General features: G+C 31.2%; 5 protein-coding genes across 14 annotated transcripts; 1 reads left to right on the top strand and 4 right to left on the bottom strand.

Moving 5' to 3' along the window:
• Positions 1 to 3,337: 3,337 nt before the first annotated feature.
• On the bottom strand, positions 3,338 to 32,211 carry LOC132732529 (calpain-9-like). Its single transcript, XM_060718983.1, has 18 exons — positions 31,827 to 32,211; positions 29,729 to 29,879; positions 22,724 to 22,805; positions 21,407 to 21,668; positions 20,054 to 20,234; positions 19,690 to 19,773; positions 15,668 to 15,768; positions 14,907 to 14,984; positions 13,795 to 13,952; positions 13,054 to 13,214; positions 12,288 to 12,499; positions 10,752 to 10,860; positions 10,198 to 10,255; positions 9,646 to 9,773; positions 7,213 to 7,291; positions 6,644 to 6,760; positions 6,068 to 6,120; positions 3,338 to 5,551 (listed from the first exon to the last, which is right to left on the bottom strand). The coding sequence occupies exons 1-18, from the start codon at positions 32,060 to 32,062 to the stop codon at positions 5,525 to 5,527; spliced, it is 2,277 nt and encodes a 758-aa protein (XP_060574966.1). The 5' UTR covers positions 32,063 to 32,211; the 3' UTR covers positions 3,338 to 5,524.
• Positions 32,212 to 40,192: 7,981 nt separating this feature from the next.
• LOC132732520 (ADP-ribosylhydrolase ARH1-like) lies at positions 40,193 to 42,107 on the bottom strand. Its single transcript, XM_060718971.1, has one exon. The coding sequence runs from the start codon at positions 41,902 to 41,904 to the stop codon at positions 40,750 to 40,752; it is 1,155 nt and encodes a 384-aa protein (XP_060574954.1). The 5' UTR covers positions 41,905 to 42,107; the 3' UTR covers positions 40,193 to 40,749.
• A 14,443-nt stretch (positions 42,108 to 56,550) lies between these two features.
• Positions 56,551 to 60,189, bottom strand: LOC132732535 (uncharacterized). Its single transcript, XM_060719012.1, is given in 3 exon segments — positions 56,551 to 58,343; positions 58,731 to 59,761; positions 59,764 to 60,189. Coding segments are annotated over 3 exon segments (2,598 nt in total). The 5' UTR covers positions 59,927 to 60,189; the 3' UTR covers positions 56,551 to 56,939.
• A 270-nt stretch (positions 60,190 to 60,459) lies between these two features.
• LOC132732466 (calpain-B-like) lies at positions 60,460 to 108,364 on the top strand. Of its 10 annotated transcripts, none has more exons than XM_060718896.1 (24): positions 60,460 to 60,571; positions 60,693 to 61,238; positions 70,358 to 70,427; positions 75,175 to 75,308; positions 75,938 to 76,059; positions 77,631 to 77,799; positions 78,550 to 78,630; positions 79,817 to 79,917; positions 80,924 to 81,001; positions 81,608 to 81,780; positions 82,256 to 82,416; positions 83,033 to 83,253; positions 85,139 to 85,175; positions 86,013 to 86,663; positions 90,519 to 90,542; positions 94,569 to 94,673; positions 96,350 to 96,485; positions 96,868 to 96,879; positions 101,402 to 101,460; positions 101,962 to 102,030; positions 102,824 to 102,902; positions 103,601 to 103,717; positions 104,113 to 104,171; positions 106,315 to 108,364. In XM_060718896.1, the coding sequence occupies exons 2-24, from the start codon at positions 60,813 to 60,815 to the stop codon at positions 106,339 to 106,341; spliced, it is 3,111 nt and encodes a 1,036-aa protein (XP_060574879.1). In that variant the 5' UTR covers positions 60,460 to 60,571; positions 60,693 to 60,812; the 3' UTR covers positions 106,342 to 108,364. The 10 variants fall into 10 exon arrangements, with proteins under 10 accessions (XP_060574879.1, XP_060574910.1, XP_060574870.1 ...); XM_060718927.1 differs by lacking the exons at positions 86,013 to 86,663; positions 106,315 to 108,364 and adding exons at positions 88,969 to 89,022; positions 104,624 to 104,976; XM_060718887.1 differs by lacking the exon at positions 106,315 to 108,364 and adding an exon at positions 104,624 to 104,976.
• Positions 108,365 to 116,288: 7,924 nt separating this feature from the next.
• LOC132732531 (adenosine receptor A2a-like) lies at positions 116,289 to 117,354 on the bottom strand. Its single transcript, XM_060718999.1, has one exon. The coding sequence runs from the start codon at positions 117,201 to 117,203 to the stop codon at positions 116,289 to 116,291; it is 915 nt and encodes a 304-aa protein (XP_060574982.1). The 5' UTR covers positions 117,204 to 117,354.
• Between the last annotated feature and the right edge of the window lie 25,153 nt (positions 117,355 to 142,507).

Raw genomic sequence — 142,507 nt, 5'->3', positions numbered from 1 at the left:
GGTTCTTTAATGGCTGTTCCAGTGGGTTGAAAAAACACTGTCCTTAATTTTACCGTGTGTAAGAATAACGAATTTTGAAAACGTTGATAAAACTTTGTTTGCTTATTTCAGTCTATAATTTTCCAAGCGAAATACAAACTATTACGGGTGAAATAAGAGTAAAACTAACTCGTTTGCGACATTAAAATAGCGTACTTGATTTGATTGTTTTGCATGTTCTGTTTGGCGCTACATTGTGACGTCACGTAAACAACACTTTAAACGTCTGTACAGCGTTAACGACTGAATTTAAGATATTGTTGGGATTCATTTTCTTAGTTAGACAATTTTCTTTAATTCTAGATAGTTTATACAACAAAATTCGACAAAAAATTGTTTTTATTTATCAGATTTTTCAAACAAAATGGCGCCCTCAATGTGAAAATACGCAGGGGGGATAATAAGAACGGCGAGTGCATTGTTGTAGCGGGCCTTCTTGGTTTATATAGAAAAAATTTCGATAGTGTTAGAATAAAATACCTGAATGTCAATATAATGATAAGAATTTAGATGTTATTGTACACACACTGCTGAATAATTTTAAAATACTATTTATGGATGAATTGAAAAATGCTGTAGACTACGTGCTTATGCACTGTTTAAAACAGATTTTTTTAAGGTAAGGATATGGATAAATTCTCACAAATTACAAGAGATTGGAAGATATAGGTTATATTAATAGTAATTTGTTTGAATCTTACAGCAGTGTTGACTTGCTGACGTTTTTGTTGACATTTTGTCCTATTATATTATGTCAAATATGCTAAACGCTGTCTTATTTTTATTAGAGAAGGGCTATCGTTGTCGGTTGTCCGCCCGTCCGTCTGCCTGCCTGACTGTCCGTCCCTGTCCTTATGTCCGCAATACCGAAAAATAGGGGGTCATATAACTGTTATCAGAAAAAAAGAAAACAATGGAGTTTATTCCGAAACCATAGAAGAATGTGGCAAATTGTCCGTCCATGTGCGTCCGTCCGTCCGAATTTCGTTTCCAAGCTATTTTTCAGTAAATTTTGGCTGGATTTCAATAAAATATTTTTGGGACTTCCAATACCAACATATGCGCATTTCATTTGCACGAGACGGTGGAACCACTCAAGAGTTATGGCCCCTGGTTGGTTATGCAGTAAATATACAAAGTAAATTTCATTTCCGCGCTATTTTTAAGCAACTACTGATAGAACTTCAACGAGACTTTGTGGGATCTTCATTATCAAATCGAGATGCGCATTCCATTCGTATGTTCCGGTCAGACCATATAACACATTATGGACCACGAGTGGTTATGCGGTATGTATATAGCTTAAAATTTGTTTTCAATCTGCTGACTGGATTTTAACATGACGTTATAGGAACCACCAATACCTAAAGGGATTGAAGTGGGATTTTGTGCATACTCTTTCGTGCACTTTTTTGCGATAAGTATTTATTAGTATTCGGCGGCGGATATAAATTCAGCTAATTTGTTCGTCCCGAATGGTAATGTTATTTTGTCCAAAGTCGATGTTTACATGCCTAAAGGATGATCTATTATGTCTAACATTCATGTTATTTTTTCGAATTGCGATTTGGACTTAACAATGTTGTGTTGACTTGTCTAAACACTTCTAATGGTGTCATCTTGTCCAAATGTGGTTCTGACTTGTCTAAAAACTGTTTTATTAGTTGTATTGTCCGAATGTTGTACAATTTATTGACATGTCTAAACAAAGTCTTATTTTGTCAGACTTCCATGTTGTTTTGTTTAATTAGGAATTATCTTGCCTTAAAACTGCCTGGTTTTGTTGGGATTTTTTGTTTGTTTGTTTGTTTGTTTTTTTGTGTTTGTTTTTGTCATTGTTGTTTTGTCAAAATGACATGTTATTTTGTCCAAGTATAGGGTTAATTTGTGTAATAAGTGTCTTAATAAGCAAAACAGAAGTGTGCTTATGTCGAAACTTGATGTTGAGTTGTCTAAAGATTGTCTCATTGTCTTATTAGATTAGATTCTAGCAAGTATGCTCGGCATTGTAATAACTATTTCATATTTTAATGTAGTTGTGTTATGTAAAGGAATAAGTCATTAAAATTGCTTATACAGTATTCTATTTTGAAAACATAATTTATTTTATGCTTTTCAGTGGATTACTGATTTATCCGTGAAAATTATATTTGGTAATTTCACAGTGAAAATTATCAAAATATAATTTCACTCTTTTCAATGACGAAACTACTTTTTTAAGATTTTCCCCATGTGGTACCTCAATTTTATTTTTGCTGACAATTCTGACAATGTCCGGCTGTTTAAAGAAAAAGCAAAGCTGAAATTGATAAATAACTAAAATGTTAAAAGTAATAAAAACAGATTTTAATATTAACTTAAAATCATGGAAATTTCGTTTTAACTTGTTTTTAAGCATAAAATAAAAAGAAAATTTGTCTGTTTGTTGTGTAAGATGTAATTTTATTTCATCTCGTGAACTTTAAAAACAGTATTCTCACTCGTGGCTACGCCACTCGTGAGAATACTGTTTTTAAAGCCCACTCGATGAAATAAAATTTCATCTTACACACAAACAAACAAATATCCTCTATATATTTGGATTTTGACAGCAATAAAGTTATCCAATTTATAAATAATTCATATTTCTGTCTTTTGAAGCTCACCACCATAGAACAATACACGTGGAACATTTTGTACTAACAGTGTTTGTTGTGAAAATGTTCAACACGCTTTGAAAATAGTGAGTGTTATACGCCAGTAACATGATTTATTGGAAATAACGCACAATGCGATATCTCAGATAATGCACACTTCTTTAGAAAAGTGCGATATTTCAAATAAATGTTAACGATTACGTAACCTAAAATAACATTATGTAGCCCGTGTGTAACCACCACGTGCCTGAATGACAACCTCAAACCTTTTCCTCATACTACCAGTAAGACCTATGATTCGATTTTGAGGTAAATTTTGCCAGTCTTGTGCAGAGCTAGTTCAAATTGTTTCAGGTTGACTACCGTTGGTTCGTACCATTGCCAAAACAAAATTTATTTCAGTTGTGGTCATGTCAAAATTGAGGCTATTGAGAACATTCCTGTACATTTTATTTCAAAACTATCTTTAATATTATATAACAGACAAATATCTACCGCTTTGGTGGATAAGATATTAACGTTGATAAAGTGCCAAAGGTCCTACGGGTTGTCGTATTTCTAGATTCAAAATCTCGACAGACTCTTTTTTTCATTACATATATAACATATTAGGGAATGGGAGTGAATGAACAGTTTGGTACCATAAAGAATACAACAAACTATCTCATTGTAAAAGTATATTTCTATTTCAAAATTAAAAATATTCAACTTTCATATTGAATTATGGAATGCTTAGTTAGAACTTAATGATAGGATAAAACAAATTTTACAATGTTAACACTACAGTACATATATGGTTGAATTCAAATTCTGTGACAATAAAATACATATATAAATAAATTGCTATCTTTAATAATTGGCAGTGTCAACACATACTTCAACAATAGTATAATCATTAACAAAAGTTTTCAAATTTATATAACATATCACCACCTTAGTGCAGTAAAGGGTTACCTCCTTATATAATTCAATAAGAGTTAGTCCGTTACTGCATTAATGAGAGGAATTATTAAAATATTTAATAGGACGCTTCAAATATGTTGAATCAAAATCACATTGTTTTTATCTCTTCTGACTTTGTTGTCGTTTTTTCTTATAGAAATATTTAACATGTATACACTTAAAACATAAGTTACTTTAACCATGATATTACCACACTTGAAATTAGATATACCTACTGTATCATTTCTGAACACATGTCTAATAAAGCTGAAATATCAAAAAACTGAAATCGTATTAAATGTTTCGTTATTTTGAAAGAAAGTTTGAATGGAAAACACTCATAGCACAACATAACAACAACAACAACAACAACCTACTATCCATTGTGCTTCACTTACTGTTGCAATGTGTCAATGTTACAATATATGTTAACTTGAAGTAAAATATTCTGTTGTAGAAATATACATGTAGCACAATTTTGTAACATAAACAGAGTCTTCCATGTTTGCTCACAGCTCTAAAAAATCCATGCACAAATTTCAGACTCATTTAAAAATCATATAATCTAAATGTAAAACATTATAAAAATTGATCAAGAAAAAAGAAGAAAAAAACATTTCAAAAGAAATAAATAACATCTACAATATACAATTCTAAGAAATTAAATCTTTCACTTGGCTATCTTTTGAAACATAAATAGCATAATAGTCTAAAAGGCATGTAAAGAACCACTGTATAGAATATGTATACAATATCAAAGTCTGTACAGTTAAGACTTTTTGACTAAAAATGTTATAAAATCTCCATAACATCACACAATATCAAAAAACTAAAACTTAAAGCATACAAATTAGCAAATTAAGATTTTACCCCTTCTGAAATCTTGACTTTTGTATAAAACCCCTTAAATTGCTTCCATTGGTTCTCTTGAGACCAGTATGGGTTTTTTTTTCTACTGGTAAGATCAATCATATTTGTAATAAAACCAAATTTTTGCATCACCTTAAATGCATTAAAAAGCTGCAATAAGTGATAATTTCAAAAGTATGTTTCATAGTAATCATACATGCCATAACGTCCCGGATGTTCGGGAAAGTCCCGGAAATAAGGTATCTGTCCCGGTGATCTAAGTCCAGATGAAAAAAAAATCTAAAATAATATACATTGTAGCCAGAAATTTTACATTTTTATATAATCTTATTGTCAAGTTTTTATTATAAACTACCCTAGAACGCTATTAACGGACGATTATCCCCTTACAGCATTGTAATGGTGACACTATTCCTTTGATTGGTATATCTATGTGTACTCTGTAGAAGCCTTTCTTACTTGGCTTAACAGATGGGCATGACATAAAGTCTTTTTAGAGCAAAATACATGAAGAATTTCTACAAGCTCACCATGGGTCCTGCCAATATTTTAACACTGTAGTAAAATACAATGTAATCATAAAAACATCTACTGGCCACCTATTTTTGTTAAGTATAAAGCACCATCTAAACCAGACTATTTACTACTGAGTAGTTAAATTCTCCAAACCAGTCTATCAACCTCTCAATCAGGCTATATACTACTAGCTAAAATAGGTATCTATAACCATTCTGTCTGGAAGAGTAGAATATAAAAGAAGGTATAATCTACACAACAAATATGTAGTCTACTTTCCTCTGTCTAGATTCTTCAAACACCAAAATATTTATCGGTCTAGAAATCTGACAGTCCAGTCAAGACCTACATAATGTCGTTACAACAACACAAGTATTGAAAATAATAAAATCTCATGATCTGATTGTATATAGCTGCCATTTCAAGTCAAATATGAAGTCACTGAAGAGCACTTTCATTGTCAGGATAGTAATTCCGTCCTTAAAAACAAGATCTCTCACATATTTAGTTCTCTCCATCTCTCACGTGTAAAGAGACTGTTCCAACCACTGAAATATAATCAGAAAAAAACTTTATAAGTTGTCTTTACAACGATATAGCAATATTTATCAGGAAAAATTACCTCGTTAAATATTCTACATTGCAAGTGGTTTAATTTCAGCTCTTGTTGACTGCAAAAGAATGGACTAATTTTGTCTATACATGATACCAAGTCACAAAGTTTGATAAAATTCTGTCCCTTGGTTCATGAGAAAATGTTTTTCTATTTAAAAAATACCTGTACACGTGAGGTATTAAAGCCATTTTTTAAATGTGATATAATAAAAATTTCATAAATGCTGTTCTACCATGCTCATAAAGGTATTATAGTGATTGACAAGCTTTAATGCTGAAAATGACATCCTGCAAACCATTTCAAATTGATTATTTCAGACAGGTAAGAGACTTTAATAACTCAATGTAGTGTAGTACAATGTATATAAAACAAAATTAATTTATTTACAAGTATGACACTTCAAAAAATCTTGAATCAATAAACTAATTTGAGCAACTTTGATCTTTACCTCTTCTATTGTAAAAGCTGCATGGCCATTTTTCCTAAACTTCTGATAAATATCTGAAATGAAAACAGAAGTTTTCTTGAAACATATTATACATCATAATCAAACATTTCAAATGTTACACATTGAATAAAGTGAGTTATTCAGAGCCTTTTTATCTGACCATACTGTTTGTACATATGCAACATATTTGAAAAATAATAAAATAATGAAGTCATTTAATTGTTGTAGTTCTAAATGAAAATTAATTTGACATTTTTATCAATTTATAAATTGACCTTTTAAAAATCATTGGTAAGATATTATACTGCACCACATTCAATATAAAATGTTCTTTTACAGTTTTTGAGTTATTTTCAGAAGGAAAACTTCACTAAATCAGTAAACCAATGTAAATATTGTTCCGCTATCTGCTGTTAATAAATTCTTGTTAGCACAAGTGTAGTACCATCAACCTTTTAGTCATTCATTTATGATGACACAATTTGTGTAAGAATTTCTGTCACATAATTGTATCAACACTTGAGTACTGCTAAAATACTGTCTTTTATATGTGTTAACACAAGTGTAAATACTTACTGAACAGTTTCATTAGCTTGGCAAGACAACAGTAAAAGTTTTCTACACTAATTTGATTGTGGACATTGGAATATTTGAACACAAGAGCTGCTAAGGTACTGCTGTTTAATTTGAAACCTGAAAATAAACATTAAAATAACATTGCTTTACTCCTGGAAAAATCAAAAATCAACTTAAAAATATAAAGATTATAATAAGGTATGGTTATATACTTTCAATACATGATCAACTTACACACTCAATAAAGATACAGACACCAGAACCAAACCCCTAGAATCTTTTCAATTTTAGCAATTGTTATGTTACATACAAGCATATCTTCAATATCTAGAAATGTATACATAGAACACGGTTGCCCCAGCATTCCACTGTTTTGTCACAAAAATCTGTCAGTTACATGCAGTCTCCAGACAGCAAGACAGACTAAAAGGATAAATCTATATGCACCTTCCCCTACCCCATCCTGTAAGTGGTGGGGGCATAAAAAGTTCACTATTTTAATAAAGTTATGGTCAAACATACCTGCATACACATGTTCTTTAAATATAAACTTTAAAATAACTAGTTACCTGCAGATTGTAATGCTCTCCTTAACTCAAAAGAACTCATCAGACCTGATTTATCACTGTCAAACTGATAAAATAGTTTCTGAAAAATGATAAATGAATTCATTAAACAAGAACGTGTTTGTTTAACACAAATGCCCCCAGCTCAGATTCTTGTCAGTAACAATATTTAAAATAAAGGCTGTATGGGCAAAAGTGTAAAAAAATATATTTTTAGCACTGGTGACCTTGACCCAACTGACCCCTAACTCCATCCAAAGGAAGAATATCATGCAACTTATTTTCCTACCAAATATGAAATAAATCTGTCAATATATAAAGGCTGTATGGGCAAAAGTGTAAAAATCTATTTTTAGCACTGTTGGCCTTGACCCAACTGACCCCTAACTCCATCCAAAGGAAGAATACCATGTAATTTATCTTCCTACCAATTATAATACATATCTGTCAATAAATAAAGGCTGTACGAGCAAAAGTGTAAAAATCTATTTTCAGCACTGGTGACCCTGACCCAACTGACCCCTATCTCCATCTAAATGAGAATACCTCAATTTTATGTTCCTACAAAATAAACAAGACATCTGTCGATAGAATAAGGTTAATATACCAGCCCGCATAGCTCAATCGGTTAGAGCGCGAGACTTGTAATCTCGACATTGTGGGTTCGATTCCCGGGCTGGCCAACTAAAATTACTAATCAGTCTTTCGGATGAGACTTTAAATCGAGGTCCCGTGTATGGGTGCTTAAACACTTGGCACGCTAAAGAACCAGGAGAAGCTTCTGGAACTGGGGCATCTTTCTGTATCTGTAATTGCACTATCCTCCGAAAAATAAAATGACTAATACTCTTCTGGAGGGCTCGCCCATATGGGCAACCGGTGGCGAGTATAAATAAACGCAAATACACACATAAGGTTAATACACCTGTAAAAGTGTAAAAAATCTATTTTCGACATTGGTGACCTTGACCCAAATGACCCCTTACTAAAGGTAAAGGAAGAGGACCTCCCTTGGTATGACTATTATAAACATGAAAGACATTATCTTCAAAATAAAGGCTGTATGAGCAGAAATGTTAAGATTTATTTTTTTACACAAGTGACCTTGACTTTGACCTAGAGACGCCTAACGCCACAAAAAATTAGAGGACTGTTAAAGGTATCCACCTACCAAATATGAAAGATATCATTTAATAAATTAAGTAATTAGGTGAAATTTTTTTATAAATCCAACTTGGCGGAATAGGTTAACCATACAAGGCCCTATTTTCAAAGTGATAAAAAGGGAAATTACTGGAAAATGGATGGCACATTTATATAACTTAGCAATATCATGTACATTGTATTGATAAGTAAGTGTGAAAATTATTAAGCCATTAGTTCAGATAGAACATAAGATATTTCCAACTTGCCAGTTTAGGTTAACCATTATTCATTTTCTAAGTGCTGAAAAGGGCCATAACTTGGTGCAAATGGAAGCCATAGTTATGTAACTTGCCCAGATCATATACTTTGTATGGATTAGTAAGTATGTCAATTATGAAGCCATTGGTACAGGTAGAACTTAAGAAAAATCCAACTTGCCGTTATAGGTTAACTTCGTACGGACAGACGGACGGACGGTTCAATTACTATATGCCCGGGGGCATAAAAAACAAGAGCTAAATGAGGAGCAAGATGCTCCACTTTCCTCAATGGTGGTTTGTAAACTTCACTTTATCTAATGACCAATTTTATGTTTTGTTATTACAGGTATCAGTGATCTTTGAGCTTTTGACCTTAAAATGAATATAATAGGTAGAGATGCATCAAGATGTATCCACATGTTACGTTTCCATGTACATGTAATAGCATTCTTAGTAATAAAGATAACAACTATATAATTATGAATGAAAATTTAAAACAAAAAGATTCACTAATGCCTACACCTGGGTCATGACAATAGCTCTGTTGTTGTTTTTTTAAAGAAGTAAAGCTGATAATCATGGCAACAATATTGGTTGTATGACAACACCATAAAATTATTGAACTGAAATTCTTTTATTTTATTTTAAGATTTTACCGCACAACATATTGGTTAAAATAAACATGTAAGAAATAAGAACATATCTACATGTATGTTGGAATATACAGGGAAAGTGACCTTTACTGAACTCATTTCCCTAAATAATATCTCTAAAATGTCACTCACTGAATGATCCTTTTTGTGAAACTTATTCTAAAATGTTACCAGTTTTTTGTGATTATTTTGCGTTTTCAATTAATTTGCCATGGCAACTAGATATTTTAATGAATACACTTCAAGTAAACGTAGAACACTGAGATGTTACAATGTCTGTCTGGATGATTTGAACTACTAGATAATGCAAAATTCTTTCTGGGACCAATTTCTGCATAAATTAACAATCATTTTCAGTAACAAATTTGTCAACTTACTTTCCAGGAGCGTAAAAGGTTCCAGAGATAAAGGAATTCAGTATATCCTAGTTTTCCTGAGTTATCAACATCTAGTAAAGATATAAAACACTTGCATGCCTCAACACTCAGGTCTTTATGGAAGGAATCTGTAAATTACATATCATACACTAAATATTGCAAAATGCAAAGTTATTTTGTTTATTTTTCTTTATTTTGACATAAAGGATTTAATGATACATAATTTGACATAAATTCTGATGAATATAATTATGCATAAAAAAGCTACCGGTTTAAAATGTTTCTATCAACTTTTATACATAGATCTAATATATATTTCTACCTAGAGATAATTGAAACTCATTAAATGTTTACATTTTTATGTATCTGAAGTCAATACTTGTTAGTTTAATTGAATAATGGCTCCATATTCTTGCACACAATTTTATAAAATTATTAAGATACACAATACATGTATATGGCATAATTTATAGCATAATACTTAGGTCAAAAATTGAAATCAGAACCATATGTCAAAAAAGTTGCCAGCAAATTGTTAAAAGAAATACAAACCTTTTTTGAGGCCATCATTTAAGGATTTCAACAGCTCGAAAGGATTTACTTCCATGTCCTGAAGTTATATATTTAAATAAAACAATACTAGAAATCATAACATTTTATTTTGATTTTTGCAAATCAATTATGAATGTTCTTCTTTTTAAAATGCACCTTCAGAAGATGCACAGGACATTATCAATTTCGTATAAATTTAATTACTAACGATTAAACTTGGATTTATAAAAAGTTGTTGAGAATAAGCTTACAACATAGTAACATAGTCACTAAAAGTATCACATTCTTCTTCATAATCTTGTCAGAAATGTAATAATTCAATACCCAACTAATAAAGGTAAAAGGTTTTTGGATCCTCAAATGAAATAGCCGTAGAATTCAATAAACAATTACTACAGCAACATTGACAAAATCAAATACACTGAAACTATGCTTTAAACAAAAATAAATTTGCCTGCATTTACTATGCAATTCATATCCTTTACCTATGATTATATCTGAGTGTTACATACAAGTCCTACAGAATGGAAGAAATATTGCTGTAATAAACTCACCTCTCCAGAGACAGAATAAAAGAAGCGTCTAAACTGTTCCTCCTGTTCTTTGTCTGGGTGTGGTTGAGGTAATGAGATCTCTAGCTTTTCTGAGGGCTCATCTGTACCCCTATAATCATATATAATGGTGTACAATCACATTAACAATGCTATACAGTACATCTGTACCCCTATAATAATATATATAATGGTGTACAATAACATTAACAATGCTGTACAATACATCTGTATCCCTATAATAATATATACAATGGTGCACAATAACATAAACAATGCTAAACATAACATCTGTTTGGTTTGATTGGGTTTTACGTCACACTGACACAGTATAGGTCATTTGGCAACTTTCCAGCTTTACTTGTGGAGGGTGACCTCAGGTGCCCTTCCGTGAATAATTTCAGGCACATACGGGCACCTGAGTAGAACCACCGACGTTCCGTAAGCTAGCTGGTTAGCTTCCTCACATGAAAGAATCCAAACCTGTTGGGATTTGAACCCACAGCGGTGAGGGGTTAGTGGTTTGAAGTCAACAACCTCAACCACTCGGCCACGGACCCCCCCCCCCAGTACATCTGTACCCCTCTTATAATATATATAATGGCATACAATAACATTAACAATGCTATACAGTACATCTGTACCCCTATAATAATATATATAATGGTGTACAATAACATTAACAATGCTATACAGAACATCTGCACTCCCATAATAATATATATAATGGCGTACAATAACATTAACAACAGTACATAAGTACCCCCATAATAATATATATAATGGTGTACAATAACATTAACAATGCTATACAGAACATCTGCACTCCCATAGGCGTACAATAACATTAACAACAGTACATAAGTACCCCCATAATAATATATATATAATGGTGTACAATAACAATTATAATGCTAAACAGAAACAGAATGCCATACATTTAAATAATACATGGAAAATGTTTTTAAATACATACAAATGCTATACATTGTAATTACATAACATAACTTAAATGGAATATTTTTTTTCTCATATTTAGAGACAATTTTTTTTATCCTTAAAAAAATACCAAATACCTCCTTGTATGTTGACATCATCATAAAACATAACTTATTATTGTTAATATATATGATTATACCATGTGCACCAAAGTTATGACAACATCAAGTCTCTAAACACATTTGTTAAACAGTTACATAAAACAACCCATTTATTTCATTGACAGTTAATCATGTTTCAGGTCTTGTATGAGAAAAATCAGTATTTTCACAAATGAACTCACTGTAATAAAATCACTGTAAAAGTAGAATGCCCATCAGATACATTATTAGTATTCAGACAAAAAATTCCCCAATTAAATAGCCTGTCAATGACAGTTGGATTATAAAGAAAGGAAATTAGTAGTTCTGCTGTATACTATTAGCGTTGCCTTTAACTAAGTATTTGCTAAATACTAAAATGAAAAGTTTTTTGAACTATCACAAACATATTGTACAAAGATCATGACAATTGTAGGAAAAGAAACAATCTCTTACTTACTCTGATGAGTTTTTATTCTCAAAGAAGAATCGAAGATAGAATTCTGCTTCCTCATTTACATCATATGTACAAGGAATAATAATATAGTCACCAGGTGGCAGCACTAATCGTTGAATAATTTGTCGAGAATTTACGAACATATCACAGTTTGCAACACGATCATTATGATCAAAATAGTCACGTTTTAATGGTAATGGATGATTTGAAATATACTGAAAAAAACAACAAAAAAAACCCAATAATATATGCATTATATAAGGGCAGTAAAAGTGTACTCATAGCTTACAGTAAGTGATATAATATTTCAGGGTGAAAGCATTTGAAGTCTATGGAATATTTGAAATGAAAGAAATGGGTAACTAATCAAACAACAAGATAAAAATGTACATATTCCTTTCAATAAAACAAGTTGCTATTACAGTATGTTTTCAATTTAACTTTTTTACATCATTTAATAAGATCTTAATATAGTAAACTTTGCAAAACACTGCTCTTTAACCCATAACCTGCTGAATTTCTTAAATAGACTTGTTCAGCTTCCTTTTTTTAACTAACAATTATCAAAATTTTGGGGATATCAAGATTTTTTTTTTAAATCAGTCAACAATATAGAGCCTGGTGAGACAGTATGAATGTGCAGGCTTGTCTGTCTCTATACTGGCAAAGGTCACTTACTAATTGTTCAAGCAGAGTTATGGGTTGAATTAAGTTAAGGGTTACGGTAAACAATGTATCAAATCAGATTTACAAAGACAAGGGAACTTACTCTATATACAACAAAACCTATATACACTAATCTCTCTCCTTTATTCTTCATTTTTCTTCTGTCTTTCTGCATTAATTGTATTATAAAACTACACATTTTATCATCATCTTCATCAGTATCTTGTAATGATACCCGAAACTGTGGATTGCACCAATGTGAATCTAAAAATCATTGAAACTAAATTATTAATTAGATGTAAGAAAAATCACACTTACACATTAAGATATCATTTCAAGTGTTTTTATATCTCTGGTAAGAAACTATCATGGAGATCATAAGACATAAATATGACACAATATTCTATATTATTATTTATCAAAACTTTAAATTTTAAGGAGAAACCAAAAGTTAAGTATGTTATAAATGTAACTTCATCTGATTATACAAGATTCTCATACCAGCTACCAGTACATACTGGAATATCTAGCATCATGGTGACTGTTTAACCTAGTGGTAACAAGGTTCTCCCAAGCTTCTGTTAAACAGTTACTCAAGGACTACATATTCCTGTCTTTGACTGCAACCAATGTTTGTTCTTTTTCTTGCATATCATATATAATTCATATCTTAAAAAGAAGCAACAAAAACTCATATTTTCATTTAACACTTTTTTCTTGTAGTAGGGTATGACTTAACAACTTCATTCCTAACAAAGAAATGATGTCATCCTGAGCATGCATATCATTCATAAAAGCCGTGTTGGAATGACAGCATAAATTTTCCGATAGCATCAGCACCTACCTCTTAGCGTAGGTCTGCCCCCAGCACTGAAGCCCTTCAGCCATCTACCATGAAATTCTGTTGTATGCCACTGCCGTGGCATGTCTATTGGAGAGTCAGGGGTCAAATTACAGATGTCTACTGTATCAAAATTCTTCAAAAAGTCATTAAAATCCATCCTGTAAATATACAATAATGTTATAAGAAAATTGTAATACATGTAATTACATTTGATAAATTATTGTTGTAACATATTCATTAGGAACAAAATCTGTGTAAGTTACAACAAAGTCAAGGTATAAACATGCACACTATCCTAGAAAGTCAAGTATTAGCATCTATGCAGTCTGACCAGACTCTGTACTGTAAGCTGCTTGATTTTTGTAATTTACTACTAAACTACAATTCTAACTTGACCCCCAATTTTCCCTATAAAACATAGAAGGACCAAAAGAGTGTGTTATTACGTAATAAAATCACTGTTGACATTTTATATATAGACATGTGACATAACCATAAAAAATATGTTAGCTGAAAATAAGTACAGAAACAAAATTGAAATGAAAATATGTTGAACTTTAATTGACGGGACCAAAAACTCTTTTCGACTAAATAGGAGTCTCAGTAAGTCAAAATTTGACTTAAGCAGAGTTTAAGTAGAAAGATAAAGAGGGAAATTTGATGGGACTTGAGAAATTCTTTGACTAACACAGAATTTTGAGTAAGGCGATTTTGACTTATTGAGCGTCAACTGTATCACTATGTAAAAGTTAGAAAGATTCAAATTTAACATGATTTTTCTCCAACTTTTATTGATATCTGACTGAAGTGTTTAAATGACTATAATTAGCATATAATTAGCATATAATGTACACTTGTGACTTGATCAGTTTATCAAGAACTTTATATACCTCACCCTGCAGATGTAAATGCATGAAAATAAGGTACATTAACCCTGTAATGATAACTAACTTAAAATTTACATGTAGAATAAAACTAAAACTTAGCATGAACAATAATTGTACACTATTGCATACACTTGTTCAATATTATTATTTAAATCCAAACTTTGTTTTTTCTCTGCCAATGGCCACAGCAGCAATAATTAAATTGTAATTAAAATATTAATGTACCAGAATTCTCCTTCATCCCTAAACACCAGCCCCATACGTTCCTTCTCATTGTCAGGTATCGAGTTCCATTCAGCTGATCTGTATACATAAATCATTATAAAATGTATATTGACAGTAAATCAGAAATACTTTACACTTTTAAATAAACTACAATTCAATTGGTTTAAAAATTCAATTTTGTTCAAAATGAAAGGTTGCAACTTGTTTGGCAATTAAAACATGTTTTCAAAACAAAAACATTTACTAAGTTCTATTGTCTGAATATAATCTGAATTATCAGAATACAGTAATCAACACAATTATTTTTAAATCATGAATATTTTGGAACTGAAATGTTAAGCATTACTGAAGTACAAATTTTGATTAAAAAACCTTTCATATAAGAAATATTTCAAAGATACATGTCTATTATTTACATAAATCAAAAGTAAAATACCTATTATAATAGATTATATCATTTTGCTTTTTTGTCTTTAGACAATTCTTTATTTAGATATAGGATTGGACCAGAAATCAATTTGAAAGACACCATTCCATCAGTCACCACCATTTCTCATATAAATGCAATACCCTTTTGTAAATGAACCAAACTACAGCTATTTTTGGATTGCAGAGAAATGAACACCCTAAGGAAATAATCAATTTCTAATTAAAATAACTAACAGTAATGTGACCAGTATTGCTGACAGGCTGACAGGGAAATAGACTGATATTTCTCAAAGAAGGAAATATGACAGTATTAATTACTAATTAATACAGACCTGTCACCCCAGGGGCCCCTCCATTCCACTCTGCTGCCCCAGGGGTTTCTCACCCTGATCAAGGTTACAGGCACTTGACCTCTATCTGACATAAGTAATATCTGAAAAAAAAAACAATCACTAACACTTAACTGTTATTCTGCTAAATTTGTGTCATGCTTCGACCTATAAATTGTCTGTTATTAGTATATGGGATTTCAGTCCAAAAATACTAAAACTGAACAACTAACATTGTAGAATAGAGCAGGGTCAGACTGTACAATCTATTTAAATTATTATTTTAACTGACCTTGGTAAACACTGGTGGTCTGATCCCACTGCTTGTACTAAAATAATTACTATATAACAAAATTGTTAGTTAATTTTTTATAATTAGAAGTTAATTAACAACTTTTGCTTCATTAATATGGTTATAAATTTTGTCATACGATTTCATGAAAATTCTCAAATCATTTTAAAAACATTATGAGAAATTTGAACAAATGAATGAACTGTAAGTACATTGTACTAATTCAGTAATATTGGTCATGTGGTAGAGAATTTTCAAAATCAACGATAAAACCATAACTTTATGTTAATTTAAAATCTATTTTTAAATGTTTAAGATTAAGGCACTGATATCTAAAGGGAACATCTTTATATCTTATAAAAAGTTTCATACAATTTATCACACAAAAAAATCATGTTAAATTTGTATGGGATGAAACAGCAAAATTTATGTACCAGTTGAATATGTCTCTCTATATATAATATGGCATGGACATCTTTATAAGTAAACAACATTATATTTGCTAGTGTAAACAGAAATAATGAAACATTGCAATATGAGTAATGAATAGTCAAAAAAAAGTCTAACCACTGAATAAATCAACAGTTTATCAAATATTTTACAAGTGAATCAGGGACCATGACCTTCACAGGTGCATTATGGGAGGAGAACAATTACATGACAATATATACCCAGTTATGTCCCCTTCTCATTCATACTTTGACACAAATAAACATAATATAAATGTAACACTACCCCTTTATACAGAGCAAAAGGCTACCTTGGCATAATTCACAACCATAGTTTATTTAACATGTACAATACACAAAGCCATCATGTGAGCAGTTAACTTTATACAATCATTATGTATCATCTTTCAAACTCCATAGTTACAATTTCTACTTTGTATGCAAAATGTGATTTTATCATGAGAAACTAGCCGTGCATAATATTTCAGTGTTTACAATCAACCTAATCTTATCATCATGTACAGATCATTATCTTAGAATTCAATAAGATTTGAATAATCTTCAAATATTTCATTAAATAACCCTGCACATTTATAATTGTGATTCAACATTAAATATGTTTGTATTTGTATGCAGGTACTGGTACTAATTTAGTGGTCATATACACATGTGACAATGTGATCTGAGAATAATGCAGTTTACAAACACTGTTAGAATTTTTATTTCAATCTTATCTACATATAGCATGAAGCCAAACTTATTTATGTAAATTATAAAATATCATTTACAAGAAGCTTAACAATTAATTTGGGGAGGAAACTAGTTTATTACTGAAATCATTTTACACAAAAATCACTGTTGAAAAATAATATAGAATGTTACATCTTTTAACTGTGATGAATAGCAAATATCGCAAGAATTGTAAAAAAATATCCTTAAAAAAAACAACAAAAAACAAATGTTGAGCTATAATATTCAAGTTTAATGCAACTTTAGATTATCTAAAATGCAATATGTGAATTTAACTTACATACACCGTATTGGGCATAAATTTGTGTAATAGATTTCCACTGATTTGAATTTAGTTCATTATAAGTTAAAGGAATTTAAATAATATCTATAAACCATTCACCAGTATTGTGTGGTCTGATCCTTAGCTAAAATAATGCTATGGAAACAGTAAGTTAAAAATAATATAAACCTTATTATATAACTGAACATAAAATTGGGATATTATATTGTTTGTTCAAAAAATGAAAGTGTATTTTAATACCAGACTGCTGCTGGGGTGAAAGCCATATCATATTATGTTGTAACTTTAGAAAAGATGAATAAGCTCAAGCTAGAAAGTACATCATGTTGTGTTGAATATATTATGTTGTGTAATGAATATTTTGGAAGTTCCTTGTACTTTTTGCACACTTATTATCATTTAAATGTTTCATATTACAGCATTTTTTCATTTAAATGTTTCATATTACAGCATTTTTTCATTTAAATGTTTCATATTATGGTAACTACAAATTCAATAGGGATTAAACATGGTAAATAAATAGTAGTCAACCTCTCTCTACCATTCTTAAAGTATCAATTTTCAATTCAATTCAATATTTTATTAGGCATATAAACATTATATACAGTTTTTTTACCTAAATGAATATATTAGGCGGCAACAAATATCATGAGAAGAGTATGTTACGAGGGCTGTTCAAAAAGTTCGTGGACTGCGGCTCTACTGTTCACATCTTTTAATTTGCGTATATGATTTTACAAGAAATATATATGAAAATATGTCCTTAATAAACAGTGAAAAAATCAATACAATATGTTTAAAAATAAAAATTCTGTGACAGTTACAAATCACAAGGGGTGCACAATCCGGCGCACGCTGATGATGAAACAAAATGACGTTCATGACGTCGCAATATAAATGAAACATTTTACCAGCGTCATTGTTTCTGAAAGTACTCTTTTTAGTGTTCAATATCTGCGGATCATACACCAAAACCATTTTTCTGTTTGCGATGATGACCCGAGATATAAAGTGATCATCTATTCGCTCCATTCTCCGTATAAAGGTCCGAGTGCCGCATACTTTCCGCTCTTTATCGGGATTTTTGAGTAATTTAGACACTAAACGGACAGTGTTATGAAGTTAATTCAATTGTTGATTGATAGTATCAATTTGAAACCGCCCTCGTCCGATCTTTAAACACTATGATTATCGATGATAAAGAAAATATTTTATCAACTGACACTTATTCTTAGCGGTAAATCTACTGAACACCGGCTAGCATTAATTATCAAACGGACCAGAGTAAGTACAGGAAATACAAATAATAACTACAAGTATTTATTGCAAATACGCATATATCCTGATGAATGAAATAAAATATTATTTTAATTAAATTAAATTGTTTTGTCAGAATTGAATGCATAGACCCGATGCAGAAATTAAACATGTCGGACATCTTGCAAAACTGTCATAATGCCCTAATTTCTGTAGATCTTTTGCAATTGACGTTACAAACGTCCCAACAATATGCCGCTAAAATTATTCGTCGCCCTTTCTGTCTGTGAGCATGTATTTGCCGTATTTGAATCGCTTGCGCGACCTGAAGCCAAGAGACTTGCTCGACAATTCATTGTTTTTCGTTAATTTAATCACCTTATAAAAATATAAAGGAGTATATTTCGAAAGAGCGAATTTCTAGTTTTTAAACGGGGTTTATAATTCCCAACTTACCCGTCTGTCTACTGCTGCTCAAAACTTGTTTGTTAAGCTATTCGACGTCCAAACGACGCCAAAAGTCAGATTTATGTCATTTAAATATTAATAGATGATTACTTGTATTTAACTTCTTAAAACAATCATTTAATTTGTTTCATCATTTGTTTATATTTAAACATTATATGAAAATTTCGGCGTGCGCCGATGTTGCGTTGCCATGGTTATTAAAGTGCACATAACTCGTAAAGGAAATAAAAGTTAACAATAAAAGTAAATTTTACTTTTGAAAATAAAGACACTCTTTCGATTCATATTCACTAAGGGTGTTTTTATGAACCAAATAAAAAATGACAGCAAAAATCCACGAACTTTTTGAACATACCTCGTATATACAAAGAATGATGATAAATGTCAATTATAATATATATGTATATGGAAACACTCATATTTATACATTTCAATTCGATAGCACATAAATTTATTTGCAAGTGACTACTACAAATACACTATATTTAGTCTTAAATAAAATGATATAACAATGATGAGTGTTTACCTCTCTAAGGTCTGTTATACTGTAAGCATGCCCAGCTATCAAACCATTGGCCATCTCAGTCTCTGTGGCTGACCCTTTTAGTGACTACAATAAAAAATCATTATGTATAACATATGTATAATTGTTGACTTCTGATAATATAATTGACTTAAATACATTAGAATATTTAAAGGTACTGTAAACTTTTGTAAAGTAAGGCATCAAAAACAAATATCTCTTTTTTAGTTGTTTTTTTTTAAGTATTTTTCCAATACCCTTAAAGTTCCTATTGCATACAAAAAAAATAATACAGCATATTTACCCTTTGGAACAAAGACAGAAACTGCAATTTTTATTACATACATAAGAAAAATTTAAAACTTACATTAATTCCACAGCCAATTAGTGACTGTCTGTCAAGAGCTTTAAACAGAATATTGACAACATTTCTTGGCACATCTGTATTTGGACCACGTAAAATATAACCCTCAGTTATTCCCCCTGTGAAGTCTGTTAAAGCATCAGCTACATTACCTCCCTTTAAAGCTTCATAAGAACCGTATAATCTGAAGTGAAAAGAGAACATATGATAGTTTCAAGTAGCTACTGTGAACTTATAATAATTACTAATAGAAATAAAGACAACTTTGACATAGAGAAAAAATGTTTGAATGGGTAATTACCATTAACAAACATGCTGTAAAACATCATGACCTAACTGCAATTATCATTAAAGGTTACACAAAATACTGAATTCTGTTTGCACATTTTAATTTCTTCATAAAGCACATGCTGGAATTAGAAAATCTTAATACCAATAAAACTACATCTAACCAAAACTCCAATCTAACCAATCTTCAAAAGTACTGGTATTCTTTATAGTTTATATACGGTACATCTAAACATATTTGCTATGCATCCTAAATCACAAATGATATTATATTAACTACATATACCATGTACTTCAATTTCTTATGTATGAAAGTTTTCATAATGTTCTTTGGCACTATACATTTAATATACATCATTTACATGTACAAGTACATAAGCATGTATTGATATTTAGTTCTTCTCTACTAACTGTAGTCTCCCATGCAATGTAACATTAATAATTAATAATCCATAACTACCGTCTATATATTGTTTCATATGACCATAAAAATACAGTAACAATAATCAATGTTACAGTCATGCTCTTTTTGTTAGTTGAACTGTAAGTTATATCAGCTACAATACATGTCTAAAAATTCAGCCAGGGGGAAAACCTGCATGTCTTTGAGCCTGACCTGGCCCTAAACTGTTAAATTTTCTATACATTAGGATTATTTCAAAATTGAATTCCTTGATATAAAAGTTCTATTTTAAAGTAGTACAAGTTATCAAATAAATTCTTTGGAATAATAGTTAATACAAAATGAGTGTTTAGTTTCAGGGTCACCTTCAATGATCTTTCAATCAAACAGACTGCAGTGTCTTCAAACTTGACTCATTTCTATAGTCTACATACACTGACATGACATACCATCACAAAATTCTTTTAGCAACTATCATTTACTAAGAAGTAGAATTGATGAATTTATCTCTTCAATAGAACTATCTAATTTATATTGCTCCACAATGTTGATGATACATTAGAATTATAATCTCCTTTAAACAAGAAATATATGTCACTCTGTGTGTTTGTTAAGATATAAGTGACAAATCAATGGTACATGCATTGTTGACACTGAATACATACTTGGCATAAGCTTTCTCTAGAAGAGCTCCCCAGAACTCTGTTTTCTGATGTGAATGTACAAACATCAATTCTCCCCTGTATGTTGGTAATCTGTCATCAACAATAACCTCCTTCCATTTCCCAAAATGCCAGAAATTAAACCGAAACAGTCCCGCATACCAGCCATCTTGAAATCCTTGGTCAGCTGGTACAATTCGTCGAAACAGTTCCTGGTGGTCGGGACTTGTGAGGCAGGCAACGGCAGCAACTACCCAGCAGTCCCCTGTAAAATGTAAGACATCTTAAAGGCTCTTCTTCATGAGAAATCAAAATTAAAGAAAAAAATGTAAATGGAACTTAGAATAACCTAGGAAACCTTAGCCTTTACCTATACACATAAATCTTGTCAAACCATCAACCTAATAAATAGTAACTAATATGCTGAAAGTTTGAATTAAAATGATGACAATGTATAACCATCTTCAAAAACAGAAAATCTTATTCTGTAATTATGATAATGAAAAGCAAACAATAGTCACATTAAATGGAGTCCATTTCTGGTAAAATAGGGGGGTGGGGGTGGGTTGAGGGGGATGAAAATGAATAAGGTATAGAATAGACTGCATTTGAATTATTGGAAGACAGTAAATGGGGGAGTAAGCAATTGAATATTAACCCTAACAACATTATATAACTCCATTTACATGCTTAAAAAATGCAATAATTATGACAATAAATTATTCATAATGTGCAATATTTCTCTATTAAACAATGGCACAGTTCAAACTATCTTGTGATTTATAATTTGGTGAAAGAATGTTGGCAAGTCTCTATTATGTCAAATATGACCTCATTTAATTTGATGAAATCATGTAAGTAAAATTTCTGCTGACTGTATGGCATAACTGTGCACTACAGTCTATATATATTTACATGAATATGATTGTAAGAAAATTTATAAATGTGACATTAATATCTTTTTGTCAGTCAGATGCTCACATAATTAATGATTCTCCAATTGGTGATTGTATCTGACAATAATATAAACCTGACAACAGACTATATTAAAATTTATATGTAATAGATTTTCTTTATTTGTTAAGTCATATCAGCATTAAAGTCTGCGTGTGACTTCTATATATGGCAATATTTACTTAAAAAGTTTATGCCATGACATAAATTCATTCTGTTTATTTGTCATGAATTTCTGTCATGCTATATACATGTAAAGACTTCTTATTGGAAATCATAGCATGTTAAAACTTCACAGTAAACAGCATTCAGTGTATTCTGTTACTATAGTAACTCCACAAATTAATGAATAAGAAATATTCAAACCTAAACTTCCTTGTTTCACATCAAATCGTGTGGCACCATCAATGAAGAAAGAAGGCTTTTGTCTACTGTATCCTGATATTTCCTGAAATATATCAATAAAAAACATTTCATCATTTAAATGCTTCCGTTAGTTTGTTATTCATACTTGTTCATACAGTTGTATGCATGTTGTATTTTGCTTTTAACATTTTCTGCAAACACGGTTTTTATTTTCTTTTAGAAATGATGGAGTCTGTGTTCTATAACTAACATATTGCATTTTAAAAACAAAACTCTCTTTTGAAAAAAAAAAATGTTAAAAGGTGACATGTTTATATTACAGTAGGCATATATTTTAACAACAGTTTTAAAGCTTCTGTATATACATACAGGTTATCAGTCATCATTTTATGACACGAAATTTCTTATTTCAAACTACAAAAAGCCGATCCCAAAACTACATTAATCATTATCAATATTATACAACCATCCTTAGATACCCCAAAAAGATTTTTGTTTATATCATTATTGAGCTTTCAGAAAGTTACAGTGTGTCACTTTATATCCTGTAAACAAGAATAATATTCAAGGGGAGTGCTGGGCTAGTGGTAAATTAAAGGTGACAGCCCCTCAATCTAGGGATGTTGGTTCGAGACCTACTCTAGCTCCAACCATGTTTTCTTCATATGACACCAGAACTGGTTAGTTCCAGGAGCCTGACTTGAAAGTGATTAATATCAGTAGCAAGAACTTGTTTAGCAACAAGTTTCAAAAGTATTTTTCCACTTATCAAATATCTATCTGTGTCAGACCCTCCTTGACCATTTCATCTTTTGATCATAAGGTTAATATCTTGATAGTTTGTTTTGTTAATTACAAGTTATAATAACAAAATCATAAATTTGAGCAGTGAATAATGTAGAAACTGTGTCAGGCTTCCTGGATGTACAGAGTGTGACCTATCTCAATCTATACTGGACCCATTATAGGTATATAAAATTATTGATGCTAAAATTTTAATATGCAGTGTTATAACAATGTTTACTTATAAGACAATGTATAGTCATAAACAAGATTCTTGTCCTGAATGGAAGTACAAATTTTAATGATATATTCTATATTTAAGTATTAAATGTAAAGTAATTTTCAAACAAAAGAAAGACATCGCACAATTCATAACAACTGTTATATTCAGCAATATCTGACTTAAGGTCTAGTGCTGTCTTTCCTTAAAGAATCAGGGTTGTTTTGTTTTTTCAAACTGTCAATATACACAGCAGATTTCTATGACAATCTCATTTCATTTGTTTTTCTTCAGAATATTTATTACTCTGGTTTAACAAATTAAAAATTAGTTTATATCAAGTTTTGGAATCTATTTTTGCTGAATGATCCCTTTAATTTGGAAATTCAATACTGACCAATGATAAAATAATTCTTAATTTTCTTTCAAGTCATCATACATTATATTATAATTTAGTAAAATCCACTTATAATGATATCTGTTTATAAAGATGCTGTTTCTGCGGTCCAGACTCTTGTTTTCAAATTGGTTGCCTCTTGGATATATCCAGATATAATGATCAATGATATAAATTTGGCGGTCCCATGAATATTGTTTTAAGCTGAGTTTTAACATTACAATCAACATTTTAATACAACTGAAATAAAAATCAAGACACCCCATTTTAGTACAGCTTAATTAAGTTAACACTCTATAAACAAACAAGCATTTACAATGTGTAAAAATTTATACTTCTTTAATAACATTTCATTGATCAATATAGTAAAATGATTATAGCACTAAAATTCAACTTAAACTGATATATTTTCATTGATTAAACAGCTTAAGTTTTTAATGGTTTTTATATCAAACGCGATTTAAAATTTTTATAAAGGGGTTGTGGTCAAGTTTACTATAACATTTAACATTATTAGCCAGTTGTACCTTGAATGGAATGTAGTCATCGATAGGAATGTTAGATAAAGGTTAACAATTGAGCATTTATAACCTTATTGTTAAACATACTTTACAAAATGAACACATAGTAAATTGTATTGGATAGTTTTGGACCTGGACACTTTATCATGGCATAAATTCCACAGTTATAAATTACACTATGTTATAAGAGCGGCTTAAAGTATTACACTATAAATAGTTGTAAGCTTGCGAAAATTTAAATTAGGTGAAATTATAAATGTCCAAATATATACAATACAATAATACCTATACACTTTGCTGGGTATTACAAAGAAAAACAAAATATATATTTATATGCTTATATTGCAATAATGAACAAATTATTGTAGTATATTCTTCAAACACTGTCAGCATGTTTTACACTTAACAATAATTGTTTGAAATAGGGGGATTCTATAAGGCAGGCTACAAAATAAAGAAATTATGTAAAAACAGTAATGAATTGATGTCACATAGATAGAAATGCATCAAAATTTCTAGCATAGTAAAACTTAAAATTTGTTAACCAACTTTTTAATATTTAAGCATACTAGTATTATGTAAACAAAATGACAAGAAGTAAAAAAACAGCAATATTATAAGTTTTGCTTGAAAACGCAGGATAAAAACACTGGTGACAGGTACATCATACTTTTCTTGCAATAAGATTGTCATTAAATGTCTTTTTATCTGCATGTAAGATATGTCAAGTCAAAAATGGAAAATGTCAAAATGTTGTTGGTGTAGCAATTTCTTTCTCTGTTTGTACTTGAGCTAAACAGTAACTGGTTCACTATTATATCTTTTATTATCAATACAGACTACAGTATAATTAACATAGAAGCCCATGTCATTTTAATTATTATCACAGTAGTCCATGTAGTGCTGTGTAACTTTTATCATCATTACAAAGCCCATATAGTGCTGTGTAACTATTATCATCATTACAAAGCCCATATAGTGCTGTGTAACTTTTATCATCATTACAAAGCCCATATAGTGCTGTGTAACTTTTATCATCATTACAAAGCCGGATATAGTGCTGTGTACTTTTTTATTTTTATCATCACCAAAGTCCATGTTAAGTGGTGTCATTTTGATTATTATTACAATAGCCCATATAGTGATGTTTAACTTTAATTTTTATCTTTACAATAGCCCATGTGGTGCTGTTTCACTTTTATTATATGTTGTGCTGTGTAACTTGTATTCTCATTAAAATAGCCCATGTAGTGCTGTGTACCTTTTATTATTATTACAATAGCCCATGCAGTGCTGTGTAACTTTTATTATCATTACTGACGCATATGTAGTGCGGTCATTTTAATCATTATTATAGTAGCCCATGGTGTGCTGTTTAACTTGACATTATACATTCAGTGTAACATGTTGTGCTTCATAATCATGTTAGTATACATGTTAACAATGTCCTCTAAAGTGCTGCATAGCTTGGCATAATAACAGCAGTAGACCTGAGTGTGGTGCTGTGAAATGTGTTACGATTATTTCAAGTCGACAATTTAGTGCTTTAAAAATGTTTAATGATTACTTCAGGTGAACCACATTAATTCTTTTTTCAAATTTCTCTATTATATCTACATGTTCACCATGTACGGCATGTAGTGCTATGAAACCAAAATTAATGACATTAACTTCAGGAAACATTTAGTGCCAATAAACAGGTTTTGATTTTTTTCAGTGTATACCATGTATTGCTGTGAAACCAGATTATTTCAGGAAAGAGGTAGCCTAGGTGTTACTGTGTCTGCCACTCATACCAGTGATTAAGGATTCTAACCATGCTTGTGTCATGATAATGTTTCCTCATTCAAAGAAGCAGACTTATAGTAGTATCAAATAGCTACAAGCTTTCTTCGCAATTTAAATTGAATAAATAACTTGAATAATTAATGCCAGGGTTGACATGTTTCAAAATTATTTAGTGCTGTTAAACAAAATGTTACCTTTATTTCAGTACATCATGTAATGCTGTTAAACCAAATGTTACGTTTATTTCAGCACATAGTATAGTGCTGTTAAACCAGATGTTACCTTTATTTCAGCACATAGTATAGTGCTGTTAAACCAAATGTTACCTTTATTTCAGCACATAGTATAGTGCTGTTAAACCAAATGTTACCTTTATTTCAGCACATAGTATAGTGCTGTTAAACCAAATGTTACCTTTATTTAAGCACATAGTATAGTGCTGTTAAACCAAATGTTACCTTTATTTAAGCACATAGTATAGTGCTGTTAAACCAAATGTTACCTTTATTTAAGCACATAGTATAGTGCTGTTAAACCAAATGTGACCTTTATTTAAGCTCATAGTATAGTGTTGTTAAACCAAATGTTACCTTTACTTCAGTACAATAATTATGTAGTGCTGTTAAACCAAATGTTACCTTTATTTAAGTACACTGTAATATAGTGCTGTTAAACCAAATGTTACCTAATGTAGTGCTGTTAAATCAAATGCGACCTTTGTTTCAGCACATCATGTAGTGCTGTTAAATCAAATGTGACCTTTATTTCAGCACATCATGTAGTGCTGTTTAACCAAATGTTACCTTTATTTCAGCACATCATGTAGTGCTGTTTAACCAAATGTTACCTTTATTTCAGCACACCATGTAGTGCTGTTAAACAAAATGTGACCTTTATTTAAGTACACTGTAATATAGTGCTGTTAAACCAAATGTTATCTAATGTAGTGCTGTTAAATCAAATGTGACCTTTGTTTCAGCACATCATGTACCGCTGTTAAATCAAATGTTACCTTTATTTCAGCACATCATGTAGTGCTGTTTAACCAAATGTTACCTTTATTTCAGCACACCATGTAGTGCTGTTTAACCAAATGTTACCTTTATTTCAGCACATCATGTAGTGCTGTTTAACCAAATGTTTCCTTTATTTCAGCACATCATGTAGTGCTGTTTAACCAAATGTTTCCTTTATTTCAGCACATCATGTAGTGCTGTTTAACCAAATGTTTCCTTTATTTCAGCACACCATGTAGTGCTGTTTAACCAAATGTTACCTTTATTTCAGCACATCATGTAGTGCTGTTTATCCAAATGTTTCCTTTATTTCAGCACACCATGTAGTGCTGTTAAACCTAATGTTTCCTTTATTTCAGTACATTATGTAGTGCTGTTAAACCAAATGTTTCCTTTATTTCAGCACACCATGTAGTGCTGTTAAACCAAATGTGACCTTTATTTCAGCACACCATGTAGTGCTGTTAAACCTAATGTTTCCTTTATTTCAGTACATTATGTAGTGCTGTTAAACCAAATGTTTCCTTTATTTCAGTACATCATGTAGTGAAACCTTTAAGTTTTATGAATTTTTCAGCATACCATACAATAGTGCTGTGAGAGTTGTTAAAATCATTTCAGTAGGCTATGGTAAAATATACATGTTCTTTAAAACATTTTTTACAGATATCAAGATAAATTTGCACAAACCTATAAATATGTGTACCTTTCAAAATTTAATACTAAATAGCTTGTAAATTAGTTTGAGAAAGTTTTGTCATTTATATGGTTAAATATATTAATTTCCTTCACACTAAATATATTGAAAATTTGACACCAGCAGTGAATTAGAGATAATGTTTTTAATGAAAACTATTGAAAACATAGTGTTTACTCTGTTTTTGTATCAATGCTTATTTAGTATTGGTTTATTTATTATCATTTAAGAGTGTCATTAATGCAAATAATAAGAATATCTCTTTATAATTTCACATAATCATTTTATTCAAATGTAAAAAACAGCAAAGCTTTCATTGCAAGAGGGGGAAAGTAGGCCGCTGGTTTAAGGGAAAACTAATTATGCTGATCAAAACTTAATAGAATAAGGGGAAATTTTGTGCTATCATAACAACTTATGTTTTTTGCTATTTTGATAAAATTGTATGTGAAATGAGAAAATTTCAACCATGCAATGCATAAAATGGTTTAAATTTGTTTATTTACCAGTAAATGAATACATATGTGATTCATTGAAATTAAAGAATCAAGTTTAATGTAACCAATATCAAAAACTGTAAATAATTGTGACAAATCATATTTTAGTTATTGTTTGCATTTCATAAATCACATGTTGAAAAAAAAACTGCAATCATTCAAAATTCAATTCAAAACTATGGTCTTTAAATATCCAGCAATAAATTCTTTCAAGTAAAGTGTATAATATCTAATAATCAGACTCAAGAATTTAAAGAAAGATACATAGAGAAGATATTTCTGTTTACTGTTTATGGAATGCCTACAGGGACAGTCAAATATAATGTATCATACATAAACATGACATTTTACAAATTACTGCTAAATTTTCACTCAACAGAAATCCCTATGTTTACATGTAACCTGTGGCTCAGGTATAAAACATGACACACATTTTATATTTACAGGTTTATAAATGCACTATCATATCCAGGAATGTGGAGAATTTATCATTATATTTTTATCTTCTTTTATGCAAACAAAAGGTGTTGGTTTTGTTTCTGTATTTTTTTCCAAATATATATAATCAAATAAAACTTCTGTAGCTTCAAACCTGTTGTAAAAGTATATTAAAACTGTTTTGCTTCACAGATTTAAGCTAGATTAAATTCTTTCTTATGAAAAGAAGTGTCTAACCCAGCTAATATCATCTTAAATTTCTTCTAGCCTCATCATAACAACTAAAGCTGGTACATGTTATTTACAATTTATATATTTTACTGTCACCATATAGATCAAAATTTTACTTTCTTAATAAATATATGAGGTAAACTTATTATATGTAATTAATATCAACAAGTCTATCTCATTTAATTGCAAAACTGACCATGTCTGTGTAGTTCATTATTAGTATATTAAAAAGAACACTTAATTTCAATAGTTTTAAGGTGTTGACTGGCCTCTATTGCTGGGCCCTTTATTGGGCATAACCTTTTATTTTCAATGCCAGCACATCAAGAATAAATGTGTTAATGACGACTCAACTAAAGGGAAATTTTAGATCAATCCATCTTCTCTAGATACAGCAAGTAAAGGACAATGTTTTACCCCAGGTCTTTTCCATTCAAATCTGTAGGGAGGTGTTCTACTGTAGTATAAGGACGTATCATTGGCAGGAAAATCTGGGTCTTCAAACATGATACCTCTTCGCAGACAGTCCATACGTATCTGGTCAAAGTTGCTCGAGCCACGATGAAATCTATAGCAAGCAAAACTGAGAGTTAGGATTGTAGACAGCGCAAGCAAAAATGGCTCTGCATATATGTCATTGTCAAATTATAAGTGTTTAAATATCATCAAAGTTGCTTTGCTGTAACTCCTGGCCTCGGTTATATATATGTAACCCTTTTCAATCAAATCAGGCTATAAATAACACAAAAATATCATATTTAATTTATTTCTGAGCAATATTTCTATTTTATCTTTTGCATATCTTTCCATTTTAAGCGCCCTGGTAGCTTGTTTGTAAGAAATTCAAATTTTTGATTATGTTTTTAGGCTTTAACGGACCTCAGTGAAATTCCCGTCTGAGACTAAGAAATCCTGTTTATATACATGTTTTTGGCAAAAATATAGTATGATGTCAAACAAGTAAATTTGAAATAAAAAATAATTTAAGTATATATACCTTAAAGTTCCTATTAAACGCCCCCGGGGGCTAAACATTTTCCAAAAGGGGGGCTATTACTACAACACAGTTTTTCCTAAATCCAAAAATCATTGTAAATACATTTAGTGTTAGCAAGTGTTGGTAATAACATTAAAAAGTGTTAAGATTTTAAAGTTCATACTATAAAATAAAATGGATTCTGAATGATTTGAATGAAATTATGGATTTACTCAGGAGTTCAGCACTGATGAGTAGATTGTTTTTCTTAACAAAAGGCCTGGGGGGCCTCTGTTAGGGGAGGGGCTTTTATTAGGAATTTTACGGTATACATACTAAATGCAGAAAAGGTAGTCAGCCGGAGTTGCCAGACTATTCTCAATCATTTCACTTTTATAATAAAACTTTACCTGGATAATGCAAAAATTTTATAAGTTTATAAAGGGAATCACAAAATTAAAAGTCAATGCAAAATATATCAAGGTAATTTCAATTAAAACTGTTCATTGCCATCTTGGAAAAAAAAAAAAGATTTATGACCCTGTCCCTGATGATGTTTTAAGCAACTTATTTTAAGTAACCATATAAAATTTATTTCGGTACATATACATGTAAGGATGGGACTGAATGAATTACAGTGTACCTACAGAAAAGGTACATCTACTTTATTAATCATAAATTGAATAAAAATAGAAAATCATTGAGCAAACCCAGGCTTTTAGGCATCAGGGCAGCTATGCACCTGGTCTTGGCTCATTTGTCTGCCAGTAATGGTCAAATTATCATAAAATAATCTTGCACCCTATTTACTGCATGTATAATATAATAATTATATGTCTCAGTTCAGAACTTTTCACTATTTAGGGGAGATGTGTAAGCAGCAATATCATATTGCTCAGTTGGTAGAACACTGTTCCTCTGGTCCCAGGTTAAAATCCATGTCAAACTGCACATTTTCCTCATACTATGACATTTGGCGCCCAACCCAGGCCCCGTGATTGCATATAGCTCAGAGTTTATTTAGCATTGCTCTGTAACCCTGAGAACAACGGGTACGAATTTCAATAAAGCGGGGCAGTATCTCACGGTGCAGAACTGTTCATTATTTTGGGGAGAAGATGTGTAAGCGGCTGTATACAGTAGATAAGTCAGTAGAGCTGCTGAACGGTATTCCAAGGGTCCAGGGTTTGAGGCCCTGTCAGGCTGCACATTTACCGCACCCAGTGACATAAAAGTAAACGGGTGCTGGATAGTAATTATGGTCGTGATGATCAAGCTATGGTTATGACCATTTTTGGCAAGACAAATGAGCCAACGCCTGTGGCATGCGCTTAAGAAATCATGAATTCAATGTCTCAAAATTTAAGTGATATTATACTGTCACCCTCTAAGGTTTGGATGCTCATCCCATTAAGGAAGAGACAGCTGATGCTTATTTCAAATGACAGGAACATCATTTGTAAATTGTGTAATATTCATACAATTACATATCTATAAATTATCTATTAATTATAAATATTATGTGATTTTTTAAATTACCTATTATGTGCATCGCTTGCATCCTTATATCTCGGACTTCTGTTTGATGGACTTATCTGTGCTGACCCTACCCCCGGCCCATTATACAGGTGACTCAGGTGTGAGTGACTTGGGGCTGGTGTCGTTTGAAGTTGTAGCGGCTCATTAGCGTAACCAGGTGAGCTCGAGTGATTTTGTCCACCTGAACGTTGATTATAACGTGGTATCGGCGGAGGAGCACGTGACGGGTATGCCATAATTCATAACAAAATAAATCCAATTAAATTTTACAGTTAAATATATCCACACCTTGAGTAAACGTACGCATGTTTCACGGTTTGCTAGTCTTTACACAACGCGGTTCAATTTTTGATGTTACCGAAATAACTGACTGTCAGAATATAAGCTTTATGATTGGTCAAAATATGGGCGATACCATTATTACGCGGGTGAAAATAATGGAATGTAAACAAATATTTGTCATGTAAGGGTTACGAATAGCTTCGCATGGTTAAAGGTGTAGACCCAAATATAACTGCATCCATTCAAACGTCAAACAAATTGCATTTGAGTGTTTTAAAACCCCAAACCTATATTCAATTATTGTATAACATATCAAAAGTCTAGAAAAATCTAAATTGGTGAACTCAAAATAATAGATCAAGACACACATTCAATTTCATATATAATCACTGATTCTCATAAGAATTGTGAAATTGACAGATCAAAAGTCGAAAAAATCGATCTTCTTAATACGGCCTAATTTCGAAGATTTCGAAAAGTAGAACCCTTAAATGAGACAATTGTGAAATTTTTTGAACATCAACCAAATACTTTGCGAGTACTACTCTCTGAAAGAAGCAACCCTAGTTGTAAAATTTATCCTATTGTAATGTACGCTACTACCAGTTTATTAATTAAAACATTCCGAATTTCATATGAAATATTAAATATATCCACTTCAGAAAACTTTATTTTTGCCATGTATTCATTACATTTATAAAATAACAAAATATTTCACTATGAAACGCTTGAAATATTTTTTTCTTGAGCTTGCAAAGTTATTGCAATAAAACGCAATTCTACAAAGTGTGTTTATTTAAAATGCGGAATTTTTGATGATTGATTTCAATTGTGTGATTCCATTTTTTTGTTCTTATGTTTTGCTTAAACTTTACTTCAATAATGATAATGTGACGAAAAAACTTTGCAACCCAAAAACATGACTAAAATTTTGTGGTAGAGTCTTTTTGACAGAACATCAATTGTCTCGGACATTACGTAATCCAGTAAAAATATTCGTTGTGGGTAATGGTAATGGTTATTATTATTATCATTTTATTATACAATCATTTTTTTAAGTTTAAACTTAATATTATTAAGTGTGTTCAATTTAGCTTGAGTCAATAGCATGGGTAAATAATATATACAAACAAATTAAATTACGAGTATAACTATGTATCCGACGTACAAAAGAAGTTATATACCTGTCCTTATATTAATATCAATGTCATAAAACATATTTACTGAGATCGTGGGCATATATGCAGCGTACAGAATAACAATACATATATTACAATTCATGCTTTTGATATTATTAAGGCTACATCAAATTTTAAGATTTGAGCAGAACATTTCAAAAAGGGCACCTTACTAGCCAGTATTGAGATAAAATGTATTTTAATTGTTAATTATTATGTGCTTCCTACGTAGTTTAAAATATTTCAATTACAAAGAGCCAACGTTGTCTTTTCCTCTTCTACACTTGTAAGTGCAATTGCCACTCATTTCTAATACAGATTTCACCATACATGACTGTAGAGATGAAGAAAATTTTCAAGATCTGCGTGTAATGTTCGATACTAATATTGTAATGTTTGATACATCGTTGTTATATGTTGTAGACGCTATCATGTGTATAATATTGTAGATGATATATTTTAAACATGTCAGCAACTATGTTAATAGTATCTGATAATATGTTCAGTTATTATATGTATGTTTATAATAGTAGTTTTTTTTACTAACGCGGTGAAACGTTATATGGGTTTGAAACTGATTTAGATGATAATCAACAATATTGCCTCATATATATTTACGCATTTGAATTACAAACACCTATTTACTTTATTTAAACAATATATAATTATGGAATATTTTCTCAAAACAAAAGCAAAATCGCTGAAAACATTAACAAATGTATAGATTGCCATCAGAATAATTCAGTAATGTTCGATACGAAATGTAGTGAACATTACAATACCTATTATGAAAGGCATATCACTTATAATCTATATCTAAACAATTTCAGTAAGAAAACCTTGCATACAGATTCTGGCTTTAGAAGAAAATAAATATTAAACGTATTACATCTTTGTTTTTGTAGTTACTAGAATCTGATATTCAGTTACTAGATTCTAAAGCCTTACTTATACAAAATTAAGAAAATTTGATTATAACTGTAAAAATACAAAGGATGTATACATTTATGCTGCATCTATGATTAAGTATAACACAAAAATGACTAGTTTAAGTCCTGGTTAATTGAAAATTAAGTATACTAAAGCCATGTTACATTTTTATTGTATTGAACATTACAGTCGCGTACATTACAGACATATGTGTATATAGATATATTAAAAGATTCGTGGGCACAATTCTTTCAGATTTGGTTATTATATATCCCTCCAAATGTAAATCATTTATTAAAAATTCCTTAATTGGGAAATAGTGCATAGAACGTACTAATTTTTAAGTAGCGAACATTACATGCTTAAGTCATCATCTGGCACAGGCTGTCAAAGTAATAGAATCTCGGTTAATTCTTAGAATTTATCATAAGAAAGATAAGTCTGGCTATAGTAGCATAAGTATTTAATTGTAAATAAACATATAAACGACTTAGATTACTTAGTTATTTTCAGTTATATTCGGCACTTAATTTACAAGTCGCGTACATTACCGATGCCAGTAAATTTTGGCGACAGTTCTCAAACATTCTACATATGACAAAGATCAGTCTTTTCAAGTGGGTCAAGCTTCGAAAACAGATAAGAAGACATACATACTCCTGCACAAATTAATTTTTTGCCGAAATTATATAGGTTTTTGGGGTTACACTAGCTCAAACACGAATAATCCAAAATGGCGACAGTCTCGAACATTACATTTCCAAAAGCTTCCCTCATAAAATTTTGGTATCGAATGTGTTATCAATGAAGTCTATGGATCAAAAAAATCCATTATATACTTTTTGCACGTTAGCTATCAAATAGCAAGTTTTTCTGAATCGATTATGTTCAGAATGTGCAGCGACATCAATTTCACAATTCGCGTGAGAATAAGTGAATATGCTTCAAAATATAGCTTTATCTAACCCTATAATAACATAAAGTAATCAAAAAGTTTTTTGTTTTTTTTTTAAAGAAACTACTTTACCTTTCTTAAATTTATTAAAAGTTATGTGGGTGGGGTACGTAACACTATATTTTAAACAATTATTGAAAGATGTACGTCACATGAAATTAAACAGAATATACATAATTGGTGATGTACATGTGAAAACTGTCAAATTTCAACGTTTTATGAATTTATTACAGTACATGTTTTACAAAAAAACTTATTTTTGAAACAGTAATTTAAGCTGCACTATACAGATTTTTTACTTGCTCAATAGGTCATCCCACGTATCTATGTCATCAAGTGATATGGAGTATTTTTCCTAGCTCGTTCTTGTATTTCAAAACCAATTTAAAAACGAATTGAAACATTTTTGCTAGACATATGCACGTACGTACGTGCGTACAACTGTTAAGAAAATTAGAAATCGTTAAAAACGCAAAACAAAGGAAAAACTGTTGTCTTAATAATTAGAGAAAATTGAATGTCCTAGATATAATTAAAAGCTAACACAAAATAATTAGAATTAAAGTCAGGGAAATAACACCATTTTCAACCTCGTATGTGGACTCTGCCCAGCATAGGCACAAGATGGCACCGCATTGTCGAAAATACTCACTCCCACCACCCTGCCCCCGCCCACCTCGAAAACATTATCCCTCATTAAAGCGCATTGTCCAAAAGCACCGACGTCACCCCCCTGCCCCCCCCCCCCCCGAAAATATTATATATATCACGGATTTATATTACAATAAATCCGTGTGTATATATATACAAACTTTTTGTATTCTATTCAGAATTTCAGTGATAAATATATCAAAGTCATACATTATACGACACACGAACTAAATACATTTTGATACTAGTGGTTAATGCAAGCTACAGTCCACGCCCCTGTTACACCGGCTTCAACATTTAAACATGAAAAAAGTGAAATTTCAAAACATCCGCAGAAGCGTTCATGGGGCGGAAATCTTGGTACCTTCAATGTTACACATTAGTGCCATTTCATGAAAAGGGTGCGTATTGTTCCGTATCAATAAAAAGAATGTGTGTGCCCTAAACGAGAAAACAATGTGCAGAACTAAATAAAACATTATTTTGAAAGGGGATCAATTTTCGATCAAATGTTATGATGCCTGCACGTCAAAAGACAAATTTAAAAAGCAGGCAACATATCCTTATGGTGATTATAGTGTTTTCAAATAGGAATACCTGAACCAATCAAACAGAAAAAAAGATCAAATAGAAAAAAAAAACTAACAACACAACCCATAGAACAATTATGTCTTCAAGGATTTATTTAACAAAATTGTAAAACCTGTCTTACTGTACGGATGTGAGTTATGGGGTTTTGGTAATATAAATTGTATTGAAAGAGTACAGCTTAAATTTTTAAAATATATATATTCTAGGTTTAAAGTCAAGTACACCAAATTGTATGGTGTGCGGTGAAACTGGTGTTAAACCACTATCTATTGAAATTATATCATTTTGGTCTAACTTAGTCATACCACGACAGAACAAGTTACCGTGGTTGATATATCGTATTTTGTTACTAGTATTATTTTAATAACTCCCGGAATGTATCTAGATTAAGATTTCAGTTGATAAAACTTGTTCAGAATATTTTAAATGAATGTGGACTTTACAACATTTTGACTTACCATGAATTTCATAACCATAAATGGTTAACGATGTCAGTTAAATAAAAATTATCAGATTTATTTTTGATCGAGTAGTACATGTATTCTGGTATTGAGAATTCTAGCAAATGCACGAATTATAGATTATCTAAACATAATTTTTGTTTTGAAACATATCTTGTAAAAACTCCATCAAAATATTTGCAATATATAATAAAATTTAGAACAAGAAGCAGAAACCGGAAAACGGAATAGCATCGAACTGTACATTGTGATAGATCCATTGGTCATTATATTTTTGAGTGTCCGTGTTTTGATAACAGCAGGAAACGTTTTTTGAAACCTAACTATTTAAAGAAAAATAATATGCATTCTATTGATCTACTTATAAACACTAATGTTAACCTTCCTGATTACAAAAAAAAACAACAACAAAACTTTGTTTATTTATTAAAGAAATTATATTAGGATTCAAATGAGCCAAAAATTGTATTAAATTTATTGCTGTGGAGAACTCTATTGAAGTATTTGTTGTAACACTGACTCTCCCGCAATATTTATGTTAACAATTTATATATCATGTTATTTTGATACTGACCTCATTTATTATGTACATGTAATTGTATTATTACCTCATGTTGTCATGTTTGTATGATCTGAGTAAATAGATAAATTCATTGATTGACTGATTGATCGGTTGCACCACGTGTTCTTCAAAATTAGAAAATTATTGGACCAAATCTTATCGTTTTCATTTTACGAGTTTAAAAAATCCATTTAAATACAATATTTTACTACATCTAGACTTGTTTTTGTTTTCCGAGTATCAAATCCATACTTACACTGTCTAGACTCGTTTTCATTTTCCGAGTCCAAACAAATCTGTGTCAATTTCATATTGTTGTTAAAGTAACAAACTTCAAAATGTTAAAAGATTGGTTGTGTGAAATAAAGAGGTTATTGACATTGCCGAGTTCAAAACTGAGCTGCTAGCCTCGTTCAATATAATTTTTACAGCTGCGTACTCGTTCAATATAATTATGTATTGTATTTAACAATGTATTATTACCACATAAAATACAAAATGAAATATGGTAAGCTTTGACAACCAATGACTCTCTAGAAGGCCCCTAATTGGAGATTATATATTTTTTATAGAAGCCAAGAAGATTTAATAATTCAAACAAGCGGAGAGAATTTTCTTAAACTAAGCAAGCATAAACTCGGGGGTCAACATCCTACTTTTTGAGTTATCTGCCCCTCGAGGATTTAAGGTCATTGTCAAGGGTAGATAACTCAAAACTGATACAGCAACACCTTCTTTGATTGATATTCCATTCTCTAATTTTTTAGTTATGTCCTTTAAAAAACAGTATGTTTACTTATTGAAGCATAGAAAAATATAGTTTAGATATAATTATTTCAAGCTTTGCATAGTTCCTGAAAATGGGTTAACAAAAAAGATTTTAAATATGATAATGTATCAGAAAGCTTGTTTTTGAGATACCTGTTCCTATAAATGACCTTAAATAGTAGAAAGAAAACAGCTCACCTTCAGTTGCAGATAGCTGAAAGAGTAAGATGGTGAACCCTTACTAATTGCTTTATTCGTTTCGATCATGATTCGCTTTTATCATGCAAAATTTAAAGGGACTCCCTGAGTTTTTGACCTGACCGGACTGGGAATGATTTTTCGTGTTTAATGTTTCCTTGATGTAGGTCAAGACAACTAACTTGACAACAACATTTTAAATCATTCGCTCACTCCGTTTTTCCAGAATAATTGTTCTAATTGTGAAAAATAGCCCAAAATTAAAAACTATTGCAACGCAAATCTGGCTAAATTCGCATGGTCATACACATTTTTTATCACAGGTTATATTTCCATTTGTATTTATGTATATTTCACACCAGTAATAAAACATCGGCATAAAACACCACAATTTTATTTTCATTAATTTCAATGCGTTTAGTCATAATGTTAATAATAGAATCTCAAAAACGTTGTCATATATTAAATGTTTGTTGTTATATAATACCGAATTTTATTAAATGTTTTATAAAAGCGAGCATTTTCTTCAACCCGTCCAGCAACATTTTATAATTTAATGGGAAGCTTTTTGACATGACGGGACTGGAAATAATTTTCTTAGATTACTGTTTCATTTGATGTAGGTCTAGACCAATAACTAATGTGCAACGTTTCATTCGTTCAAATTGATTACATGTATTCTAAATGTGGAAAATGACCCAACATTGAAACGCGTTGCAACGCTTTTCATTCAAATCGGGCTAAAATAGCACAAAAGCACGACTATAAACTTTTTTTTCAGCATATTTCTTCATTATCTTTAGCACATCTCTCTGTTTTGATATTTGTAAGAAATGCAAAGGCTGTGGACATCAGTGGACTTACTTTAAGGCAACGAATGTGAGATCCTAATAACATGTACACTACATTGTAAATAGTATCATTAGAATTTGTCAAAAACTGAAAAGACTATGAACAAAATGTGAAATATAGCTTCTTTTTTTAAATAAGAACCGGTTGGACTGAAAATAATTATATTCTTCCATCGCGGAAATTCAAGCTTTGTATCATAACGTTCAGATACAAGTATTATTTTTGGATTTGGTTAACATAAATGTGCAGATTTCACATCAGGTGATTCGCAGATTTTGTCAGCCAATACCCAAAAAGTCTTTGCAAAATAAAAAATGTAGCCGAGAATAAAAATTGCAAAATACTGCTTCACACCTAATCATTAAATTTCGCTCTTCATTCAAGTCATTAACTATTTAATATGTTCCAAATTTCTGAACGTACTTAGAAGCCCGATTAAAGCAACAAAATGCCATAAATCAGGAATGCTAAATTTTAGTTGAAAACATGCATTGTCTTCAAAACCGAGGTTCGAATGTTTTGAACAAACTATTTCATTTTGAGATCGGGAAATGATAAAATTATGCGCTTAGCATTGCATCAATTTGTATTTAAATTACAAAATGTAGATTTTAAATTAGGGAACAAGCTTGAGAAATACTAGTATTGATTATGATCGGTTTGTTTATGTGTACCGCCATTAAACTCCATATCATTTTTCGTAGGTTGGCCACCTTATAAATGTTTATTCTGTACAAAACTTTAGTAATGGTACATATATTTATCTTATTTATGACATGCATTGGTTGTTTTTAAATACATTGTATTTGGATTGTCAATTTGAATTTTAATGATTATTTAAGATAAATTGCAGTATCACAATTACTCACCTTGAACTAAAAAAAATAGCCAAAGTTGCTGAATAATGAATATATGAATAAGAAAAGTAGATAACTAAATTTCATTTTTAAATTTAATGTTATACAGACCGTGTATATGCATATTTGTCAACAAGAAGTTTATGTGAAAAGTGTAATTTAAGTACATGTTGTATATAACTTGTTCATAAGAAAGTCATAGACGGCTTTTACTAACATTTCATAAGAATTACCACAGTTGAACTGAAGATTAATAAGAAACAGATAATAATGTTACTGAACTTGAAAATGCATATCCAAAGTAGTAAAAAAGCTTCAAATATATTTCAATGGCGACCATTAGGGTAAATCCAACTTCGGCATAGAGAGGTAATGTCTGTCCAATCACTACCTTCCCATTTTATCCGGCCAACACTCTAAGAATGAAATTGGCAACTGTGATACAAACATTTTCAAAGATATTGTACATTTGAATTATGCATGTATAAGCAATTTGAGCAAGAAACTATTCTACTTCATTTAGTTAACTTGTGTAGTTTTCCTTCTAAAAAAATATCAGGATCTTCATCATTTTCCTGAATTCGTTTCAACAAGCCATGTCCTGTTCATTATCATCTGCAGGAAGTCTAGGTCAGGAATCAATCCTGGTCCTCCAATTGTACGTTTTCAACAACTCCTGTATCACTTGGATTACTAATTGCATACAACTTTTCACCAAGCCCGCGGAGACGTTCCCCATATTCTAGGTTCGTGTAATTATTTTTGTTAACTCCATAAAATCCAAACATAGCGCCATAGCAACAAGCGGCAATGACACCAGTGCTGTCACTATCACCACTATGGAACATTGATCTACTGCACAGGTCAGGCCACGTGCCATCATAACTCAGGAGAGCGTCGTATGCGATCATAGGAGCGTCATGACCACTTGAACCTCCCCATCCCTTATCACTGAGCGATTCATAAAAAGCATCACGTTCTTTCACGCCAAATACTTCTGGAAATTTCGGATCCTGTAGGCCGTCAAAAATGCCTCTGAGTTCTAGATATTCGGTCCACCGATTAGTAAAGTAGTCCCATGCATTAACGTTATCCTTCACGTCTATATTGCTATCTTTCACATACTGTAGAGCTTTCGGCAATGTTTCCATTAATCCCGCACCCCAACTCTTAACTGGTTTTCCTTGAATGGCATATGATGTAAATAAAGCGGCAGCTAGGGCTCCTAGGTACCCGGTTGGATGGTGATGTGTCATACGCCCGGATTCAACACTTACTGCAATAAGATTGCCTATATCTTCAGGTTTTGGATAAAACAATCCTATACACATTGCCCTCATCGCCGCCCCGCAACCCCTACCCCATTCAAGAAATGGAATAATGTACCCGCCACTTCTTGATGGATTTAACATTGGACACGAATACATACTCGTGGTACCTGGGGCTCTGTCGGTCATGTCATTCATGCAAGTTTTGTATTTTTCGGCAATCTTCAAATACATTCGTTCCTGTGGTTCTGGCTTTAAACCTTTCGATTCCACGACGTTAATAAATTCTACAAGGCCCTCGGCTGTCGCTAAGTGCATTACAGTGTCATCACTGACCATCCAGCTTTTTGGGTTTATTTTGATATTGTCTACACCACCCAACTGTTTCGCTTCTTCGTGTATCTGTTTTCCAGAGTGACAAAACTCCCAGGATCCATTTTTGTAACCTAGAGCGTCACCAACACCACTTAAAACCATAGCAGCTTCATACCTTTCCTTCAAACTTACTCGATTATAATCCGCCATTTCAAATATATGTCTCGGTATACTTTTAAGTGTCCTTTGTAAACTCTAAATAAAAGTTGCTTTATAAACACAATGCTGCATCAGAACTAGCAAACTAAATGAATCTGTATCATTTTTAGTTCCAATAATATTTACGCAGCAAACTTTTATATCTAAAATTAGAAATTACACTGTCTATAAATAACAATGTCTATATACCGTCTTACGCAACTCTATCTGACAAAGAAATTGTAAGGGAATTTTTTTTGCATATCAAAATTAATGTAAAGTAAAGCGATCAGTTGACAGTCACCCGATATAAGGCGGACGTACAAACACATCTTACTGGCATACTTGTGAAACTGATACATCCATATTACTTAAGAATTTAAACAGGAAGTATCTTTTAAAAAGGCATTTAGCCCTGGTAAACCTGCTTTAAATATTCTGCGTCATTTGTAATTCAGTTTTTCGTTAGTTTTCAAATAGAAAAACGGAACCCCTAAAGAACGCCCCAAAACGACAAAATTGAAAACATTGCATGCTCGGTTTGAAGAGCCTGTAATCATTAATGGTACTGGGTACCGTCCGGCTTAAGCGAAATTCAACACTTAAACAAAGATAAATCAGAAATTAGGCATCATTTGCTATTTAGTTTGGATTTTAAGCCTGAATAAATGTTGATATTTTCGAATTTTAGCTTTCAATGTGAATACATGTATATGGTTATTCTTTATGAAAAATATTGTTCATGTGGCCATCTTTTCAATTATATGATTTATGTTCAGTAGATTTGCTACAAGAATGATAATGACCCGTAGATGGTAATTTAGTCTAGTTCACTATGTTTTTACGTTTTTTGATAAAACTGTCCTATAAACATTGCTATCATTGCAGTGCCAACGCAACCTCCGCCCCATATATTTTACAGAATAACGTACCCACCACTTCTTCCCAACACGAACCCATACACCTAGTGCTCTGCCACCCATGACATTCATACACTTTTCCAATTCTTCGTGTAGTACCTCCTAGGATCCATTTTTGTAACCTGGAGCGTCAACAACACCTCTCAAAACCATTGCAGCTTCATACCTTACCTACAAATGAATCGGTCAGCAGAGTTTCATTTAGTTATAATTAAAGCACACTTGTTTGTCTCGTTACATATTTTGTGCTGGTGATATGATTGAAAACTTTTTTCTAACGGTATTTCAAATTCACTTCTTTTTTTTTTCTTTTCTTTTTCTCAGCAAAGAATCGGGTGAATTTATAAAAAAAAACCTAGATCTTCTTAGTCAATTAATTTTGTAGATTGTATAAAAATTCGTAACTCTATCGGAGAAATATGAAATCTAATTCTATGTGACATACTTTATTCTATAGTTGCTTATGTAACATAAAAGATTGTCTTTCTCTTTTGAAGAAAAAAATGCAGTTTGTTAATGCATAAAGTATTTCGTGTCTGTTTGATAGATTTGTCTTAAACTTTGCATGAAATAGCAATAAATATATTCATAACTAACACCATACTGTAGTTTTGATTGATTCCTTGGATTTTAAGTTGCAGTATAGCCAATTTAATTGGTTTCTGAGTTTTCAAAGAATAAGATGTTCACTGATCTCGCCATTTGCATCGATAATATCAATTATAAAAATAATGTCAGAGTTTGTTCAATTATAAAAATATAAAGATTTTTGTTACATGAAATATGTCCATAATCCCAAATTATTTCTCTACGTATATCAAAGAGGTGTTTTGGACGTTTGTTATTAATATTTGTATATAAAATACATTTTTAATAAGTTCTTTATAGAAACCAGCCAAAGTATAAAAGTCGTTTGATAAACTTGAGACAGATTTTAGGTCCATGTAAGAAAATTCTTGCCGACTTTGTCGATAGCTTTCCATTTGAAAGTTGAGTTTTTACCCATTGATTTGGAGCATAGTTACAAAACGTTCAATGTCGATCATGTTTATACCACCTTTTTCGAAATCGTTTATCAATATATTTCTTTTAATTTCTTCACGTTTGTTGTCCCAGAGATATATATATAATAATGATTTGGTTTCTGTATTTCTTCTGGAAAGTACAGCGATTGCATCAAAGAAGGTAAATTTCACTTTTTCGCTCCATTTTATGTTAGTTCATTTTAAATTCTCAAAGTTATTCCCTAATCTAACACCTTTTGTCTTGTCTTTGTCATAGATCTAGTTGTAGACCAGAATGTTTTCCAAAAATTTCAATAGATGATAATGCCACGAAAGTGCGTAAGTGGATTCAAACCATTACCTCCGAACTCGCCCGGAATATCATTGAGGTAATCATTTTTAAAAATTTAATAGAGATCGAATCAAAACAGTGACCTGTAAACTGTGAACAAGTTTTTCTTTCACTTGACCTGATAACCATATTGTTCGACCAAATATGACATGTCTTCGAACTCATCCGAGGTATCATTGAGATAATCTTTCTAACAAAGATTGATGACCAAATTTAAAATGTGACCTCTGTAGACGGTTTTTCTTTGATCTGACCCTTTCGAGGGACCGCTAATATGATATTTCTGGCAAATTTAGATAAAGATCCAATCAAAACTGTGACTTCTAGAGTGTTAACTGTTGGCGGTGTTACCTGTTGGACGCTCAATGCTTATTGGTTACTTGGCCAAAAGCTGAGGTAAGCTAAAACATAGGTGGAGTTTACCTTTATCAGCGCTGAAAAACATAACTTATTTTGTAATCAAGACTTATGTGATTAAACAGTTGCTTATAAAGCTAAATTCATTTGGTAATTTCAATATGTATGAAAGTGTTGTCAGCGTTAGATCTTACACGTATGTTATTTACAAGTGTGACAGGGACATGAATGTGTCATCATGAATGAAGCTTAAACCTTTTTAAAACTACAGTTGTAATTTGCTCTATTAGCAACATAAATTAATATTAAGTATTCATGTCTTTATCTCGATTTAGAAAAGTGAGACAGCATAACTTTGAGTCCAGCACTTTTAAGTGCTGAGAATTGAGTACCGCTCAAGCCGGTGGTAGGGGGAGTGACGGATGTTGCACTTTTCATTATCCCTCATGTACAGACTAAATCAAACCGGGTGTGCAATTTTCAAGTATTTTTTCCCAGATATTTAACAAACCACAGAGCTGGCTAGAAACATGTATATTCACAGTGCAATTTGACCATTATGCCTGATTGTTCCCTTGTTTCAATTGTCTAATTTTTTGGCCGAAGGCCATCTTAAATCAATTTGACTTCCTGTAAAATTTATAGGGAAAAGAATTTCCATTGGTCATTTTAAAATTACAAACTATCAGGGAATCTCATTGGCCACTCTAAAATAAAATGTAAAGGAGGTCTTGCCCTTCTACAATACAAATTTAAAGGATAGTTCTAAAATAAAATGTAATGGGTAGATCTTGCCAATATAAAATGATATGTAAAGATAAAATGTACAGGATAGTACTTTAACGTTCTAGTTAAATTTCTGAGATATTTAAGTTCTGTTAAAACTCCCTCCCACAAAACATTATACACTGCGTTCAGATCTCATTACATTTTCTAGTTAACAGTTTATTTTACATAGTTTTTTACACAAGAACTTACTGAGGTTTAAATTTTGTCCAAATTAACGAGACCACCAATAACGTTCACGGTCCTGTAAGTTTACTCATGTACATGTAAATATCGAAAATCCCACCTTTTAGGTTTCCTCAGTTTTTGATCTTCAATAAATGTTCAATATATCATATAATCATTGATGTGTTCAATTGGCATAATGTTTATAATTTGCATATATTTTACATATTGTTCAAGTATTTATAAATATAATTGCCTACCGACCGCGTAGATATTGGTGTAAGCATTTGATTTCACTTACTGAAACACGACACACATGCATACATCTCAAAGTGTTCTATTTTTCAAGATAAATAGCCCCAGATAGTTTATTTTGTCAAATATGAGACGAAAAACATAGAAATAACATATACAAGTTAACTAGGCTTACTTCGGCCGAGTATCTTTTTAACGATACTTCTTGTTTAAGAATTATATGTTTGTGTTGTTTTCTGACAGTTTTCTGAAAGTAACACTTTATGCATGCAATCATGCATTAGATTTTTAATTGCTTTTATAAGTTTTATCTTTTTTAAGATTTAATGGTTGAATAAGTTCACGGTGTTCCTGGCTTGATACTTCAGTCAACTCAGATGGCATTGCCATTTCATAAATCTGACAAAAGGGTGCTTTTATAACACCACATCTTCATAACAACCTTTTTCACAACAGATGAATAATGAATACAGTGTATATGAATACAATAAGAATGATTTGAAGTGAATCTATGAAAAAATAACTTTAAAGGATAATTTAAAAAATCTTCTTGTTTGGGTACAAGGCCAAAAGCTTTGATATTTTGCATTAAACATTGTTTAGTAGCACAGTCGTCAAAACTGGACCCGCCCTGGGGGTCATTCATTTTTATTATGTACATGTACATATAGTAAAAACTAAAACGTCTTCGTATCTTATAGTTTTGATTTTAAATATATAATATCATCTATAGGTCCTCTTCCAAAGTTGTTCATATTTTGCCACTTGTGTCAAAATTGGCCCCATCCCGGGTGTCATAGGTTTTCCCTATATGTATAAAGTAAAATTTTTAATTGACAAAGGCTGGAGGTTAGATATTTGACATTGTGACCTCTACTACGTTTGTTCAAATTATGGCCCTGGGGTCAAAACACAACTATGAAATTTGGACCAAGTGCACAGTATTAGATGTAAAATTGAACTTTTAGAATGAATAAAAATAATATAATGTTACATAAAATTTCTTTTTTTTTTTTGCAAAAAATATTTCGGTAGTTTACTTACAACACACATCCCTGAAAATGCATGTAAAATTATAAGAAAGGGTGGCTGTGAGAACAAAGGTATCCTTATAAATAAAAAATAAATGACAAAGCAAGGACAAGGAATACTTGTTTCTAAATTAGATTGTCAGAAATACTTGCATATACTTTTCCGTAGTATAAAGATAAAAGACACTCATCAACCTGACTTTAATCAAAAGGAAGAGAATACTAGCTGAATTATATAGAAACCTTGGCCATATCATTATGCGGATATTGTACCATTTGACGATTATTTCTGACAAAAATTAAAGTACATGTACACGTATCAGTAAATTAAAATAAATAGTACATTGCAAGAATTAAGTTTTATTAACTTCAATCATGGAATACAAAAAGCATTAGATTGCACATCAACACATATGGAGATAGAGAGACGAGACATATATATGATATAATATGTAACTAATTGTATAATAATATAGACAAATACTTGTAAATCATGCAAATATAAGAAAGTAACACACATCAGTGTCTTTCAATTAGATAAAATAAGGCGCAAAATGTTCAGGGAACGGGGCATGCAAAAATAACTCGACTTGAATAGAAATTGTTTTATTAAACAGATTAAAGATCTATATTTTCCAACTGGTCACCCCTTAATATTTAGCCGTTTCGGAAAGTCTTCGCTATACAAATATACAGGTACATATTCATTATCGTCACCTACATTATATGTGACGATTAGATTTATAGGTCATGGGTTTCCATGATTGTTTTCATTTTGAACTTGAAATTTATTTGTTTTGTTTTTTAAATTTCTTCTTTGTTACTATAAATGGTATATTTGAAAATTGTTATTTTTCACTTTTCTTCTTTGTGGCTATAAATGGTATCTATTTATACTTTGCGGAACGGAACGAAACGGAACGGAACAAACATTGAGGCACCACACGGGGCACAGCAATTTGTTACTAATATGTAAATTTATCAAATAAAAATAATGAAATATTGAAACTGCCTAGCGAACAGTCGATCTAGGGCTTTTTCGAAATGAACCATCTGAATACCCACGTGTAAATGGACATTATTTATATAAAATCTTTCGGGACTTGCAAAAAGTTGTTCCGTTTCGTTCCGCAAAGTATAAATATCCCATAAGAATAATTATATTCTAGCGGAACGGAAACGGAACAAGATTTTATTTTTTCTTCTCAGTGGAATTTTTCATCTTGGTATATTACAGGTACATGAATTTTATTAACATGCAACCTGTTTTAAAAAACTATGTTTTGACTTGTTCAATATAGGAAATCCTATCGCCATAAAAATTTTATATACATGTATTTAAATGTTTTACATGTGTGTTGCAGTAATTTAATATTAGTATTCATATAAAACTGACGAATGAAAAAAAAATGAGTGGACAATCTAAATATTTTTTGGCGATATCAGGACCTCTTTAATATGTGTCCAATGGCCGTCATATCCAGTACACTCATTTTGTATTAAAATATCAATAATCATCGTAAACAAATTAAATTTGAAAACATGCTTGTCATATATATAAATTGATGTTACATGCACTAATAAAGCTGAAATATTACTATTACAGTCAGCTTTGTGTACAAACCATGTCTTCAACTCTATTTATTGTGATTCCGTTTCGTTTCCGCAAAGTATAAATATCCCTAGGATAATGATATTTAGCGGAACGGAACGGAACAAGATTTGTTATTCAATATCCATTTCCTCCTTTATAATGCTTGTATAAAACTTCACATATAAAAAATCATTCATGATACATAAACAAAAATCGCAGGCTACCTACCCTGCTAATAAAGACTCGTCACTTTTAGAAGTCACAACATATAAATTAAATAAAGAAATGTGGAAACTGTATTTGTTTGTTTAACACTGGGATGTAACACCGTCTACAACAGTATTTCAGTTATGTATCAGTTGGCAGTTAACCTAGCCAGTGTTCCTGGATTCTGTACCCGTACTTACCTGTTCTCCACAAGTAACTGCCAACTTCCCCACATGAATCAGAGTGGTGGAGGACGAATATGTCACACTCAATGTGTTATCAAAAATCGCCACGGAGAAAATGGCCCGCCCCGAGGATCGAACGGCTTGCGACTCTGCAATCCGAAAACCGGCACTCTTACCTACAGATCTAATACAGTCAGCGTTGTGTACAAACCATGTCTTCAATACTATTTATTGTGATTCCGTTTCGTTCCGCAAAGTATAAATATCCCCTAGGATAATGATATTTAGCGGAACGGAACGGAACGGAACGGAACAAGATTTAATAATTGTTATTTATGAAAATTTCCTCCTTTATAATGCTGATATAAACTTCACTTATAAATATTTATTCATGGTTCATAAACGAAATAGCAGGTTTCCTATCCTGCCAATGAAGACTCGTCACTTTGTTTTTAGAAATGACAACATATAAATCAAATACAGAAATGTGGAAACTATCTAATTATCGTTCACAAATTAAATTTGAGAACATGTATATATATCTAATTTGAAATTAAATGCACTAATAAAGCTGAAATATCACTATTACAGTCAGAGTTGTGTACAAACCTTGTCTTCAACTCTTATTTATTTTAATTCCGTTTCGTTCCGCAAAGTATAAATATCCCCTAGGATAATGATATTTAGCGGAACGGAACGGAACAAGATTTGTTATTCAATACCAATTTCCTCCTTTATAATGCTTGTATAAACATCACATATAAATAATCATTCATGATGCATAAACAAAATCGCAGGCTACCTATCCTGCTTATGAAGACTCGTCACTTTTAGAAATCACAACATATAAATAAAATACAGAAATGTCGGTTTTCAACAGTATTTCAGCCATGTAACGATGGGCAGTTAACCTAAACGGTGTTCCTGGATTCTGTACCCGTACTTACCTGTTCTCCGCAAGTAACTGCCAACTTCCCGGATCGAACTTGCGACTCTGCGATCCGAAGACCGACGCTTTTACCTACAGACCTAATTAAAGTGTGCGTGTTGGAAACTATATTATTATCGTAAACAAATTAAATTTAAAAACATGTTTGCCATATAATTTATATGTGCATGCACTAATAAAGCTGAAATATCACTATTACCAGTCAGCATTGTGTACAATCCTTGTCTTCAACTCTATAAATTGTGATTCCGTTTCGTTCTGCAAAGTATAAATATCCCCTAGGATAATGATATTTAGCGGAACGGAACGGAACAAGATTTCCCCCTAGGATAATGATATTTAGCTTACAGAACCGAACAAGATTTGTGACTGCCAACTTCCCCACATGAATCAGAGGTGGAGTACAAATGATGTCAGACTAAATGACTTATCATCTTCATGGAGAACATTGCCCACCCAAGGATCGAACTCGCGACACTGATGCTCCTACCTACTGATCTAAGCGGACGGGTTGGAAAGTTATATGATTATCGTAAAACAAATTAAATTTGAAAACATTTTTGCCATATATAATTTGAATATGCATGCACTAAAAAAAGTTGAAATATCACTATTAAAGTCAGCATTGTGTACACGTGCCGTGGATGTATCAAGCTGAGAGATAGCTGTACATATTGAGTTCTGTTAATTATTGTACGTAAGATGTTGATTCAGTCTAACCCACAAGTGTCTTAGCTGCACAATTTTTCTCTGGGAGATAGTTTTACTACCGACTGCAGGTTCTCAGCGGGTATCAATTAACACCTCCTTGATAATGGACTGGAGAATTGATAAGGGGATTATGATCCCTTACTGCCCTGTAACATGTAAAGGGGTTTCTTATTTTCAAAAAACGCCGTTACAAAAAAATAAATTATTAAATATGAAAAACAAAATGCAATTCCATTTCATTTACAATTATGTCATAAAATTTGAATTAAAATGTTCACATAAATCTAATTTGTATATTAAGAGGTAATATGCATGGTTATATAACAAAGGAAAAAAACTTATGGAAATGTATAAAGTGGTCAGTCAAAACATTTCTTACATTTTTGTTGTTTTTATAAAGTTTTAAGGTGACATAATTTTTCCTCAGTATTTTTAAATGATTTTTTATTAATTTATTGTAATTGATTAAATTAAAGTGAAAGAACTTGTTTAAATGATTTTTTACGCAAACATTTCTTATAAATACTTTAAAAATCTGGAAACAAAGTGATCCCTCGGAAGCATTAATCACAACAATATTACGTAAGAATTGCAGACTCGGTTTGATTGAGTCTGTTCATGAGGGATACCGCCCGATTCTGCTGGGGTTTTTTTTCTATTAATTTTACTTAATTATTCTGACTTCCTTTTTAAGATATTATGATGATTTTTTTATATTGTTATTTAACATATTGTCAAATAAAACAATAATAAAAAATAATAATATAACCATTTGGTGATGATACTTACAAAACAAAATTAAGGTATTTTTTGACAAAATGACTGCACAACCCGATTTTGCTTTTTTTTATCCATTTATTTTACTTAATTATACTGACGTCATTTTTTAAGAAATCATACCAATGTTTTTTATATTGTTCATTAGAATATTGCTGAATAGTACAATCAAATAGAACAATAATTCTGTAAACCGTTTGGTCAGCATAACTTCAACATTTTGACAAAATTGACCGCGTCACATGATTTTGCTGTTTTTTTTTCTCTTCTTTTATGAACTCCTATGACACACATGTACATGTATGATACATAGACATCAGTGTCGCGAGTTCGATCCTTGGGTGGGCAATGTTATCCATGAAGATGATAAGTCATTTAGTCTGACATCATTTGTACTCCACCTCTGATTCATGTGGGGAAGTTGGCAGTCACAAAACTTGTTCGGTTCTGTAAGCTAAATATCATTATCCTAGGGGAAATCTTGTTCCGTTCCGCAAAATATCATTATCCTAGGGGATATTTATACTTTGCGGAACGAAACGGAATCACAATTTATAGAGTTGAAGACAAGGATTGTACACAATGCTGACTGTAATAGTGATATTTCAGCTTTATTAGTGCATTCACATTCAAATTATATGGCAAACATGGTTTTAAATTTAATTTGTTTACGATAATAATATAGTTTCCAACACGCACACTTAGGTTTGTAGGTAAGAGCGTCGGTCTTCGGATCGCAGAGTCGCAAGTTCGATCCGGGAAGTTGGCAGTTACTTGCGGAGAACAGGTAAGTACGGGTTCAGAATCCGGGAACACCGTTTAGGTTAACTGCCCATCGTTACATGACTGAAATACTGTTGAAAACCGACATTTTTGTATTTTATTTATATGTTGTGATTTCTAAAAGTGACGAGTCTTCATTAGCAGGATAGGTAGCCTGCGATTTTGTTTATGCATCATGAATGATTATTTATATGTGAAGTTTATACAAGCATTATAAGAAAATTGGTATTGAATAACAAATCTTGTTCCGTTCCGTTCCGCTAAATATCATTATCCTAGGTCATATTTATACTTTGCGGAACGAAACGGAATCAAAATAAATAGAGTTGAAGACATGGTTTGTACACAATGCTGACAATAATAATGATATTTCAACTTTATTAGTGCATGCACATTCAAATTATATTGCAAACATGTTTTTAAATTGAATTTGTTTACGATAATTATATACGTTTCCAACCCGCCCGCTTAGATCAATAGGTAGGAGCGTCGGTGTCTACATGTAAGTTCGATCCTTGGGCGGGCAATGTTCTCCGTGCCGATTTGATAAGACATTTAGTCTGACATCATTCGTCCTCCACCTCTGATTCATGTGGGGAAGATGGCAGCTACAAATCTTGTTCCGTTTCGTTCCGCTAAATATCATTATCCTAGGGGATATTTATACTTTGCGGAACGAAACGGAATCAAAATAAATAAGAGTTGAAGACAAGGTTTGAACACAACTCTGACTGTAATAGTGATATTTCAGCTTTATTAGTGCATTTAATTTCAAATAAGATATATATACATGTTCTCAAATTTAATTTGTGAACGATAATTAGATAGTTTCCACATTTCTGTATTTGATTTATATGTTGTCATGTCTAAAAACAAAGTGACGAGTCTTCATTGGCAGGATAGGAAGCCTGCTATTTCGTTTATGCATCATGAATAAATGTTTATAAGTGAAGTTTATATCAGCATTATAAAGGAGGAAATTTTCATAAATAACAATTATTAAATCTTGTTCCGTTCCGTTCCGCTAAATATCATTATCCTAGGGGATATTTATACTTTGCGGAACGGAACGGAATCACAATAAATAGTATTGAAGACATGGTTTGTACACAACGCTGACTGTATTAGATCTGTAGGTAAGAGTGCCGGTCTTCGGATTGCAGAGTCGCAAGCCGTTCGATCCTCGGGCGGGCCATTTTCTCCGTGGCGATTTGATAACACATTGAGTGTGACATATTCGTCCTCCACCTCTGATTCATGTGGGGAAGTTGGCAGTTACTTGTGGAGAACAGGTAAGTACGGGTACAGAATCCAGGAACACTGTTTAGGTTAACTGACTACGTTACATAACTGAAATACTGTTGAAAACGGTGTTAGATCCCAAACAAACAAAGATAGTTTCCACATTTCTTTATTTGATTTATATGTTGTGATTTCTAAAAGTGACGAGTCTTCATTAGCAGGGTAGGTAGCCTGCGATTTTGTTTATGCATCATGAATGATTATTTATATGTGAAGTTTATACAAGCATTATAAAGGATGAAATTGGTATTGAATAACAAATCTTGTTCCGTTCCGTTCCGCTAAATATCATTATCCTAGGGGATATTTATACTTTGCGGAACGAAACGGAATCACAATAAATAGAGTTGAAGACATGGTTTGTACACAATGCTGACTGTAATAGTAATATTTCAGCTTTATTAGTGCATGTAACATCAATTTATATATGACAAGCATGTTTTCAAATTTAATTTGTTTACGATGATTATTGATATTTTAATACAAAATGAGTGTACTGGATATGACGGCCATTGGACACATATTAAAGAGGTCCTGATATCGCCAAAAAATATTTAGATTGTCCACTCATTTTTTTTTCATTCGTCAGTTTATATGAATAATAAATATTAAATTACTGCAACACGTGTAAAACATTTAAATATATAAATTTTATGGCGATAGGATTTCCTATATTGAACAAGTCAAGAACATAGTTTTTTAAAACAGGTTGCATGTAATAAATTCATGTACCTGTAATATACCAAGATGAAAAATTCCACTGAGAAGAAAAAATAAATCTTGTTCCGTTCCGTTCCGTAGAATATAATTATTCTATGGGATATTTATACTTTGCGGAACGAAACGGAACAACTGTTTGCAGTCCCGAAGATTTTATATAAATAATGTCCATTTACACGTGGGTATTCAGATGGTTCATTTCGAAAAAGCCCTAGATCGACTGTTCGCTAGGCAGTTTCAATATTTCATTATTTTTATTTAATAAATTTAGATATTAGTAAAAAATTGCTGTGCCCCGTGTGGTGCCTCAATGTTTGTTCCGTTCCGTTTCGTTCCGCAAAGTATAAATAGCCCTTTTTTAAACTTAAGATAATTGTTCTTCGTTACACTCACATCATGTATGCCAATAGTTCATAAGTCTCAAAGAGTTATCTCGTCTTTAAGAATTTTGCTTTTAAAAATTATATATTTTGGTAACAACCAGGGTGTTTAAAATGTTAACCTTAGAGAGTCCTTCAATCCGTCTGTCTGTCTGTCTGTTCCTAAAAATTGTTTCCTAAGATCACTTTTAAAGGACTTGGAACTTTTCCAACAAATTTACTTAAAATAGAGAAAAGTTGAAACATTAGTTATATATATATATTCATCCTGCGAAAATTGGCCCTTAATTATGATTATCTGTTGTATAAACATAATTTCCTTATTAGCTAGGCACGCAAACTAAGAACTCAAAAGATTTTAAGTTCATTCAGGTCATTCATTCGTTCAATGGCATAATTGAATGGACAATGGCCCAGTGTTGCTGGGGTTCTAACCGGTAGGGGACTTATGGATTGTTTTCAATACTATGATAATTGCTTGTTTAGTCAAGTTTATCCATGTTTTTGAACTCATTCAATATATTAATAAAAGAAATATTCTCACAATGTTTGATGTCGATGCAAAAAAAAATGTGACCTTCATACAGTATTAACAAGCAGGACATTGACAGATTCTAACAGCTCATTTGAATACTAGGTTCTCAGGTGAGCTACATTAGTTCGAATTATCAAATTTACTATTACCCACCCACCGTTCCGTTTAAAATTTGAATTGTTGTCCGAGTCTAATTGCTCAAGTATTAAAACAATTTCAAATTCATTCTTATGAAAATTGAAATAGTTTTTTGACCCAAGGTAACCAAAAATTAATCTTGTCAAATCTTTAAATGAGACAAAAAGTTGAAGAAAACTATGATCTAGGCTTTCCTTTTATTTGACTTTTTGACCTACTTTGTTAACCCAAGATGACCCATAATCTAACCTGACCAATATATCATAGAAATAAACATTCTGACAAATTTTGTTGAGGATCAAATAAAAAAATGACATTTTGAAAGTAAACAGGGTTAAATCTAGTGATGTAGATTTGTTTTACCAAGATGAATCATTATCAAATATACAAAGTTTGATATCGATTGTAGCTAATTTCATTGGTTCATATCAATATGTGCGTAGTCTGATTAGACAAATTGTAGTCCAAGTGGTGTAAGCTCAAGATATTACACGTATGCCATTTGGATAGGCTTCATCTTAAATATGAAGTATAAACCTTCAATATAATGGGTTTTGAAAGTAGAGTTGTTATATACTCCATTGGAAACAGAAATTACCCTTCATTTTTAACGCCTTTTCATTGATTTAGAAAACAGAAACGCTATTTAATGAACAATTTAGATGACAAGAAACATACAGATTTTACGTCATTATTATGTCTAACTGTATTTTTCTTTCAAATGTCTAATTATTTTCAAATGATAATATGCTTTTGCTATTTTCCGACATACAAATTTACATTTTATGCAAAAAGTCATACATTAGATTTTGCATTGATTTTATAAGTTTATTTTTTTTTATATAACGAATACAGTTTTCCTTGCTTGATACTAGTACTTGTACTTTAGTCAACTCAAAGAATCCTTCAGTTTACATTCTCGTTTCATAACCCTGACATAAAAACGTGCTTTCACAAGACCACATCTTTATAACACCCTTTCGCAATTGATATATTTTTGTGAACGAGACGGCCATGATGACCCTTATTAATCGCTCACCAGAGGCTACTGTTTACATGGACAAGATCTAAATACTGGGAAATTCCTTGTTCAGCAGACCGGAAGGATTTGAGCTTTTTGTAAAAGGCTACCTGATGATATTTGCTGTAAAATGTCATCAAAAGCAACCAAGTGATCGAGTTAAGAGTTTTGTTTTCTATTTTTAGCTCTTGCTGCAGTTTCTGCTATTTAGCAATGCTGAGCTATTTCTCTATTTTAGCAAGTAAAATAGCATTGTAACCTTAGCGACTGTAGGATGTCATGTAAAGTTTTAGCTCTGGTGGCCACCCGAACCATTTAAGCAATTTTAGTAAAGAAAAACCTAAGAACCATACTCGTATAGTTTCATCACTATTTGCCAAGGAACTGATGAGATTTTAAGTACAATATTATCGACAGAAGGCGGACACAGAGGTACCACAGTAGCTCATATATAGCTTAATTATTGGATATAAAAATAGAACCATTAATTTCAAATTTATTGATATACATACAATGTATAATTATAAGAAAACAAGGAGTTTATATAAAAAGTATAAAATCACATGTAATAAATAATATGTTCATTAATAAAAATACAGACTGCTTTTACTAACATTTCATAAGAATTACACCTGTTGCGCTGAAGATGGATATGTAACAGATAATAATGTAGTAAAAAAGGTTCCGATATATTGCTACATTAATGGTGACGACCTAGGCATAGAGTGGTGATATTTGTCCAACCCGTTTTATCAAGCCAACTCTGGAATGAAATTGGCAACTGTACTACAAACATATTCACTGACGTAAATGCTAGAAACTATAATTGTACTTTTGAATTATATAAGGAAGTCTGTGGGAAATACTATTCTTTTTCACTTGGTCAACTCGTGTAGCTTTCCTTCTAAAACTTTATCGGGATCTTCATCATTTTCCCGAATTCGTTTCAACAAGCTTTGTCCTTGTTCATTTATACTATCATCTGAAGGAGGTCTAGGTAAGGAATCAATCCGCTCAAGAGTTTTCCGGTCCTCCATTTTCACTTTTTCAACAACTTCTGTATCGCTTGGATGACTTATTGCATACAATTTTTCGCCAAGCCCGCGGAGACGTTTCCCATATTCTAATTTCTGGTAATTATTTTTGTTAACTCCATAAAATCCAAACATAGCGCCATAGCAACAAGCGGCAATGACACCAGTGCTGTCACTATCACCACTATGGAACATTGATCTACTGCACAGGTCAGGCCACGTGCCATCATAACTCAGGAGAGCGTCGTATGCGATCATAGGAGCGTCATGACCACTTGAACCTCCCCATCCACTGTAACTGAGCGATTTATAAAAATCATCACGTTCTTTCACGCCAAATACTTCTGGAAATTTCGGATCCTGTAGGCCGTCAGAAATGCCTCTGAGTTCTAGATATTCGGTCCATCGCTTAGTAAAGTAGTCCCATGCATTAACGTTATCCTTCACGTCTATATTACTATCTTTCACATATTGTAGAGCTTTAGGCAATGTTTCCATTAATCCCGCACCCCAACTCTTCACTGGTTTTCCTTGAATGGCATATGATGTAAATAAAGCGGCAGCTAGAGCTCCTAAGTACCCGGTTGGATGGTGATGTGTCATACGCCCCGATTCAACACTTACTGCAATAAGATTGCCTATATCTTCAGGTTTTGGATAAAACAGTCCTATGCACATTGCCCTCATCGCCGCCCCGCAACCACCGCCCCTTGCATTAAATGGAATGATGTACCCGCCACGTCTTGATGTCTTTAACATGTGACACGAACCCATACACGTGGCACCTGGTGCTCTGCCGGTCATGTCATTCATGCAACTTTTGTATTTGTCGGCAATCTTCATATACATTCGTTCCTGTGGTTCTGGCTTTAAGCCTTTCGATTCCAGGAAGTTAATAAATTCTACAAGGCCTTCGGCTGTCGCTATGTGCATTACAGTATCGTCACTGACCATCCAGTTTTTCGGGTTTATTTTGATATTGTCTACACCACCCAACTGTTTCGCTTCTTCGTGTATCAATTCTCCAGAGTGACAAAACTCCCAGGATCCATTTTTGTAACCTAGAGCGTCACCAACACCGCTTAAAACCATAGCAGCTTCATACCTTTCCTTCAAACTTACTCGATTAGAATTCGCCATTATAAATATTTGTCTCGCTATAACTGTCCTTTTTAAAGAAACTATGTAAACCCTGAATAAATGTCGATTTATAAACACAATACTACACATCCATAAGTTAAATAACTAGCGAACTACCACTGTTATTTACTTTAGTAAATACTAAATAGTAACATTTACGCCTTACACGATAGTTTCGCCTTTATATTGACTATCTATATATAGATATTCTATATGCCGTAAATTTATGTGTAACACAGACAACTCTAGCTGAGTAATCTGACTAAAGAAATGTTAAGAGTGATTTTTCTTTACATATTACAAAAGCTATACCAAGCACGTCAAGCGATCAGACAGTGCGTATCATCTGGGTGACAGTCGGCCGGGTTAACTATGTAGTGACATACTTGTAAAACCAATAAATCTGCCGAAAGAAATAGAATTTAATTTAGTAACTTGTACGTCTACTGAAGTACATCAAATTAATTTAAATCAATTGATTTCTATTTTTTACTTGTCTGTTTCTTTACTAGTTGATGGTTGAGGGGATTTTTCCTGCTTTTCTTTCACTTTTTCAGGGTGACTTATAGTAAACAATTTTTTACTAATCTCTTTCAGACGTTCTCTATATTCAAGATTTATGTAATTGTTTTTATTGACACCTTTAAACCCAAACATTGCACCATAGCAACATGCAGCGATTACGCCCGTGCTGTCACTATCCCCACCGTGAAACATAGCCCTATTACACAGATCAGGCCATGAGCCGTCGTACCCGAGTAAAGAATCATACGCGATCATAGGCGCATCATGGCCGCTTTTCCCGCCAAAACCTCCACGCATGTGTCCAATCGAACTGTAGAAGGCGTCCCGTTCCTTAACGCCAAACTTTTTAGGAAACTTGGCAGAACTTTTTCCATCAGTTATACCTCTTAACTCTAAATACTTCGTCCACTTTCTTGTGAAATAATCCCAAGCTTCGACGTTTTCTTCGACGCATATATTACTTTCTTTGATATACTCAAGGGCGATTGGTAGAGTCTTCATAAGCCCAGCTCCCCATTCCTTTAATGGTTTTCTCTGAATTGAATAGGAAGTGAACAAGGCCGTGGTTAAAGCCCCGAGATACCCTGTAGGGTGATGGTGGGTAATGCGTCCTGACTCAACACTTACTTGTATAAGTTTTTCTAGGTTCTCCGGATGTGGGTAAAACAGTCCTATACACATAGCCCTCATGGCTGCTCCGCATCCACCACCACCTTTATTAAACGGAATAATATAGCCTCCACTTTCTTCTGGTTTCAAAAGTTCGCATGAACCAACACATGTTCTACCAGGTGCTCTTCCTTTCATATCGTGCAGACATTCTTTATAGTTGGTGGCAATTTTTGCATACAGTTGTTCTTGGGGTTCTGGTTCCGATTTATCACTGTTTAAGTTATACCACTCTATTAGAGCCTCTGCCGTTGCCATATGCATTACTGTATCATCGCTGACCTTCCAGTCTGGCAACTCCACTTTGATTTTGTTCAAACCTCCAAATCCTCAAGTTCCTCGTGTATTTCTTCGCCCGAGTGGCAGAATTCCCATATGCCATTCTTGTATCCTAAAGCATCCCCGGCTCCGCTCAAAACCATAGCCGCCTCATACCTTTCCTGCAGACTAGTCCCTATAACACTCCTCTTTAGTTTGTCTAAAAGACTCATCATGAAAGAAATTTTATTAGGAATTTTATTAGGAATGCGATCACTCGTACAACTTCGTAATGAGCTACTGCAGTATATGTGAGAATTTTCGTGAGGCTACATATATTGATATTGCCATGCGATTAGTCGATACTCATATGCAGTAGTATGTTACGAAGTAGTGAATAGATTTAAACACAAGATATATGCAGGTCATTGGCTCAAGCTATTTTCGCCACACGTTTCAAATGCAAAAATGTCCACGAATGAAAAAATCCGGTTTCTTTTTTAACAGATGTTTACGTATGAAATAAATGAAGGGAGATGTCAGTCTAAAATGCTATTTTCCCAGTTAATTAATTAGATATAGAATATCTGTTCAGCTACACATCCAGTAGATCTATTTAATGTCTTCCCAGATTCAATAATTGTAAAGTTATCCAGTCATGAGTGCTATTATCTTTCATTTAAATTATGTTTAAACGGTTCTATAATTTATCGCGAAACAAATGGTTCTACATTGGTCGTATACCTTTAATTTCACGGTTGACTTATTTCTAGTTATTTTTACACCCTAGCAAGGGAAACTGAAATGGACTCGCCCAATAAGTATAGCTGATTTCCAGCTTTCTTTTAATTTCACTGCCGGTGGAAGTGCATACTTTCAAGGTAAATACGGCTTGCCTACATGATAAATGAAATTGCATAGAAAGATGTTAGATCTAGATAACATTTTCACTAAATATTAATGAATTTACATAATCATTGTAAATTGTGTTTCTAATTTCAGTTCATCCGTAAACGCAAGCAATTCTGACTGGTTCCCAAGTTATACGCTTCACGAACTGTCAATTCGGTATTGACGTTGGGGATTTTCTCTATACATCAAAATATCCGATAAATATTCAGTATGCCATTTAGAACAACTAGAACAGTTCGTACTACTCGCCCTGACGGGACAGTTGAAACTAGAACCTATACCGACGGTGACGACGGCGGATCGTTTGGTGGCGGCATGATGGATTTCGGAGGATTTAGAAATAAGTTTGGAAATATGAAAATCAGTTTCGGTGGAGGTGATAGTGGAGATGGGGGGTATAGCTATAGTCTCGGTGGGGGTGGAAGACAAACCCAGCGAGGATGTGTTTCTGGAAGAAGTCACCGCAAGGAAAAGAAAAATCCATTTGCAGGGCTGGGGAAACAAAGCTATGAGGAAATTGTTAAGAAGTGTAAGGAAGAAGGTTGCTTGTTTGAAGATCCAGAGTTTCCAGCAGAGGATGCTTCTATCTTCTTTAGCAAGTCACCTCCGAGACCATTTGAATGGAAGAGACCATCGGTATGATAACATTCATTTACTTTCACTTCATTCCATTATCCAATAAGTGATTACCTGTTACTTGCATTTTAAATGCATCAATTGATCTTTTCTATCTGATAATCATTATCATGCCATGTTTGATCATATAAAGCTTTGATAAAAATACTTTTATAGTTTAGTGCAAATTTAAATCACCTTTCTAAAAAATCTGTCCAACTTTATATTAATATGTTACATTCTGGTGCTACTTTGTAAGTCAGTTACATTTTGTAGTAAATTGTTACCTACTTTGGTCTAGCCAATATATGTCAAGTTGTCAACAATGTATTATCTGATATTTCAGTTTTTTAAATATTTTTCATTAATATAGTAGATCTACTTTGACTGTGTTTACTTTTATTCCTTGTTTAAGACCTTTATTGAGTAATTGAGAATCAAATATATCTTCAAAACCTACTGGATTTAATTCTTAAATAATAAATAGATCTAGTTTCACCCTGTTTAAGAACCATGCATTATTAAATGATGCCAAATTGACAAATATAAACTGCATGACTGTGCAGACTGACCTATGGCAATTAAAGGGTCTTTTTAAAGCTAAATATTTACTAGTACTTTTACTTAAAAAGTGTAGACAAAATGCCAAAGCAACCAAAAGCTACATTAAAACTGCATTACTTAGTAAATACTTACTTGGTAAATGGATCTGATGACCATTGTTACAATTGACTGAATGCATTTCACAGGTATTTTTCTAAGCTGGACTTTCCCAATTTTCTCAAATATTATACATAAATTTGTATGTCATAAGAAAAATTGGTATTATTGAAAAATTGAACTTTTTTATCAGTGTTTGTAGCTTCCTGCATTAAGCTTGCTGCTTCTTAAATAAACAAAACATAATAGACTCAACCAAAACAAGCGCCTGCTTCTTCACCTAACTATGTAGTTGCATGACCATGATTAGCAATTTAGCAAACCAAATCTAAGAGATAAACCTATTGTAAAAATAATACTATGACCACAGCAGATTTCGTACAGAAAATATAACACTGACTGGGACATAATAATAATATAATGGGTTGACAACTGGGAATTAGTGTGACATTATAATTATCTTAATTGCTGATATTTTATGAAATGGTCTTCACATAATTATCTTGTTACGGAAAATCAATGAAATTTTTATAATGGCAGTGATAACTTTTTTATTATTTAATTGGTTTATCATCTGTCGATACTTGAATCATTATAGTAGCTGCTTATCCCACTATATAACATCCCTGGCATTTACAATGAGTAATTTTTAATGCTGCTGATTGGGGCATTTTAATATATATGTAATCTTAGACAGCTGGACATAGGTATATGTTAACATGTACATTGTGTATTATAATAAACATAATTATCATCTCTTAACATGTACATGCTGTGTGTAAACTCCTTCAAGTTTGGTCTCTGAGAGTTCATCATTGAATTTTCTCAGCTGCTTTGAAGCTAGCTTTCTTTGCTTTAGTTAATAACCTGTTGCTAGGTTACCTTTAAGAGGGCTCATTAGATGTGGTGAACATAGATAACATATTTACATATAATACACAATATGTACTGTTAATGCAATACATAAAGATTGTACTAGGCAATCTTATTTGGGGTAAACTTGATAATAATTTTCAGACTTGATGTAGTACACATTTTTTGTCATGCCGGATGCAATATGGCTAGATAAAACATCATAAAAGGTTGGAGGTCAAATTTTGAGTGATACAAACTTGTCACTTGTCCTCCCACATTATAAAACCTTGATAATACTCCTATTTCATTTGTTTACATTAGATAAGGCAAGTGTGTTATGATCGATTATTGAAACATAGTTTATCTTTAATTAAAGCAGCATGTCTTCAGATTCATACTAATTTTCATGAAAATTTTTTAAAAAGTAAAATATTATGAAGTGAACAAAGAGATTAATTTACACACAGCAATCAGCACGTAGAATCCATCCATGCAATTTATCCAAAAGGAGGTCAAAATAATGCAAAAATAGCCCTTACTGCTTAAGTAACGCATTAGAAATATTGTGAAAAATACTGCAAAATTGGTCTTTAATCGAACATGACATTGTAAAATTGATTGCTTGAATTTTGATTTTTTTTTTACTTTTCTTAAAATCTTAGTACATTTTTCTCAAGTTTGAATTTCTTGAAATAGTTTGGCTATTCATGAGGCATGCATCTTTAAATGTAAATGGAGTTTGAAAAAAAACATCAATGTTTCAGTTGTTAAATGAAAAATTCACTTTGGGAAAAATATTTGATTTTATTTGACTCAATGAATGACATTAATTTATTGAAGTTGAAACATAACACTTGGTCACAAGGATGAAGAAGCTTTTACTGGTCAGTGCTTATATTATTTGACCTGAACTAATCATGCACTGCAGTTAAAAAAATGTCCTTTCCATTCACCTGTCATTACAGTTTAATGTTATATATATTATAGATGACTATTTGTGGTGGATAGAAAAGTGCTGTTTATTAATGACTTGGCTTTTCTCCAATTTTACAATTTATATTGATCAAATTATATCAAATTCATTTAATAGTGAAGTGATGAAAAGCAGGTAAACATTCCAATTGATAAAAGGAGAGAGGGGAAATAGAACTGTCAAATTTAGTTATATACATTTGATGATAGGTTAGAGGTCACATATATACATGAGCTGACATGTCTTAGTATAAAAAAAGGACTAGATTGATATATTGTAAATACTAAAATCTTGCTGGGAAATTGCTATCATTTATGTGCATGATTAAATATAACTGAAAAAATGTTGCTTTATTTTTTTGATAAAAGTGCAATTGGTCTTCTGCACTGTTATGGGAGCATATTGAAATTGTTCTCTAGCTTCTGTCAGCAATCAAGAGGGCCTAAATAGTAACTAATTCTACCTCATAATGTACCGACTGATCATAGTCAAAAGTCATGACAAATAATGGTTTTATCCAGATTGAAAGCTACTGTAGACAAGTCAAGATGCATGGTTAGCCCGTTTAGCCTTTTACATTAGACCATTCTGCAGGCTATATACATAACTTTTAGTTACATATACTTTAGAATTAAAATATGATATTATATATGGGGAACAATTTGAAATTGTTATATTTTTGTAAATGACTTATATATAATATATGGTACTGTACATATAAGAAATTAACATTTATATAGGCTGATTATATTAGATACAATAAGTTATTTTAGTTTGTAGTCAGATTTCTGTTTCTCACAGTATAATTTCAATGTTGAAATGTAATATTGCACCAATCTGTTTACTAAAACTCCTATTGCCTCACACATATATACAATTACATACACTTTTATCCAGATTTCACTTAACTTAAATAATACAGATACATTTAAGAAGATATTGTTATACATGGTTTGTTGAGGTTTTATAGGGTAAATTTTAAGTCAAGCGTGAACTGACAAGAATGTTAAAAGCATAATTATAATATTTATGTGTTATAAAAATATAACATGTTTATCAAAATGGCTTTTCTTAACCTTGTCTTTATAAGGGTTATGTGAAAAAAGCTTTTTAAGACGAACGTTTTGTATAAAATAATGTTGTGTAATATTATTTGAAACTTAAATTTTCTGTTTGGATTCCTTAAGTACATTGACAATATATAAAACCACCACCATGAAAGCCGTTTTAGCATAATATAAATCAGTTGTATAACACAGGTAAAAATATCTGCCGATTAAGCAAAATCATTACCTATACAATAATCAAATAAAAGCAAAAGTTTCAGTATGATCTTGTTTTGAAATTGTGCCATTTTGTAAGAGAAAGAGAAAAGAGTAGGGGGGCGTTTAGTTTTAGCAAAATCCAGGTAAATTTGAGTCATGAAAGTAGACAGAAGTCTAACTGATCATAGTGTATAGAACTCTTTTAGAAATGTTGGCAAGTGATGAGAGTCAAGAAAATGGTTTTCAGGTCTGGGAAAACATACATACCGATATTGATAAACACATGAACTTACACCTGAGGTGAAATTTTTACATATTTGCTGTACCAACTACCAGAAGTGTTATAATACCCGGGGGTTACAATATGTTTCAACTTTGTACATTAATATCAGTATTCAGAAAAAACTAAAATATCAATGAGTTTTCATAATGTTATTAGTAAAATAAATTCCTCTGCACAAGAAGAAAGTTTAATATATGGCCAACTGTATGATTTTCAAGGCCACAAGTTTAAGAAAATATAGCTTATGAATTCATTAACACAACATACTCAAATTATATCAATTAGATCAAGGCTCAGATGATAAAGTTAATTAAGACTCTACCAACCAAGAAATGAAGATAATTAATTCCAATATTTTTTGCTCATTATAAATTTTAGTTGTTTATGTTAGTTTCTGGTGTATATTATAAGTAATGTTTATGTTACACACACTTAAAGCTGTCCAAATGTTTTTATTACAATAGGACAAACTCTGGGGACAATTAAGTGCATCGGTTTTATGAACATTTTGATGACATTTTGACAGACATCATCCATGTTGACCTTGGACCTGCATATTTTTATTGATAACTTAAATGCTTTTTCCTAACAAAATACATGTACATTAATTATACTTTGTTTGCATAAAATTATCATAACTTTTAGGACTGTTCATGTTTTTAATTAACTGATAGTTTTAATGAAATATACAGACATGAGTTACAATTCAAATTACCTGAAGCCCTTCCCCCATAATAAATAGTTGAATCCCACGCCCACTTAAAAAAATTTTTACAGTGGATTTTAAATTTGGATTTGCAAGGATTTGTAACTTTATATCAAATTAAAACTGTGAATATAGAGTTGTATTAGGTCTAAATAGTGATATATTAACAAGTTTAAATTACCCCTAGTTTCCAGGAAGTTAATAATTGCAACTGTATTATATTGCATGTATTTCATATTATAGTTATACATTTAAAAACGGATATCATATTTTAAGATTAAATATTGATCATAATATTGAACAGTCAAGACTTGTGTTTACTTTCAAACTTCATTTGTGCAAGGCATATTTACTTTGTAATATAAACATATCATTGAGTCAAGTTTGGTTTTTAATATTAATATCTGAGTATTTGATTTACTTCAAGTTCCATAAAATATGCAGGAATTCAAACATGAAGTAGATTTTTCCTGCTTTTAATTTTTGCTGAGCCAGAAAACAGAACTGAAACTCTCTGTGGATTTATTGATGAATAAAACATTACAGTAGCCTATTAACATCTGAATTCTATAACTGATATACAATGTAGCTATAAAGTTTGGTATTCATTGATGTAGTAATATAAAATCATATAATACCAGACATATATCTATCCTTATTTGTGTTTCTGGAATGTGTGAATGCTACTACATCAAAGTCACTGTGGAAGTGAGTTTGCCCAACATAGTGATTGCAACATTATATTTAATGAGTCTTTGAGTTTGTGGGCTGTTTTATGTGCTGTATATATTTCTGCAAGTCATTTAGTGTGAATATGTTGATGATCAGTGTATATAATATACTGTTGTATATGCATTTTTAAAATTAGATATTATATCCCACATTGTTGAATTTAGTAAAGCAGGTGCAATATTGGGCAATATAGACCTGGGCCAACATTTTCTTTATTTTTTTAATGATTCAAATGATTCAATGATTTAACATTCATGCCAAAACTTGCTAATTTGCATTATAGAATACAAAATGTTTTGACCATCGTCCAAATTGCTGCCCCCTAATCACCATTATAAGCATGCAAGTGACTTAAAGGACCAGCTATGCCTATTTATGCCTTACTAACATGGTTATTTATACTGAGTGTTTATTGTTAAATAGATACTACATATATATTTACATGCTGAGTTTTCTTCATATATCTTACTATTTCTTTCAACTTAGTACTTTTTTGGCTTATATTGTGTGATCACTATTGGTAGGTCTTCTGGGATCCTACATGTTTACCGGACAATCAGTTTACCGGACAAAATCTATTCCTGTCAAAATTTTTTTTAATAAGGCTTTGTTTTTTGCTTCGATTAAAAAAATCATCCGGTCTTAATCGTACACACACTTTCTATTTCAAAGTAAATAACAACAAAACCACTCTCAGGTTAATTTTGTTGATTCAGTTCTTTATTTACTAACATGCCCTTATGTTTACTAGTTATTCCATGACCTGGTCATGCGGGGGAATAATCTGTTCTGCGCATTCCCGAATATTGAGGCCCTTAATGGGTTATTTTAGATAGGTTACCTCAGGAGACAATCGTAACATATTTTAATGATAAAAAGTAACTTTAAATTTCGTTTAAACAATATCTCGTTGTTGTCTTTTACAAAGAAATGCAAATTAAAAAACATATACGGAAACGGGTTACGCCCATGGGAGGAAACTCTACATGAAATGTACAAAAAATAGACTTTATGGCTTTTGCAACATCCTACATGATGACCAAAAGGAAACTGTATGAGAAAGAACAGAATTCCATTTGAATATCAAAATGTGTCATACGTTTAAGGATCATTTAAGGATCATGAAGAATCAATACGTTAATTGAGTTAATAGTGTTAATTTCAATTACACCCCTACATTGGCCTCTTCTTAACAAGCATGACTGCCGTGTCTATTTTAGTGACATACTGGGTTTTTCCAGCATCTTAACTTTGCCATTCAATAGTCGTAGTTTCCTTTCTTAATTTCAATTTAAGACTTCAAAAAATTTTGAAACACAATGTCCGGTAAATTGAGTTGTTTACACGATTTTTTCCTCTTTTAAGGCCCTACTTTAAAGACACTTTTCTACGGTCAAATGTATAATTCTATGTTTGATAAAGAAATGCTTACGTATATTAAGAACTCACAATTATTTGGGTAAAATTTCATTCTTTTTTATTATTTTAAATAAAAGTTACAGCGAAAAAACATCATATTTTGTCCGGTAATATGTAGGATCCCAGTATAGATCATCGACATACTGCCTAGGTTTGAAAGTTGCTCCTGAACTTAAATATCTAAAATGACATTCTGACATAATGCAATAAATAATAAAGTATTACAAATCTAGCTACTTGGCATGACTACACAGTAAACAGGATATAAGAGGGCCATTCTAAGATCACACATAACAAAAACAGATGTTGTTTCTAGAGTTAATTACAGAACCTCTCACACACATAACATGTTCTGAAGAGTTGATATATAAGTTTGGTATTCTCTACTTACCAATTAGGTGTATAATTGCTTTATAGATTACTGTTTTTTTTGACAAAATTAGGATTCTACCTAGTAACATTTTAAGTGCACAATTGTGCTATTTTTTACTTGCAACACTTTGCAGTGAAATATTCATATACAACCTTTGACTGTTTTAATATTCAAAGTAATGGTGCATATATGATACTCTTTATATTTTTTTAATTTTGAGTTTGAGCACTTATTGAAACTATTCATTTGGTTCAAGATATCCCCTACTTACCATAGTTACCAGGTGACATGCACCATAGAAATTTACATATAGTTAATTACAACTAACAGTTTATTATATAGAGTAAACATTGCATGAGCAGTGTTGATGCTGATGATAACAATGCAAGATGTGGTGTTAAAATCTGTTTATTTCTTACCTTTCTTAATGTATGCAATATGATGTAAAGTCTCACTCTAAATAGATAGATCTGTTGATTTTTATGGAATGAAAACTTCTAACATTGATCATACAACTATATATAAGACAGATTGAAGGGACATTAAGGCTGTTGGGTGGGGTTGTAACTTGTATGTCATAGCAAGGACTGCGTGGTATTTATAATACATTGATATATGATATCTTCTGTGATTCATGATGACTCAGATTCCAGGAATTATATGTGATGTTAACTTACCTTGATAACAAAATTTATAAACTAAACAAACATGGCAAGCATCATTCAACAATACATCACACTGATTCTACTTACACCACAGGCATTGCAAGATCTTTTTGAAAATTGTAACACTTTTATAGCCCTTTTCAATAAAGCTTCTTTTTTTTAAAGTATCACTAATTTCATAGTTGAAGTTGTTTAGTCCCTTGAAGAAGAATAAGAGTTTTCACATACAATATTATTATATCTTTTCACCCCAACATTATTTTATGAGTTATGATGTGGTTCAATACACAGGGTTAAAAAGTTAATTTAATAATGAATGATTTTATATGATACCTAGGAGTAATGGTTCAGGTTTGATTACTTTACTATTGAAGTGGAAAATAAAAGTCAAATATAAAAACTGTAAGTTGTGTAGAGGAACTGTTGGCATTTTATACAGCCATCTATGTCACCTTTTCTAATTACCCAACCATTAGGTTTAGGTAATGGATGATTAATTCTACCAAGTCAGGCATAGATTATCAGTGTTTTCTCTCAGAAATGGTTGTTAAAATCCGTTATCAGCTAGAAACAATTAATGATAACATATTAGCCAGAATGTATTGTTCTCAATGCCAAGAACATAAAGTCATTAATTACAGTCAGATATGTCAGGTATTGTACTCCCTGCTGTAGGTTCAGGGTTGTTTACTGATATAAGACAGGTGTTACATGTTTCATACTAATATTTACTTTTATTCTCCCTGACTGGTGAGCTGGATTGCATCTTAGTGCATCAGATCTGCTGCTTTATCTACAAATATCAGCTGTTTTGAAATGATCTATTAGTAATAAACACACTTTCTGTAACCTTCTTCAGACATGAAACAAATTACCTTGAATGCTAGTGGTGGTGATGGCAGGGTTGAGCAGTGCCTTGGCTTTTATCAGTCGTCCAGGCAGACTGGCCAGTATCCATCATATATTATTTCTTGCATGGCTTACAAATTTTAGTACTTTGCTTTCTTATTCCATTTCTTAAAATGTTGTTTTATATTTTATGATATCATTTTAAATGTAGGGAAGGCAGTATTTTCCATAGTTAAGCTAGGAACAGCCTGACAACTTGGCATATATACTCCATTTGGATTATATGTGAACTATAGTTATAGTTACAAATATATGTACATTAACATCACAGAGCTTACATCTATATAATTTATGTTTCAGGAAATTTGTGATGACCCCAAGTATGTCACTGGTGGGGCTAGTAGGTTTGATGTCCAACAGGGTGAACTTGGTATGTATATTGCACATCATTTGTCATTTATTACTTTGTACTAAACATACCTCACTTAGAATGATCAAATATAATTTATGAGTAAATCATTGGTCATGTTACATGACATAAAATATTATAATAATAACATAGTTGTATGAATGTACTAGTATCTTGACAATTTCTTCTGGCATGTCTTCTGCCTGATTCATAAGAGGGGCCAGGTCTTTTAATATACTAAATTACTAATATATATGGATAAAACATTCACTTCCTGGTTGCTCAAACATTAGCATGTATTTTCATGTAGAGCAACGGTGGGTAATATCGACCCTTTAACGCGATACTATTCAATGAAATGTTGATTTAAGAATTTAGTAGCATATGACCTAAGCGTATGAACCAGCTTTTTCTATTGGTTGTTTCCAACCAATACGGTCGTCCGTTTTACCTTCTTAATGTCAGTGGCATATGTTTCCAATATACACGTGACACTGTCAGTATCGACCCCTTTCGGCTAATATCGACCCCCTTTCAATTTTTTAAAAATAAACACAATTCAAGGTTAAGATTTAAAAGAAAATGTATCGTTAATAACAAGTGCGATTATCAACCCAACAATTTCATTATAATTATACTACATGTACATAATTTATGTTTATTAAATATAAACAAGGCCTTAACACATATCAGGCAGTTTATAAACCTCTAAAACATGATGAATAACTTTTTTTTAAACTAAGAATACAAACGCAAATTACACTTGAAGATATCTATTTCATTCTCTTTTTTTCTTTTCAATTTCAATTTATCTTAAATATAACAGTTTCAAGCAACAACAACAAAAACAACAGTTGCATATGCACGAGTTCATTTCACTCACACGCATTGCACACAAAGACAAACGTGCTTTGATTGACCTCTGAATCTGTGTAGCCGGCACACACTACAAGCCATTGCCGACAACATGATTCACATGAAATCCATTTTTCTTGTAATTCTTCAGAAGATCTCCAGGTTTTGCATACAGGACAAACATCGACAAAGCTCTCCTCAAAATCATCACTGTCGTGATCCATGTATGGAATATCCATATCTGACATATCTGTGTCAGATTCGGAGCTATAAGTTACCTTTTTACTCTTTGAGTTTTGCTTCTTTGGTTTTGATGATAATTTCTTTTTAAGGTTTTCCTGTTTTTCTCGCTCGCGTCTTTCTTTCTCTTCTTCTTTCTGTTTTCTTTTAAGTTCTCTCTGACACTTTCTTTCTTCCTTCAACCTCGCTAATTCTTTCTTACGATCTTCTCTTTCTTTCAACATACTTAATGCTTCATCCCCTGATAACGCTTTCGGCAACTTATGCCGGAGCTGAACAATTTTCTTTTTTGGTTTTACTTCTGGCACACGTAAGTATTGAAATGCAGAAGATACCGTTGCCGGGTTTTTTGATAGACCTTTGGATGAAGAAGGTTGGGGAATAGGCAGTAAAGGACAAACGACTGATGATACAGCATCTGAAGTATTAACCGCAGGGGACACAAGGGTGTTTGATTGTATTATAGCAGAAATAGGACTGGCAGGAAAGACTACTGAATGAGTGCTTACAGGCAGTTGTTGTGCAGTGTCAACAAATTGGGAATTTACGTCGGGTTTTACATACGTGTTACTAGACGTAATTGAAATATCATTGTTGACAGTAGAAAGGGTAACCGTGCTTGATAAAGAGCCTACTACATTGACAATCACATCGGATACATGGCTTTAATTTGCAGCTTCAACAGAGTTTGATTCAGAATCAGTAACAGTGTTTTGCGTTACTGTTTGAGTGTTAGAAACTAATTTAGCAGGACCAAGTTTTGTCTTGTCTATACCTTCGGGACTAAAGGGAAACAAACCTGATCTACGAAAGCCATTTGCGGCATTTTGGAAGGTAGCTACCTTACTCCAAGCTTGCTTAAATATGCCTGGAAAGTCTTTCTTTGTGACCGCCTGGCCAATGTTTGACATTTGCCAGGTTTTCACAGCCGCTTGCCAGGCGGACTTCAAGGGTGAGAAGAGTCCTACATCGGCTGCCTGCATGAGATGTGTAGCATTTGGCAAAAGACAATACAATATAATTAGATGATCTTTACAAAATTGAGCAGCCTCTAGTGTCATGTGGGTGGAATGTCCGTCCACAAAGAGGAGTACAGGACGTGCAATATTTTTTTTAATTAAGGACTGGTCAAGGACTTTTAGAAACTCAACAAAAGTGTCCGAAGTCATCCAACCATTAGGGGTTGTCGTATAAATGGCTTCCGGGAAACCTGCTAAACCAACATCACGGAGTCTTTCCCCAGGAAAAAGAATCATTGGTGGCAGGTATTCCCCAAAGCCATTGAAGCCAGCCATAACAGTAATTTGCATTTTAGTGCTAGCTACAACATTATATACATGTTTTGCACCAGACGGAGCCAAAACTTTGCCAGGTTTTACTGACAGCGGGAAACCGCTTTCATCAGCATTGTAAAGACGGCGCGGGTCTTTTAATAATGCATCATAAGTGTCAGGAAACTCCTTTTGTAAATACATATAAACACCAGTATACCAATTATTTACTTTTTCTATTGTAACTGCCGCGCGCTCATGCCCCAGAGACATAGGCTTTCTAAATGCCATCTCAGGATGACGCCTTTGAAAGCCAACAAACCAGTCCTTACCCGGTAGATTATCACGGAAAGGTGTTTCGCGTCCGTCGAGGGTTAAAATATGCTGGACTTCATAAACAAACTCCTTCTTTGTAAGCGGGTAACCAATATCACACATCAAATTAGCGTAAGCTACAAGTACGTTTTCCTCTGCCGGCGTGAGTACAGTTTTCCGTCCAAGAGAAGTAGACTCGGGTACTCGACCAGAAAGTTTGTCCAATAGCGTTGTCTTAGGTATGCCGTAAGCCTTTGCCGCCCCTTTCCTACTCATTTGGCCACTTCTAACCATCTGTATGGCTAAAGCCATTGCCTCGGGCTTGTACTGCACCCTTTTCTTAGCACAAATCTGCGATGACATTCTTTTTCAAACATATACCTGAAAATGAGAAAAAAAAGAAAATAGAAAAAAATCTATACTTTGTCAATGCAGTATATAAATTGTATGTCAGTAATATATAATGTCACTATGTGTATATTTCAAACATGTTTAGATCTAGTCATGCAAATAAGAAATATCATCTTGCCCCAGCAAAGAATCATTTCGATTACAAGTTTTATGTTATATTTTACGATGGGGTCGATATAACTAGATTTTGAAATAATATTCTGTTTATTTCGACCCCCGCGTGATCCTCTGTAAGTAAAAGCAATAACCTTGAAATCATTTTAAATCACATTTAAAGACTATATACAGTTATCCGGAGTTAAAAATATCTAAACAAACAACATTTTACAAATATGACAAGCATGAAATAATAACTCCCTCACCTTAACGGAGCTGTTTAAAACTTGTTCGATTCTACAATGGAAAATGTCGTGAATCTTATTTACTCAGAGAACATTCAAAATGGCCGCGTAAAACGTAATCGATGACATCATCAATAATAATTGATCGACAGCAAACATAACCTTAATTGTAAACTCATTAATGAAGTTTAACGGGAGGGGGTCGATATTATACGAGGGTCGGCATTACCCACCGTTGCTCTATAACAAATCTTGATAAGCCATATTCACTATAGCCTGTTCACTGAACCCCATGATACCTGTCAATATAAAACAGTACGGAATGTATTTTATCAAGAAAAAAAGTCACCAAAATAGCACATGTGAATGATTCTTTGATACAAGGTTAGGATAGAAACAATGTTTGAGATTCTTTTGTAGCCTTGCAAAAACATGTTGAGTTATTTATGAAAGAAATTATGTATAATTATACACATAACATGCAGTTTACTCTTTGTGCTTTTATCATTCAGTGCAACACCATGCCACTGTATATAGAAATATCAATGCCGAGGTTTAATGTTAACTGATAGCTGCTTTAATTGTCCTTGAAATTATCAATGAGCATTTCCCAGTAAGACTATTCCATTACAGAAATCCATAGACTGGTTACAGTATACGAAGCTGGTTAAACATTAGTTATCTATGACACACAATTCTATGTTATAACTTATATATATTTACCTTGACATGAATAGCTTGTACAGCTGTGCTGGATACACATCTTATACTTGACTGCACTTTGTGAACATCTGAAACATCATCATTTCTCCTCTTGCATACTGATGTGTATTGATTAAATATGTTGCTAAGTAATAAAATTATACACTGTGATTCATCAAGATCGTTACCTTGAAGTAATAGTACATTCCTTTTAATTGTTTTCCTTAAAATGTTGTTTTATATTTTATGATATTGGAGTTGAGGGTTTTGAACACCTAGTATCTTATGAATATAGGAGATTTTCGTTGCAATGTACATAATATATGATTATTTGAACTAATGCACATGATGTCTTAATGAAATGTGTATAATGTTCAACCATATTCTAGTGCTAGTAGATTAATGAAGTTGAGATTACATACCTGTATTTAGCATGAAAATAAAATTTCTAAGATTTCTAACTACAATGCATATGAAGATAACAAACACATTTTCAGCCCAAAATCAATTATAGGTCTTTTCAATACTAAAAGACCTCTCAATGATTTTTGCAAACTAGAATATTTTACCTGATGTAAATGTTTTAGAAGTTTTGTGTCATTGTAATCACATGTGGTAATATTGTATTTTTAGGTGATTGTTGGTTACTGGCTGCTGTTGCCTCACTCACATGTAATTCTCATCTCCTAAACAAGATCATCATTCCAGAACAAGATTTCTCTGGAGACAACTATTGTGGAGTATTTAAATTCAACTTCTGGCATCAGGTAAATATGTTAGTTCACTAGTAATGATTAAGACAGGCCGGTGTGTCCAGTGTAGAGTCAGGTAAGCTGCCGATCTGACTGTTGGCTTTTCAGTTTAAATATTTTGATATTGATGTCCACAAATAGTTAACCTCTTTATAAGCTTAAAGTAATAGTTAACCTCTTTATAAGCTTAAAGTTGACTAACTTATTTTGATTACAAAAATGTTTATCAATGATAAAATTGGTGTTTATTTAAACAGAGTTAGGTGTTTATTTAAACAGAGTTAATGGTCATCTGTTTATTTATCTTGTCTGATTAAGAAATTTTGGAGGAAGAAATATTAGTCTCTTTGTTTTTGTGATGCCAGCCACAATGCACTAAGGCAATATAATTTTATTTCCAAAGTTCAAGATGAGGAAATAAACTGCATGTATGATAAATCATTCAGGATTGTCGGCTTTCATATTGAGTCATAAATTGCTGTTGGAATTTACCCTCAGCTGTTCTGTTGCTTTCCAGATTACCTGTAGAATCAAAATATTTCAGTGACTCAAAGTTGCTGAAAATTTCTTTTAAATTTGTCAACACCTTTCATTCCATAGATGAAAATATTATTTATGCAGTTGGTTTGTTGGTTATATTATAGGGAGATTGGATTCAGGTGGTTGTTGATGACAGACTGCCCACATACTATGGCAACTTGGTGTTTATGCACTCAACAGACAAAAATGAATTCTGGAGTGCACTTCTGGAAAAAGCTTATGCTAAGTAAGTACGAAAAAAAGAATTGACAAGTATAGGCCTAGTGTTCAATGTTCACATAGTATCTATGACTTTAATCCATCATTCCTTAAATCAAAGTAACTCCCTCTCAATTAAGGAATGATAGGTTTGCATTCCTTGAAGATATTTTAGCCACAAGGTCACCACTCCTTGCTACCTGTATTGCCGTGAAGGATGGGACAAAAGATAAACAGGAACACAGAAACATTTAATTTTTCCATTGACATTTTCATTTATCAGAGAAGACAGATATTTCACTGATGAAGGTGAACATATCACATGCCTTATATGATATGATACATGTATATACATGTTTCATTAATGAAACTGTTATCCTTGTGTATCCAATATTCCAGTGTGAATGTTAATTTCCAATTTTCTCTTAGTGTTCTAGAGCACTTGGTCAGTTAATAATGTCCAATATCTAGGCTCACTTTTCTCCTACTTCAGAAGTTAATCAGGCAATGTTACGGTCAATAGGCCTTGCAGTGAGAACAAAGATTATTTTTCTTGTAGATAAGATAGCTAGCAAACATAATTGATATATAAATCAATGATTCTAATACTTTTATAACTGAACATTCACATTCATGTCTTGTTCTATGTATATATTTTTTGATGATAGTGCTTAGGTTTCAAGGTCATTTAACTTGCAGCCTGTAACTATATAATGCTATCTCTTACAAGATATATGTTAGGCTTGCACTGGACATAATATTTAAATGTACAACAAACAGTTTATAAATGCGTGGTCTGTTTGCCGTGTCTTTACTTCATCCACTACATTGTTATACCTTTGCCAAAAACATCATTTAGATGCGGACAATGCTGGTGTATATGTGAAGATGTCTGTCTATCAACTATTGTACATTCCTGTTTCACCAGTAGTCTGGCTGTAACATTGTTGTGTGTATAGTGACATATTAACATGTCTGTTATTGTAACAGTTAGACAATCAATTCTGCCCTGCTATCTGCCCTATATTGATCTAATGTTAGCCATATAAAATGTTGAAAGCAAAAAAAACAATTTTTATTTTATTTCACCTGTGTTATGACCTTATTGTATATAAAATATTCATGCTCTAATGAGTTTTTACCTGGTCTACATCGTAAATGCTTTAAATATTGTTGTTTTTTAAATGTGATAAAAAGTACTTCAAAGGAAAAACATTTTAGAGTGTTTGATATAAAATAGTGATTACATATCATTGCATAATGCAGAATCATATTATTACATAAAGTGGCTGAGAAGTTCAACATTTTTATATGTAATTCATCATTGCCATACTGCTGTTTCTCATTGACGGTAAAATACAAACCTTTACAGTGGTGACATTACCTGTTGACATTATTATGTTATATGAATAATGTTTGAAAACAATTTTGTAAAACAAGTTGTAAAATTTTTCAGACAATTCTATACAGCAATAGAATTCTATATAGCAATCTTATTATCCTAAATGATATTTTGCATAGTTGATAAAACTGTTTTAACTGATAAATGTTGATATCAATATTTTGAGAATATAACATGTATTTATGTATGTTGGTTAGGTTGAGTGGTTCGTATGAATGTCTGAAGGGAGGCAGCACAAGTGAGGCAATGGAGGACTTCACTGGTGGTGTAACAGAGTCTGTTGACCTGCAGAAAGCCCCAACTAACCTCCTCAATATTATGATGAAGGCTCATGCACGTGGCTCTCTGATGGGCTGCTCTATTGATGTAAGTATTGACTATGATGAATTAAGATACAAGAATTAACTCAAACTAACCTGACCTTTTACAACCTGCCTATTTAAATTTGTTAGATGTATATGCAGATATTGATCTGTTTATGCACTGAATACTAATTCTTGCCCTTATATAATATTACATTTGAGCCGTGTCACGACAAAACCAACATAATGGGTTTGCGACCAGCATGGATCCAGACCAGCCTGCGCATCCGCGCAGTCTGATCAGGATCCATGCTGTTCGCTTACAAACCCTATATCAAGTAGAGAAACTGATAGCGAACAGCATGGATCCTGATCAGACTACGCGGATGCGCAGGCTGGTCTGGATCCATGCTGGTCGCAAACATATTATGTTGGTTTTGTCATGACACGGCTCATTTTAAATGATAGACAGACAGCTTAAGTCACATTTTTTCTGCAGGGTTATATATATCCTAGTATTAAATGGCATGATAATCTTAGTGTGAGAAATAATATTTCCTTTTTTGCACACCTTTGGTACTTAATTATGTTGTTAAAATATACAATGTAATGCAATAAAAGAAGTATATTTGCTTAGCATTATATTTCTTTAAAATGAATGTTACATGCCATATTTGATTGCAATCAAAGTTTAATACTTAACATAAAATATGAGTTGTTTGAGTCAACAGATTAGAAGATAATAAATTAAAGATGGTATACAGGGAACAATGTTGAATATAAAATAGTAAAGTTTTAAATTACTGAATTTCAGGCTGACCCTTCACAACTTGAGGCTATATGTGATAATGGTTTGGTGATGGGACATGCTTACTCTGTCACTAGTGTGAAACTGGTAAGTTAATAGTGTCTTATATTTATAGCATATATACACGTATATACAAGTTGCTTTAACATTGAATGATACATTCAAGACAACCATTGAAATGTATGTGAAATATAATTATCTTAACTTGCCTTTAATTGCTTTTGTGCCAAAAGTTAAACATTAAGTTTGTCTTGTGTAATTAATATCTTTGGAAGTTTTTTTGGATAAACAGTATAAATTTTCACTTAAGTTATCAAATACATTTTCAGTGAACTTGAGGAATAGATACAAATAAGGCAGAACTAAAGTTTTATTGAAATGTAGCTATTCAATTTTCAGTCTGTTAAAAGCTCCAAATGAATAAACAGTATATTACATGAATGAATATTGATGATATTAAAGTGTATACATTTTGTATTCTTTACCTTGAACTGTACAGACTGAGTTTCATTGATACAATAATTACTATGATAAATTGTTAAAGGGAGAGAATAATTGTTTAATTAGTTTAAAAAAAACTATGATAAAAAGTAAACTTATATAATAGAAATTCCACTAAGAGAGGGGTAAACATACTAATTTGTTGACTTGATGCCAGTTTTGATGTGAGCTCATTATTTACTGTAATTCATCATTAATTCTCCTGTAATTCATCATTAATTCAAGTATATCCTTACACCTGGTTTTCCTATAATGATATAACATTATAACTGTTGAATCAATTACCTGTATACAGATTAATGGAAAGTTAAGGTTTTGTTTTCAAGTTTTTACAGATACACCCCAGTTGAGAATGTATATGGTATAAAAAAAATCTTGTGCATTATTATGTAAGCAGTAATGTGTTTAAGTAAACTAAGTTACATTTGTTATAGCGTTAGAACTATGAATATAGATTAAAAATAACAACACTTTTAGTGTGGAAAACAAATATGTATCTGTTACATTGTATATATGAGCGGCGTCACGACAAAACCAACATAGTGCATTTGCGACCAGCATGGATCCAGACCAGCCTGTGCATCCCCTCAGTCTGATCAGGATCCATGCTGTTTGCTTACAAGTAGAGAAACTGATAGCGAACAGCATGGATCTTGATCAGACTGCGTGGATGCGCAGGCTGGTCTGGATCCATGCTGGTCGCAAACGCACTATGTTGGTTTTGTCGTGGCATGGCTCTTATGTATTATCTCTAACATAATGATAAATTCAGGTGGAGATTCAAACCCCGAAAGTGAGTGGTAAGATCCCACTGGTACGAGTGAGGAACCCCTGGGGTAATGAGAGTGAATGGAACGGGGCATGGAGTGATAAGTAAGTATATATTTAAAATCTGAAATATGAAGGAATTTACCAAGAATTATATTAAAGAATAAGATATTTTATTATAAGTTATTTACAGTTATATGACCCTGAATTTTCATTTATATGGCTATGAATTTTCAGTGATATAACAAAAACATAATGTGAAAATTCCAAAACAACACAAACATAGCTAGTTTCAACTTTTATGACTTCTTTAGTAAGATACTATATAGCCCGTTAGACATTTATTTTCAGCTATATAGCCATTACCTGTACAGCAACATTAACTGGAAATAAACTTTTACTGAAAAATATGTAACATGAACAATATAGAAAGTTAACAATCTTAATAACATTGATAAATATATCATTTTTAGAAAAAGAATGAAAGTCAAAGAAAAAATCTTCTGGCTTTTTGTATGGTCACAAATATTAAATTTAACATCAGTACAGTATAATTACAGTTATTTTACCTAATCTTATGGTATGGTAAGTTTGTTTGCAAATTTATGCAAGTGATTTGTTTATGATGTATATGATTCTATAGTTGAATAAATATGAAATGTGAAGCATTGAACTTTAGATAAAACTAGGTCTTACCAAAGTACTAAGAATTATAGATTACAATAGAAGAAGAATAAGTGTTTGTTTTTTTGTAATGAAAGGTATCCCATTTAGCAAATACTTGAGTGTTTTTGTCAGTAACATCTGAAAGCAATGGCTGTAAATGTTATTAAAGAGATAATCAATGGAGATTACTTCACAGTAAAGTAAATGCATGAATGTTTCAACAAAACATAATGAGAAAATACAGGTAGATAACAAAATGCTTCATCAACATTTTATTCTTCTATCTAGTGTGGTGTAATATCTTAGACAAATATTCAGCAGAAAGTCACTCAGTCCCTGTAGAAACATTTGAACAAGATGTGAATGATGAAATTGTCAATTTGTAGAACAGTACATATGATGTGATTCAATAATGAAAGAGAATTAAAGATTGTTTATATTTTAGGTCAGCTGAGTGGACGTACATACCAGATGATGAGAAACGTAGTCTTGGTCTTACCTTTGATGATGATGGAGAATTCTGGTAACTTGTTTTTTTTTTAATTATACATTTACATGGGTCCTTTACTATTCTGTGAGGATTTATGAGGGCTTTTTCATGAACAATGATTCTTTATTTAGCTGGAGATTCAACAAAATTTAAAAAAATTAGCAGCAAGATTTGGTTAGTTAAGAAAGACTCAATCAAGTTTAGATTTTCTATTTTAGTCCAAGGCATGTAATATGATTTTCACTGTTGACAACTTATGAGATGTCATTTTCATTTAGTCTGAAAGAATTTTGCTGAAAGTTTTCATAGAAAAATATGTTAGTATTGTATAAAACCCAGAAACTCTTGCTGGATATTTTCCCGTCTGAAATATATCTTTTAATAATTTGAGACAGCAACATGCACAAATTGATGATGAATAAAAGGGACATTTTACAGGCTTGATATCCTGATTTTAAATTGAAATTTATACATAGAAATCAAAACGTATGTGGAGACATTTTTATCCACTCAGTGTTGTTAATTGGTCACTATATTGTAATTCTTATATTTCATAAATAAGAATAGAAATGTTAAGATAGGGCTATTGTGTATCTTGTGATTTCCAAATGACTCTTGTTTTATTTTTGTGTTTGACAGGATGTCATTCCAGGACTGGCAGAATAACTTCCAGAAACTTGAAATCTGTAACTTGGGCCCAGACTCCCTGGATGAGGAAGAAATGTCACAGGGAAAGATCCGCTGGGAGGCTACTGCTGAACGTGGAGAATGGATACCAAGAGTGAATGCTGGTGGATGTAGAAACTATCTGGGTATACTATGTTATGTTAAGGTTTATAGAGGAATGAATGTTGTATGATAGTTATCTCTCATGTTTAATGCAGACATTATAATACAATGTCATGTAGTCTGACTTTAAATCACCTTTGAAAATGTTTATATTTTATGAAAATATATTATTATTATCAATATTATTTAAAAAAAAAACACAAAAAAACATTTGCAATAGAGTACATGGAGGAAAAAAACATAAATGCTCCTCTGTTAGTCGTTGATTTGATAATAAATATTTTTTCATAAGGTAGTTGAAAATTTATTGTTTAATGTTTATCAAATATGGCTATTCCTAATAGACTTAAGTTTTGAGAGATGTTCTTTTATTATTTTTCTCATGAAAAGATGTAATAAAACCATGTCTGCAAACATTTTTACTTTCTATTTTTGTCAGGATTTGTTTTCAGACTTTAGACTACAACATTGTTTATATTACTATGATTTCTATTATAGAGACATTTGCTACAAATCCCCAGTACCGAGTTGTACTCACTGACCCTGATGATGATGAAGATGACCTTTGTACAATGTTAGTTGGTCTCCTACAGAAAGACAGACGTAAGAAACGTAAGGAAGGACTGGACATGTTGACCATTGGTTATGTCATCTATAAGGTTTGAATGGTTATACATTAGAGATGTTAACATTTTCCAATTATGATATTAATAATAAAACGATCCAGGTCATATGGGACTTTTAGCTCAAATCAATAAAAAAAAATAATGGAAAGCTGTCGTACACACCAAGGTGTCATTGTCACCTATATTGTATGCAGACATTGTCAAGGTTGTGGAATAAGATCACTGAATAATGTTAAACAATGCTAAGAAATAATTTCCATTTTTCTCTCAAAATCTCAAAACTAGAGTATTGTTAATCTTTTATGATAAGATTTGACCTTTCAGATATATGAAATCAGCTTACAGTTTATTGATTGAAATATTTTTAATTGTATTTACAGTGATTTAATAAAAGGCTTACTGTTTACGTAACAGTCATATTAGATAAATTATAAGATACACGTATGTATAATTTCTTAAAAGCCGTTGCCATAGATTTTTAAGTTTTTATGCTGATAGATATCTTGCTTGCTTGCTTACGGATGACCAGTGGGTCTACACAAGTTTTACTTAGAACATTTATCAGTGCATGTTTAAACCTTAATGTCTTATAAGAGAATGTTTTAATTGTGGTATATGAGTAAATTATAGATAGTACACTTGTATTTAGATGAAGGAAGATGGATCTTTTGGATCTGGACCACTAGATTGTCGTTTTTTCAAGTACAATGCTAGTGTAGCTAAATCACCCTCGTTTATTAACATGCGTGAAATATGTGGCCGTCATAAACTGTCTCCCGGAACCTATGTCATCATCCCATCAACCTTTGAACCAAACCAACAGGGAGAGTTCCTTCTCCGAATCTTCACAGAAAAGGCAGGAACTTCAGAGTAAGTTATTAAATAGTCACTGTAAAAACTATTTTATCATGTGTCTAAACGTTACTACATCTTTTCTTACAATCTAAAACTATTTCTGTCTACATTACTCTATTTATCATTTACTGATTTTATGAGTTAATTGTAGTTAATTACATTGATGCCATTATCTCTTACTTGATATTCACTCTGGCGTGGGTTTGATCCCTGGGAGATGCTTTGGTAGTTTAGCGCGGAGGAAGGTAGTCTAGTACTGGTGTAACTCTCCAGGAACGATGGTTAGGAAACTTCCCGCCTATATGACTGAAATACTGTTGGAAAAAGGCGTAAAATATAACAAACAAACAAACAAACTTGATATTCATTGAAGTATTTAAAACTTGAAAAATACAGTTCACAGTACAGTTTGATGGCTGTAATGCTAATAGTATAAATTCTTGTTCTGATAAATTGACATTAAATGTTACTATGTTTATTTCACAAAGAGGATCCGAGGCATTACCTGTAGGAAGACCAATGTAGGTTGTTCTGTTAATACCAATACTTACCTGGTATTTGATACAAGAGGCATGTTTGTTTCCTAACTGAAAATATTAAATAGAAATATTAACTTTACTTTGCTCCACATACTGAATCTTTTATAATTGTCCAAATAATTGTCCTGTCATATGTTATCCATTTATATGTCAAAAAATTAAACAACTCATTTTGGCTACTTATGTGCTTCCCTCTGACTGAGATTTATAGGTATTGATTGAAGCCTCTGTAACTGCACTTAATACTGTAAACAAATAATCAAGGGAATTAACTCTGGATGCTAGTTGAAATATTGACTTGTTTATTCCACTCAGATAAAACCATGATGGCCTGCATATTTGTGCTGCCTGGCAAATCTATACTGTCTGTTATAGGGCAATGTGCATATTTGTTCCACATGACAAGTCTATCCTATCTGTTAAAGGGCAGCCTGCATTATTGTGTCACATGATGATGCTGTATACTGTTGGCTTCATGGCCTACAGACCAGACTATGCTTTCAGTTTCTTGTCTACCCACATATTTATGCCACAGTCTGTATACTTGTATCGTATGGCCAGACTCTTTACCCTATGCTGTGGGGCAGCTTGCACATTTGTGTCACTTTACCAGACCATACTGTCTGCTGCATAATTTTAGTATTTTAATAATGTATCAAAAATGGAGTTGGATTGTTTGAATCTTGAATTTTTTGTCTCAAATTTATTCCATCTGCTGTCATTATTGAGGTCACTGACTATATATCACTTGCAAGTTCATAAGTTTACTAGGGGGAAACAAGTTTAGTGTGATAAAGGTAAAGAATGAATGTTTTTGTCCTGTTCTTGCTGACCATTTGTACAATAATCCATTTCTGATTTGTCCACTACTTCACTTTTTTTCCATGTACATCCTCTTTTCCACCTTTGTTTTCTTCATTTAAATCTCATCCCCTTTAGTGTTTTACAACATCTATGCAGAGTGTGATTTATTTAATTGAACTTTTTAACATTATGGTATGGACTGTTTTACTTAGTGTTTATAAAATCTGTTCAAGCTTTTGCTTCTTTTACTCCTTTTGCTTCATTATCTTTTCAAATAAACATCTTTCACATACTTTGCTTTTTTTCTATTTCTTTCATATTACATAAAATAATTCATGTACATGTATGAATGGATTAACATAGTTGCAGTTATTTGATATTTTAGTCAACATGTGTGCAAAGAATGTTTTGCTTATTAATGTTTTATAACTAAGCAGCTTTACCTATCAGGTAGATGGTCTGTTTTCCATACCATGGGACAGTGTTTTCCAACCTTGTGCTTGCTACATGAACCACACTATATGAAAATATTATGATTTATTCTTCTTATTTTTCAGAGAAATGGATGAAGGAACATCACTGGTTGATAACCAGGTAAGTCATTTATGTTGTATTATTTCTGGTCATATTTTAGAATATAGTGAGATTATAATGTAGTTAGGTGGAATAATAGATATTCTAATGATGTTATTAACAATTGATGGAGTTTTAGGTCATTTGTTTATACTCATTACATCATTGTAAATCTCTACATATGACATGTTAATAGGTTAGAATACGGTCTTATTATTATTATAAAGACCAAAACTGGAGTGGTATATCTGTTTTAAGGAAAATAATTATTGCAATAACAAACTTTTCGGAAAATCAAATTTGTTGATTGTAAGGTGAAAACAGTTAGAGAACTCATTTGATCTTTAATGTAATTGACCATTTGTTATTCATATAGTGGTTTTTTACATATATATGATTTTATTTGTTTAGTTGTCTACTGTTTTTGCATTTGGGTATGAATTTAATAGGAAGAAATTTTAAGAGCTTGCATGTTGCCGATACAGTGGAACTCACTAATAGCGAACTTGGATACAGCATACACTCAGTTATAATATATGTATATGTCGTAAAATGGCAAAAGTGGAAGTAGCATGTGACTTCAAAAATGTCTAGTAACAAGTATATGGCAAACTTAATGTCATGGTCTGAACAAGTTCCTTATAACTGAGTTTCACTGAACACTGCTTTATAAAGATTTAAATTTTATTAAGATTTAAAAGAGAAAAACTTTAAAAGTTCTTAAGGGTTCTGTAAAGATCATCTTCAACCTTTGATGTGTTTTGCTTGAATGTATATTGAGTTAGCATAGCATTGTATGTGCTTTTAAGATTACTTTAAAAGGTGATATACTGTGTGATAATTTCTATTTTTACCCAGCATAGACAGTATGATGAACAATATGGCAGCAGTGCACCTGGACAACATGACTCTTACACAGGGAGTGATCCACCCCCTCTTGGATTTGATCTTATGACTAAATCTGATATAAATCATGATAATCCTTTGCCAGATTTTTCGATATTCAATCAGTATCCCTCAGGTCCTTATGGTGGACCTCCAACATCACAAGGTTATCAGCCTGATCCTTACAATCCTGGTCAGCCATATGCTCCACCAGGTACATACAATCAGGGGTACCAGCCAATGCCTGGTGGCCAGTATGACCAATATGCAAGTTCTGCTGGTTACCAGCCTCCACCTCCACAGCCTAATCAGTATAATCCCCACCCTGCTTATAATGTAGGGTACCAGCCAAATCCATATGGTCAACCAAGTGATCCATATAATACCAATCCTTATCAACAACCATCTCAACAGTTAGGATTTGGTGCTCCACCAGGTCAGTACCAAGCTACCCCAGGTTACAACCCAGCTGGCCAGCCATATAGTCAGCCAAATCAGCCCTATGGTTGGCAGGGTGGGAACCCTAGTCAGTACAATCAGCCCCCATCTGGTCACTACTATCCATATGGTCAGGGTGAGGCTATGGAGCATGCCCGGCACTCTTCCATGTTATCAGCAGAACCTGTAAGTACTTGACCTGTTGCCAGAGTAACCATACAGGTCATGTGATTGCCAGCTGAACTTGTGCTGCTGTGATTTACTGTGATTTTAGTGTTTGGCATAATTTTACATGTAATTTGATGTGTTTCAAGACATACCAGAATTATTATGTGTTTTTTTAGCTCACCTGTCACAAAGTGACAGGGTGAGCTGTTGTGATCGCTTTTCGTCCGGCGTCCGGCGTCCGTCCGTAAACTTTTACTTTAAATGACATCTCCTCATTAACCACTGAGCCAATTTCATTCAAACTTCACAGGAATGTTCCTTTGGTGGTCACCTTTAAAAATTGTTCAAAGAATTTAATTCCATGCAGAACTCTGGTTGCCATGGCAACCGAAAGAAAAAACTTTAAATATCTTATTTTAAAAAACCGAAAGAGCTAGAGCTTAGATATTTGACATCTTCTAGTGAGTGTCTACCAAGTTTGTTCAAATAAAAGCCCTGGGGTCAAAATTGGCCCCGCCCCAGGGGGTCATTGATTTTCCCTATATGCATATAGTAAAAACTTAAAAAAACTTTTTATAAAGAACCCAAAGAGCTAGAGCTAAGATATTTAGCATGAAACATCTTCTAATGAGTGTCTACCAAGTTTGTTCAAATAAAAGCCCTGGCGTCAAAATTGGCCCCGCCCCAGGGGGTCATTGATTTTCCCTATATGCATATAGTAAAAACTTAAAAAATCTTCTTTTAAAGAACTCAAAGAGCTAGAGCTAAGATATTTAGCATGAAACATGTTCTAATGGGTGTCTACCAAGATTGTTCAAATAAAAGCCCTGGGGTCAAAATTGGCCCCGCCCCGGGGGTCATTGATTTTCCTTATATGTGTATAGCAAAAACTTAAAAATCTTCTTTGAAAAAACCCAAATAGCTAGAGTTTAGATATTAAGCATGAAACATCTTCTGGTAAGTGTCTACAAAGTTTGTTCAAATAAAATCCCTGGGGTCAAAACTGGCCATGCCCCAGGGGTGTCATTGTTTTTAACTATATGTGTATAGTAAAAACTTAAAAAATCTTCTTTTAAAAAACCCAATGAGCTAGAGCTTAGATGTTTAGCATGAAACATCTTCTTATGGGTGTCTACCAAGTTTGTTCAAATAAAAGCCCTTGGGTAAAAATTGGCCCTGCCGGGGGAGGGGGTGGGGGAGGGCAGAGGTCATTGTTTTTCATTATATGTGTGTAGTAAAAACTTAACATCAAGAAACATCTTCTAATGGGTGTCTTAAGTTTGTTCAAATAAAAGCCCTGGGGTTTAAACTGGCCCTGCTCCAGGGGCCTATATACAGGTGAGCGACCTCAGGGCCATCATGGCCCTCTTGTTTAGATGATAAACAGAAATGTTAAAATTATCAACACTATCGTTTATTTTAAAAGGTAGAGAGACTTACTTGTCTTGAAGCACTGATAACTTAATGTTGACCTAAAAAAATGTGGTGCTTTACGCCTACATGAAAGATTTTTAATACTTGATATTTCTGCATTCTGATTTTGAAAACTGTTCTCACATGTATTTGATAGTTCACATTTTCCATTTAAACTTTTTATGTTTAAGTTGTTTTTATTTTAGACACTATATCCCATCAAAAAGTCAAGCTTAAATTTTACCTTTGTCTTTCCTTGTGTTTTAACTTATCAGAATTTTGTTTGAGTTTTGCTTCACTCTCACACCTTGGCATGATCATCTTTTCTCTACTGTTTGAGATCTTTACAGACTTGCACACTTTCACTCTTAGACTGTTTTTTTTTTTGCAAAGTTAGATAAGACCTGTTTTGGTTTATCTTTGGAAATCAAAGTAATAATGGTTCAGTATTTATCATTTGTATTTATAAGATTTCTATACAGTGTATGAAGTATGGGTAACAATCAGATATTATTACTTTGGTGTCTCAAAAGATTGTGATTATTTGTGTAATGTTGCTGTGTAAAGGGAACCAACTCATTAATGTGTATAATGAAAATTGGTTATATTACTCTTGATCACACACAAAATATTGTATGTTATGTATTTATATGATAAGAAAAGGTAAATAAAACAGGAACATTGTTGTATTTACAAGGGTTATATGCAGCATATTATATTGAATGTTTTTTTTAGCTGTTACTGTTTGTTCTATATTGCTACAGAATCTGTTAATGAGATATAAACAATTTGGCAATGATCATGTTCATGTGATGTACATGTATATGTTTTAATTGCATGAGATAAGTCTATTGTACATTTATAATTGCTGTGAGTATATATGACATGTTTTATGTATTTTTCCTACGAGATTGATTCTGAGATCAAGGCATGTGTGGCAGCTGGTCCACTGTATCAAGTAAAGGTTAGATTTAGGTTGTGAAGAGACACCCCAACCTTGCTTGCAGAATATTCTTACATGTTAACTAAGATATTATTACTATTTTACTTTAGGTTTATATAACTTCGTAAATATGGGCATATGCAGATAATATTATTGATAAAAATTCAAATGGGTTTTTGATCTACAATTTAGGAGAAATAGTTTTATTTATGGTTTGACTGCTTTGGCGGATACTGTTAATCATTAGCTTAACATGAATTTTCATAAGTTTTCAACATTAAAACAATAGAGGCCGGAGTGATACCAGATGATCTGTTGAAGGTGGGGGTAGGGGACCGTTTTGATAGACTCGTACTCCTAGGCTGCTCTTAGAAGCAGACACTATAGGTTAGAAAATAGATAAATAAACAAAATGAAATACATATTTATGTCTATAAAAAGTTATAAGATATATCATGATATACGTACATGTAGAATGTTCTGCATTTGATATTTATTTGAGATGGAGTTGTCTGTTTTTACTGATGCTTATTTGTCTTTAAACTAATCACAATTTTAGAAGTGTTTTATTTCAGATTTACAGATGATGCTTTCCTGGTTTTACATAAAAGATAAATTAAAATCTTTGTTTTAATAATTGAGCCACGCCATGACAAAACCAATGTAATGCGTAATGTGACTAGCATGGATCCAGACCAGCCTACGCATCCATGTAGTCTGATCAGGATCCATGCTGTTTGCTTACAAATCCTATAAACAAGTAGAGAAACTGATAGCGAACAGCATGGATCCTGATCAGACTGGGCAGAGGCGCAGGCTGGTCTGGATCCATGCTGGTCGCAAACGCATTATGTTGGTTTTGTCATGGCGCGGCCCATATGTATTGGTTAATCAAGCAATATGTATATAGATTAGTTAAATTTAGTTGTACTTATTATGGACAAAATGGCTAGTATTTTGAATTAAGTCTGGACGTTATCTAATGAATTTAATGGTATGGTTCTGTGGGAAATAACAATGTTTAGATGTACATTAATTGTATCAAATCTCCAATTTTCACAATTTTTTATCTAATATTTATAATATTAAAAGAAAAACCCTTATTGCCAAAATTAAACAGAATTTCCTTTCGCATTTTTTTGCTGTGCCTCAGATAGATCTAAAAACATTGGTGCTTTAAAAGACCCCATTATGTTTTTGTTTTATTTTTATGATGAAAGAATTTGCATGTTTTGATTTTATTTACTGCTTATTTTGCTTTGCTGTTGAAAAATACCAACATAAGGTTGTGTTGGTCCCAATCAAAATTTAATTGTCATATTTTTCAATTTCATTTATTTTATACATGTATACCAAATTCTTTAGTAGATTTATATTTATTTTTCAAGAGACAAGATTTCATTTTCTTTTTAAGTTCATAATTATAATCATCTTTAAGTATTACATTTTATTTCATTTATATTTTGATTTGTTTATATAGTGGTTATGTTATGTGTTTTATGATTTTGCTATTTTAGGGGCAACCTACTGCACCAAAGAGAGTAAGTTAAGAGTGACACTGACTGAAATATTTTGAATAATTTCTATTGACATCTCGTGTCTTTTCTTAACTGTTGAAAACTGCCAAATTAATGAACAATACATATCCTTCCCTATAAAAGTTCAAAAATGAAATTGAAACCAAAAGCGAGGTAAAACATGCACATTTAATGCCCTTTATTGGCATATATATTAGAAATCCTAAAGTATGCTACTACCCTACAGCAATTTCAATTTTGTTCCATCAACAACCATTTCACACAGAAAGGTTTTACTTTATACCAGTTTCTTTATCTTTATAAGTTCCCAACTCTGGCTTTTTTTACCAAGTTATGTTGCCATGTTTCCTCTGTAAATATTGTGTTTGATGTTTTGATACTACCAAAGGTACCTTTGAATAACTAAAACATTCCAGTTGTTTCAGAAACTTTATGAAAACAATAAATTTCACACATTCACTGTGTTTTTAAACCATGTCTAACCTTGTGGTTGAGCACCTTTGCTGTATGTATTAAGTATTTCAAAAATGGTACAAGTATAAGCTTCCTTACTGGATACATTTATGCGATAGGTCTCAATTCTCAATGACCTATACAGCATTTATGTGTGCAGCATTGAAGCAAAACTATAAAGTTAGTCTCTGTACTGTATTCTATAACTGAACACTATGAGTAATATCATTGTTACCATAGATACTTAATTTAACCATGTAGCCCACGACTGAATCTACCCTAGCTTCCAGTATAGACCAAGATCATCTCTGCTGTCTGATCATGGTCTACTTTGTTCTCTTTTTCGGTCAGTACATTAAATTTGAAATTTTCTCAAAAAAAATTAAGGGTTTTGTTTAGATTGAAAGGTAGACAAGTCTATTTAAGTAATAGTTAGTGTGGTAATTGTTAATCAAATGCTATAATAATGTGTTAGAAAATGCAGAGCAATTTTGGATTTAAAGATTTTGAAAAATAAAGGGGAAAGAAAAATATTTTAAATGCAGTTCAGGAAAGACACTTCCAAGTTACATCAATTTTTTTAAAGGAATGTATTTCACATTTTTACCTCCTCAATAAAATCTTTATCTCTGTATCTCTGCTGTGATTTTAATCTACATGTTTCTCATATCTTGATTTAGCTTCAAAGCCTTGTGCTTAATTGTACACAAAGATAACTCAGTTCTTAACTTTGTTAAGCTCCTGTATGAATTGCCTCCCTTTTGCAAAATGATACTGCTATTGCTAAAATACAACTCAGTTCTGTCTTGTCTCCCTTTTGCAGAATAATGCTACCGGTATTTTAAATTGTGACAGTTTGAGAAGTGTCCCAGTTTTTACTAAACATTTGTTCTTCAATTGGAATTTGTTCTTAGAAAGTCAGGCTGAATTGTTGTAGAGCTTGAGTGGTTAGATAATAAAACTTGGTCTAATATTACCATGGTTAATTAAGATTTGATTTACCTGTCTGAAAAACGTTTTACCCCTCCTATCTTTATGTTTAAATTTACATAATGTAGAGATTAACACATGTACACCACCATTGGTTATAAGCTATCCCTGTTAGATGCTTTTCAATATTACTTTTATGATGTTTATTAGACACATAGAAAAATGTATTTGGTTTTTGTATATAAAACCTACTATATAAATGTTAAAATTGTTAGTTATAGTGTTGATTGAATACTGGTTTTACTGTTCAGTTTGGTATGCATTTATCATTTGAATAATGAAATGATTTGGTCACCCTGAACTTGAACCTGTAACTCATACATAAGGTACTATATAAAGTAATATAATAACAATTTGATCTTAATATTCTCCCTAAAGACCCACAAAACCAAGGATATGGTAATGTTTCCTCGTCTTCTTTTGTCTTGTTATCTCTCTCTATCTAAACAGAAACATGATCTATGTTGTTCTTATATTTGATATTGCATTTTGTTGGAAACTTTGTAATTATTGGTCATTTTATATAAAGTATATTTGGATAGTGGTTTGTGAACTTATTGGACGTTTTGATAACACAAGTACTGTAATTTTAATATTGTATGCCCTGTTATTATAGCATGTATATATGTACATACTTTATATCAATTTATGCATCTATTTCAAATGCAATGAAATATTTTATATACATATTTGACATACTTATCTATATTACTGTATTAAAATGATTGATGTTTATATTTTTAATTCAGGCATGAATTTACCAGTGTGATCCTGTTGTTGAAGTTAAATAAACATAAAATGTCAATTTGTTTACAGATGTTTGTGCATGTCATTGAAGAAGTCCAGACCAAAGCTACAACAACTTAGCATGTATTACATTGTTTGATTCTAGATACTTGTTTGAACAGTTGTTTCTTTTCTTATTGTTTTGGTTGCACCTGTGTTGAATGCAGTTTTTAGAACATCAGTACAATATAAGGTTTTATGAGTGAAAGTAAAAATATAGCAATAAACAAGTTTTTTCCTGGTGTGATAGATGATATGAAATGTTTTAATAAAATTTTATATTGACTTTTCTGTTACCATGGTGTTGTAGAGTGAACTAACTGAAGTCAGGAAGTTTTAAGTATTGTTTGTTAATCCATGTTGAAACTTTATGAAAATAGTTTATCACAAAATTAATCTGTTGATATTGACACAAATCATTATTATAAACTAATTAAGATCTTGTTTTCTGATAACTTTAAGACTCAAAAGAAATCTATGATAAGATTAATGTCTTGAAATATATATATTTGTTAAGAAGTGAGTGAGAGAAAAATTTGAAAAGAGTGTTTTTATCCTGGTCATGCATTGTTTCTATGTGAAAAGACATTGATTATATTCTTTCAAGATAAAGTATCATTTGATACAAATATTTCATTGCTAGTTGTATGTTTCAACAGAACCACAAATTTCAATTGAAATAATTACAAATATGTTTTCCTCTAATAAAAAGAAGCATTGGTTGCTATGGTAACTACAGTTAGGGTGACTGTTTAACTCTGAAAAGACCTCATACCACTTATATCAGTGTTAATTGTCCTCTGTCTCCGTATTATCATTTATCATTATAGTGCCTGATAACCAGTTATATAGCCTTCTACCAATTCTCATTCTCTGTAATATCCAACTTTATTGTAGTCTGACTAGATAGTGCCTATAATTATGTTTTATCCATTTGTTAAATGCCTTCTTCCAAGTTATCATTATTTAAGTATTAAGCTATAAATCCTGATCCATATATTTACCCAACTGTGCTATAGTCCCTAATTATTAACTTGTCTTTGATATAACATAGATGCCATCAAATAATCACTATTACACACTATCTTGTCACTAGAGTGCTTGACTTTCTCTGTATCATAACCATTGTAGTGTCTTACTGGATCTGCCATCTTTAACATAGTGTCTACATTTATAATATTAGATCACTCTGTACTAACATCATGTTTGTATCACTAATTTTGTGTGTGTTTTCTAACCATTCCCTGTTTTAATTCTTGGCATATTTAATCCCCTATATGTAATGCAAAGTCCTTTCCTTTATCGTGGCTACAAAGATGGGAATAAAAAAAGTATAATCCAATACCTTCAGTTCAGCTGGCAAACACATCCCTTTTCTTTTTTTCTCATGTCAAAATGTTCTTGAAAAGGTGTATACTTTCATGTTTATAATTAAATGGGTTTCTTGAAGTTATGTTCCATTTTATGACATCAACTTGTCTAAGAATTCATAACAAATTTGATGATGTTTTCAAACATTTTGAAACAGTATTTTAAAAAAAAGATCATTTTTGACTATGCCTGTGATTACTATATTATAGGTTATTTGGTGTAAAAGATTAAATGATTTATATGATAAGAGTATTTGTTCAAATGATTTAAATATAAGTTTTAAAATGTGCTGTATTGCTATTTTTAAAGAATTTCAAATTTTCTCTTAAAAATATTGTAAGAATTAGTGATAATTGAAAGTTAATTTTCCTTTGAAGTGTTGTAGACGTATTATGTTTTTGTTTTTTATCTTTGCATGTTTTTATCTAGGGTACATCTAGTCACAGCGGTATGAGGTCTGCCCATCGTTCACCCAGCCCTGTCATACATACATATGAACAGGCCATCGAATTTCTCACTAAACAATGGAATCAAGTAAACTTGTAGTGTTTGAATTTGTAAAATAATAGACTTTCTTATTCTTCTGTCATTCTTTCTTTCTTACAAGAAGGTCTTTCATACAGATTTGTAAGAGCTATGATTAGATTTAATTCTAGTTATTTAAAGAATTGCTTTTTATCATTGTAAAGAATGTAGACCCATGTCTAAATGAAACTCAGTTAGGAAATGTCACTTGGTAGGAGTAATGGTCCCTGTTTATCTCCTACTTTAAATTACTACTTTTGTGAGGATGGCATGGAGGGGTTGGTAGGGGGGGGGAGATTATTGTTATAGTTGCTATGGTATATTACAGAGTATCATCTCTGATAAGTCAAACAGTGAAATTGGTAATCTTAATGATGATAAACATGTTTCTGTAACCATGTTACACACTCCATATAGTTATGAAAAAATAGGATTAATAGAGTATCTTTGACTTTACTCTGTAAAGAAGTAGAAAAACATCTGAAAACATACTCTCAGTTTCCTTCCTCCAATGCTAAATGCTTTGATTTATGCTTGAATTGAATGTGTGTATTAAGACCTTGAAAATATCTAAAATATGAATGCTTACAGAAATGCTGCATTTGCTAGAGGTATCGCATACAGAGGGCTATTTATTTGCTATTTTGGTTGCCAGATGTATTAAAAGATTAGAGGAAAACATATGCATGTTGATATTATCATAAACTATAACTGTAAATTTCAGAACTATCTTTAAATAAGCCATCAATTATCTAAATTGATCTGTTTTAAAGTTTTATGTAAAAAAAATAATGAAATTATTTAGGGCTTTATACATAATTATATTCTTTCTTAACTTAGTGTTAAATAGCAAATACAGTTATTTTAAAAGAATTTATTAAAATTGTACTTTGTTATTAAGATATGCTAGAGCTGCTAAAGATTTTTTTTGTATTCACTGTGAATGCAATAAAAATATGTATGGAAGTTGAAGAATGAAAGAGTGTTTGTCTTAAGTTTCTGACTGATTTTGTTGTTAAGCTAGAATTGTTACTAACAAAATTTGACATTGATGTGCTAGTATGTGGATTTACTGGCTTTTAACAGAAAAATGCTTCTGATTGCTTTGTTTCATTTTTTACCTATACACAGAAATACATGTTTTGTCAATGATATCTCCATATGCATCCATGGTGAATTTAGTGTACGAACTATCTCAATATCAAACATGAAAATATAGATATTTATTTGTATATTACATTATGTTTTATCATCTAGATATTATCTTATTTATAGAAATATATATATTTATCTATATCTTGTACTTTAATAATGCATTGTGTTATTTGTTTAAATATTGGCATGATAGGGTACAGTATTTAATATGTATTATATTATATCCACTAAGAGCTATAATGTTTGTAAAAGTTCTGAATGTAATGTTTGCTTTTTGAACAGCATTATAATTATGATTATGTATAGCAGATGAAGTTGACACATTTTTATTTCCATTGTAGATTTAATTGAATTATGATTTTATGGCACATGATTTTGGATAGATAATGTATCATTTCAACTATTTATGCTTTAAATGTATGCATAACCCTATTTTTAAATGCGCAAGATTTTGTATAATAGTACTTAAAACTATATTGATATTTTCATGAAGCAGGACCTCATTTTTGTTGTATATTTTATGACTTTAGGAAGCCCCTCCAATGACAGAGGAAGACCAGGCACAGGGTCAGGAACTGAGGGAGAGTTTTAAACGTATTGCTGGATCAGATCTAGAAGTTGATGCTTACGAACTAAGGGACATTCTGAACTCAGTCTTTACTAAAGGTACTCAGTTGTTCCAAATACATTCTTAAATTCTAAATTTGATATAATAGGCAGGCAACTGTTTGAAATATTCAGTCATGTAGTACTTAATACATTGTCCAAGTTATAAAGACTTGCTTCATGAATTTTTATTAGAAATATTTGTCTTGCATTGTTTTTGAAAAAAAAAATGTAAAACAAAGATAATGATATCCATTGATGTTTTCAATTTTACAGTAAAACTAAGATACAAATTTTAACAAAAAGTAAAGTTGCATAATGATATAAAATTTAAAGATAATTGATTATTTTCTTACAGTGAGGAACATGATTTTTCACTTAAGTGTTCTTATTGAATATTGATAAATATTAACATATACATGTTTGACTTGTAAATGAACAGGCGATGCTTCAAGTAAGTTTTGAGAAAGACCAACATTAATATAGTGTTGTAGACGATTATATTTTGATTGAAAATATTATTTATAATTATGCCTGATTGCAGAAACATTAATTTTAAGTAAAAATTGCAGCATTTTGACTTATATTAAGTTTTTATTTTCACATGTAATATTGTAGATATTTCCTTTTTTCTCGAAAATCTATCATTTTGCATTTTTTGTTTCATAAAGCTCTTAACAATATGATATAAAAAATAAACTTAGCTTATTTATAAAACATAATTATTATGGGCATGCCTTTAAAAACAGGTTTGTTATTTTTTGTCAGAGTTCATTTCCTTGCATATATTGTGCATTCTTTTTGCATATTTGCCTGAATCTGTTGAATGCATTAAACATTTTCCTGATATCAAGAAATTGATATATTTTTCTCTGTCTTGCTCGGGTTATGGTCTCTTCCTTTGCATTCATCGTGGTTTACAAGACTGATGATGTTATGATTCTGTCATAGAGCCCAAGTTAATGCACACAGAGACTGTTTACAATAAAGTTTTATAATACTGTATGAATGAGCACACTGGCCAAGCTGTGTAAAAAATCAACAACCAAGTTATTAACTTATGCCATATTATATTGATAATGGTGATGCTTTCAATTTTGGAAATTTATAAAAGATATTCGATATTATTCTAGAAAACATTTAACTATATTAAAGAGTATCTTGATTTTTAAACTTGTTTTGACTAGAGTAGCTTTAAATAAATGCAATGAGTGTGATGCGATCTAGTAAAATTCTTGAGAAACAAATACAAGTACTAGAACAAAATATCCTTGCATGGACCTTTTTTACCTTCTCATATGTAACTTTAACCTTCCACCTTAAAATAATACAATTCTGTCTGGAAGTATTTGTACACATGTGATATGTGCACCAGAGATAGTAAAATATCTATCAGAATCTTATAAAAAGGTGAACACATAATTTTGTCATTATGTTTTAAATTATAAGAAACTAAATTAATGATATATAACTGACTTACCATAGGAGGTCCGCACCAAATGGGTAAGGCATGAGTAGGAAGTGAGGTCAAATTGTAATGATAAAAATATCTCTGTTATAAATTGACTTTGATCAAATAATCAATCAACATAAAACATTTTTGGACACTCATTCTAGAAAAGAGAAAATGTTACAATCATTATTATTATGGTTGTTAGAAAAGTTGTATTTAATGGTTTTTGAAATTATGTTACATTATAAAACAAGAATTGATTCATAATTTTATCAAAGTCAGTATGTATGATGAATATTAATCAAGTACTCCTGTAGCATGGTGTTATATACATATATGAGAATATGTTCTGATGAATGACTTGTTGTGTTTTTCTTCCTAGATTCATCAGGTATGTGGTAATGATTAGTCGGAGTGAATTTTCTCTCTCTCTTTCTCTCTCTCTCAGTCTTTCTTAATTAACTTCTAAATAAATCAGAATATCTTTATCTTTATTGTAGAGATATTAGTTCAAAACATTAATTAATAGCTGTAAATGATTAACATCTGATATTTTTGTACACAATATGGTCAAGTAATATCACAGTAATATCTGTACAATAGTATTAATAAAATCATAATGATCACATGGTTTCATGAAAATGTATTACCGGCACCCTGAATTCTTTCAAAAGATAGCAAACTTTACTTTGTATTTTCCTGAAAATATGAAAAATGGTCCTCCAGAAAAAAAAAAAATAATTGCCAATTAATACATGAAGGAGTTTCAAGCTAAAAATGCACTGGTAATAATAATACTTTTGAAACATGTCAAACAAATACATAGAAATTTGATGTTGAAAGAGAGATGCATGTATTGTAGCTTGTTTGAATGCTAGGAGAGTCGGTGCATGCGACAATATGAAACGGTTGCAAAAAGCATTATTTTAAATTGTATATTAAGAATATGAATATAGCAACATTTGGTATTTGTATGGTTAAACATTATTAAAAGAATATGTAATAATAACAAATAAAACATGGGTTGTTAAAGTATAAGATGGTCAAAAAGCAAGAGAAAATTTGTTTGAACTAATCTCTAAATGTGAAAACTCTAGATCTACTTGGTTTTCTTTGCTAGTAAATTCAGCAAGTCTGTAGCTTTACTATTTCTTGTTAATTATCAACTTGTTTCTGTAGGAAATGTTATAATTATATATCAGCTATTAATTGGACATATGAACTATATGTTCTTCCTTTATATATCTGTGTTTCTTCACATTAATTCAATTTTGATGAAGATAAACTTATTACTCTCCTTTGCTATGACCTGTTATCTGTAATTAACAACTGGTTTCTTGCAGCAGTCTTGCAATCTTTCATTAAAATGTCTATTCTTGAATGATAAAAAAATCTGTTGTTACTTATTTCACAACACTATTCTGTTGCTGTGATATACAAATATTTTCTCCACTCTCCTACCTTCACTGTAACTTCACTATAATGTTCTGTGAAGTCATATAACATGTTGCTATCTAATGTATACATTGTTTCTTTCCATGCAATTAGCTGGTTATTTTGGTAAGACATCAAAGCACCAATTAAAGCTTTATTTTACACTGTTTTTAGATCTGTGTGATATATTTTCTTCAAGCTATATTATCTTGTTTATAAGTCAATTAGTTATATAGCAAAGGTAACCCTAATTAGGTTTCTGAGAGTTAATTGGTTTTATCCAGAATGTAACAGAGTCATGAATGTTAATTAATTCAGTGTTACTTCTATGAAATTACACACAAAAAGGTGTAAATGTTTTTATTTGAAAAAAAATTACAGTCAAATAATAAATGTATTATTACTTTTACAGGTATATTTTACCTAAGCATTTTGTCATTTATGCTTACCTATATTCAATCAGAACTTAAAATCATATCTTTATGCACTCTAGCATTTGAATAAATTCAGAGACATTATTTGATAGATAAAACAATTAACTTGTATTGTAAAATAAAGTAGAGTAATTTGGGCATTGTTATTGAAGAGGGAGCTGTGTAAGTAATAATGTAAAACAAATGTATAATGTTATCTTGAAGAAAATATTTTGTACAGATCAGAGGTCTTTATATTGAAAATGGTTTACATACTTTTAATTTTTTCATCATTTATATCTATAGTCATGGTAACTGGTGTTTTTATTTTGCTTGCATGTGTTTAATGCTTAAGTAACAGATACAATTTAGGGTGTGGCTGAAAAAATATACTGATATATAATTTAAGAAATATAAGAAATTAATTATTTTCTAACAAGAAAGTATAATCTATTTAATTTACATACAGATACACTGATTTTGGGATCAGATTTGGTTAACTTACCTGCATGACTAATTGTTGTTATATTTGTTTTGTGTTGAGATTGTACTTAAGAATGTTTGTTATATATGAAAAAATATTTTTAAAACCATATTGCAAATCACCAAACACTATAAAACATGTTAGAGATACTTATGAAAAAAACTTTAAGTGGTATTTAATAAGTTTTATAGCTTTGATATCAGAGTAAGTTTGTTAGGGGAAGTTTTTAAATATCATTTCAAAAACTTATGTCTTCCTCCACCAGTAAAGCTGGAACGTCACCATATGACCTATCTTGTGTCGTTGTGACATAAAACCCAAACAAACAAGCGAACAAATTTGAAAACCTTGCATTTAGATAGATTGAAGATTATCTCACTTAACTTATTTGGCATTCTGTAATTTTGTTATTTAAGGGTAACTTGTATATCATAATTATTATGGTGTTTTTGTTTTTGTGTTTTTGAAGAATTTGGTGCAGTTTTTACTTTTTCTAAAAGGAGTACTTATCTCTTAAGTTGATAATCACAAGATAGATTCATCTTAATAATGATAATTACAGTGATAATACAAAAACTTTAAATGCTTTATTATTGTTTATGAAGCATTCTTTTTGTTATTGTTTCATTTCTTTTCAGCACTTTTATAATAATAGACTCTGAAATACATTTTGAGTTTTTTTATGTTTAGTAAATTACAAGTTTTTATTACATTTTGTATGTTTTGTGTAGATTTTACAGAATATAAATTTCATACAATGCTTTGAATTGCTTCAACATTGCAGCATTAAATATAATCATTACAAAAAGTACTGTGCTATCTATATTAGACATGACATACCATTTAGTAAATATATAAATAGAAAATAGTTAGGGAGATCTTGTTTATGTAATGTAAAGTTCAATAAAATTTTTGATAAAAGAAATGTAATTTAACATAATTCTTTTTATTAAATGGATTAATTTTTATGATAGTTGAATATGATAACATAATTCATTTGTTGTTAAGCTAAAATCATGATTGCAGTGTAATGTTCTCTCTGTAATGCATTTAAAGTTCTCGCATGAACTGTTTCTATTGTTTGATCATGCTTGAAAAGTTCTGAGATTGAATTACTTCCCTTTATGCATGGTTTATATAATGAGACTATCATTAAGTACAGGGCTAATTGATGATATGTAATAACTTTCAGAGTTCAAGTTTGATGGATTTGGTTTGGATGTCTGCAGAAGTATGGTGGCTATGCACGATGTATCCTTTAAAAGATGAGCCATTAAGTGGTTGTAGGTTGCTGACTTATGCCACACTACTGTTGGTTAAAGTCTTGTTAGGGATGTTGAATTATCAATAAGAAATAGCTATTTTGTGACATTTAAGACATTTTGTGTTTCTATCAAGGTGCACATGAGTGCCTCAAATTATATATTGAGGGGTCTTTGAGGGTGTGAGAGAGCCATTAGGAGCTAAAACTGTCTTTAAAAAGTACTAAAAATGGTTGTCTAGTTTGTCCTACATCCTCAGGAAAGCAAGCAAGCTCTTGAATATAGCAAATTGATTTTATATGAAATTGTTAATCAAATTATTTTATGTTTGGTCTCTGTGACTTGACTATCATTTGTGTTGTTAATTAGTTCTGGTAAAATTTTAACATTATAACATACCTGTGAATTATCTTGAAGACAACATGGATTATGTAATTGAATTACAAAATTATTCCAACTAAAAGCAATTATGTCTTTAACATAAATACAGGGTGATTTATCTGGAAAACTAGGATTTGATGAATTTAAACAGTTGTGGCAAGATCTGAGAAAATGGAAGGTATGATCATTTACCAGAATAGTCTACCTAGATTAAAATGATTTATTTACAAACATTCCTGTAAATTTTCATATGAATAAAATCAGTTTAAATTTTTATGTGACCTTGGGATAGGTTTTGTCATATCGAGTCTGCAACTTTCAACATTTGCTGTCAGGGTATTACGGTACCTATTTTAATAATCTTGTAAGTTACAGCTGAATGTATTTGAATGTTGACCTTATTCCTTATTACTGTTCATTTTGGAGGAAAAAGTTTTGATGTTTTTAGAATGTGTGTTTTTTTTTCTATTTCATGATATTTAAACCTCATATCAATTTTTTTTTGTTGTTTTTTTTTCTCATAATATTTTCATCTAAATACTTTAATATCAATATAGATATATATAGAAGCAAACTGTAAGTATTGCTCTGATGATGCGCAAAAAAACATATATTTTCTTGTTTCTTCGCCTAACACATTAATTACGTAAACAAGTTTTTTATCTTTATAATGAACATTTTGTTATTTAAACTTGCCTGGGAAGGGCCTTCATTAATGTTGGTAAAACTTGTGGCCCAACCCATTTGCTTCAAACTGTTAACAAACATGTTTCCTTATTCGTATTTATTGTATTCTGTTTTGTATTAATGTAATCTTTATGTTACATGTACATGTTTCAAGCAATAAAATATGATTAAATCAAAATGAACTGACATAAGGAATAAGGTCAACATTCAAATACATGTACATAGAGTGATTTATGGCATGTTGATAGGATATTGTTTCTAAAAAAAATGTTTCTTATTTACAGGCAGTATTTAAAGAGTTTGACAAAGACAACAGTGGACTTCTTAGTACTTATGAATTGAGAGGTGCTTTCAGATCCAGTGGTAAGTTATAACCATCATATATAATTTGACATGATAACACAACCTTGTCAAAGTTTGTCAATTTTTGTAAAAACTAATTGTCTTGTATAATTTTTAGATTTTGGTACAAAAAAACACCAAATTATTATGTTACTTCAAACACATAAAGAGATAATTGTTTTACGCAAGCCAGCTATCAATCTAGATTTTCAATGATCTGTTTTACCTGTTGTCTTGTATAGTATCAATGTAGTACATAGCCAATTCTGAAATTCAATTTTATTTAGTTCCGCCCATTCTGGTTTTGGGCAAACTTGTGGACAATACGCCACTTCTCATGGAATAACACTTTCCTGTTATTTTGGAGGGTTCATGATAACTGCTGTATGAACACATTGGGGATGTTTCTAAATACAAAATATTGTCATTTTCATGTCTTAAATGTTGAACTCGGTTTAATCTTGTGCTACGCGGTGGCGTGAATGGTAGCTTGCAAGAACCACTTTCTTCCATAAACATACTCAAACTGCTTGGTATGAATATATTTCAATTTTAAGTTTGCTTAATGTTTACGAAAGTAAAACTTGATAAAACCTCATGTGAATCAAGCTAAAACAGAGCAATATGGTAGGTTTGCAGTCAAAGTTGAGGAAGAATGACTTTCAAATTAAAATGAAATGAAAACATTTCTCTTATTGGTGATTCTTTGCTTTTTTCAGGTTTTAAACTTAGCAACAGGTCCCTCTCTGCAATTATTCTGAGGTTTAGCAACAAGAAAGGAGAGATTGAATTTGATGATTTTGTTTTGTGTGCAATTAGATTGAAGACCATGATAGGTAAGGTCCAGTCCAAAATTACTGTACTTACTTCAGGATACTTTAAGGGGAATATGTTGCCATGCAACTGTATTATTAAACATTCAATTATTAGTTTTTAAATAAGTTATTGAAATTAAATTTTTCTTGGTTTTATACTCAGTAATACATAACTTAGCATTTCTAGGAAATATAACATTATTTTTTTTTAAATTATTTAAGATTAATATATACCAATTATACTTCTGGAATATTTAAAGCTTTTATCTAAAGTTTAGTATACAATAATTTTCAAACAAATTTATTCTAATGAATCCCTTAATATGATTATTTTAAACCCAATTTATATTCATGACTTACTATATATATAGGTTTAAAGCTAATTTATTTTATATTATGTATGTTTATATTTTCAGCATCATTTAAAGCATATGACCAGCAAGGTCAAGGCGTGGCAGCTTATGACATTGATACAGTAAGTTACAGTCTTCTAATGTGCAACTAGTTAACATAGCTTACCAACTGTGAACTTAATATCTCTTTATCCCGATATATTCATCTTTGTGACATGGTGAATCATTCCACTTCATGGATGTTTCAGTTTATCTAGTTCATATATTACTGATACAGTACCAAAAAAAATATAAATTTTTCTCTGCTATTAATACATAAACCTAAAAAGAAAAAGTTGAATGTTCTCTATCGTTTTTGCTGGAAAGTTAAAAAGGTAAAATAAAAATTTCTTTATTGAAGATGTGGTATAAATGATAAGAGATATGGTTACAAGTATTGGAATTCTAGAATCTTGCAAACATATACACTATGAAATATGTCTGTTATGTTCCAATGTCTGTTCACAAAGCTTACACAGCACTATTCTCAAGTTTTTGAAATAATACTTTGATGTTTTTTTAATTTTATTTACAGTTTATACAGACAACTATGTACTCATAAACACCAGCAAGCTTGCAGTTGATGGCAGGAACATGAAGTTACCATGGTGACATAAACAGTAGAAGAACAGTTTTATACAGTAGAAAAATACATAGTGTAGGAATATATTAACCTTTGACATTATTGTCTGTTGTACTGGACTATGTTATAACAGATTATATGAGATTTATTACCTGTTGTAGATTTTATAAACCTTTGGGGTAGTTTAGTGTAATTTACCCTGATATACCCTTTGCTTAGTAGACAAATTCTCATTTAAGTTGAATATATTTGTATGCATTTTCTAGGTATTTTGCAATGTTTTTACCTTTTATTTTAACTATTTGAGGCATGCAAATCCATGATTATAATTCAGAAAATCAGAAATTAAAACAAAACATTGTCTTAAATATATCTTTTTAATTTGCTTTTTAAATATGTAATAAATGGAATTTAGAATTACTCTTTTTGCATATAATTAATATATTCAAACGAAAATCAAAATTTTAAGCAAAACAGGAATCATTTTACAAAAGTTTCCAAAGTCTTTAAGACATTTTATATTTTTTAAAAAAATCAACGCATCAAATTAAAAACATTTAGAAAAATCATACATGTACCTATACAGGGAAAGGCACAGTTATAATGAAAGAGCTTTAATTTAATTGCCAATAAGAAATTAACACACATTGACAAGTGTTTTCACACCTGCATAGATAAAAAAGGTGATCATTATCTGGCAATTGAACATGTCACCTGTTGAGATTATGTTTAAATCTACATAAAAGTACACATAAAGTTGACACTTTATAAAAATTCCTGTCCGGTTTTCAGAGAATTTTTTATGCATGTTTAGCAATAGAAGCCATAGAAAATCGTCCGGTTTTCGAAATTAAGAGGTTCCGGTATTCAGAGGATTTTTTTCAATGAACATATAAGGAGAAAATATGGGACTTTAAAAATGGTCCGGTTTTCAGAGGGTCTGGTTTTTGGAGATTTTACTGTATTCATCTTTGTGACATAGTGAATCATTCCACTTCATGGATGTTTCAGTTTGTCTAGTTCATATATTATTGATACAGTAAAACTTTTTTTTCTGCTATTAATATAGAACCTAAAGAGAAAAAATGAATTTTCTTTATTTTTTTGCTGGAAAGTTGAAAAGATAAAAATTATTTTACTGAGGATGAGATATAAATAATAAGAGATATTTTTTAAGTATTGGAATTCTAGAATCTTGCAAACATATACACTATGAAATATTTCTATTATGTTCCAATCTCTGTTCACAAAGCTTGCACAGGCACTATATATCCTGAAGTTTTTGAAATAATACTTTGATAAGCCGTCCGGTTAGCTCAGTTAGGTAGAGTGTTGGACTGTGAATCGGGCGAACCGGGTTCGATTCCCGAACTGCGCAGGTCACTTTCGTTGTGATTGATCATGAAATCCTTTCTACGGTCATTCGCACTGTACCTCTGCTCTGGCATGTACAGAAGTTTCAGTTCCTTGTGAAAGTGAAGGCAAGTAGTACTGGTAAACTGCTTGACAGCCTGCCCAGGAACAATGCGGTTGTTGAACTGTGCTACGGTGAATTCAATGAGGCTTACTGTCGTGATCCGGAGTGAAAACTACCAACACCACCACCACATAATACTTTGATGTTTTTTATTATCTATTTACAGTTTATTCAGACAACTATGTACTCATAAACACCAGCAAGCTTGCAGTTGATGGCAGGAACATGAAGTTACCAATGTTGACATAAACAGTAGAAGAACACTTTTATACAGTAGAAAAATACATAGTGTAGGAATATATTAACCTTTGACATTATTGTCTGTTGTACTGGACTATGTTATAACAGATTATATGAGATTTATTACCTGTTGTAGATTTTATAAACCTTTGGGGTAGTTTAGTGTAATTTACCCTGATATACCCTTTGCTTAGTAGACAAATTCTCATTTAAGTTGAATATATTTGTATGCATTTTCTAGGTATTTTGCAATGTTTTTACCTTTTATTTTAACTATTTGAGGCTATAAATGTTGTGATAAAGTATATTACTGAATATTTGTTAAAAAAAACAAGTTTTTTTGCTTGACAGGAAAATACTGTGTATAATCAACGGCAATCCTTTCTTTATATACAGATCTAAATAAAAACATTTATGTCTACTTATACAGTCATAAAATTTTATTCATATTCTGTCTTTACTGAAGTCAACGTTTTTCATATTTTTACAAATTTTTCAGATTTTTTATGAGCATATAAACAAGGTTTAGCATTTGCTATTAACAAGTACAGGGTACATTTATTAGTTAATACAGTGTCTGACATACTGTTCTAGGAGATTAAGAGTTTTGCTATCAGTTACAAACTATGATACTACTAGAAATTATATTAGTTGGTAACTTGTAAAATACTAGAAAAAAATCTATATGAATGACATTTTTGTCTGTCATTATTTACTGTTGAGTAAGTAAAAATTGTAGGAATGTAGAAGCTATGATAAAACATAATTTCTTACTATTTATATATTCTACCTCATGATGCAAAAGGTACCTTGCCAGCGTCATTAATGCAATTATCAATATTTGCATTTCTTTTTAAAATTTTGAGATTGTTTTATTTTGGATAGATAAAAGCTATGCATGCATCTTGTCTTGAATATTCCTCCCTTTTTGAAATCATTTTAATGAAAGTCAAGTGAAATATTTTTTTTACTTTGCTTGGTAAATTTTGTGGTGATGGGGCAATATGGGATATTTTATTTATCTATGATTTATAATTGGCTAACGATTGGTGTTAATTCTTAAAGGAAGCACTTGTTATTATGAAATGTTGTAATTATGTCTTCCGTACAATTGTTAAAAGCATTTCGTTTCTTTGACCAAAGTGCCTGTGTCATGTCCTGTGATAAGGTCCACTTGTTACCTGTGCATAAACACACCTGTGGACAAGCGTTTTTATAATTTAGGCACTTATTATTTGTTTTGTTTTTGTCTCTTTTTTTAAATGACTTAAAAAGAGTAGGTTGAAATTTAAATGGAAATATTTTATTTATTAGGTTCTACATAGAATTAAGCTATGAATTCACATACAAAACTTGTTTGTAGCATTGTTACAATGTAGGTTGTTAATTTTATTATTCTTTATAAGTCATTTCATTATGAATTAATTACCCTTTTCTACCTACATGAGTGAAAAACATTTATTTTGCTTATGTTCTGACTGTGCTAATTTTGAGAGACTTATATTTTCTTACTTTCTTATTCTTTATCACTTATTGAGATTGTTTACAGTTTATAAATTGTTGCTTTTACATTATGTGTCTTTGTTGAATGTCAGTTTATAGTTCATATTGAATGTTTCGAAAGCAGTCTTTTACAATGAATTTTATTTTTACATTCAACTTGTCATGGCACCTTTATGCTATTTTATATAAGCTTGATCAAAAACATTGGTAAAATCTCTCTAGCAATATCAGCACAATCTGAAAATATGTTATGGTTTTACATTCTTTAAAGATGATTGGCATTTCAGTGGAAATGTATAAACTTTTGTTGTTGATTTTTTTTATCAAACACGTCAGTTGTTATTGAAATATTGCAAGTTTTTGAATCTCTTGTCACCTTAAATTGTTGCTAGGGAAAGTATTGCCAATGTATCTGGATACTATAGCAATAATGTAAGATATATAGTCTTGAGTTAATAAATTATTTACACCAATCCTTGTTTTCGTTTCTGTGGTGTCCCATTTTCAGTAATAAAGTGGAAACTTTGAACAAATGTTACTCCGGCAAGCGGATTTTAAGACTTGTAAGTAGTCTTGCAAATCAGTTTAACAGAAGTTTTGTTTTATGACATGTGAATTATGTTGAATCTGCAAGTTATTGATTACTGGCAGGTTATTACCATTTGACTGGATAGCTGTTTAATATGCAATCAATGAAGTACAGATAGAATGAAATTTTAGACTTACCATTGTCAAGTTGTCAGACTCACATAGTTCTGTAATTGTTCAATTTTACAGAAAAGCTGCATAACGGAATATTGTATACAAGTAAATTGAATTACCCCGCCTTATTCAAGACAAAGTGGTAGATATGAATCCTTTGCATGTTTTTTATGCATATTTGCTTGTAACAGCACCATTGACAGTTGCTATTGATTTGAAATTGTATAAAAAGGGTTTCCATATACCATCATTTAATAAGAGACTTGCTCTGCAGTTTTCTTGAACTTGAAATTGGGAAAATTTAATAAACTTTTGATATATGTAGATGATTAAAAAATCGGCATCTTAAAATGTCAAAATAACTAATAGCTAAATATCGTTAAAAAGGGAACCTCATTTGCCACGTACACACAAGAGCAATTACTAGCCACAAATTTTAGTGATTTTATAGCATTGATTAACATTTAAATATAATATTTCTACAAAAATAAAAAAAGCCCTAATGATTTCGTATGTTACCAAAAACTGAATTTAAGTTTATACTGATAAGCCTTACTAGGGGACAAAATCAAAATGAAAGTAGACACAAAAGGATTCCACTTATAAACATGTTTCAACATCTTAAAACACGTTTTTGTTTTAGGGAAATCAGTTTAACTGTCTTTAAAGTGATTCGAGGTTAGCGGTGGCCTAGTAATAAATGTGCCTGCCTTTTGACCCAGGGAACGTGGGATCGAGCCCTACTGGTAGGACGACCACGTAACCCCATATGACACCATTACTGATGAGTTCCAGGAAACAGACTCGGAATGAGCTCAAATTAGCTTCAATATTTTATCATAATCGATCTTAAAAAACCGTTAAACATAACGATTTCTTGAAAACTTGACCACCATTTGTACATATACAAAAGTGATAATAAACTATGGAAATGTGTAATATGTATATAATTGCAAGTAATTTAAATTTAAAACATTAATATTAAAACAAGTAAAACTTGGATTACTTTTTGGATGCTCTCCCTATTGAGTTTAGCAGACTCGTGATGTGTCTAGCAAGGGAAATAACAAAAATGCGCTTACTTTTATATTTTGTATATTTGTCTCCAGCTATAATAATGGTTCTTGTAACCATGGAACTTTCTTTACAATACAAACAAATGAACTACGATAATCAACAAACTAAAGTTAATGCCATACTAGTTTGAGGATGAAAATAGCAGAAATGAAAACCAGAATAGTTATTTTTAAAATTAAATAGCAGTATTAAGATATGTAAAGTCTCACTGACATTTTCCAGAATATAGTATATCCTAGTTAGCTATATAATATTTTCAACTAGGCCCATAAATGGAGGGAAACATTTCATTCCACACCTATAATGAAAATCCTATTGAGTTTCAGTTTGTTACATTAAAGCTACAAATGTTTAAAACACTGACTGCTTAAAAGATTTATCTTATTTACATTGATTTCCTTTTAAGCAGCAATCTGTTTCCCATTTGGAAGATAAATCCAGCAACGCTCGACAGAACATTTTAAACGATTCAACCTCAGTCAAATTTGATTTCCATGTCTACAGACTCCCATGGGAGCACGTGCTAAATCGGTTCCTCTCCTAAATAGAATATTAACCTTTGTACTGATTCAATCTCTAACTTGAATTCTCTAGGAGAGAGTCATTTACCATTTACAATTCATTGCTTTGAGCTTAAAGCAAGTAAACAAATTATTTTGTAATTGTTTACGACATGAATGTGTTTGTTGGTATAAATTTACGCTTTCATACCCGAATGAAAGTTCGTGTAACTAAATCGTAGATATGAATAGATTTGTTTAATGTTTAAGTTGTAACTTAGATAATGTTTGAGGTAGAATATAAGTAATAAATCAGATGCTGTCTAAGTAAGATGTTTTAGAGATTGATATTTTATGTACAACCAATGTTTGAAACATAAAGGAAGTTGTTTAAAGCCAAATGTCCAGAAAAACAGCTTGATATTAATTGCATTAAGTGTGAAGTAAGACTAGTTTCCCGGAATATGACTTATAATTCAAATTTTGTATTTTAACATTGAACTACAGATGATAAGGTGACAACCAGTTTATTTATAACAGACAAAAGTTCTCAGTAAAAGCTGAAATATCGTCAACATACTGTGCAAGACTTTAATTAAATGAGTCATTTCTAATTGCCTTGAACGAAAATTATGTTTTATGTATATCTATTATTTATAAATGTGGATCTTAAACTGACTCGTAGATTTAATTGATGCCATATCACACAAGTAAAACAGTCGTAATAATTCCATAACCCAAACTGATTTTCAGGAAACACATTTCATGGTGAACAAATTTCTTCTCTGAAGATTCTTTTATGTTTATGTGGAAGAAACGGGACAGAGTACAACACTTTTTAACGATTGGAAGTATTATTAACATGAAATGTTAAAGAAAAACAAATAACTAACAATGAATCAGTAAGGTTTACACCAGTGTTTATTGCATCGAGTGACACGCAGGTCTGTTATGCTAAAACAAACTTCCATTAATTGACAAATTTACGACCAAAAAACAAAGATTGTAAGCTATGTTGTGAAGATAACAAATATGAGAATCATTAATTTCACTCTTACGAACAATGACCCCATACTATATCCCCTTGGGGAGGTTAGATTACAGCTAAAATTGTTTTGTCTTCGTTTGTGACGCCAAGTTGTCAATGTGAGACTGTTGGTTATGATATTAGATTTATTCTTACCATTGGTGTCACGCCAAAAGGCTTTGGTAACAATCATATATTTTCTAATTGTTTTCTTGAAACTGAGAAGGCACGTAAGGTAGCAGTGTATGTAAAATACAAAGTATGACACATTTAGTTTTGTTGCGGTTAATAGAAACATTGATATGAATAAATACGGTATTTTAACATTAACAATTATGATTGGTAATTTAAATATTTGTCATTGTGTAGCCTTTTATATTCAGAGTATTTAATGTATCAAACTTTTATAAAATAAAACTGTTCATAGCCTATAAAGATAAATGTAACAATTGTTTTCTTTGAAATAACACAATGTATTTTGACACAACTTTAAATTAGTAAACAATACCGTTAAATGACAATATCTGGGAATAATGTATATAAAGCTGTAAAAGTTATGTAAAGTAGCTGCACCTTTCATACATCAATAAATGTAGTAATAATTGAGTGTTTGAAGTAAAAGACATTTTGTATTTTCATCTTTGAAAAACACAACATTGATAAATAATACTAAAGATAAAAATACACATTCTCCATTGTAGAAATGATCATAAAAATAAATATAGTCTGGCCACGCCTTTGTCTATAAAGCGTTAAACAGATTATCACAAAGAGCTTCTAGAGCGTCTAAAAGTCTAACTTCTCCATGGCAATTGGTATCATATATACCAAGTTAAGTGTTTTTGTTGTGCGTGCGACGCCTGGCATTCACTATGGACGTAAGCAGTTGTGATATGATTCTGAGGACAGTATCTTTTCATTTTTTCCACTAGTTTTCTCATCATTAAAAGCTTAAGATGGATCATAGTGTTAGAACAATACATCTTGTAAATACCTTCTATTTTATGGTAATCTATAACCATTAATGTACGTTCCATGGAACTATGCCTTTAATACGAAACTTTTGAATTACAACAAATGTGTCACAAAAATACATAGTCACTGAAGTTTAACATGACAAATAAAAAGTTAAGAATCGATTTGTTGGAACCGATTCATGAGAGGCGTTGTCTAGTTCAAAAGTTTTTGCACTATCAAGCATCATTTACTTAAGTAGTCATTCCATTCTCATAACTAACGGAGGACACTTCTCATTTTGGCAGACACTTACATCAGCATACACCAAAGAAATTACAAAAACTTGAATCACACTGTATTGCACCGTATTAAATTAAGGACAATTTTATCACACGGAATAGGAAAGTATTTAAATATATATTGAAATTAACAATAAAAAATATCGGGAATAATAATCGCTGATGTTGTCAGAACTTGTTGTCCAACCCCGTGCCGTTTCTTATAGTTTTTGCTATGTGTAAAATTAGAATATTCAAAGATCAATTAAATAGACTTCTTGAACATCAATATTATGTGAAAATTGTGCTTTGACACCTTGTCACTTAAAATTAACCTTTTAAAAGAATAAAAATAAATTTCGGCTGGCATTAACATAATTATACAAATGTTTACTTATACATTGTATATTCCTGTAAGAAGTAAACAAATCAATCGGATACACTATACATTGACACAAACTATTAAAGATACCAAAATTGAAAATGATATATTGTTTTTGTCTTTCCCGGTGTGAACAATGTCGATGTGGCGTCAAATTATTTGACAGGATTATTGCCTTCTTGACGAACAGACTGAGGCGCTGGAATAATATCGATGTTATCATTGGACTGTACATTCTGAGAAAGTTTATGATAAAAATAAGGAACAACAACTTAATATCTCCCTACACATTTGATAAATTCTATATCATAGTGACTTCATCATTCTGACTTTTAACCTTGATACCATATTAGTAACATATGCATGTGTAACTATGTAATGATTATTATTGAAAATCACCAGAAATAATCACATGAATATTCCTGAAACAGGCATTTATTTATTTTTTTTTTTCATTCTTTAAATTATCACTTAAATAACATATCTGAAGTTATATTGTTTCTGCGATCGAAGGGGCAATGGTTAAACACTTAACTTTGTAGTGACTCGAATGAGAGATGACTACAATGTGATCTAACCAATGCCAGCAGGTCTATCTTTCATATATTACGTTGTATATGTAGAATATTTCAGAAAAAATAAAAGCAAATTAATGTGCATTCCGATCCATTTTCTAGTACGTAGAAATTTTGTAACGTTTATTTCTTACTTTTAAACAGAATTGAGTTATCAATTTAGATAATTTAAATAAATTCTAGTGTCTCCATATTCAGTACTAAAGGCAGCATTAAAACAGTGTGCAGTTATCTTATTATGAAGGCAGATCAACAAATAGATAAATAATGATATTTGACAACTTAAGTAAAATGTCTGAAGCGTTTAGTTTAAACAAGCGTTAAACTTGTTTCTGGAAATATTTCGCACTTTCGCAATTTTATTAGTTCTCTTATTTTGAATTTTTATTATCGGCAAAATATACGTATATCTTAAATATTTGGCACTTAAATCATAATGTTAAATGTTTCAATGAAATTATCTCTCTTAGTAGTATTGGTGAGTTGCTTTTCATAAGACTTAAATAGGTACACAAGTTAAAAAAAATGAAAGTAGAAGATGATGACAATAAGAAAGCTATTGTAAGATCATGACAAAGTCAATATCAACATGAATATACTAAAACATAGTAAAGAATTAAATTGCTAACAAAGAATATAAAAACACACACATATAAACAAGAAACGCATGACACGTCAAATTATCCTGACAAATCATACAATAGAAATCAGATTCAAGTGTTTAGGCGAAAAATAATAGAATGCATATGGCACCTTAGTCTGAATAAAGAGTTATTTTGCTCACTAACCTGCATGAAACAAATCATTACATTGTATATTGTAATGATAATTGAAAGGGTTTGTAAAAGTCCCTAAAAAGTTTAAATTATAGTAAATGTTAATGAATAAAATCAAACAAAGCTTCTTTTGTACGACATAAATGCATATCATTTTCATGCGTGACCTTTGGTCATTTAAAAAAGCTTTCAAAAGAGACCTTTTAACATATTTTACATTGAAATTATAATCGTGGCATCTCTTTGATGCAAATTATTCGGCATTCTATATAAGTTAACGTAGGAAATAAAAGTTAATGTGAAATGAATGACATAAAACTATTGCAGAACAAAAAATAATTAATAATATTTTACATACATTTTTATTATTTTACAACACATGTAACAGTATTACGCAACATATTTTATACATAGATAATATACATATATAACATAAAACAACACTTACGTTCATGGAAGTTAATTTAAAACTTAGCTTTCAAATAGTAAGTTAAAACGAAGATAATTTTTGATGTTATTTTTTTTCAATTAAAATCATAACCTAAGATGCTATATCTTACTTTATTTGTTTTTACTGATTTTATATTTTTCACATTCATAGGATTTCATTAGAATGTATACTGTGCATTTCTTTCTAAATACATGTATACATGTATTCAGATTTTAGACGTAATAAAACTATTCTATTTCACCGTTAAGAGAAGAGTTATTCAGAAAAAATCAAAATGCTGAAAAAACCTCAAACTTTGGCGCTAACTTAATTAAATAAAGGCTTTTGCATTATTTATGATTAGTATAAACAAATGACAAAAGGATTAAGTATTTCATACACATAAATCGAGGTTATATAGATAAATTCTAGACCGTGACAGATCAATTTCATACATAAGGAAGTGATTTAAAATCACTCAGACATGCAAATAAAGCTTAAAGATCTCTGTGGCAGAAATCAGTCTTTACATATTGATTCCTTCAATCCATGAAACAAATGCATCAAATCATTTCTGTTAAAAGGACAGTTAAAAATATGGTTGTGTAACTAAAAGCCTGCTGGCGGCAACTAAATCTACCAATGCGACAAGTACAGAATACATTCGCGGCATTTGATCATGATAAGTCCTTGTTTTGAAATTTTCTCTCACATTGATAACTGTTATTTTTCAGTTTGAAAGATGGACATGTCCAATTATTTCATAAAGTATGGTAAGAGTTAACAATCTATGTTTGTACATAAACCGAACGTCTTTAATAGCTTTGACTTTGGACAATAAAATGTGTAGAAGAATGTAATAATAGTATGGTAGTCGTGATTCAAATTAAAGAGAGGTTAAAGTAAAGCATTTCATACATACATGTATTGCATTATATACTTGCAAATGTCAAGCTAGATCAAATTATCAATCAAGTTGTCAAGCATTTTATCATTTAAACACGTTGATTGCTCCAAAGTAGTATGGGGACTGTATGTACGATGGTTGCCACACACAGTCTAAACAATTACTAGCTGTAAATCAAAATTTAACACCTGGGGCACAAGTGTATCTCGGTCAATTTGAAGTAAACTAAGAAACATTATTTCAAGAAAAAAATATATAGACACTTAATTGAAAAGCATAAATACAGACATGAAGTATGTGCATGAGGCGCACGTTATAAAGCTAACACATTAGATTAAATATAGGTGAAATGGTCAATGACGGTAAAACATCTGCCTGATGTGTGTCATAAGAAATTTTACAAGGTAACAAAAATCAAGAATAGGATGCACATATCCAAGCGATTATGAACAGCGAAGAAATTTAAAAAATAAAAACAGACATCAAACAGTTTGCACTGTCGGAAATATTAGACTGTAAAATGACTGTGCTGAGAAATTCAGAAGACATGTATGTCTCGTGGTTTGACATAAAAATGATACCTTGAAAATCAGAAACATTGATTTGGCAACCTTGTGTTTCCAGGTAGTCTTTTAATTTAATTGTTCTGTAAGCAAATTAAATGATATCTTGCTGTTTTGTATTGGCATGTACACTCAGCAATGGCGTAATAAATGTCAGTAAAATCTTAAAGAAGCCCTCTTAATTCGCAACCTTCGCACATAATATTATTTGTTCACAAAAATATCAGGTGTCAATGTCTGTGGTCTTGCAAATCATTTTTCTAAAAGCTTTTCTAAAATTACTATTCCCATAAGCATATAAGAAAGGATTTACAGCTGAATTTGCGTGACTCAGAAGAATCGTTACTAGCAAAAGTTCTAGGGGATATGAGCAACTGACGCACATTACAGTAATAGAATTAATAACATTTATTGGAATCCACATTGAAGCGAATAGAAACACAATGATAGCAAGTGATTTTGCAGCTTTAATCTCTCTTCTTAGTGTTGAATTAGGTACCGACGATTCTTGTTGCGTCGTAGATGCGATTTCTAACGCGGCTATCTGGATCATTTGCTTGCGCACGATTAAATATATTCGAAAGTAAATCGCACAAATGAAAACTAAAGAAACCAAAATGCACCCAAAGAAAATAAAATACACCGTGAATTTCATATCTATAACAGTTACAAATCCGCATATCCAGTTTTCGTTGTACAATTCTTTTAGGTTCCATCCATACATGGGTATAAATCCAACAAATAGTCCTACACACCACAGCCCAATATTTGCAGTTAGGGAACGTTTAACATTAAGATGTTTAGTATACGCAAACGGGTGAATGATTGCAATATATCTCTCCAAAGCAACAGCTAAAAGATTAAAAATTGAAATAGTGCAGAAGGCAATTATGAAGCAATTTGTGAAAACGCATCCAAGGAAATTATGAGGTAGCCCAAGGTAGCTAAGAACTGCTATCGGAGTAACTGCAACACCAACGACGAAATCTGCTAATGCTAGACTGGCAACGAAACAATTTGTAACAGTCTTCAGGCTCCGGTTTCTTATTATCAGTAAAAGAACTATTCCGTTTCCCGCACATGACATAAGCCCTATTACAGCCTCTAAACTGATATATACTGCACTAGATGTGTCCATTTTTTGTTTGTAAATATAAAATATATAAAAGAAATTAAATCTTAAGATTTTGAAATTTTATGAATAAACAGAACACAATTTCGTTTTGTAATACACTCTTAGTTTGTTATGAACTGTAAATCTTATCATGAAATAGTCAATTGTAAAGCAAGCGATTGCTTTCACGTTTCTGATAATAAAATCACACCTTATCAACAGTTGGTATATATAGAGATTGACTCCGTTTCATTTGTTAATAAAATTATTTTTCTATCATAATCTATATAGTAAATTCTCCAGAAATCGCTTTAATCTAAAATACATTTTAATTAATCATTTTAACATAAACATAGTAATACACATATAATCATATTGATGCTTATGGAAGGCTTTGATGCTTTTCATTTTAAAATGTTGCTGGGAGAGCAACTTTATCTTTAAATATGTCTTTGATGTATCACCAATATTATCCCACATGTTTATAAGTGAATGTATTACATTGTTGTTTTGTAATAACAAGATGGCCACATTCGTTACAGAATAACAACTTAGTAGGGAAATTCAAAGAAGGAAACAAAAAATGAATATTCATATATTTGGCCAATTTTCAATGCCTATATCCAGAACTTCTTGAATTTTAAATACAGAAAGAAGATTAAAACAAATTTATACTTCTCGGTATATCACGATCGCATGAAAAGAAGTCTATTATTTTCTGTGTATGTACAAGAACAGAGCATATTGACGAACATTTTTGATTGCTATTTAGGTAAACTCTTTCAAAACTCTTTATTAACAAAATATATAATTAACGACAGAATTGTTATTACATGTGTGATGATCAAAATTTTACTCCAGTCTTTTAATATACATGTAATTTAAAATGACTTTGTAGTGTCAATGAACGTTTTTAATAAACAATTGTAATTCCACTGCAGTCCAGAAAGAAATTAATGTTCGGCAGATTGCATGTATATGCAATAAACTTTTTGTGAAGGTACACTAGAAACATGTGTTTGGATATTAAATAAGCATTATTAGGGAAATAAGTTATTTCATTAACTCTAATAACGTGTAGTTCCTATTGTATTAGATACCATTAATGTTAGAATGAATAAAGGATATTACAATCAGATATAAGGACAGGTTATTGAAAACTTCCACTTTAATCACATCCTGTCATCAAGAGTAAAAATGTTTTATCTCTTTGTCCTATTCACCAGCATTGGTGATGTTGATCAAATAGTTTGTAATCTCTTAATATTCAGTTTGTTCATGTGCCACAAATTAAAAGACGTAAAAGAGCTTTGCCTAATGAGGTGAAATATATCATTAGAATATGATGCCTTTGATTTTGTGAAATTATTTAAATTTCTGTAATATTAATATATATCTTGATATAGTAATAACGATATTGCGATAAAGGTTGCGTTTTTATTTTTTATGGTAAAATCAACCTTGAAAATAAAATGTTTAACGAAAGTAGGCGTGACCTTATACACATATAGCAACAATATATCCCCACAATTCTTACGAGTCCAAATGTTGACATTAACTGGCATAGATGTGCGGTATAAATAGAAGAAAAAATACGGCAACACAAGTACTTGAAATACCCAACCAAGGACACTTAACTTACAATAACACTGATACATATGGATAATATTTTCAAAACTGCCTACACATTTTTACTAATCTGTATATATTTGGAGACCTGTTTTGAATATTATATGCTCGCATAATATTTTCCATTTTGTACTATCCTCGAAAATAATACTAAAATAATTATGTAACATTTTAGTGTTCACAATCTAGTCTCAACTTAATATTTCTTTATGATATAAAGAAAAAAATGTAATTTATATATTAAGGTATGTTATGTACTATCTGAATTAAATTTTTTTCTTTTTCATTGCTAAAAGCTAAAGATGTAATCTGGACCTCAGGTAATAAACTTACTAAAATGAACACATGTCATCAATATCAAAAATAAACAATAAAACAATAACAGTCCTTTGGAACATGTATCTTTATTTAACAAAAAAATAGCGGTACATATATTTTGTTTAATCTTGACACCTTTTCAAACATTCTAAATGCAAAATTAACAACCCTTTGAAAATTGGCATATTCAAAGTTTCATTTATGAAAAAGTAACAATGCCAGAGTGATTACTATCCATTAAAACTCATCTCCAATTTTCATTTTTGTCTTTTTTAAATGAGATTCTTAACGCATAAAAGCTATAATCATCAATAAACGGCACATTAAGAACAACATCTCCTGAGGGTCAATTCAGGATTGCGAGCTTTCACGTTATACGTGAAATATTAATTTGAAATATGTTGCAAAACAATAATAAAGAATACATATTTTTATACCTCCAAACTCGTAGGTATTTCTTATTAAAATGGAAAATGACATTAAAAAAGAAGTTCAGAAATTAGTATTTAAAATTATATATTGTTCAGTATCAGTCTATATCATGCAAATTGTGAAAACAAAGATAACTGGCTTTATTGTACGTACTTACAAACGGCTTTGTTGGCTGGAGCGAATAGTACTTTCATCGCTAAAATGTACATTGTGATATCTGAAGGTTTTTGAGATTATTCTCATCACACAAAAACAAATTTCTACACTGAATTCAATTTGTACACTACATTTATAACGTTAACTTGATAATATCAAGCAAGCACAAAAAACAACTGTCTAATTTCCCCCGGGGGTACCTAGTTTACTAAAATGGCCATTAAAGTTACTGAAGTAAGCATGTAACATGCAAAGATAAAAAAGTATTGTTCATTTAAGAAATAATATCGGTCGTTTCGTTCAAAAATCTGGAAAGAAAGTGATCCCTCGGAAAAGCATTGATAATGGCCATTTTCTTATTTCCTTGTGTCGCACAGCAAAAATACTTAAGCGTTATAGCTAAAAACAATTATTTGAGCAGTAAGTTAATTGTTTAAAAGGAGCACATTATAGTGAATAGTTTGGTGTCTTTATTTTATGTTTTTAATTAGTAAGTTAGTTAGTTAGTAAGTTAGTTAGATAGTTAGTTAGTTAGTTAGTTAGTTAGTTAGTTAGTTAGTTAGTTAGTTAGTTAGTTAGTTGGTTAGTTAATATCTACAAACTAAATAGACTGCAAATAGAAGTTAATTTACTACAATGTACCATATGAATCAAGAATTGGCAAAAACAAATGCTCTTTTTTCTGGTCAGTTGCTTTCATTTTGCAAATATATGATTTCTTAGATTTTCCTATAAATGTTGTATTGACCAATAATCATTGGATTACTTCAGAGATGCCACTTAATTCCAAATACCTATGTGCTAAAAATATATACAAAAAGGTTAAAACAGCATTAACGTGAAGGCGCCTTATACAAAGAATAGACTTTTAAGGTGTATAAAGCAAAAATTATTGTTTGAATTTAAAAGGAAATATACAACCAAAATGCTTGTATGAAATAAATATGGTGATTTATTGCCTAAAATATGAATGGCGCATTCACAAAATCATTGCTAAACGGAAAAAAACCTACTTAAAAAGCAAAATATTTTGTTCCAGTTTCGCGTAATAATCACACGGGCGTAATATTACCATGCGTGTGATAATTACGCGACACCGGAACATTTTATTCTGTTTACGTACTTTATTCATGTGTATTAAATAACAGATATAATCTATGTTACACCTTTTTCGGGAATCAACCATGTAATAATGGAATCAATATAATTTTACTGTTGATAAATATTTTATCAAAGTATTTCATAAAATATTGATTTATACCCTTTAATTAATTTGTTATGCATTTCGTTATGTATATCTAAATATTTAATAAAAAAGAAAGTGCAGCTGAAGGGGAAAAAAGCTACATTATCTGATATTCCTTATTGCAAAATAACACAAAACTCATGGTTTATGATAGTGAGATAGTATGATGTTAAGCAAGTGGACATTTTATTTTGATATATAATATAGAACATGTATATACAGAAATTGGAATTTTATATAAGTATAATAGTCAAGCAACGATTTCAGTGTGATGACAGGTCAATCTTTTAAAAGCTTTTTTGAAGTTACTATTTCCATAAGCATACAAGAATGGGTTTACCACTGAGTTAGCATGACTCAATGTAATTGCTACCAGTAAAAGGTCTAACGATTGTGTGCACGTTTCGCATAGCACAGTAATAGTGTTGAGAATATTAATCGGAATCCACATTAAAGCAAACAATAAAATGACTATAGCCAATGATTTTGCCGCCTTAATTTCTTTCGTGAAGATAGATTTTGCTGCCGAAGATCCTTGTAACTTTGGCAACGCGATTTCCAAGGCAACTGTCTGAGCCATTTGCCTGCGCACAATTAGAAATACTCTGACGTAAATTGCACATATAATAAATAATGGTACCAAAATACATCCAAAGAAAAAGAAGTATACAGAATATCTAAGGTCTATAACCATGGCAAAGCCGCACGTCCAGGTTTCGTTATACAATTCTTTAAGGTTCCAACCAAACATAGGTATAAATCCAACCACAAGTCCGATACACCATACTGTAGCATTCAAAAATAACGCATGTTTAACATCAAGATGTTTTGTATACGCGAACGGGTGAATGATTGCAAAATATCTCTCCAAAGCAACGGCTAATAGATTAAAAATTGAAATTGTACAGAAAGCAATTATGAAGCAGTTGGTAAAAACGCATCCAAGGAAATTATGAGGTAGTCCAAGGTAGCTAAGTACAGCTATTGGAGTGACAGCAATCCCTACACTAAAATCTGCTAACGCTAGGCTCGCAATAAAGCAGTTTGTTACAGTTTTAAGGCTCTGATTTTTTATAATCAACAAAAGAACTATTCCATTTCCCGCACAAGCTAGAATTCCTATAATGACCTCCAAACTAATATACAGTGCGCTAGATATATCCATTTTTGATACAAAATGTTTATAAAACAATCTTTACTTAAAGTTTCTATTAAACACAAGAAATGTCTTAATTGTAACAGCTACCGATATTGATGTGATAATAAATATATTGTTCCAGCCTGAAAAAAATCTGCTGATTATGTCAAGGATTAGGTTAATCAACTCATGAAGCAGGTTTTTTCATGGCATTTTGATAACGTTCCTCGCATCAATGTAACTAAAATCCAAACCTCACTTTTAATATTCAAACTGTTAAATCAAGTTATTTTTATCCCAGAGATTTTTTAAAATGCAAAACATGTTTCCTGTAGCAGTCATATTTTAGATTATAACAAACAATATTTGATCTTTAGAACAAAACATCTTAACATACAGTGATTTCTGTAACATTAGATATATAACATTGTTCCTATCTATCATATTTTGTAGGAATTCTGATTACCTTTTATGGAAAAGCCTTTCAGACTTAAATTAATTGAAGTATTCCGTGACAATTTCAATAATGATCAATCATGAAAATCGCCTTGTTGTCTCACTCATTCTATAACAATTTGATTATTTTGCATTTTTGTTTTTGCTTAAAGCAGAATAAGAAATTTTATCGTATTGTCAAAACATTTTGACAGTGGCAATGTTCGTAGCTGAGAAAATTATAACTTTGTAAAATAACAAAAATTGATTTTTTATGTTTTTTATTTAAAATTATATATTCGAAAACACTTTACAACAAATCTAATACATGTAGCATATATCATAAAAATGGTGTCAGCAATCTTAAAAGGTAATTGTACATATCATTTTCTTTAGTTAAAATAAAGGTCAAACAGCTTACCCTCTGGTGATGCCCTATAGACGTTAAATAAAACAAAGGGTACTAAATTGTGTTCTCTGTCTTGCTTTCAGATTATGACCGGGGTGATTTCATGTCTTATTCAGCAAGTAACCTTAAAGGAGTCTTTATGAAAACTGTAGAAACTTCATTTAAACTATGATCTAACAATTTTAAATTTATATGTAACTATAGCATACGCCTTTGATAATGCATACATGCAGTAGTACAGCATTGATTGTCTGTTGAAAGTGTTGGCAAGTTAGATGTCTAGTATACCTAGAAAGGGGAGAATCGATAAAGACAGAGTAGAACCAGATCACCAAACTACATGCATATTTTGAACATTTAACATGACTGCAAAATTGATATATCTATTCAAGACAATGTGTAATAAATACAGCTTCAGAGTTCAGACAGCGCAGTACATGTAAAGAACAAAAAATAGGATATAGTTTTTTCCGGATTTAATGCCAATAAAATAATACTTAAAATTACAAGAGCAAAGACTTTACTCGTCCAGCTATAACCAGGTATTTCAAAGAACTTAAAATGGACCAGGATTACATAAAATAACCTAATAGATGAGTCTTTTTGTATTTACAATAATCAATTTGTATTTACAAAGTTGATAAAAGGAATTACATAATGGGCACAAACCTCGTAAATATTATTTCAAGTGTACACTATAGGGTCTAAGATGTCAAAGCTGGTACATCTGAAACAGTTACTATAACTGTACGCTCCCTTCGCAGCTCAGTAAATACTCTCACGCTACTTCACATCGGTGTTTGAACAAGCGTGGATTTATGATATTGATATTTACAGTGAAATTTGACCGACCAATAAAAGTTGACCAAATTCCAATTCACCTGAAAATCTTTATACCCATTTTCATTGGTTGAAACAGATCACGTGTCTACAATATATATATAAAGACGGGTATTCCCTCGCCAGTTTGAAAACAAAAAAGTGTCTCCGGCCAACAAAAGTAAGAAAGTAAGAAACTTTCTCTATAAGAAAGTGAGCGATACTGGAACATTCGACGGATGCGTAGGAGAGAAGTTGATAAAATACAGATATATTTACCAATTACATGTTTCAGCATCTAAAATCATTACTTTCCAGTCGTACTTAAGAAAATCAAGGTTTGTTGTTCTATAAAGACGACATAAGTTTCGGTGGTGTATTAGAATTAGCAACACCGCGAAATATTGCAAGCCTACCTTTATTACTTTCATCACATTGTTTGCATTCATTACAGCATGACATTTTCGGTCTCAAACAGAAATCAGTGCTTCATCTGAAATCGTCGATTTTTGTTGGTAGTAAAACTAATCCATTTCTAGAAAAGAAAGGCATCAAAGTTTTACAAATGTACCGTTCGCAAAGAATTTAAGTAAGGTTGTTGAAGGAAAGTATACGATACATTGAAACAATATTTCATTTTGATACTCAAACAAATTCAATCGTGCAAACATCTCTTCTGCCAGGACATTTCGTACCAGAACAATATCTTTTTAAATCTTTAATCCTATTTTCTTGTCAATAATTCTAGATTCTGATAAGTATATTGTCTGTAACGTCACAATATCAGAACAAAACAAAAATAACAGCAAAAAAAGAGGAACAAATAAAACAACAACAAATTCTCACAGTGTAGGATCCGAACTCAATAACATAAACCAAAACAACTCTCAACCCACTGGTTCGAAGAATGAATAAATTTATTTTATAGATGATAGAAGTCATACGCAAAAATAGGTAAATCTACAAGGAAAAAAACTAAATTTTCTCTGTTTGGAGTAAAAAAAAAGGTTCAACACGACAATTTTTGTTTTCATCAATTATTTTTCTCTCTTTTTATTTCGCTCCAGTATTCCCTCTTGAATAGTTTTTATTTACCCTGAGGATATTTTTCCTAGTTTTTAATATTGTTTTTAAGCCGTCTGTGGAACGCAGGTTTTCCTTTATTTTTCGGTTTAGTTATTCTCTCGAGGGCTCTTCCTTTCTAGAAATTTCATAACAAAATCTTGTTTTCCAGTTTGTTTAGTTCCGTCAAATGTTTCCCATTAAGGGCACCTATGTTTTGACTCACATTTCACTTTACTAAACATATTTTTGTACGCATAAACTTAGGGCTAAACACTGTATAACAAGTTCAAATATTTAAAAATTTGCATATTGAATTGTAGTCACTTTATTTTGAAGTTCGGTATAATTTTAGGGCAAGGAGTTATACTCAAAGTTATATCAAAAGTACGTCCGCTGTGCTAGCAGTTTTTCAATTGTTTACACCGACAATGTTTTGTTTTGGTGACATTAGTGCACCTTGCTGTCCCAGTTACAACTTAGCACAGTTACGAAATATCTATATTGCACAATTTTATTCAACAATTTGTTCAGGGAATCCACAATTTGTTCATGGAAACGCCTGCAGTTATAAAAGCTACTTTTAGTCAAAGCAACATGTCTCCAGGTTCATGCTAATTTTGATAAAAATTTTGAAAATGTATTGAGCTGATTATTAGTCGTTGTTCTTTTAGTCCCTGTAATTTGAATTGATATGACACACATCTAAAATAAAAAAAGGTAACTTTAGGGATTTTTGTACTGTAATTCACATGTTCCTTTGTCAATTTCTTGTTAAAACTATTCATGATTTTCATTTTTTCCTTTCACGCTGAAAGGTACACGATTTTGAGGGAACACATTTTTAAATTAGTTTCCCTTGTAGCATACTATGCTTCTGTATGCTTTTTTGAAGTTGCTGTTTCCATACGCATACAGGAATGGGTTAACCGCAGAATTAGCATGGCTTAGTATAATAGTAGCTAGTAACAGTTCCTTGGAATTTGTACAAGTGCTACACATTACTGTAATTGAGTTTAGAACATTGATAGGAATCCATGAGAGTGCGAAAAGAAAAATTATCATAGCTTGTGATTTTACTGCTAAAATCTCCTTTTTTAGTTTTGATAAAGTCGTCAATGGCCCTCGCTGAGGTGATACGATAGTTACAGCCGCTATTTGTCTCAACTGCTTCCGTACAGTTTGGTAAATGCAGACATATATAACAGTAATTATGATCAAAGGTACAACAATACAACCGAAGAATGTGAAGTATACTGTAAATTTTAAGTCTATGACCGTAATAAAATTACATATCCAATTTTCATTGTAGAATTCTCGGAGATTCCAACCATACACTGGAATAAATCCAAATAATAACCCAATAAACCATACACCAGCATTCACAAGTAACGCACATTTAATAGTCATATGTTTCATGTAAGCAAAGGGATGTTTAATAGCGAAGTATCTTTCAAAAGCTATTGCTACAAGATTAAAAATTGATACTTTTGTGAGCGCAATTACAATTGAATTAGTGAAAACGCAACCTAGAAAATGATTAGGTAGTCCAAGGTAGCTTAAAGCTGCTAGAGGAGCAACAACAAGTCCAACAAGAAAGTCTGCAAGTGCTAGACTTGCAATGAAACAATTTGTCACAGTTTGAAGGTAGCGCGTTTTAATAATCAACACCAGCACAAGGCAGTTTCCGGCGCATGAAAACAAACCAAAGAAAGCTTCTGCACTGAGATAAATTTGGCTCTTTGAATCTATTGTCATTTTAGCGTGATTATGTTAATCCCTATACTCAATGTTTAAATCTTCGCGACTTTTTATCACCGAGTATGAGACGAAGGCATGTATTGATTCAGAAGTTAAAATGAATCAGTTATTTACTTGCAAGGAATATATCAATGGATTGTTTATGTTGCCGTTAGCAAATACGTCAACAGTTCTTGTTGATGCAAAGTATTTTAATTATCTTAATTGGTATTTATAAATATGTATCGTCTAGGGACAAAACTGTATATGTATTATATTCATCATTATATTTATCACTTATTTGAACCTTAAACTATACTGCTTTTGATAGGGAAGAACTCTTAATTTATGTCTGTATCAAATCAATTTGTCCTAAAATAACCAAATGATATCGTTTATCACATTATCATAAACGTTATATCGAAATGAAAACGAACGCGGATAAATTTCAATTTATTAAGACTTTCATACATTGTAAAAAATACAATGTGCAGTCAAATGTATTTGAGACTAAAAACAAAAGAATTTACTGACAAAACAACACTTTTATGCATATTTATTCGAAATTTACATTCTTTATGTGGTAAAATTGCTGATTTGGGAAGTAAATAAGCTCGTGTTTGTTAAGATTGTTTTGCAAAACTGCATGATTTCAAAGAATAGTTTCTGTGTGTGTGTGTGTGTGTGCGCGCGCGCGCGTGCGCGTGCGTGTGCGTGTGCGTGTGCGTGTGTGTGTGTGTGTGTGTGCGTGTGTTTGCTTCCCTCGCCGGTGCTAGGGGGCGTGGACAGTAGTTTGCACTTGACAGTACCGTCCATGAACAGGCTCAATCAAACCGAGCCTGCAACATTTTCAATTTTGCCGTGTTAGGCTTTCTTTAGGGATTTTTATTTCTCTCTCTCTCTCTTTTATAGGCCTCTGTTATATTAGATTAAAAATGACTGTCGTCCTACATTCATATTTTATATGTTGTTTTTTGGTAGATGTATAAAAAAATATGCTTTTGCAATCTTTAATAAACAAACGTGATTTATTTTAGTACAATCAGTACTGTATCAGACACATTCGATCGTGTTTATTGTTTGTTTACCTGTTGTTTTCTTTTTTTTCGCTAATTTTAATGCATTTTTAACAGCAATATGAATAACGAATGTATATAAAATCAATTTGTAAAATGTTAATCAACAATAACAAAGAAAACAAGTGGTAATAATTGACATTGTTTTATTTGTTGTTTTTCTTCAAACAACAAACATTAATTGTGGTAAAATGATATTTTATTCTAAAGGCGCATTCTAAGATATTTTTTTTTTATCATGCACAATGCATTATGTACAAAGAATAATTAAAGACATCATCGCTGAGATCCGTATTTTCCTGTTGTGATTACATTGGTGTTGTATTTGTTGTTAAAATGGTTTTATTTGTCTTATATATTTGTTTAGTTATAAACTTGTTACGATTATTTGTACTATAACTTGAACTGGAATAATGTCTTGCTTAGCCTTATCCAATCATAATTTGATTTATCTTTGACCGCTTTCAAGGGAGACAAGTAATATCAGTTAAAAGATGGACATACTCAAAAGTTATTTGACCCTGAACAACACTGGTGTCTCTTAAGCATTATAGAATCGTTGTTATATTGTTAAAGACAGATTACACATGCTGTGTATTTTCTGATAAAAGTAAGATTTATTTACAGAGTTACAGGGCTGTAAATGTAAATTTTCAATATATCATTAATAACCGAAATGAAATTGGAAATAGATTATTATATGTTTTTGTTGTTGTTGTTGTTGTTGTTGTTGTTGTTGTTGTTGAATTATCATTTTATTTTTTCAAAGGCTATATAATATTCTAGATAGTTTGTTTAAGATAATGTAAAAAACAAAAATTTCTCATCAAAAACATCTTGTTAAAATGATCTTTAAATGACTAAGAAAAAAAACTCGAAAGTACGAGTAAATATATTATTGATATACCTAATGAGGAAAGTGGGCAATTTAAGGGACACATGTAAGAATGTATATAAAATATTAAATAAGAGCATTTTAACTATTGCAAATTCGAATTTATTTGAGTCATTGTAAATTCAGCGGTAACCAATCAATTTATTTTGATTTCCTTCAACTTCTAATATGAATTTTCTGTTAGCATCCATGGTTGATAAAATAAACCCCAGTAAGGTTAATTATATCTTTTCCATACGATAACGATTTAATTAAATAGCAATTTGAATAACTTATTCATTCCCATTGGAAATCCTAGATTCAAATAAATCGAGGTACAAATGGGTATATTTCATGTTTTCTGTATTAAAAGTAATCAGATTGAGCCAAAATTATCCGCCCATACATGAAATCCGTATGTTACACGTGCGCTGAAGTCTCCGATTACTCAACAAGCATATACTGATTTTCTCTTTTGTTTTGTTTTCCCTCCAGCATAAACCAATGGGACATAGAGTTGCATGTTTTACGGTTTATCCTGTATATTATTTGAGATTTTACAGAACTCCGTATCTTATGTGATAGAAAAATGTTCTTAAGGAAATGATTTATTATCTTTTTTTATTGTCTAAAGCTATAGATTTTCACGTTTAAAAAGCAAATAAAGTACATCGTCATAAACTATTTAAGGTAATGTGGACATTAAGCAGTAAATTATTACTTTATAATTACCGGCTTTCCTATCAAGAGAGCATTTTAGTTGCAGCTGCTTTGACAGGAATCTACGGTGTGAAACTACATGTGTCATGAATTATGTATTTAGACTTTTGTCAAGATGAGAATCTCTATTTAGCACGGCATCTTGAGGAAATCAATAAATAATTACAAATATTTGACACTTGTGAAGATTGTAGTGTGATATGTCCAAGATTCAATCAGTCTGGGGTGTCACACTGCAGATACGTGTAAATGTATTATTTTATTGAGCTGGCTATTCAGCTTTCACTTTAACTTATCAATTAAACTAAATGTCATGATTGTTACTATAACTCTTATCATCCAGCAAAGATATTATGTAGAAATATTTTCGTTTGGAATTGTGCTATGATAAGTTCACGACTTGAAAATGAAGATGGTGGGTTAACTGGGTAACAATTTTTTCTTAACACGAAATATGAAGAATGTGGATTGTTATATACATGTGCGTTTTAAGTCGATTAGTTAATTGCCATGTTCAGAAAACTTCTGCCTGATCCACTTTAATAAAGCTTGGAGAAATGTGTGACAGATTTTGCCGATAGTTTTATCGAAATATCAGTACTTTGATTTATTAAAATGCTGAACCAAACACAGAAGTTGTTACTTGTTGTTAACATGATATACGGACAGGCAGCATACATATGGGTCAAAGTATACTTAACGCCTACTTAAATGTATAAAAAGCTTTATGTATTTTAAGCCTACAACATGAAACAGAATAATAAACATTTCTGTGGAATATCGATTATTCACGTGTGTTTTATTTTAAACACAGTTGATTTTTTCAGGATGCACATTTTATTCAATAACCAATATGTAACTTATAATTCAGAAAAAACGTCAAAAGCATTGTGAATTCATTTTTCATTGTAGAATGATAGTTACTTAATACACCAAGTTAATTCATAGGGTATAGATAACCACCATCAATGTATTTTACTCATATAAAAATGTACAATACTACAGTGATAATACAATATCTAAGTCTGTATAATAAAGTCAGATTATCCACGTATATAAAATGATTGTATTCTCTAGACGATTTGATAAGCTTTTGTCTGACATTCGTTTCTAATATAGACGCTACTGTCCCCCGATAAATCAGCGCAAATTGAATATTTAAGTCTCTCTTATACAGTGTCTCACATTTTGCGTATAGATGACTGACTAACGTTCTTTTTATACAACAGCGTGTGTATATATTCTGGCGGATGGCTTGGGTTGTTGGTCTCTCTCTTGATAATTTAGCCCCAATTCCCAATGTATTAAAACTGTAATTATAAAAGCAATTTCTATTAAATCATTTTCTACGAAAATATTTAGATCTTATTACAATTAATGTACAGAAAAACACAAGAGAACTGTTTCGAAAATACATAACATAACTAAGAATTGCAAAATTGATGAAAGATGTTATACGGGTATTGATAGAAAATAGAATATGTGAAATATTTTCTAGTCAACTTGTCGGATCTGATTGTAATTTTCGGCTTTGTTGTTAGAATAGTTCACAAATTAGACATAACTATTTTTTTAGTATAGCATGACCTTCTGTTAAATGTACATAATGTCCTCTATAAGCCAAAAGACTAATTCATCAGCGAAGACTTTAAAATACGTGGAAAAAAACGTTTAAATATGTAATTGCTTCATAGATAAATACATATTACCAAAACATATTGTAAATGGTCAAAGTCATTTCGGATGTCGATTTCTCAATAAATGAAAACCGTAAATATTACACTCTCATATTTCAATATTTAAAATCCGCAAAAAGTACGAATTCTTGGTGTGTTAAACCAATATCTTTATGGCATCTCCTACATTTATCACAGTGTATAATTGTTGTACACTAATGAAGACGGGAGGAGTTATTGTTTACAATAGTTAGCTTCAAATATTTTAAAATATATTTTAACTTTTGTTAACGTATCCCCAGAGTGTAACTTTTAATGAACTTTATATTTATTATATACTTATAAATAAAATATTGAGAAATATTGATGAAATAAAATGCGTATTTTCATTTTCCTTATTTTCACTGTAAAAATTTATTTTTCACTGCAGTGAAACATATTTTCCGTATTTTCACTGGTGTCTTGCCGGACTACTTTCTTTTAAATTCTGCCTGTACACAAAATTTAAGGTAAAGTGTTTCAAATTTTAATGTAAAAAAAGTGAAAAATGTATATTATAAGTTCCTTTTCTATGAATACATAATTTATTTTCATCTTGTGGCATGAAAATTACCATATTTCACTCGTGGCTACCGCCACTCATGAAATATTTATTTTCATACCACTCGATGAAAATAAATCATGTATTTATAGAAAAAAAATGAATATCCTCTATATATTAAAACATGGAAAAGTCATAAAAACTTCTTAAAAATAATGTAAATCATATTTTAATTGGTGAAATATGAAAATATTTTGGGGGTTTAATTTCAATAAGAAGATATATGCAACATGGAAAAATTAAATGTTTATTCTGTTATTAGACACAAATATTGTAGAGATTTTGTATTGTTTGTGTAAAGGTTTAATTAATTATTTTGTCCATAAATCATGTTAGCATTAGAGCAGGAAACGTATTTCTAGAGTTATTATCTTTAAGCACAAAAAGTCAGCACGTTTGCGTGATAAGATCTTATAACAATGTCGCTATAGTTTCATTCCATGAGATATCATCAGATAGTTGCTTCGGTATTGATTAAAATATTCTACGTTTTAAATTTAAAATATTTTACACAATGCGTTTATTAATAAACGGCATAGTGTGAGATCAAAGCAGTCTCAATAACATTACAATAAACCCTTCAAAACTTTGATCATGTCGCAATAATATGCTCACCATATAAGAAGCGAGCTAAATCATTATAGAGATTACACATTCTTTTATATTTCTTCAAATGCCATTCTTTAAATCAGGCCCTCATAATGGCAGTTGTTATCTAGGGCTTTCTTCATGAAATATTTAAAAGATGGACTTACACCTACTCAAAAAACATATAACACGCATCGAAATGTACTTAATTGAAATCGTCAGAATAACTTTTGTCAATATGAAGTTAACTTTTAACCCCGTCACCATTCCGTGAATTAATAAACAATTACAAATATTTGACATTTGAGAAGATTGTAAAATGATGTTTTCGGGATGGGACCTTTAGTGTCGAAAAGAAGCTTTTAAGATTGTTATTGTTGAGAATCATTATCTAAATATACAAAATCATTACAAGTTTTAACAATTTAAAACGAACACTGTAAAATTATAGCGAATCATATATGTCATTCTTATTAAATCTTTTATTTTTATTGAGTTTCGAGAGTTTATATCTATTTTTATATTCACATGTTCCATTTCAGTTTATTCAAGTACCTTTAATACATTAACCATCTTTATCTTATGGGTAAAATTGATAAAATATGGTGTAAATGGGCGCTTATTTTGTGTAATCAGGTCTCTGTATGAAGATGTTAAATTATGTGTACGTCATATGGATTCCTTGTCTGATTTTTTCAAATGTGATGTTGGATTATTGCAAGGGGAGATAATTTCTCCGATACTTTTCTCATTATTCGTAAATGATATTGAGTTGTTTTTACAAAAAGATGATAGTTCTTGTTTGACATTAGAGCAACTTTCTATATACCTACTACTTTTTGCCGACGATGCAGTCATTTTCTCAGAGACGGCGCATGGGCTTCAAACTTCATTACATAATTTAAAAGACTATTGTAATAAATGGCAATTAAAAGTAAATGTTAATAAAACGAAGGTTCTTGTATTTAAAAAAGGTGGAATGGCCAATGTAAATGAACATATTTATTACGACGGGGAAGAATTGGAATTTGTTTCAAGTTTTAATTACTTAGGTATTGTGTTATCTAGTGGTGGATCTTTTAAGACAGCAACGAAAACATTAGCTGATAAAGCTCTTAAAGCTATGGGCTCATTATTTAGTATTACAAAATGCATTGAAGTTCCTGTAAATATTATGTTAAATTTATTCGATTCATATGTTGCATCTATATTGAATTATTCTTGTGAAGTATGGGGGTTTGAAAAAGCGGAAAATATTGAACGAATACATAGAAAATTCATGAAATGGATACTCAATGTTAAAATGTCTACTGCTAATTCTGCATTATATGGTGAATTGGGTAGATATCCATTATATGTAGTTAGACAAGTTAGAATTGTTAAATATTTCCTAAAGTTGTATGTTGAAAAGAATTATAACTGTATTTTATCAAGCACAATGAACACTTTAAGATATGAAGCTGAAAATTGTAACTTTGTGAACTGGGCATCTAAAGTCCGAGATTTACTACAAAACACTGGTTTTCATGAAGTATGGATGTATCCTTCTTCGGTAAATATTAATATGTTTGTTCCTATTTTTCGTACTAGAATTATTGACATGTATATAAATAATTGGAGACAAGATATTTGTTCAAAGTCATCTTTGTTTTTATTAAAAGAATTAAAGCCAGATTTTGAAAGGTCCGAATATATAAATGAAATGAAATGTCGTAGTTTAAGAAATGTTTTAGCTAAAATACGTTTATCTTCACATGACCTACATATTGAAACTGGTAGACATAGAAATATAGATAGAAACGATAGAAAATGTACACTGTGCCAATGTAATGATATTGAAGACGAATACCATTTTATTTTAATATGTCCACTGTATGCTTTACTTAGAAATCAGTATATTCCTAGGTATTATCATAGACACCCGAGTATGCTCAAACTCACACAATTGTTGAATTTTACAAATGTAAAGGTCTTAAACAAATTGGCTCTGTTCTGCAGAAATGCTTTTAAATTAAGAACAAATGAATTAAATTCTTTGTTATGATCTGATGAAATATGTAAAGTTGTTTGCATGATTATAATATGATATTTACATTATTACTATGTGCATGTAAAATTTGTTGTATGTAACGATGAACTGTAAATGTTCAAGTTAGATTCAAATAAAATTTCTGTTCTGTTCTGTTCTGTTTATCACTTGCTGAAAGCAAAACTAGCCTCCCGTGGTGAGCAAAATGCTTAAGAAATATATTTGTCAGACAGATCATCAGACAATTATTAACAAAAACACGTAAAATAGATGATTGGATTGTTATTGCTTTTCAATGACGTTCATTTTTATTTTTTTATTTATAAACAAAACTCATGGCCCTTAAGGGCATAAGAGTGAACAATCAACAAAACAAAAAATAATAATACAAACATGCATGAAGTAAACAAGTAAATAAGGAAGATGACTTATTGAATTTCAGCATTATAGCTTTGACAAAAATGGCTAGATTAAATAAAGTATTTCTGTTGTCGCTACACATTAGAGCCTGCAAATTTAAAATACTACATTTCAATTACTGTACATAATGGTTAAATTGGCGTTCGATGTCGTAAAAAGGCTTAAGAAAACATATCTATATACGAATTATTGCTTAAAAATAATGTTGAATTACTGTTAACATTTGATACAAGTATATAAGCGTCATTCTTACTATGACATAAAATAAATAAAATTAGATTAAATACATTGAACACTGAATAACGTGAACAACTTGGCGCCCGGTGACGTCACTTATGAGAGAATAACATCATATCCATCAGAATCTCTGGTCCTAAAATTTAAAAATAACACTCCGGGGATTCTGGTTCGATTACCTAGAATTTATTGCTTTGTTCACTATAAGACCAATATTGTAACCATGTTTTTCACATGTATGTTTTCGGTCTTATTTATTTCTATGGTATTGTTTTACACCTACATTAATAATTGATTGTTAACTACAAGTAATGGCTGTTTATTCATTATAGTACAGCTTATCTTGTTTATGATTTTGTTCAACTAATCGCTTCATGGAGGCTGTCATTTTTACAATCATTGTTGTTAACTTTCATGGAAATATTTAGGATTCTGTGATATTAAATATGATAAGGTTTAAGGGACCTCACAAATGTACTAATATGTCATTGAATTTACTAGTTATATGCTATTATTCAAAATTCTTTACCGTTCAATACGAGCGTTTTCTCAGAATTGTAAATATTGGCTGGATTTAAGATAATGCTTTATTCTGCGTCTGCTTTCAGACATGTTAAATATATTTAGAACGCTGCAACTACAAAATAAATGTAGTTAGTCCCTAGTAAAGATTCTCTGTAATGTAATATGTTCATGAGACATGTCCAAAATCATAATTTTTATTGTTGATAAACAAACGGTAGATTATTTGTTTCCTCAAATTATTTTCATTAGTTACGTTTGTGCTTTTACCTGACATCCTTTGGCAGCTACAATATCTGTTTTTAGACTTTACTCAAAAATTGTCTATATAGAAACAAATACAAATGCATTATTCTCTAGTAAACTTGATAACTAAAGCTCGTGCTATGGATACGAAATATTTACATAGCTATAGTCTAATGATGATTTATATGAAATATATTCTCAATTGTTTTTATATTAGAAAAGTCTCAACTTGTCCGATACACATACTTCTGACATGATACATATGATCCAGGTCTTTTTTTAAAGATGAACCATATGTCGATTTATTATCTTATAACAAAATCCAATTTTTTATGTTGGAAAGATCTTTTCTCACCACGCCAAATAAGGACAAACGCAGTTTCGTCAACTTGCACATATTTGACATTGGGTTGATTATTGTCTCAATAGGGGAAAGAATGAATGTCTCTTAGCACAGCGTTTTCTTTAGGTCGTACAGATAAAATATTGGCTTGAATTCTTAATGTTCCCCTTGCTTGATCAGACCTCTAGATCAGACTTCCATTTATTACCAATGCTTAATAAGGTATTGTACAGTACCCTGTTTCAGTACAATGATGTCAACATGCATGTGGTTGGAAGCATTCCTGATTAAGATTGTCTAAAATAGGATTTGTGTCTAGAGGTCCTTCAACTGTATTGATACGTAGGAGGTAATGTTGCTAAAGTAATATAATTTATCTCACAAAATTTAGATTTTACAAATGAGGCCAAAAGATTTATCAGTCTTCGCAACTTTAGATTGGCGATTCAAAGAATTTTTGATCAATTTATTTTAACTATTCCATCTCCTGCTTATAAAACTATTCCACCCATTTCTCGTTTTGCTCAAATTGCTTTTTATCGTTTCATTAATAATTTAATAATGTTGTCAAGCAAATACCATTTTAAATGAAGAAAACTCAACGTCACAGTATCGAATTAGAATGAATGTTTTTTTGTACTTGGTGTGAGGTATTGAACACATCTGCTGTAGTGTCATTATCAGTAATTTACATCTTGATTGAGGAAGATTCCTGAACAATATTGCTTGAAAACGAAAAGAATCTCCCTTGAGTGTATTAATTCAATTATTTCGTAAGAGTATCTTATTTTTCAAAGATTATAGAAAAAAGGGTAAATACACTTTTTGTGGATTAACATATTCAGAAGCACGAAGACGTCTTTTAAAGTTTTTAAGCCTGAAAACGCAGTGTGCTATTCTTGCATAAAAATATACGTCTTCAGGTGAAGTACCGGGTTGGATTAACTGTGTATCGTATAGTAATATGCTTTCCATGTGCTTGTGCGATGTCATTTGACAATTATGTCTTGGAAATCAAACTACCGAGGCAGTCATTGCATTAAGCTATTTTGAATATTGCGCCTTGAGTAACGCATATTAAACGTGCAACACGTGAACACAGAAATCTGTTCACTAATAGATGTTTTCTAGATGCAAAAATAATTGATATTGATTTAATATACCGATATCTCGATTAAAACATATTAGAAGATGGCAACTGGCATTAGCATAGAAGTCAGTCTAAACCTTCATATGATAGTTATGGATGTTTTCTATTCCATTAATGTATCTATGCAAGAAAAATTGATATTGATTAGATATACTGATAAACTTGATTTAAATATAGATGGTAACTACCATTAACCAAGAAGTCAATCTAAACCTTCATTAGATAGTTACTTCATTTTTATCTCCAGTAATAATATTTTTATGCAAAATGATTTTAACATTGTTATTGAAATTAATTAAATCAAACTGTAAACATAGTTGTTGTATATTTATGACAACTATGGTTTGTTTTATTGTATAAGATGAAAGAAAACGGTAATTTAAAATGATATATAACATATGATTATTTTGCCGTTTCTTTTTTAATACACCGCCAACACAGTCAAATGGATATGGCAAGTAGTCAACACTGCATAGACAAAAGCTTAACCCTTTACCTCATATATACGCGAAAAAACGCACTTTCGACCCCCCCCCTTTTTTTAGGCCTCAAATATTGAATAAAATGTCCTATTTGGGCCCCCAACACATGTTTTCGTTTGAGAAATGTTGCTAAAAATATTGAGCACTTTTTCGGCGCCGCCCCCCATCCAAAAGATACATCAGGGGGTTGCCAGAAGAGGGATATGCCCCCTTCTGTTAGGGGGGTTTGAAGGGGCGGAGTCCCCTTCATCGCCAAGAAAATTTTGGACTTGTGAGAGGCTAAAAATGACCCCAGGTCGATCATAATGTAACGTGTAACCAACGCTGAAAAGCCTTTGACTCTATCTCAATCCCTTGAGAAGTTGCAGCACTTTGAAATAAATTTTGATGGACAAAATCGAGGCAAAATAGTGATTTTTGGCCATTTTTCACAATATGCTCATGGGTGAAAGGGTTAAGAAATATATTTGAAAAGAAACCATTGTATTAAAGGAAAGAGAGAAGGGCGGTTGTCTTATAGTCTACCTTACAACCCAAAGATCGTGTACTACTTGAGTCACAGACGTTGTTTACAGACTATAGGCGCTACTAAGACATGTACAATTATAAGTTTTCTTTGTTTAATTATTTAATTTTCAAGCGGCTAGCTTAGGAGGCTATATAAAATTTTAGATAATTTGTTTAACATAATTTTAAAAAACAACAACAAAAAACAATAAACATCAACAAAATATTATCAGGAATAACAATTATTCAGAAATAAATACCTCAAAAGAAAATACTCGAAAATTTTGAAGCTTGATATGAAGCGAAGTAAGAGTAAATATGTAGGAATGTATATAAATTATTAAAACAGAGCATATTAACCAATGAGAATTCGTTTTTATTTGAGTTATTATGAATTTTCTTATTAAACCATTCGCAAAATCAAAGCAGTAACCAATTTATTTTTTTAGATTTTTTTTCTTCAAATTCCAACATGAATTTTATGTTTGCAACGATGGTTGATAAATTATACCCCAGTTTGGTTAATTATATCGTTTCCATACGATAACGATATAATTAAAAAACAATAAGAATAACTTATACATTCCCAAAGGAAATCCTAGATTCAAAGAAAACTAACATGGTACAAAAGAGTATTTTTCATGTTTGTGAATAAAAAGTAATCTGATTGAGCCTAAATTATCTTCCTATACATTGCATCAGTATGTTACACGTGCGCTGAAGTATCCGATAACTCAGCACGCAATTTCTCATTTTCTCTTTACTATTTTATATTCCTCTCCAACATTATTCGAACAAACAGATGCATGTATTTTCGGTTTATCCTACCTTACTTTATAACAAAGTGTATTAGTTGATATATTACATGATAGAAAAATTCTTAAGGAAATGATTTATTATCTTTTTATATTGTCTAACGCTATAGATTTTCGTTCTCTTAATGAGACGTTTAAAACGTACCTCATCATAAACTATTTAAGGTAATGTGGACATAAAGCAGTAAATTATTACTTTATAATTACCGACTTTCCTATCAAGAGAGCATTTTCGTTGCAGCTGCTTTGACAGGAATCTACGGAGTGAATCTACATGTGTCATGAATTATGTATTTAGACTTTTGTCAAGATGAGAATCTCTATTTAGCAAATCAATAAATAATTACAAATATTTGACACGTGAGAAGATTGTAGTGTGATATGTTCAAGATTCAATCAGTCTCGGGTGTCACGCTGCAGTTACGTGTAAATGTATTATTTTACAGATCTGGCTATTCAACTTTCACTTTATCTTATCAATTAATCTAAATTTTATACTTTTTACATTATAATTCTTAAATTCCAGCAAGGATATAACTTAAAAAGAATTTCCGCCTCGAAGTGTGTGATGATAAGTTGATGACTTAAAAATAAAGATGTTGGGTCAACTGGGTAACATTGTCCTTATCACGAAATATTTAGAATTTTGTATGTTATACATGTGTGTCTGAAGTTGATTTGTTAAATATAATGTTCAGAGTAAAATCTGTATAAAATACCTCATGTTGAGCGGTTTTGCAGTAAGTTTTCCGCGATGAAACTTATTCAAATTGCTAAAAACAATTCAAGCTTTTTTTAAAAAGAAAACTTCTGCCTGATTCTCTTTAAATGTGGAGAAATGCGTGAAAGATTTGGCCGATAGTCATATTGATAGAAATACCAGTTCTTTGATTTACTACCATGCTTAACATGCTGAAACAAACACAGAAATTGTAAGTGCGTTAACATGTTACACGAAAAGGCAGACATACGTATATTGGTTGTAGTATACTGAACGCCTACTTTAATGTATTAAAAGCTTTATTATTTTAAGACTACGACATGAAAGAGAATAATAAACATTTATGTTGAATATTGATTATTCACATGTGTTTTATTTTAAACACAGTTGATTTTTCTGGATGCGCATTTTAATCAATTACCATGATGTAACTTATAATTAAAAAAAAACGTCAAAAGCATTGTGAAATCTTTTTTCATTGCAGAATGATAGTTACTTAATACACCAAGTTAAATTCATAAGGTATAGATAACCACCATCAATGAATTTTACTCATATCTAAATGCACAATATTTCAATAATAATACAATATCTGTGTCTGTATTTTAAAATCAGATTATCCACATATATAAAATGATTGTATTCTCTAGACGATTCGATAAGCTTTTGTCTGACATTTGTTTCTAATATAGACGCTACTGTCCCCCGATAAATCAGCGCAAATTGAATATTTTAGTCTCTCTTATACAGTGTTTCACATTTTGCGTATAGATGACTGACTAACGTTCTTTTTATACAACAATATGTGTATGTAGTGGGGCGAGTGGCTTTGGTTGTTGGTATCCCACCTTCCCTTAATAATTCAGCGCCAATTTACAATGTATTAAAACGTAAATATTATAAGCAATTTCGATTCAATGTTTTTCTTCGAGAAATATTTAGATCTTATTACACATAATGTACAGAAAAACACAAGAAAACAGTTTAGAAATACATTACATAACTACGAATTGCGAACATTGAAGAAAGATATTATATAGATATTGAGAAAAAATAGAATATGTGAAATATGTTCTAATCAATTTGCCGAATCTACCAGCCAAAAGACTAATTAATAAGCGAAAACTTTTTAAAAACGTGCGAAAACCGTTAAAATATCTAATAAATACATATAAGTAAAACATATTGTAAATGGTCAAAGACATTTCGAATGTCGATTTGCCAATAAATGAAAACCGTAAATATTACACTCTCACATTTCATTATTTAAAAATCTATAAAAAAGATACGAATTCTTAGTGTATTAAACCAATATCTTTATGACATCTCCTACATTTATCACAGTATATAATTGTTGTTTTATCGTTAACTCATGAATACGGGTAAAGTAATTGGTAACAACAGTTCTAGCTTCAAATCTTTAGAATTATATTCTATTTGGATTACAAAATATAGGGTTCTAAACCGACTTTTATTAAAATGAGTCAATGTCTCACCAGAAATCTTAAATCAAATTTTATTAGGTGAAATATGAAAGTGTTTTTTTCTTTAGGACTTGATTCAAATAATTAGATATGTAACGATGTTTATTCTTCTATAAAACAAAAATATTGTAGCGATTTTGTATTGTTCCTGTAAAAGGTTTAAACCGTAAGATTGATTATCTTGTCCATAAATCATGTTAGCATCACAGCAGGAAACGTATTTCTAGAATTATTATCTTAAAGGACAAAAAGTCAGCACGCTTGCGTGATAAGATCTTATAACGAAGTCGCTATAGTTTCAATAGCTGAGATAGAGGATATTTTAACAATTTATTTGCTTCGATATTGATTAAAATATTCTACGATATAATTTAAAACATTTTACACAAGGCGTTTATCAATAAACAGCATATTTTTTAAATGTGCGATCAAAGCAGTCTCAAGATAAAAATGCATAAACAATACATTTTCAATACTAATTTTCAATGAATTAAAACAAATTTCAAAGACAATGTCACGTTACATTTTAATGACGTTATTAATTATTCTAGAACGTTATTTCAAATCAACAGAAATGATATTACAGTGTTGAGGATAAACTGTTTACACGTAATGAAATTTACATGTTTACATTACAGACATATCATTAGAAAAAATATACACGTTACATAAAAAAGTTAAATGGAATCTATATATTCTTTAATACAGACATATATATTCATTAATCAAATTTATCTGACAGAATTAACAATAGTATTTCTGTAATTTAATGATTATTTTATGTATTTTGCCAAATTAAATAATATATTCTTTTCGTTATTATATAGTAGTTCAATAAACTTTATCATGGAAGGTCTTTTATAGTAGTATTTTTTAAATAAACCTTTTCGTATTTCTTAGAAACATGGGCATATCACTATTCGTCCTTTATATTAATATTGTTACAACAAAGACAATATCTTTCATTACGCGGCAATCTATTTTGACCATAACTTCCAATATGGATTCTCAGTGAATGATCTGACATTCTCATTCTTGCAATAAAAAATCTAAAGTGTTTTGGTAAAATATCTAAGTAGTTTTCATATGATAGTGTTGTTTTACAACTTTTATAAAGATCCAATACTGAACAGTTTTCAATCGCTGTATTCCATCCATTCTTGTCTATAATTATCCAACAGTCTTTGTTTAAACAATCTTGGAACATTTTTACAATCAACTTTATCAATATTAACTAAAAAAAATGGAAAAAAACTCATACTTATCAGCATATTCTTATCATCAGTAACCCAATTATTACAACCTTTATGGCAATCGTATAAACTTTGTTCATAAACTTTGTAACACGTGTTTTTTATTTTCTTCAAAGCAGGCCCTCAGATTGGTAATTGTTATCGAGGGCTTTCTTCATGAAATATTTAAAGTTAAATGGACATACACCTACTTAGAAAAC

The sequence above is a fragment of the Ruditapes philippinarum genome, unplaced genomic scaffold (genome assembly GCF_026571515.1).
Source record: "Ruditapes philippinarum isolate M1 unplaced genomic scaffold, ASM2657151v2 ctg424_1_1_1_1, whole genome shotgun sequence".
Lineage (NCBI taxonomy): Eukaryota > Metazoa > Mollusca > Bivalvia > Venerida > Veneridae > Ruditapes > Ruditapes philippinarum.
The sequence above is the reverse complement of the archived record's forward strand: the minus strand, read 5'-3'. Positions and strand labels throughout refer to the sequence as shown.

What these genes read in the sequence shown, in the direction of transcription:
- LOC132732531 (XM_060718999.1), bottom strand. Translation starts at nt 117,203, where the DNA reads ATGGACACATCTAGTGCAGTATATATCAGTTTAGAGGCTGTAATAGGG.
- LOC132732520 (XM_060718971.1), bottom strand. Translation starts at nt 41,904, where the DNA reads ATGGCGGATTATAATCGAGTAAGTTTGAAGGAAAGGTATGAAGCTGCT.
- LOC132732466 (XM_060718896.1), top strand. Translation starts at nt 60,813, where the DNA reads ATGCCATTTAGAACAACTAGAACAGTTCGTACTACTCGCCCTGACGGG. An exon ending in TGGATGTAGAAACTATCTGG is followed by an intron (nt 81,781 to 82,255) that starts GTATACTATGTT and finishes TTTCTATTATAG; the next exon opens with AGACATTTGCTACAAATCCC. An exon ending in AGGTGCTTTCAGATCCAGTG is followed by an intron (nt 102,903 to 103,600) that starts GTAAGTTATAAC and finishes TGCTTTTTTCAG; the next exon opens with GTTTTAAACTTAGCAACAGG.
- LOC132732529 (XM_060718983.1), bottom strand. Translation starts at nt 32,062, where the DNA reads ATGGCATACCCGTCACGTGCTCCTCCGCCGATACCACGTTATAATCAA. An exon ending in GCAAGCGATGCACATAATAG is followed by an intron (nt 29,880 to 31,826) that starts GTAATTTAAAAA and finishes TGCTTGCTATAG; the next exon opens with ATTTCATCGTGGCTCGAGCA. An exon ending in GGGCAGACCTACGCTAAGAG is followed by an intron (nt 13,215 to 13,794) that starts GTAGGTGCTGAT and finishes AATGATTTTTAG; the next exon opens with ATTCACATTGGTGCAATCCA.